Raw genomic sequence first — 143,503 nt, forward strand, 5'->3', positions numbered from 1 at the left:
TGAGGAATAATAATATGATTATTAATCATCAATGATCGATTTTAATAATTATCAATGATACTAAAAATTCATAAGATACCATTATTAATTATGGATTATGATTTTCAATACATGATTATGCCTGCTTTCAATTAATTATTAATATTAATGTCATCTAATAATATTATTATTTCCTAATACTAATCATTATTGTATTCCCAGCATCACTGGGTATTGATTTAAGTCACATTAATTCCTAATATCATAATATTATTATTAGTGATATTACTAATAATTATGATTACAAATGGTTAACCTTTTAAAACAGTATTCATTTTTACTCTCTTTATTGTGCTCATTAATATCAATAATTATTATTAATATTAATATAATTATTAATATTAAAGATTAATAAACTTGCTCCTGATGTAAACCCGGGAGAGGACGAGGTTAATTTCTATATCACAACGGTGTACACCCCCCGTGACAGAGTTTCCAACTTCTGCTTGGGAGAGGAGGATATGACAATCAGTTTCACTGGAAGTAGAAACAACGGTGGGATACTGTTCTGAATATTCAGGGAGGAAGAAGCTGATGTGACTCCTAATACAGAGGGGGTTACTCCCTCTGAGGGTGTGCACACTGGGGGTGTACAATCGTCTGAGAAGGAGTTGAAAATTTTCCGTTGGGGAGATGATATTACTCGGAATATGAGAAAGAGGCTGGGGGTCCACAAGGCTCACAGAAGCCAGGGGGGCGGGCCGGGGGTGGCGGCTGGGAGCCCGATCGCGGGGGGTGCCTGCACCCCCGGCGATGGGGCTCCCAGAAGCCAGGGGGGCGGGCCGGGGGTGGCGGCTGGGAGCCCGATCGCGGGGGGTGCCTGCACCCCCGGCGATGGGGCTCCCAGAAGCCAGGGGGGTGGGCCGTGGGTGGCGGCTGGGAGCCCGATCGCGGGGGGTGCCTGCACCCCCGGCGATGGGGCTCCCAGAAGCCGGGGGGCGGGCCGGGGGTGGCGGCTGGGATCCCGATCGCGGGGGGTGCCTGCACCCCCGGCGATGGGGCTCCCAGAAGCCGGGGGGCGGGCCGGGGGTGGCGGCTGGGAGCCCGATCGCGGGGGGTGCCTGCACCCCCGGCGATGGGGCTCCCAGAAGCCGGGGGGCGGGCCGGGGGTGGCGGCTGGGAGCCCGATCGCGGGGGGTGCCTGCACCCCCGGCGATGGGGCTCCCAGAAGCCGGGGGGCGGGCCGGGGGTGGCGGCTGGGAGCCCGATCGCGGGGGGTGCCTGAACCCCCGGCGATGGGGCTCCCAGAAGTCAGGGGGGCGGGCTGGGGGTGGCGGCTGGGAGCCCGGTCGCGGGGGGTGCCTGCACCCCCGGCGATAGGGCTCCCAGAAGCCAGGGGGGCGGGCCGGGGGTGGCGGCTGGGAGCCCGATCGCGGGGGGTGCCTGCTATTAATCCCAATATGGCACAGAGGGTATAGGTCTTCTGAGATATTGTTCCTAGTATACGGAAGGGTAGAGGATGATAATGATTCGCAGGTTGTGTGCTCCCGCCCGGTGATATTGTTATTACTATCCTGGAAGGGAAAGGATGATATTGCAATCTGTACCGCTGGAGGCATACACCCAGTCTGGGATATTGTTCCTAATGTACATGGAGGGGACAGGCTGATATTACTCGCAATGTGGCACAGGGTGGACATCCACCCTGTTTCATCCTTCTCAATATTGCAACACCGAGAGACTGATATTACTCTCAGTATCACAGACACTGTACAACCCCTTGTGATACTCTTCCAAATATCCAGATGAGGTTCCCCGCTCCCACCCCGTCCGGCCCCCCCTGGCTTCTGGGAGTCCCATCGCCTGGGGTGCAGGCACCCCCGGCGATCAGGCTCCCAGCCGCCACCCTCGGCTCGCCGCCGTGGCTTCTGGGAGCCCCATCGCTGGGGTTGCAGGCACGCCCCCCGATCGGGCTCCCCGCCGCCACTTCCGGCCCGCCCCCCTTACTTCTGGGAGCCCCATCACTGGCGGGTGAGGCACCCCCCGCCTTCGAGCCCTTGGCAGCCACCCCTGGCCCGCCCTCCTGGCTTCTCGGAGCCAGAATGAGATTAGTAAAAGGGACCCTGGAAAGCTGACTTGCTCCTGAACCGTGGGAGGGTGGTGTGAGATGGTTCCTTTGATGAAGCAGAAAGCAGCCCTCGCCAGACACTAAGTCTGCCACTCCATTGACCTTGGACTCTCAGCCTCCAGACTGTGAGAAATTAGTATCCATTGTTCATAAATCACTCAGTCTAGGTCAGGCACAGTGGCTCACGCTTGTAATCACAGCACTTTGGAAGGCTAAGCCAAGTGGATCAAGAGGTCAAAAAATCGAGACCATCCTGGCCAACATGATGAAACCAAATCTCTACTAAAAATACAAAAAAAAAAAAAGAAAATGCCACGTATGGTGGTGGGCACCTGTAGTCCCAGCTTCTCAGGAGGCTGAGGCAGGAAAATCACTTGAACTCGGGAGGTGGAGCTTGCAGTCAACCGAGATCGCACCACTGCTCTCCAGCCTGAGCAACAGAGCAAGGCTCCATTTCAAAATAAATAAATAAATAAATAATTAATTAATTAAAATAAACGTCCCAGTCTATGGCACTTTGTCATAGCAGCCTGAATGAACTAAGACAGCTCAGTATGAATCAAACAGAAGGCCAGGTCACAGGAACCTAAAGGAAGTCCTCCTAGAAGCAGAATGACATCAGGGAAGAAGGAACAATGGCAGGAGGGGCAAAATAGGACCTCAGGGCTGTTCTAGGACACCCACGTCCCAGGCTGTGAGGCCACCTTTGGAGCTTGGCATCCTGCCAACCCAGATCAGTGGCACAGGTGCCTACCGGGAGCTGTGCAGCAGACCCCCTCTTGCTCAAGGAGCCTTCTCGGGACCAGTCTTCCGGACTGGCATTGGACAAGAGCTTTACAAATGTCCTCACAATTGCATCCATGGGCAAGAAATTCCACTTCTAGAATCATTCTTAAAGAAAAAGAAAAATGTTTAAATAAATAAATAAAACAATAAAATTAGACTCATTCTTGGAATGTTGCCAGGATATAGCTTACAAGATAGGAAAACAAGCTCAAATTATAGGAGTGTATTTAATAAAAGAAAAAAAGAAAGAAAGGAATAGAACAGTCAGAAGATGGTCATATTCTGGAAGAGCTGCAGGAATAAGGGAATTAAAAACAATATGCTCAAAAACCCTTTAGAGAAGGTACGCTTGGGCTCCAGACATTTGGCCTGGTTTTTTGGACAAAAGTGGTGAATTGGTCCTCTCTCCTTCTCTCTCTCCCTCTCTCTCTTTCTCCCTCTCTATGTCCTTCCCTCCATCCCTCTATCCATCCCTTTCTCTCTCTCTCCCTCTCTCTCTGTCTCTCCCTCCCTCCCTTTCTCCCTCTCTATCTCCCCCTTTCTCTCTCTCTCTCTCTCTCCCACTCTCCCCCGCCCCCTGTCTCCCTGCCTGCTTCTCTGTCTCCTCCCTGCATCCCATACACATCATGGTAGAAAGGCCCCTTAGGATCATCCCACATCCTCTGTGGCCATCCACACCTGCCAACCTGCCCTCTGATCTGTATACTGTCCTGGTTTATTCTGCCCACCTGAAAAAGCTCGGCCATGCAGGTAGAAGATGCTGCTGTTCTATTTCCATGATGCCAAATGCCTAGAAATTAAGGGGAAAACGCATTCACCAAAAAAATGGGATTTTATGTTGAATCTTAGCATTCACTTCTGTTATCCTCCTTTTTTTTCTTTTGTTTAGGTCTGTGTCCTGGGAAGCTCTGGGATGAACATGACTCCTGAGCACAGACGCCGCCCTCACAGAGGTTCGTGTATGCTCGGCTTCATCCTCGGAACGTTACACTCACACTTGACTCGCCCACTTTATGTGTCTTTTTTTTTTTTTTGGCCTGACTTTTAGAAAACCAATCTGAGAATAAAGTTTAAAAAGAGAGTTTCTGAACCCTTAACTGAGGTCAAAATCTTGGAGTGAAAGCCAAAGATGCAGCGTCCAAGGAGTCAGGGGAATGGGGGCATCTTCGAACCCAGAATCAGTCAGCAGTGGGGAGAAAACAAGGGCTTCTATGTGCGGCTCCCTGATGAGCACTCGGAAAGCAAATGCGTTTCAGTCCAGAAGAAGGTCAAGTGAGGAAATGACCTAAATGGGGCTTATTCCTTGCTCAGCCCTGAGACTAGGCTGGAGGCCCCAGGCGGGAGAGGGAGGGCCAGGCCCCATAAGCCTCTCACCATGGAAAATGATGATGGGCCAGGAAGCTGCAGAGTGAGTCGACCTTCTTGCCCTCTCTGCAGAGGCCTGGCCCTTGTGAGTGAACCCCCTCACTCCCTCTTATTATTTAGTCTTGCTACTGCTGACATATTAAAGTTGGTGATCATTTGGAACATGAGTGCTAAACTGAATTTTGTTAATTCTAATAATTTATCAGAGCATTTTTATATTTCTAGGAAACAGAATTATACATTATCCTCAGAATTATTTTATCTTTCTTGTTAATAATAACAGTCCTTCAGTCGCCCTGCCTTCCCACTGGGTGTGAGTGCATCTCTGCTAATGTGGGGCATGAGAATGGATGCCAGAGGCAGAGCAAGCAGCTCAGAGGCCATAGCAGCTATTTATTTTTTTGTTTATTTATTTATTTATTTTGAGATGGAGTCTCACTCTGTTGCCCAGGCTGGAGTGCAATGGCACGATCTCAGCTCACTGCAACCACCACTTCCTGGGTTCAAGTGATTCTCCTGCCTCAGCTTCCAGAGTAGCTGGGATTACAGGCACCCACCACCATGCCGGGCTAATTTTTGGTACTCTTAGTAGAGACGGAGTTTCACCATGTTGGCAAGGTTGGTCTTGAACCCCTGGCCTCGGGTGATTCACCCACCTTGGCCTCCTAAAGTGCTAAGATTACAGGCATGAGCCACCATGCCCGGCCCATTGTGGCATCTTAATCACAGAGTGAAGAAGGCCTGGACCCAGCGTGAAGATGATGAAAAGGGGGAAGAGCAGCTCTCTCACCTATAGTGCTGCCAGGCGCTTCCAACTTTCAACATAAGGGACACTAAATAGCTTTCCCAACGAAAACAACTGAGATGTTGGGTAAAACCTACAAAAATGCATCTTTGTAAGTGCATTACTGGGCTGGCATTGAAGGATGGAATCCACAGCAGTCGATAAGGAATTGGCGGGAACCAAAGTGGAATTTATTTTTCTGTTTAGACAGTTGCACAGAGGATGGGGCATCAGAAACAAAACCGGATGTCTCTCCAAAATGAGGTCAGAAATCTGACATCTTAGACTTAAAATAAAAGCCCACCTCAGAGCAGGAGCAGCAAGGAGAGCAGCTGTCCCTGCATTGGTGCTGGGTGGAGGGAAAACCACTGACCCTGAGAACCGATGAGAAACAGTCCTCCAGGAGTTCATGCTGGAAGACCTCGAGAGCATGGGTCAAATCGACGTGGCACCAGGCGGCTGCTAACTTCACCTCTACCCCATGTGAGTGAACATCTTTGCTGAAACAATGCAACCCTGTCCTCAAAATATCTCCCCACTTAAAATTCCAAGAAAGATAAGTCCCCGTACAAAAAGTTACAAAACATAAGTAAACAAAGTACTGTGGATACATCCAATAATTCAAGAAACAAATTGAGCAGAGCCACAAAAATCCAAAATGTGGAAAAGATCAACTGCTGGCAAAGTATCCACTGCTGTTGCTCCCGTTAAGAGACTGTATTTCATAAAAAGCTAGACACGCCCCTCTGTGGCCTCACACTTGCCTTCTCAGGCATGTCTGCCCCAGAAATGCCTTTGCACTGCCTTCTCCAAGAGACACATACGGGGCAAGAATATTTAGGCAGTGATTGTAGACATAGAAAACACTTGAAAGCCACCCAAATACATCTCTATCAAGGAAAAAAGCTGGCATAGTCACATTGTGGAATATGATACAGCTGTGAAAATGAACTGCCGTTAGAAGCATCAGCAATGAAAAATTACAGTGAACAAAGGAAATTACTGAAAAATACACTGCTATTCCACATACAGTTCACAAACTATAACATATGACATGGCTGAATAATATACAGAGAAATGACATAACTTATGAAAAGCAAGACAAACATTAACACATTAGTCCTATGTCTGGGTGAAGAAGGGAGACCCAGGTGATGAAAGAAGGGCGCATTGTAGCCTTTCAAGACACTCGATGCTAATGCATGATGACAACAGCGCAATTATTAATCTATCAGATTATGCATTCAGTTTTGTTTGTTTGTTTGCTTTTGAGGCGGAGTTTTGCTCATGTAGCCCAGGCTAGAGTGTAATGGCACGATCTTGGCTCGCTGCAACTTCTATCTCCTGGGTTCAAACAACTCTCCCACCTCAGCCTCCCGAGTAGCTGGGATCACAGGTGCCTGCCATGATGCTCAGCTAACTTTTTGTATTTTTTTAGTAGAGACGGGTTTCACCACATTGGCCAGGCTGGTCTTAAACACCTGACCTCAAATGATCCACCCGCCTCAGCCTCCGGAAGTGCTGGGCTTACAGACATGAGCCACCATGCCCAGCCAAATTTTATAGACTCTTAGGTGTCATATATTTCATAATTAAACATAAAAAACTAAATGTTTACTGTAGTTTGTAAATGAAAGAGCAATAAAAATTGTTGCAAACTTTTAAACATCAAACCTGTTGTATAGCTCATAGTGACCCTCCTATTAAGCTGTGGTAAGCTCCAATTGGTATTTCATTGTTATTTTCTAAAAACTAGGTGAACAGATGAAAAACAGAATTCAGTTTTAAAACAAGATATTAAGATAATGTTACTGGTTGAAAGTGTCCAGGTTGTTGGTGCCTTGAACCAAGAATTGGACGCAATGCAAAAATGGAGCAAGGAAAGAATGAAGCAGCAAAGCAGACATTTACGGAAAATGAAAGCACGCTCCACAGGGTGAGAGCGCCTGAGCACAGGGGGCCCGTTACTGAAGTTTCTAGGGCTTAAATCCCCTCTCGAGGTTTCCATTGGTTACTTGGTGTGTACCCTACGTAAATGAAGAGGATGAAGTAAAATTACAAAGTCATGTACTCGGTGTAAGCCCTGTGTAAATGGAGAGGATATTTCTTGTCATACCACAAGAGTTTCCATTTGATTTCGTTCTCGGAAGTCAAGGTGAATCGGCCTTATGTTCCTGCCTCCAGACCCTTTTCTCCTGCCTCCGTGGAATGGATGGCAGGACATGGAAAATTGTTTTGTCCAAATGACATGGCCCAGGGCACTGGCAGCTGAGGACAAGAGGGAACCAGTTGGTGTCACTGAGGAACGCTCACCCGTGTCTCCACACCGCACAGAACAAAGTGAGTGTCCTTGTCCTGAACCCTCTGAAGTGAGTATCTCGCCTCAGGGCTTTCATGAAACCCTTTTTAGGAGAGGCTCCTTCTCTCTCCTTCTGCAGCCACAAGGCAGCAGGGATAGCCCCTCTCTCGCTGAAGTTCTTAAAAAAACAAAGAGAATAAAATACTAGAATTAATGTAATGAATAATAAAATAATGAAAATGAAAGTATGTTTCACAGAAGCAGCTCTGGAATTTCATGTATTGGTGGCATTAAAAGCAGAAAATGGGCCTATAGGCCTGGCGGGGTGGCTCATGCCTGTAATCCCAGCACTTTGGGAGTCTGAGGCAGGTGGATCACGAGGTCAGGAGATCGAGACCATCCTGGCTAACACAGTGAAACACCGTCTCTACTAAAAATACAAAAAATTAGCCATACATGGTGATGGGGCCCTGTAGTCCCAGCTACTCGGGAGGCTGAGGCAGGAGAATGGCGTGAACCCGGGAGGCCGAGCTTGTAGTGAGCCGATATCGCTTCACTGCACTCCAGCCTGGGCAACAGAACAAGACTGTGTCTAAAAAAAAAAAAAAGAAAAAAGAAAATGGGCCTATAGAGCTCCATTTAATGGCAAAAAATTAAGGAAAGAATAAAAAGACTCTGCTAATAATGGTGACGTGAGCTGCTCATATTGTCATTTTCTCTGGGACCTAATATTGGGGAGGAGGTGGGACCACCTGCCACCAGGCTCCAGGTGATTTTCGGGCTGTTCCCCCAAATCACTGCAGCCTCTTCCCTGCTGGTCCCTTGATCCTGCTGCTGTGCCGGGCGTCCTGAGTGGCAGGAGGCACCTCGGCAGCTTCCAGTGGGATAGGCCTGGGGCATCCTGAGCCTGAATGTCGTGATAACTAGGAAGTAAGGAGACATAAGCAGGAAGGGTTCAGGGATGGAGCAGCCGCTTCTCAGGGATCAGTCTCGGGCCCGAGCTGAGAAGAATCCCCTTTCAGGACGATGGCTCCAGGCTGAGGTCAACGCTGTTTCTGTGCGTTATGATGACTGACCTGCATCCACAGGGAAGCGTATCCGGGCTCCTTTTTCCCAGGCAATGTTGGGAATACCTTGAAATGGGCACTGGTGGATTTCAATTCCAGCCTTCCAGAAGCCACTCCAAATGGAAATTGAGCTAACGGATGCAGGTGGAGTAAGTAAACAACTTTAGGTCCCAAACAACAATTTTCACATACAATATAGTGTACAGGGAAAAATAAAGCCTCGGGACCCCAACTCACAGCCAAAACGGAAAAAAAATCATTAAGTTGGAAGCTGAATCATGCAAGAAACTGCCTTTCCTTTTGTTCCTAAGCAGATAGTTACAGATAGCTACATCTCCACAGGAAGCTGGTCTATGTTCACCTTATCTTATATAAAGGCTTATGTAGAGGACTGATTTACCGCATGTGAGATGAAGACGTAACTGATCCTTCCCCATCTGCTCTCTTTCTCTTGCAACGTGAGGAAGACCACAGGTTTGCTCTCTCCCCTCCTGCCCACCATTTTCCTCCAGCCCACCCTTCCCCTCCAGCCCACCCTTCCCTCCTGCCCACTCTTGTCCTCCAGCCCAGCCTTCCTCTCCAGCCCAGCCTTCTCCTCCAGCCCGCCTGGAAGAGGAAGAGGTCTGCAGCTTACATCAGAATCTCGAAGTTGACACCCAAAAAAGGTAAAAGATCCTGCGGGATGCTGGCATATACAACTAATGAGATAACGCTCTGGGTGTACATCCTAGCATACAGGAAGAGCATTCTTGTTCATGGCGGTGGTTTCAAATATTTCAGTGAGTTTTCCCTTGAATGCCTCAGTCGGGAGCCACTTCAGTTCAGCGCAGGCAGCAAGGGAGCTTCAAGGACTGGTAGTTATGAATTCAAGCTTATACACAGCGACAGATCACAGGTCTGTGGAAGATACTGGTCAATCAATATACAGAGGTAGCATTCCATAACTGAAGCATAGGGCATATCTGACTTCATCTGACAAGACTAAAATCATGATTGTTTTTCTAACTGGGAAATTTATGTAACTTATTTGCCAATAAACAACCATCTCTCTCTCCCCATTTTCTGACATAACGCTAGTCGTTAGAGAAATGTTCCGATGATGTTCATGAAAGAACAAACCAATGTCTTCCGCTTTAATACCACCTGTTTCACACATATGACTCTTGCTGCTTCCATGTGACACTAAAAATATCGGGAGTGCCAGGAAGTCTCTTTAATCATCGTTCTCCAACGTGCTCAGGGGATGAAGTCATTCTGTGAAGTGGACTTCAGTTGACACCACTGAGAAAATGTCCTAGAGAAAGTAAAACTTGTAGTGGCCTCATACTTTACAGAAATAATCCAACTTCTTTCTTTCATTTCTTTCCGGTTTTTGGACATTAATTTTAATTGGTTCAGGGCGACCTGTTTCTGCATCAAAGTCTTGGGAAGCTTCCATCTGTTTTTATATTATATTATATTATATTATATTATATTATATTATATTATATTATATTATTTAGAAATAGAGTCTCACTGTGTCACTCAGGCCAAAGTGTAGTGGTATGATCACGGCTCACTGCAGTCTCAACCTCCCAGGCTTGAGCCAATCCTCAGGCCTCCACCACCTGAGTAGCTGGGACTGCAGGTGTGCCACCATGTCCTGCTAACGTTTTATTTTTATTTTTTTATTTTTTGTAGAGACAGGATCTCGTTATGTGGCCAAAGCGGGTCTCAAACTCCTGGTCTCAAGCAATCCTTGTGTCAGCCTCCTAAAGTGCTGAGATTATAGACATGAGCCATGGCACGCAGCTGATTTATTATTTTATTTTCTCAGAACTCTATGCAACCTGATTCTTAATACATAAGGAAAGAGAAGCCAGTCAAAAGTGGAAGTAGTTGCACACAATGAAAGTGTCATTTGGCACTTAGACAAGAGAGGCGGATTATAAAAATGAAAGATCTACATGTCGCAATTGGCTGTGGGCTTGGACTCCAGCACTTTTTATTTTTATTTTTTTAGGAGATAGTGTCTCACTCTCTTACTCAAGCTGGAGTGCAGTGATATAATCATAGCTCACTGTTATCTCAAACTCCTGAGTTCAAGTGATCCTCCTGCCTCGACCTCCCAAGTACCTGGGACTACAGATGTGCCATCGCTCCAGGTAATTTTTTTTTTTTTAATTTTTGTAGAGACGAGGTCTCCCTGTGTTGCCCAGGCTAGTCTCAAACATGTGACCTCAAGCAATCGTTCCCCCTTGGCCTCTAAAGCGCTGGGGTTATAGGTGTGAGTCACTGTACCCGGCCAAGAAACCAACCCCACCTGTTTTCTATATAAAGTTTAGCATCTAGATACGAAGCAAAATAAGTTTTCAAGATCAAGGAGTCTGAAGGGAAGCTTCTGGGAGGGGAATGGGCTCAAGGCAGCGTTTTCTGGTCTACAGTTTTGCTTATTCTTGGACTTTCCAAAGTCCTGAAAGAAGCAGAAGGAAAGTGAGAAGAGAGGAAGAGGCAGGAGGAAAGGAGGAGGGCTGCACCTCTGCGGTTGCAGATTAGCCCAAGCCGGCTCAGTGGCTGGGAAGGAAGGGAGGAAACCCCCAAGGCCGAAGGTGGAGTCAGAGTCCTGGGTCCAGCAGAGACTGGACAGGAGGAGGGTGCCGGGAGCCAAAGACCTTCCTGCTAGCACTGCAACCTCTTAAACTGCTTAGGCTTTTATCTAAATTTGATATGTCCGCATTTTGTAGACCTCCAAACCAAGTCACTCAGGGTAACCCAGACAGGAAGGGGAGGATGATAGGAGAAGGTGCCCCACCTGATGATGCCCTTCTGGCTTTTATCCATTCCTGGGAATGACTCTTTCTCCAACTCGGGGGATACCCCTATGGGAGAATACAGTGGCGTGGACCAGCAGTGGAGAATTCCAAGTCCAAAAAACGATTGGCATTTTCAAGGAAAGTAAGAAATCATCCTGCATATATGAAATATTGGGAAAAAGGTTGTTACTAATAATTCTCAAGCGACCACTCTGGTGAGACTAGGTTTCTCTGGGGATGTGTGGAGCAGGGTGTATGTACCGAGTGAGCACATCCCACCCTTCAGACTCCTTCAGCTCCTGTCTACTGTAGCAGTCAGAGGGCAACTCCTGTCCTCATCTCCTCTGAGCGACCCACTCACTCATTCACTCACTCATTCATTCACTCGTTAACTCATTCACTCACTCACTCATTCACTCATTCACTCCTTCACTCGCTCACTCACTCATTCACTCACCCTTTTACTCACTTGCTCGTTCATTTACTCATTCACTCACTCATTCACTGACCCATTCACTCACTCACTCACTCATTCACTCACCCATTCATTCACTCATTCATTCCCTCATTCACTCACTCAGTCATTCCCTAACTCACCCTTTCACTCACTCACCCATTCACTCATTCACTCACTCATTCACTCACTTATTCACTCACTCATTCATTTCCTCATTCATTCACTCAATCATTCACTCACTCAAATCATTCACTCATTCACTCACTCATTCACCTCTTCACTCACTCATTCACTCATCCTTTACTCACACACTCACTCATTTATTGACTCATTCACTCACTCCCTTGTTCATTCACTCACTCAATTCTTCACTCCCTCATTCACTTGTTCGCTCACTGACTCATTCACTCACTCTTTCCCTCACCCATTCACTCACTCACCCACTCATCTGTTCACTCACTCATTCACCCACTCACCCATTCACTAAGTCACTCATTCATTCACTCACTCACTCATTCATTCACTCACTCACTCACTCATCACTCATTTATTCCCTTGGTCACTCACTCATTCACTCACTTATTCACTTGCTTATTCACTCACTCATTCACTAAGACGCTCATTCATTCACTTACTCACTTATTCACTCACCCATTCACTCACTCACTCATTCACTCATTGACTCCCTTGGCAATTCATTCACTCACTCACGGTCACTCATTCAGTCATTTACCCACTCACTCACTCATTTCTCCTTCCCTCATCCACTCACTCACTCATTCACTGACTGACACTCACTCACCCATTCACTCATTTACTCACTCATTTACTCCTTCACTCACTCACTCACTCACTCCCTCCTTCATTCATTCATTCAGCAGCACCCATGACAGGTTCACTCCGTCCTGGGCTCTGCTGTTGCCCTGGGACTGCAGCAGGGAATAGTCAAAGATCTCTGAATCCACAGCATTCAGAGTTCAGCCAGGGGACCTTTCGAGAAGCCCAGCAGATAGGTGAAATGCCCCATGTGTGACACTGACGAGGATGTTTTAAGAGCAGCAGGGAGGGAACAGGAGTGTGCATGGAGCCCAAAATTTCTAAGAGGGTGATCTGGGGAGGCCTCACAGTGCAGGAGACCTTGCAGGACAGACCTGTGGAAAGTGGGCAGAGTCGGTAGGGAGAGGAGGGCCTGGGTTGAGGAAAGAGCAGGCTAGGCCTGAGGTTGTCGGGTGCCTGCATGGGCCTCTGGGCAGCACCAGGATCTGAAGGGACCAGAGGACAGGCCAGTGTGGCTTGTGTGGGATCTGTGACTCCGAGTCAGCAGAGAAGATGCCTGAATTACATCCTGATAGGTGCACCCTGACTTTGAAGCTGAGGACACCCGAGACATGGAGGTGGGGTGGAGGTTGGGGCAGAGCAGGGGATGAGGAGGGAGCCTGTTTCGGTCCAGGTCAAAGGTGGTGGCCTGGCCCTAGTGGCTCCAGATGCAATGAAGAGCCAATGGGGACTTTCCTGAGGGACTTAGATGCCAGGGTGGAAGAGCACTGCAAGGCTTCAGCCTGAGCCCCTGGGAGGATGGAGTCACCAGGAGCTGAGGTAAGGAAGACTGAGCGATGGGGGGTTGTGTGGGGGGTGCAGAGGCCTGAGCTCAGTTTGGCCCCTGCAGATTTGAGATGCCCACTCCATGCACAGGCCGAGACAGCAGAGAAGGGGAAGAGGCTGCAGCTCAGGTAGCCCTGGGATGTGCAGCCCCACATGCTGGGGCACTGGGTCATGGTGTCCTCATGGCTGGGAGCTGCTTCCCTCCTGGGATGCCAGAACTCCTTTAGGGCACATCGGCAACTCCTGCGCTCACCACTGAGGGGAAGTGGGAAGGGCAGCTGTCCCTATGCATGTTCTCCTTCACCTTGTCCTAGGCAGGTCCCAGGCAGCACCACCCTCCCAAGTGGCTCCCCTTGGCCGCTGTCTCTAGTGTTCACAGCCAGACCCTAGAAGAGGGCTGGACTCAGCGGCTCACTTCTGATGAATAGAACCAGGCAAAAGAGATGGCGGTCTCTCCTGAGATTGGATTGGGAGGAGCTGAGGTTCTGTCCACTGGAACTCTCCCCCTGGCTCTTGGTAGGTGCTAGTTCTGGCAAAGTCAGTCACCCGCCCAGGGCAGAGGGTAACCTGAAGCTGATGCCACAGAGAGACTGGGGCCTTCAGTCCAACAGCCTGCAAGCAACAGAATCCTGCCAGCAACACAGAAGTGAGCATGGAAGCAGCTCCTCCCCTGATGAGCCTGAGCCTTCAGAAGACACAGCAGCCCTAGGCAGACACCTGCTGCAGCCCTGGAGAGCCCCTGGGGCAGAGGGCCCAGTGAAGCCTGCCTGAACTCCTGGCCCAAGGAGTAATCATTCCTGGGGTATAAGTGTGTGCTGGTGTGGGCCTTTGGAGTAATCTGTCAAGGGACAATAAAGAACAAGCACACACCTCAGGTCCTACTAGGTGGAAGCTGTACGGTCAGCACGGCATGTAATATCTTCCTCTTGAATTAGAAGATTCATTGCTAAGGCCAAAGTTAAAAAAAAAAAACAAAAACAAAAACCTCTAGTTGTAGCAACATTGAAATACATGACTTTCAAAAAAAAAAAAAAAGCCATAGCTATTCTTTTCCATCTTTGCTACAGGTATATATTAATATATGTTAATTCCCTGACTGACTGAGCAATGGGCCAAACTCATAAGAACAGATGTGTGAGGACCGTCAGTGACCACCCTGACCCCAGCCCTTATACACAGACAAACTTTTGAACATAATCGATAACTTTGGGGGTCTTGACACTCTAAATTTTATTGTTTTTCATTAGCTATTTCTATTCCCTAAACAATACCTGTTCATCGCAGAGAAAAATGGCATTGCCTATACTAAGCAAAAGAAAGGAAATAAAATGCTCAGAAACATTTACATATGTATGCAGACTCACACACACACACACACACACACACACACGCACGCACTCACACACAGGCTCGCACTGCGTCTAGGCCTGCCTTTTCACTTATTTGTATGTCCTGAACATATTTCCATGTCAGTAGACACATATCTTTGTAGTGGTAACAGCAACTAAATATTATTGCAGCGCATATTTTTACCATCATTTATTTAACTCATCATGTTTGAACTGTTAGGTTGTATCTATCATTTTCTGTATTACAGACAATTTGATGACAAATGACCAATCCCCTAATGTTCAATATAAAAATATCAATTGTATGAGATAACGGGTATTTGGCTAAAATAAAATTCAGTGTGGCCCACCTTCTCCACATGTAACATGCTCTAAAAAGGCATGAATAATTAAATTAGCCCTTCTATTCTCCAGCACAGATCCTGAGCCCAACTGTGGGTGCAGGTGCTTAGAGCCTCGGTCTGCTCTTCTGCCCGCCAGAAGGCAAAGGCCACTCAACTGCCACCTTAAGACAGCCAGGATTCGCCTCTCCCTTTTAATTAATAGAATAATGCTCAGGTTCACTGCATGAGAGCAGCGCTCTCTGACTTTGCATTCATCAGGATAACCTAGGTGGTTTGTTTAAAACTACACATTTCCTGGCTGAGCTCCCAGGAACTGGACTTCAGTGGTTTAATGGGGGTGTGCATAGGACAGGTGATTCTGAGGACCACGAGGGGTTAGGAATTTCGCCGTTAATTCTGGCCAAGGGAGAGATTAGACCATCCAGCATTGTCTGCAGCATATATATTTTTTTCCTCTTTTGCAATGAATATTTGATGCTCAGCAGGATGAGCCCCAGGATGAGGCACACATCCAAGAAAAATCCATGCCTCTCCATCTTTTCCCCAGGATTGCCCTTTGGTGAGACTCTCCTTTGCGATTGCTTCACTTTCCCGGGTTCACAGAACAAACCTCTTCTTAGTCTCTTTTGTTGTTTCCTATCTGTTCAACAAACACCCACTGCGCAGGACCATCCTCCGGAAAGCCCTCGAGTGGGGCCGTTTGGGAGCCCTTCTTCGTGGGGTGAGCACTGAAGGAACCGGGATCCCATAAGCCCGTGCTTTTGTAGGGGCTGCTCCCTCTCCCATCGCAGGTAACTGGCACCAGGCTGCTAAGCTGTGGATGGGCAACTGGCACAGCACTTTGGATGTGCGTATTTCAGCCCGTGGAGTTGGCCGGTGAAGTCAGCCGAGGTCGGCACAGCGTACAGCAGCGCGCCTGTCCATAGGGAGGAAGGGTCGTCCCGCCTCCCCGCCAGGTCAGTCCCGTTGCGCCTCCTCCTGTCCCACTCTGACTTTCGCGCGCCCAGGCGTCTCTGAGGGTAGCGCCCCGATACTCTCCCCCACCCCAAGGATTCTTCTCCCCACGGGACGGGCTGGGGGCCCGGGAGCGCCACAGACCCCGTGGACCCGGGAAATCGCAGCTTCGTCATAGCTAAGTTCGCCGCGCTCAGCTTTTCCCACCACCTGGAGGATCCACTCTCCGTGCGTCCTTCTCGACCTCAGGCTGCAGAGAAAACGTGGGGGCGGGGATCGAGGAAGCCGCCCGCAGAGGCTCCTAGCGCAGCCCCAGGAGGAATCCTGCCGCCACCAAGAAGCTGTGCGCCCGGCCGGGCTCGGCGCTGACAACAGCCGGATCTACCGGGCCTGCCGCGAGCCTCCGCGTCCAGGTGGGGTCTCCGCTCCCCAATTCCACCCCGCCCCGCCACCGGCGCTCCCCGCAAGTGCGGGGTTTCCACCAGCCCCGGCGTTCGCGCCCACTCACGGTCTCCCTTGCCCCCCCGACCCCGGGAGATGCTCCCGGCGTTCTATTCCGCCCTGCCTTGGCTCGCCTAGCGAACGATGTGACCCCGCCCCCTTGCGGTCTCCCCTCCCCCGGTCGCTGCCCCTGCCCCCACCTGTGGCGCTCCGGGCATCTCTAAAGGCCCCAACCAGAGTCCTCCAACGCACCCGCGAGGCTAGCGCACCGGCAACGCGGCCCCACCCCCAGGGACTCCGCCCACTTGTGGTGCTACCCCCGCCTCCGCGACCTCACCCACCGCTAGCGCGGCAGCCACCTACGACGACCCCCGCGTAGGTCCTCCTGCCCACACCCGCCCCCGGCCAGCCCCTGCCCCTTTCTCTGCCCCTTTCCCTCCCCCTGCCCCTGCCCCTAGCCGCGCCCCCACCCCCGCAGCCCCTCCTGTGCGCTTGGGCCCCGCCCGTCAAAGCCCTTCGACGCTAGGGCCGGGCGGGGGCGCGGGCGGGGCAGCGTTTCCGAGTCGGGCGCGCGGCGGCAGGGTCTCCATTGCCTGCTGCGCACCCGGACTAGCGGCTGCCCTGGGCCTCCTCGCCTTGGACGCGGACGACTCCCGGGCCCCCAAGGGCTCCTTGCGGAAGTTCCTGGAGCACCTCTCCGGGGCCGGCAAGGCCATCGGCGTGCTGACCAGCGGGGGACATGCTCAAGGTGCGCGCCCCACTCTGGGCGGCGAGGGAGGGACGGACGGAGAAGGGGAGAAGAGGGAGAAGGGGAGAACAGGGGAAGGGGATGGGGGAACCGGGCAGAAGAGGGGGAAGCGATGGGAGGACCCGGGGAAAGGTGGGGAAGCGATTGGAAGAACTGGGGAGAAGAGCGGGGAAGCGATGGGAAGAACTGGGGAGAAGCCCGTGCCCGGGAGCGGCAGGGGTACCTGCGGGGCGGCGGGAGCCGGCAAGGCAGCCCCGGGGTCCTTGCCGGGTGGGGCGGAGGAGGAAGGAACATGGCGGTAGGAACCTCCATTCGGAAAATAGTGAGCTTTCCACCCTCTCCGGTTTATGTTTTAAATTGAGCCTGGTAGAGGGGGTCGCCTGGAACACCTTCCGGGGTCGTTCTGCCTCTGAGCTGTAGGATGGCGCCGGGCTTCCCCTCCGAATCCTGGGTACAGCGCGATCACTTCTTAAGTTGCCCCCGCCCCCCAACTCCGCCCCACGCCACCCCCCAGCATGTCGAGGAAGAAACGGCCGGATCCCGGCGGGCCTCCTGTCGCCTCGGGCCCCCCGCGGCGTGGGCGGGGTCCCGGCTGCTGCAATGCGGGAAACGGCAGGGGTGCTCTGGGTTCCCGCTTGGCGTCTCCGAGGCAGTCCGGCAGCCCCTCGCGTTTCCGCTGGAAGATTTTAAAAAAGGGTTTCCTGCGCTCGCATGTGCTGTCGCCTTCCGGCTCGTGACAAAACCGAAAACTAAAATGGGTCCCAGGCCCTCCCCGCCAGCCTCCGCGGACGGGAAGGACCAGGAAGCGGGGACTCCGGGACGTCAGCGGCGCCGCAGCGCGGGCTCTGGGCTTCCCCTGTCCTGTAATGTGGAAAGGGCTCTCCAGGAGGGGCCGAGCCTGGGCCCACGACGCAGGCGCTCCGGGAGGACATTTAACATTGAAGAGCGAGAGGTGGTGGAGACTGCGCTCCCCAGCCCCCGGGTGCACGTAGGGGCACCGGTGCCCGGGTTCAGGAGGGTGAGGCCTTCTTGGCCAGGTAGCCTTGTTAAATCTATCTGAAAATCACAGATAACTAAGTATCAAGTCGTCACAGATCATTTTAGTATCCTGAATGAGATGGCTACGGAAAACATGAAAACATCGTTACTGGTTACGTGCATGATGCATCCAAAACATTGTTACCTGCACAGTGGCAGCACTGATATCTGTGGGCTTTTGAACGTGTGGACTGGAGTGTTAAGAGCCCTTCAGAGTTATGACAGTAGTTTGATTTGAATGTTCTTTTCTTGGCGAATAAATGCTGTACATTGAATTTACCCAGGAAACTAGGAAGGTGAACCCACACGAAGGACACAGGCCTGTGGGCTGCTCCAGGCGCCCTTAGGGCGTTGCAGGGCCTGAGCCATGCGCTTCCTGCTCAGCCTCCTGAGAGCCGTGACGGCGTCTCTGTTCTGCCTCACACTGGACCCGCTAGTTTCATATTCTTGTTATGGTTCCGAGGCTACAAGCGGTTGGATTCTGTGAGACACTCTCTGTCTTCCTCCTCCAGCTGCTTTCAAATGGGTCGTCTTTTTTTAGAACTGATTTTTTAAGCAGTGATTGATGGGGTGAGTTGTAGTGCTGTCCTGAACTGCAGAGGGAGCGCACTGAGGAACCTGGGTTTTGATGCTGTGCACATCAGCTGAGTCACCAGCCCAGGGCCCTGTCAGTCCCATTATTAAGCTCATTTCTTGCTCTTGTCATCGTTACTCAGACGCCTTAAAAAAAAAGCAAACTCCTGCTTGCCGTCACTGGCTGAGTTTGGCAAATGGGTGTTTACCCTGGAAAGAGGGGCATTTTGTCCTCTGGAACGTCTAAGGCGCCCTTTGGTGAGGTGGTCTGTTTCTGACCACTCTATCCCGTGGGCGTCCTTCCTGCTTCCACCTTCCCTTTCCGAACGCCTCCGCCTGCAGGGCTTTAACTTTCCTTCTGTGTGTGTGCCACGCAGAGGTTATGACTGTTGTGCCAGTGCCCTGTTTTTTCTCTTTCTTTCTTTCTTTCTTTCTTTTTTTTTTTTTTTGCTGAGGGCCCAAAACTTGCTGCATCTCAAAAGAAGCAATTGCATCCATTTGTTCTCGATGAGCATAAACTGCTCTTTAAGGGATACTAATTGGTAAACCCGGCTGCTGTGGGTAGAAAGACAGAGGTGGCTGCGGAAGCAGGGCTCTGCCTCTTGGAAGCGTGCACAACCTTCCTGCTTTCTTTCTTCAATATCCGCGGGGGGGAGGGGGGGTGGGTGGTTAATTTTAATAAGCCCTGGAAACCAACAAAGCAGGAAAGTGCTAAGACATTGAGGTGTGAGCCTCTCATTCTTCCTTCACTGAGGAAGGAAGGAACCAGTTGCCTCTTCGTTTTGGGGCTGCAGGGTATGTTTGGCAGAGACACTGGCCCTTTGTGCTGTGTGACTCATGAATTGAGATAGTTCTTTACTAAGTGTTTTGTGCAGTAGGTATGAAAATGGGGAAAGAGGGAGCACTGTCCGGGGTGGAGAGGCGTGGAGAGACGCTGTGATACATAGCGAGTCCTTTTCTTCTGGGCTCCTGGTTTTCAATCTTTTTCTTCTTTTTTTCCTAACAGGTTGAAAGATGATTTTTGTGTCTTAATTAAAAGATTGAAGACTGTGGGTCAGACCCAAACTAATTCCGTTGGCATCAAAGAAAAGGATTCTTTACATATTTATCTATAGGCACAATTAATTTTTTTATTTTTTGCTGAATTATCTGGTTAGTCAAATCATACATTAGAGAAGTAATATTAAAAATTAAAAAATAAAAAATGTATCTGTAAACATATCCCCCTTCCATTCCAGTCTTTGTCTCTGTGTAATTTTAGAACCTTGGGCCATGATGTACATAGAGTTTATATTCTTTTAATATCTTGCTACTTCATTGTTTTCATGTTTAATCTTTGGGTTGATGTATCACAGGTTACTTGACCGTTTCTTACAGGTGTTTGGTTTAGTTTTTTTTTTCCCTTAACGCTAATGTAAATTTGAGTGTTTGGATGGTAGTTTTAGCAGAATTTAAGGCAGAGTCTCAGTTAGGGTGATGGATCGATTTATAGTCCCTAGTTTGAGGAGGGAGGTGGCAATATGCCCTTTCTTCTAAAATTGATATGTTAAATCACAATGGACATTTACACGATTTTGAGCACTTGGGACTCCCCTGGGGTTCACTGGTATTGCACGGTCAGGGCTGGGGATCTTCTGCTGGAGAGGCCCCCAGCGTGCCCAGCGCAGGGTCCTGAGTGTGTTGCTGCAGGACAAGCTCTGGGCTTTGCCCTGCAGCGGCTGTCGCTCTGGGAAGAGCTGGCTGCTCCAGGAATGAGGCCTATGCTCTGAAGCTCACAGTCAGCAGACCAGCAAAGGTCAGCACAGATGACCTTATATGAATCATTCATTTAACAAGCATTCATGGAATACACATTCCATGCAGTTGGAACTTAGAGTGGAAGACCATCAGTTCACTGTTGTCTCAGCAGAACTTTGTCCCTGGGTCCCTGTTGAACTTAGAGTGGAAGGCCATCTGCTCACTATTGTCTGAGCAGAGCTTGGTCCCTGGGTCCCTGTTGAACTTAGAGTGGAAGGCCATCAACTCACTGTTGTCTGAGCAGAGCTTGGTCCCTGGGTCCCTGTTGAACTTAGAGTGGAAGGCCATCAGCTCACTGTTGTCTGAGCAGAGCTTGGTCTCTGGCTCCCTGTTGTAGCCTCCGCTCCTAGGAGGTGCACGGTGAGTGTTGGGGGACCCTCCACAGGCACAATTGCTGAACAAGGACCCCTCCCAAGGGTGTCAGCCCTAGGCCCTGAGCTCTGAAGAGGAGGAAGGCATTCCTGGGGCCATCTCCCCTTCTGGATACTGAGCTCTGCACAGAGAGAAACTCTTCCACATTCACTGCAGTGAAGTTCATACTTTAGAGACTGGGGCCTGCATTCCCCAGAATTTCCATGGCCACAGGTGGTGGCTGCACCATGCGACTGGTGTCTATGTTCCCTGGAATTTCCGTGGCCATAGATGGTGGCTGTACCATGTGACTGGGGTCTGCATTCCCTGGAATTTCCGTGACTGCAGATGGTGGCTGCACCATGCGACTGGAGTCTGTGTTCCCCAGGATTTCTATGACCACAGGTGGTAGCTGCACCATGCGACTGGAGTCTGTGTTCCCCAGGATTTCTGTGACCACAGGTGGTAGCTGTACCATGTAACTGAGGGTCTGCGTTCCCGTGAATTTCCGTGGCCATAGGTGGTGGCTGTACCATGGGAATGAGGGTCTCTGTTCTCTGGAATTTCCATGGCCATAGGTAGTGGCTATACCATGTGACTGGGGTCTGCGTTCTCCAGAATTTCTGTGGCTGCAGGCTGTGGCTGCACCATGCGACTGGGGTATGCATTCCTCGGAATTTCCGTGGCCATATATGGTGGCTGTACCATGTGACTGAGGGTCTGCATTCCTTGGAATTTCCATGGCCATAGATAGTGGCTGTACCATGTGTCTGAGGGTCTGCGTTCTCTGGAATTTCTGTGGCTGCAGATAGTGGCTGTACCATGTGACTGAGGGTCTGCATTCCTGGAATCTCTGTGGTCGCACATGGTGGCTGTACCATACAACTGGGGTCTACATTCCCTGGAATTTCCTTGGCCACAGGCGGTGGCTGCACCATGCATCAGGTCCTCTGTCTCAGGAGTTGGTGCCATTGTCTCTGTTACTCCCTCGCCTGATACACAGAGGCAGTTCCTGACTTTATCACTCCCAGGAAACACACAGGCATCTGTTTTGGATCCTTGTTTTATTTCCCCATCACCTTTCTCATCAAAGGGAAATTCACATCCCTCTAAAGCTGAAAATGGTGTGGGGCCCCCTGGTGGTCTTTCCAAGGCATTATCAGCAGGTAAATTAGATCATGTGGGCCAGTGTACCTGAAATGAAAACAGAAAGGTAAGTCGTGTCACTAAGCTTTGGTGGGAGATTCAGGGTCTTTGTTAGTGGCAGAATCATCCAAAGTAAGTTGTTTGTTCACTGCAGATCTAGATGGTTGGCTGTGTCAGGATTAAACTTAGCCAGTGTCGACAGAGTGTCGCTTAATCCTCACAGAAGCGTGTCAAGTACATTGAAGAATAGCTGCCAAGTCTGCTATTGTCGGGAGAGAGGCAGGTACGTCTCTCGCTTAGCCCAGTGCTGCAGGAGGCCAGGCTCACGTCAGGCTGTGCGTGTGAGTGGGTTGGATTTTTAGCACTCTGGGACGGTAAAGCACAAACATCTATTTTTAACTTGTGGGTGACCTTCTTCTGTGCTGCTTGAGTCTCTGTGGGCCTTTCTCTGTTTCCTTCCTGAGGAGTCTGTGCCAGGGTCCCAAGCGTTCTCTGGGCTGCACCTCCGCGCCTGCCCAGTGAGGAGCCTCCTCCTGGTGGCTGTGGGACTGGGCTGGGCCCACACTGTCAGCATCGTCTGGGGTAAGCAAGCCCGTCCTTCCACACCTCAGTGTCCCCAGCTGTTGAACAGGGCTAATCAACTGACCGTCAGGATTAATGGGGATCAGATGCGCTCATCTCATAGCCCTGCTTGGTAAATAGCCACTTCCACTCTGTCCTCCAATGTGCTACTCTAGACTTTTTCTTTACCTCCATTTAGCCAGGTGATTCGAGGTGACAGTGACTATCAAGAGGGATGTACAGAGGAAACCAGTGGAAGAGAGCTCGAGGAGCAGACATGGGCGCAGGGAGCACAGTGCGGGGAGCACGGCTGCAGGGAGCATAGGCATGGGGAGCACAGATAGGTGTAGGGAGCATGGGCGTGGAGAGGACGGGTGCAGGGAGAACGGGTGTGGGGAGCACGGGCGTGTGAAGCATGGGTGCGGGGAGCACGGGTGCTGGGAGCACAGGGCATGGAGAGCATGTGTGTACTTGCTCTGCTCTGACAGAGGCTGCCGAGCATGTACTCTGTGCTCAGATGGGTCAGAGCCTCAGTGCCTCTTTTAAAAAAAAAAAAAAAAATCTTTTTTTAAAGATAGGACTTCTGTCTTCCTGGTGGCCCCTTTTAGTCGATACTCTTTTAAGCCTGCTTTTCCAGAGAAAAGCTAGGAAGGATGGCCTATATAGGTTCCAGTCTGGGCATATCTGGAAGAATGGGTCTTTTTTAGGTTTGAGTCTGGCGTACCTGGGGACATCTTTGAACCTCCACTCAGAGTCCCAGAACCACGTGTAGAGGCTCCCCAAATGTCTGCTGGGACTTTCCCCTCTGCTCGCGGATGATGAAGAGCAGAAGCTCACCCTGCCACGACCTCTGGGGTCCTCCTTCCTGGAGGGCAGTGCCTTGGTGACCAGCGTGTGTAGGAGTCTGAGCTGGCACCTTCGGGCTATGCTGTGCAGCGGGGGCTCATGCCATGGGGCATTCTTGTGTTCTGCACCGGGACTGGTGACGTTGGGCATCCTCGTGCAGTGTGGACCACATGAGGTGCACATGAGCCAGACAGCTCCCGGAATTCGGAGCCTGGCTCTGTCTCAGGCCACCCACCTGTCTGTGGCATTTTTGAGGGATTGTGGGGACCGTATGAGTCTGTGTCCCCACCCTCACTGGCTGGACACCTGTGCCAGGCTGGAGCTTTATGTTTCACCATCCCCTGTTCCGAGTTGTGTGAATATTTATTTTCATTACCTACTCTCATGAGCTTTCCTTTTTTTAAAAAAAAAAAAATCGGAGACAGACTTTGAAGTCCCCTGGCCCCACCGTTCGTGGACCTAATGGTATTGCAGAAATTATGACTTCAATTATGTATAATAACTGGGGCTACTTTAAAAGTCATGTAAAGGAACAAGGTGGAGTAGCCATTTCAAGCTGTACATCATGCTGGATTCTTAAGTGAACATTATCAGGCTTTCAACACATTTTCTCTTTTTATTTACTTTGGAGAATATAACGGATGCTCAGAAGCTGTTGAGATTTAGTAAGAGGAAGTTATCCTTAAGAAGCTATTTAAGCAAGGGGACAGTTGGAGTAAACGTAAATTATGAACACACACCTATTCCAAACCAGAGAAATAAAAGCATCAACTGTACTGGGGTTGAAACTTGGGTGCTAGTGTGTCTTTCCTGCCCACAGTGACTGTGGCAGTGCTGTGGGCAGGAAATTCTGGAAAGAAGACTTGGTGCCAGTGGTAATTTTTGTGACGATTCATTTGCTTTCAGCTCAAGTGACTATAGTCTTACTTGCAAATGGCTAGGTCTCCACCAATGGACCACAACACTGACATAGGACACATGAGAAATGACCCTTGGGTTTTTAACAATTATTATTTTTAATGGACACATTATAGTACATATCCATGGGATACAGTATGATATTTCAATACATGTTTTTCGTGTGTAATTAGCAACTCAGGGTAATTAGCATGTCCATCATCTCAAACATTTGTCATTTCTTAATGCTGGGAATATTTAAAATCCTCTCTTCTAGCTGCTTGAAAATATACAATAAATTGTAAACTATAGTCACCCTACAAGGCTATAGCACACTAACCCTTATTTTTACTATCTAGATGTAATTTTGTATCCATTAGACAACCTCTCGCTTTCTGCCTTCCCGCCGCCCTTTCCTGTCTCTAGAAGCCACTGTTCTACCTTCCGAGGGTAGAATATCGTTTTCCTCATAGAGATCTTTAACCTTCTTGGTTAGATTTCTTCTGAGGTATTTTTATTTTTATTTTATATTTTTGTAATTAAATGGGATTGCTTTCTTGATTTCTTTTTTCACTGGCTCATTGTTGGTCTATAGAAATGCTACTGATTTTTATATGTTGATTTTGTATTCTGTAACTTTACTGAATTTGTTTATCAGTTCAAAGAGATTTTTGCTGGAGTCTTTTTTTTTTTTTTTTAATATATAGGAGCACATTGTCTGAAAACAGACAATTAGAGTGCCTCCTTTCCACTTTGGGTGCCCTTGATTTCTTTCTCTTGCCTGACTGCTCTTGACTAGGACGTTCAGTGCTGTGTTGAATAGGAGTGGCACAAGTGGGCGTCCTTGTCTTGTTACAGATCTCAGAGAAAAAGCTCTTAGTGTTTCCCCATTCCCCATTATGTTAGCTGTGGGTTTGTCACATATAGCCTTTATTGTGTTGAGGTATTTTTCCTTCAGTGCCTCTTTTGTTGAGACTTTCTATCATGAAGCAGCGTTGAATTTTATCAAATGCTTTTTCTGTATCTATCGAAATGATATTATGGTTTTTGTCCTTAATTCTGTTGATGTGATGTAGCATGATTATTGATTTGTGTTTGATGAGCAATCCTTGCATCGTGGGATAAATCCCACTTGATCATGGTGTATAATCTTTTTGATTTGCTGTTGGATTCAGTTTGTTAGTATTTTGTTGAGGATTTTTGCATCTGTGTTCATCAGGGATATTGACCTATAGTTTTCTCTTTTTATTGTGTCCTTGTCTTATTTTGGTATCAGGGTAATGCTGGTCTTGAAGAATGAACTTGGCAGGATTCCCTCCTCTTCAATACTTTTGGAATAGTTTGAGAAGAATTGAAACAAAAATCTGTAGAATTCAGCTGCGAAGTCACCTAGTTCTGGGCTTTTCTTTGTTGGGAGACTTTTTATTATTACTTAGTCATACATGTTACTCATTATTGGTCTGTTTTAGGATTTCCGTTTCTTCTTGGTTCCATCTTGGTAGGTTGTATGTGTCCGGGAATTTATCCATTTCTTCTAGGTTTTCCAATCTGTTGACATATAGTTGTTCAAAATAGTCTGTAATGATCCCTTGTATTTCTGTGGTATCAACTGTCATTCTCCTTTTCTGTTTCTAATTTTATTTCTTTCGGATTTCTTTTTGTTTGCTTAGTGTAGCTAATGGTTTGTCTATTTTATTTATCTTTTCAAAAAACCAACATTTTTTTCTTCATTTTTATATTTGTTAGTTTCAAGTTTATTTAGTTCCTCTTTGATCTTTGTTATTTCTTTTCTTCTACCACTTTTGGATTTGATTTGTTCTTGCTCTTCTAGCTCATTGCAGTTCCTTGTTAGGTTGTTTATTTTAAATCTGTTTTTTAAATGTAGGAGTTCATTGTTATAAACTTTCCTCTTAATACTGCTTTTGCTGTATACCATAAACTTTGATATGTTGTGTTTCTGTTTTCATTTATTTCAAGAAATTTTTAAATTTCCTTCTTCATTTCTTCATTGACCCATTGGCTATTCAAGGGCATATTGTTTAATTTCTATGTATTTATACAGTTTTGAAAGTTCTCCTTGTTGTTGATTTTTTTTTAAATTAAACTTTGTGTTCTAGGGTACATGTTCACAATGTGCGGGTTTATTACCTATGTATTCGCGTGCCAAGTTGGTATGCTGCACGCATTAACTCATCATTTACATTAGGTATATCTCCTAATGCTATCCCTCCCCCCTCCCTCCTCCCCCCTCCCCACAACAGGCCCCAGTGTGTGATGTTTCCTTTCCTGTGTCCAAGTGATCTCACTGTTCATTTCCCACCTATGAGTGAGAACATGCGGTGTTTAGTTTTCTGTCCTTGCGATAGTTTGCTGAGAATGATGGTTTCCAGCTCCATCCATGTCCCTACAAAGGACATGAACTCATCCTTTTTTATGGCTGCATAGTATACCATGGTGTATATGTGCCACATTTTCTTAATCCAGTCTGTCATTGATGGATATTTGGGTTAGTTCCAAGTCTTTGCTGTTGTGAATAGTGCCGCAATAAACATACGTGTGCATGTGTCTTTATAGAAACATGATTTATAATCCTTTGGGTATATACCCAGTATTGGGATGGCTGGGTCAAATGGTATTTCTAGTACTAGATCCTTGAGGAATCACCACACTGTCTTCCACAATGGTTGAACTAGTTTACCGTCCCACCAACAGTGTAAAAGTGTTCCTATTTCTCCACATCCTCTCCAGCACCTGTTGTTTCCTGACTTTTTAATGATCACCATTCTAACTGGTGTGAGATGGTATCTCATTGTGGTTTTGATTTGCATTTCTCTGATGGCGAGTGATTATTGTAGCAGGACTAGCCTCAGACAAAACATGATGGGAGGCTACATGTATCAGCTAACAGAACAAAACGTTTTACACTGCTTTCTCAAACAATGTCTGGAATTTACAGATAACACTAGTAGTTTTGGTCAGGGGTTAATATTATTATTATTATTTTAACCACCAGGGCCAGGTGGTGGTGCCAAGGTCGTCTAGCTATTTATCTTACTTCTGTTTCTTTCTAACTTTTTGTTTTCTCCCCCTTCTCCTGTCTTATAAACTAGGGAAAAGGGGAGACAGGGAAAAGCTGGGAAAGACAACAGGAGAAGTGGTGGTCTCATTCTATATTATGAGCATTTTTTCATGTCTCTATTGGCTGCATAAATGTCTTCTTTTGAGAAGTGTCTGTTCCTTGTTGTTGATTTATAGCTTTATTCTGTTAGAGTCTGAGAATATCCTAGATGTTATTTCAATTTTAGAAAAAATGTATTGAGAATTCTTTTGTAGCCTAGCATGTGGTGGATTCTAGAGAATGTTCCATGTGCTGAGAAGAATGTGCATTTTGTATCTGTTGGATGAAATGTTCTGTAAATGTCTGTTAGGTCCATTTGGTCTACACTGGACTTTAAATTTGATGTTTTGTTGTTATTTTTTGTCTAGATGACCTCCAGTACTGACAGTGGGATTTTGAAGCTCCTACTATTGTTGTGTTGGTGTCTCCCTGTCTCTCTCTATACATATATATGTATATATAAATTTATTTGAGACAGAGTTTTGCTCTTGTTTCCTAGGCTGGAGGGCAGAGGTGCAATCTCAACTCATTGCAACCTCCACCTCCTGAGTTCAAGTGATTCTCCTGCCTCAGCCTCCCAAGTAGCTGGGATTACAGGCATGTGCCACCATGCTGGGCTAATTTTTTGTATTAGTAGAGACAGGGTTTCACCATATTGGCCAGGCTGGTCTTAAACTCCTGACCTCAGGTGATCCACCTGCCTCCACATCCCTCCCAAAATGCTGGGATTATGGGCGTGAGGCACCACGCCCGACCTCTCTCTCTATTTAGATCTACTAATATTTGCTTTATATATCTGAGTGCTTTGTTGTTGGGTGCACATATACTCGTAATTGTTATATCCTTTTGCTATTTTGATCTCTTTATTATATAATTACCTTTTTGTCTCCTTTTTACAGTTTTTGACTTAAATTGTGATTGATCTGAAATAAATATGGCTACTCTTGCTTACTTTTGATTTCCATTAATGTGGAATGTGTTTTTCCATCCCTTCACATTTAGTCTATGTGTGTCTTTGCAGCTGAACTGAGTTTTTTGTAGGCAGCATATAGTCGGTTTTTCTTGTTTTAAATTCATTCAGGCCGTCTCTATCTTTTAATTGGGAATCTTGGGATTATTTTGCTATTGATATCACAGTCCAGACATTAAGATTTTCTCACTTAAGTCGCTTGTACACAAATTAATATGAAGAGGAAGTAGAGTTTTTCTTTTGTCCTTTTGAAGAGAGTGATGGATTATTATTTTGACTTCATGCAAGTGAGGGACTCACCATGCCTGTTGGGATTTTAGAATTTCTTTCCTGTTATTAGGAACAGCAATGATCTGTAATGGGTTCCTGGAATCATCCAGTGATGGTCTGAATATCTTAAAAGTTTCCTTTCATGTCTCATTTTCTATTTCTCCCCTAGTAGCCATGCACCCGGGGCAGGACATGGCCTTACATTTCCTTGGTTTCTTGATGATTTCTTAGGTTTAGTGTTTGACACAGTTAGGATTCTGGATAAAATCAGCCCTTCTGGGAAGTGTGTAAGTCAAACAAGGACTTTCTGGTGGCGTTATACAGGTTTCCCATGCCCCGTGAGTACAGGAATAGCCCCCTGGGGAAGGAGAATGGGCACATGATGGCAGGGAGCCATTCTTGGATGGTCCCATCGTTCTGCAGGAATTGTCATGCAGGAAGAAGAAGCACATGGCGACTGAGCTGGTAGTGATTCTGCTGATAGTTTTGATCGTTATGATTTGCTCCTGAAAGGTGATGTGGGATGAACTGCAATATTTAGAATGCTGACATTCCTTGAAACAAAGATATAGAAAAAGGCTTATAATTGCATGATGCCTTGTAGTTTTCAGCTGCTCTCATGTGGATCCTTTTTCGTCCTTCTGAAATGCTTTCCCAGGAGAGAGCGTTGTTCTTCGTGTATAGATGAGGAGCCTGGGTTTCAAATGGTTAGGAATTCAGTGCACGCATTGGAATCTTTAGTTTCCTGGAACATTTTCTATTCAAGTATAGACCACATGGCCTCTAAAGGCTGGCTCATTCTTAACACCGCGATTGGGGATCCAGCTTCACCTCTGGGGTGGGTGGCAGGAACTCACAGCCATCCTGGGTGCTCTGGGGTGGGGTGGCTGAGCTGTGGCAGCCCCTCCCAGCTGAGCAGCAAGGCTGGGGAAAGCTCATTCCATTCCCCTTGGTTCTAACCAGGTAGAGGCTTACACTGCACATTTCCTTAGCTGGGAACCTTTAGAACTTTACATTTAAATCTGGTCTGTGATCCAGGGGGTAGACACATGGGTATTCACTGTACAATTCCTACATTTTTTGTATATTTAAAAAATTTTTTTATGTGTCGTGGATGACAAAAGAAATGAGACCCCTTTGAGTTAGCTTTTCTGTATAGCATCTTCTAGAATCAGGAGGCTGGACAGGGTTTAGTTTCATCAGAAATCTGAATCTTTCTGGTCAAGAGACGGCACTATTAAGTTCTTGGTTGTGTGGTTTCTGGGAAAGAAATATTCTAAATGAGTTCCAGGAATCACCTCTGTGGGATTTCTACAGGAAAAGTGACCACTCTTGAAGCTTCGCTGTCACTAACAAGAATAATGGTGATGGTTTCTAAGCTGTCTCCAGCCAATCTTTAGTTCTTTTATGCAGAGTGCTTTTATTCCAAGTGAAGTGCCCTTCTGTTTAATAGTGACCTGCAGTTATTACAGGGATTGCAGCTGCATTTGATGGACGTGAACCTGCTCATCTCTGGCTCCCCAGCTTCGCCTCTGGGGTGCGTGGCAGGAGCTCCACAGCCATCCTGAGTGCTCTGGGGTGGGAAGTCTCTAGGGGGAGTGGACAGTGCATGGCCGGGACGTTCCTGTCCGACGTTCCACACTGGTGTATGGGCGTCTCTGCCCTGTTTCCTCCGTCCGTGCGTCTGTGGCGTTTCCTCTGTTCGTGCATCTGTGGACTGTTTTCTCCGTGTGTGCCTCTGTGGCACGTTTTCTCCGTCCATGCGTCTGTGGCGTTTCTTCCATCCGTGCGTCAGTGGCGTTTCTTTCGTCCCTGCGTCTGTGGCACTTTTCCTCCCTCCGTGCGTCTGTGGCACTTTTCTTCCCTCCATGCGTCTGTGGTGTTTCCTCCGTCCGTGCGTCTGTGGTGTTTTCTCCGTCTGTGGATCTGTGGTGTTTCCTCTGTGAGTCTGTGGCCTGTTTCCTCCATCCACGCTGAAGGCCGTCACTTCTCTCTAGTCACCACTTACTGATCGCTCCCTGTGTGCTGAGCCTGTGTCAGGCGTGTGGCGTGTGTCACCTGTGTGGCAGGGGTTTGCGTGACACACAGGGACACACGCTTGGGGAGCTGCAGTGATGGGGTCATAGCCACGCAGCTCAGCCCTCGGTCTGAGGGTCTTGGTGCCCACCCAGCTCTTCCCGAAGCAGCCTCGGGGCAGATCTCAGCTCTGCTTTCTCTCCTCGAGGTACCTCATGAAGTAAACTAAGCAAATCGAAAGTAGGAAACAGTTGTGAAATGAGGCCTGGGTTCAAGTGTGTGTGTTCATTTCTCTTTACATGTTTACTTCATGTACCCCCAATGATATACTTTCCAGCTGGTATAACAATTAATTACCAGCCATTACTGGTACAAAATTCCATGAAGGATATTTGAGGAGGGCATAGTCTCAAAAACATGCTTAATTTTCACAGTTGTGATTTGCATGATAAAGCTGTCAGGACTGTGACCTTCTTTTGTTATCTTATTTTTATTTTTAGACCCTTGGGAGGAAGTTATTTAGTGATTACTTATAATTGTGAAAATAATGTAATGATTACAGAATCTCATTAGAATAAATACTATATTTTCTGTTCCTTATGTCAATGAAATCATCTTAATCCAGGCCGATGTTGGCAGGAATTGTCATGTTTAAAATGGGTAAGATATTTATGTGATGTGACGACCTCCCGTATTGTCTCTGGAACGTATCAGAACTTTCATCTCAATTCTCACTTGTTGACACCCTACCTTGTTTTGTAATTATTCTTGTTTGCATCAGAATTTTGAATCCACGTACCTGAGATGGTACTTACGTATGCATGTACGCATGCATGTGTGTGCATGTGTGTATGCGTGTGTATGTGCGTGTCCACGTGTCCATGTGCACGTGTATATGCATGTATGTGTGTGCATGTGTACGTGTGTATATGAGTGTACGTGTATGTGCATATGCGTGTGTATGCATGTATGTGCATATGTGTGCATGCATGTGTGCTCATGCACACACGTGTATGTGTATGCACATATGTACACGCGTGTGTACATGTATAGGTACGTGTATGCATGTGTATGCATCTGTGTGCACACAGATATACCTTTTCCTTTCATACAGGCTGTTTTGAGTATTGCTGTTAGGTAGTGACAACTTTCTGTTTCCTCAGTCAGAAAATGGGTAGCTCATCATTAATAAAGATGAGCATTCAACATCAAGAATAACTAAATACAAATGAAATTGTCATATTAAATAAATAAATTCTAAAACAAAGGCAATGTTCTGTACTATGTGTTCACATTGAACTTTCTTATAAAAATTGGTGTGAATGTTTCCCACTTATTGGAAATCACATGACTAGTTTAAGCCAAAACATGGAATATTAATTAATTCTGTTTTCAGATCACTTTTGCATATTTATGATTGATCTGTTCTGCTGTTCTGGAAGCTCTGAAAACCACTCTGTCTTACTCTAGCTGATGCCACGGTTGTGAGAATTCAGGGAAACAAGGTGTTTGCCAGTTTAAGTATTTTAGATCTCAAACTGCCTCTTTTCTGCATCATAAACCAGTCTTAAAGAAAGACATAGTGTGACTTGTAGTGGATTATGTCAGTTTTATTTTCTGTGGCTGAATCATCACTCTACATTGTGAATTAATGTTATTTTTCAGATCGTCTTCATAACACAGGGAGGTTCTCCAGTGTTGAGTGCAGGTTCAGTGAAAGTACTAACACTGTTACTACGGACTTAAACAGACTTGTTTTCTGAGGTGATAACCTTGGAGTCAGGCATTCAGTGTCCGCCCATCTCTTGGTTCCGAGTTCTCGGTCCCCTCCCGCTCTCCTCCCCCTGTACCCTTACTACTGTCTTACCTTCTTTTTGACTCCTAGGCCCTCGGAAGATGGTGTGTTGGGGGCAGGTGCCTGCTGTGAAACTTTGATAACTTTGGGAGAGAACTTTTTCTTTGGAGCAAGACCCCTCTCAGTAAACTTTCAGTAGCCTGAGTATCATCAGTTGTGTGAACTATTTGTGGAAAATGTTTAGCATTTTTCCTTGGATTTTGACTGATCTTTCTCCACCTGCCAGTTTCTTCTCAGTTTGCCATGTCTGTACCCTCACCAACCCGTTCCAGCCCTGGTTACGTGTAAAGTATTTGAAGCAGAGCTCTGCAGATGAGAGAGTGTGTGTCACCCCCCGAGTTCCCTTCCTGGCCTCTGAGTGTCGGTTGTGTTTTGTTCCGAGGGACGACTCTGAGGCTCCTGGCCCCTGTTTTGGAGCACCCCACAGCAAAGTGGGTGTAAAATGAAAAATGGGTTTATGCTGTATTATTATAATTCATAGAGTAGATGATAAAAATGCTTGAATCTGAACAGCAGCTGAAAATGAGGACATGGTACCAGTTTGAATGTTGGACGACTTTCTTGAAAAAAGTTTTCATCGAATTTAGAAACTGTGCGTGTGCTGTTTTCTATTTCATACTTAGAATCTGTATAGTGTGTGTTGTATGAATGTGTTGTATGAGTGTGTTGTGTTGTATGTGAGTTGCATGGGTTGTATGTGTGTTGTATGTGCATATTGTGTTGAGTTGCACTTATTGTACGTTTGAGTGTTGTGTGTTGTATGAGTGTGTTGTGCGTGTATTTGTGAGTTGCATGCTTTGTATGTTGTATGAGTGTTGTGTGTTGTATGTGTGTATGTGTATGTCGTATATGAGTTGCATGTATTGTGTGTGATGTATGAGTGTTGTGTGTTGTATCAGTGTGTTGTACATGTGTTTATGTGTTGCATGTGTTGTGTGTTGTATGAGTGTTGTGTGTTGTGAGTGAATTGTACATGTATTTGTGTTGAGTTGCGTGTGTTGTGTGTATGTTGTATGTGTTATATGTTGTATGAGTGTGTTGTACGTGCATGCTGTGTTGTGCGTGAGTTGCATGTGTTGTATGTGTTGTATGAGTGTATTGTATGTGTATGTTGTGTTGTGAGTTGCATGTATTGTGTGTACATTGTATGAGTGTTGTGTTGTACGAGTGTGTTGTACGTGCATGTTGTGTTGAACGTGAGTTGCATGTGTTGTACGTGAGCTGTATGAGTGTGTTGTATGTGTATGTTGTGAGTTGCATGTATTGTATGTATGTTGTATGAGTGTTGTGTGTGCATGTTGTGTTGTGAGTTACGTGTGTTGTGTGTTGTATGAGTGTTGTGTGTTGTATGAGTGTGTTGCATGTGCATGTTGTATGTGAGTTGTGTGTTGTGTGTGCTGTATGAGTGCATTGTTCATGCGTGTTGTGTTGTATGTAACTTACGTGTGCTGTATGTGTGTATGAGTGTGTTGTACGCACATGTGTGTTGTGAGTTGCATGTATTGGTTATGTGTCGTATGAGTGTGTTATAAATGCACATTGTGTTGTGAGTTGCATGTATTGGGTATGTGTTGTATAGGTTGTGTGTGTTTGTGTGCAGTGTGTGTTGTCAGTGTTGTATAAGCACATTGTACATGCGTGTTGTGTTGTGTTGCATGTGAGTTGCATGTTGTCAGTGTGTGCCGTGTGAGAGGCGGGGCATCCACATGACTGCTCCTCAGTGAGTCCTGCCTTGCAGCCCCTTCGAGCTTGTATCTTCCCGAGCAGCCTAGAAGCAGCAGCCAGTTTGCCTCTGCCCCTCCCCAGGAGGCCTCAGCCAGGTCCTGTGCTCAGCCCCCCGCTGGGCAGTCTGCCTCTCTTGTCTCTCTCTCTTCTCTCTCATCGTCCTCCTGCGCCTCCTCCTTCTCGGGACCTGCATCCTTCCTCTGTGCTTCCTGGCAAGCCACACCTGGGACGTTGGAGTTCAGGCTGTCCTCGAAACCGTTTGCTCCTCCCTCAAGAGCGCCCCCCTTGACTGGCCGTGAGCAGCTGGAGTGGATTGCAGGGAAGGGAGGTGGGTGTTCCTGTAGAGACGCCAGGGTCTTACCTGGGGAGAAGGGAGCCTGCACTGGGCAGGCTGCCCTCCTGAGGAAGGGGATGGAGTGGGAGGAGGCTCTCGTGGACAAGGGGCCCACCTCCTGCCCTCCTTCCCTCTATCCCAGTCTGTTGTGAGGGAAGGCGGGACCCTAGGTGATTTCTATGTAGATCTTCAATTATCCACGCTGTGAAACAAATACTTCTGTTTTTAAGATCAGAGGAAATCTCCTTTGTTTGTCTGCCTTTTATTTTATTTTACGTTATTTTTTTTTGAGAAGGAGTTGCCCAGGCTAGAGTGCGGTGGTGTGATCTTGGCTCACTGCAACCTCCACCTCCCAGGTTCAAGCAATTCTCCTGCTTCAGCCTCCTAGGTAGCTGGGATTACAGGTGCCCGCCACCACATCCGGGTAATTTTTGCATTTTTAGTAGAGATGGGGTTTCACCATGTTGACCAGGCTGGTCTCGAACTCGTGACCTCAAGTGATCCACCCGCCTTGGCCTTCCAAGGGGTTGGGATTACAGGCGTGAGCCACCGTGCCCGGTCTGTCTGCCTCTTAGTTAGAACCTGTGCATTTTATGTTTTAAATTTCACTTTTCTGGGTCAGAACAGTAGTGTTTCTTTTTCGTAGTGTTGCTATGAATGTCCTTTACGATTAGGAGACTGGGTTGACTGCCCACTGGAGAGTGGTATCACTGGGTCAAGGTCACCATCTGCCCCAGCAGCGTCCAGAGTGTTTAGAGTCTTTCCTGGACGTAGACACCCTTTTGTCTGACGTTCAGATAAAACCAATCACTGCATTCAGTTTATCAAAGAGGTCAGAGCTGGGAACCGTTAGTGCACATCCACCTCTCCCGAGGGTGTTCACGCCTCTTCCACGCGGGGCTAGGCTGCTGCTGAGCATGGTTCTGCTGGCTGTGGCTGTGGCCTCTTTCCTCAACCACAGCCATCGCAGGCCTGCCACAGTTTTTATTCTTCTAGAAGAGAATAGGCAACACAAGAGAAGCAAGCTATGTTAGATATGAAACCGTTAAAAATTATTTCCTCAAACATTGTATATATTTTTTGCTCACACCTAATTTGATAGCCATTTTAAAAAGATTAAAATGAAAAAAAAATTCCCCTATATTAAGTCTTTGAAAGGCATCCAACTTAGTTTTCATACAATTATTCACTCTTTGGAGTCATACTTTATTGGTTTCAGTAATGTGTAACAAATGCACCAGCATAAACAGATTTAGGAGCAAACAGCAGCTTCGTAATTATAGTTCAGCTCGTGGGGCCCAGCTGTGGGGGTGCAGCCTGTGCCTGCCTGTGCACCAATAGGGCTGGTCACCTTGAGCATCTGGGAGTGTCTGGGTAAGTGAGGTCTGGGCAAGGCAGCATCCACACACCTGCGTAGTTCTCACTTTGTCCACGTTATCCGACAATGCCACAAAATTATCAAGTAAGTGTTCTCCAAGCGCATATTCAGTTAGTGTTTGGAAAGTGCATAGGTACCTCATACAGCACCTTTAAGAGGAGCTAGGAGCCCAGGAATGAGAGCGGGTGTGAGACCTGTACTCTCTTTGCATAGATAAAATATGCATGTGCATATCTGAGGCCAGAAAGTTAGATTGGGGCCAGAATGTGGAAGTCCTTACCTGTGGGATACTAGGGAACCACTGAGGGTTTCGGAGAGAATCGTGTCTCTGATGTGCGGCATGCCGTGGAGCCGGGGGGTGACAGGGCAGGCTCATGCAGGGCACTCGCCGTGGCCGGAGGAGGAGAGAAGGCAGCCAGTGAGCTGAGCAATTCGGTGTCTGGGTCAGGAGGGAAGAGGGAGTACAGGAAGGCGGATGAAGCTGCGAGTCTGCACCCCGGGGTCGCCGTTGCGCTTTGCCGGAAATCAGGAGAAGCAAGTGTGGACCTGACTCAGAAATACTTAGAGACACCACTGCAAGCTGCAAGTTTGGAAATACAGGAGGAGGCTTGGGGAAAATCTGGAGCAGGGAGCATTTGGGAGCCTCTTAGGTAGAAGTGCAGGTCAAGTAGCCAGAGTGTGAGGCGTGCATGTCTGGAGAGAGGAGGCCAAAGGAAAGCCCACATTTGGAAATGGAGGAAGGGTTGGAAGACCCAGAAAAGGCCCTGCTTAGAGTCCAGAGAAGAGCTGGATGGCGCAGTTCACGAAAGCCCAGAGCCGAGAGTTTCCAGGAGAAAGTCCCAAGTGTTGCTGAAAACCAGGGGGCAGGACTCCAGTTGGAGCCTGTGAGGGGAGCCTGGCGGCCCTGATCCCTGAGAGCAGCCAGAGCCTGGGTGTCATGGTGGAAGTGGGTGGGAAGTGAGTGCAGGAAGCAGGTGGAGATGGTCCTTCAAGGCCTGGTGCTTCACACAGGTAGCCAGCTGTGGACCGAGACACAACTGGAGAGGGGTCTGAACCCAGAGCATCTCCAGGTGGAGGAGGGAGCCAGGAAGGGCAAAGGTATCCGGAAGAAAGGTGGCAGGCATGGAGCCAGGTCCCCAGGGAGGCTGCAGTCTTCTTTCCCTGTTCATGGACTGGTTGTTGGTTATTTTGAGTTCTCAAAGTCGTCCACTCGGTGCGGTCCAGAGAAAGTTCCCAGGGTCTCAAGCCGGAGCAGGCCTTGTGCTTTTCCGAACACTGTGCGTGTTGACTCAGGGTTACCGTCAATGGCTAATTCTAGCGTGTCTTTTGTTGAAGTCTGCAGAAGAGCCTCAACCAGCATCGGCTTTTGAAGAACTTATAAAACTTGTGTTCTTCTGATTCTGGGATTTTTGCCTGAAATGCTTCGTATATTTTTGGCTAGGTGTTGTTAGCACTTGTGTTACAGCATTTGGAGCTCTGTATTTTTGTGATGTGCTAGCTGTGAGGATGTTTAAAATTAGATTCCTAGAAATCAGGTTATAGGAGCTCTCGGCCATGCTTCGTGGGTTATGTTTTGACCCCTCATAGTGGACCCCGTTGCAGTGGCTATTCTTAGTATTTGTGGAACACCTGACTGGTGATGCTAGGAGAATGTGATTTGTTTTCTTTGTAAATCTAAAGTCTAATGACCTTGTAGAGTCTTTATACCCATCTCTTATAAATCAGCTTTAATATACTTGAAAATGTCCTCATTTTGCCCTTGAAAAGCAGGCTCACATATTAAAAGTCATCCTTTTAAAATCCTTTTCTGCAGCTGTGCCCTTTGTCTGTTTTGTTACCTTCACTGCAACATCATGAAACAGGGACAAGGGCTAGAATCTGTTTCATACACAGAACTTGAAACAGGGACAAGGACTAGAATCTCTGTTTCATACACAGAGCTGAACTGTGCTGAGCGACCTGCTATGCTGACGTCTGTTTCTGTCATGAGAGGCCTCTTGACTTTTCCTTTTGTACATTTTCAAAAAGAATATTTTTTCCTCTCTTGGGTCCATTCCATTGTGGGATTCTCTCCTAAGGCTGTTTCTTTGCGTTCCATTTTGACAAGTATGATTTAGTTTCCGAGATGATGAAAGGGCAGTGAAAAGGCCTGGGAAAGAGAAAGCAGGAAGAGAAGGAATTATCTCATGATTTTAGTCAGAAGGAAATCACTCAGACAGAAACGCTATTCCAAGTGGGTCAGATCCCAGGAAGTGGGATTGAATAAGTGACATGGTATCGCACAACTCTGTTTTACATTCTTGCTGTTGCCAGGGGTAACGAAAAGAACGAGTATATTCATTCCGAGGTCAAATATATATCTTTGCTGACTCTGACTATAATTAGCAGAATTCGTTCAGTTCAAGTTTGAGAATACCTTTACAGAAGAGGGTCTTCGTGCCCGTGTGCCTATTTCTATTTATATGTTCACACGTATTGGAGTATAAATGTGTGTGTGCTGTGTGTGAGACCTCATTATTTGAAACAAGAAATGTGCAGTAGAGCTTATTAATTACGAGAAGGTACATTTGGGGGATAAACCACTTTGTTTAGAATTGAATAATGGGGTCTTTGAGGGATGTATATAAGTATGTGTGTTTGCATTTATGTGTATGAAAGTGTGTATTGCATGTATATGTGTTGTGCATGTATGTGTGCCTTTGTGTGTAATGTACATGTGCATGCATGTGTATATGTGTGCATGTGTATTTGTGTTGCATGTATGTGTGTGCATGTGTTACATGTTTAGGCACGACTGCACATATGTGCAAGTAGGCATGCATGGATGCTCATGTGTATATAGTTATACATGTATATTTGTGCATGTTATGTCTATGCATTTACATATGTATGTGTGTCAGAATGTGTACGTATATGCATGTGTGTTTGAGTGTTGTGTGTATGCTTGTGCGTGTGTGTTTGAGTGTTGTATGTTTGTGCGTGTGTGTTTGAGTGTTGTGTGTATGTGTATGCATGTGTTATGTGGTGGTATTATGTGATTATGTGAATGTGTGTGCATGTGTGAATGTATGTATTGCATGTAGGTGTGCGTGTCCATGTGTATGTGTGTGTGTGTGATATGTGTCTGTGCATGCATGCATGTGCACATTTGATTTGTGAATCCTCTCTGGGAGGGGCGTGTTCCTGGAGACAGTGCATGGGATCCTCCGCTGTCCTCTCAGGGAGAGAGACATTGTGAAAGTTCGAGCCATTAGGTAAACATGCCTGATGTTCTATAAAATATATATTTAAATATACCACTGGGGTTAAATATATGTTAAATGGGTGCAAAGCTGTTATATTGCATTAAAAGTCATGTTAGTACTTCCTGGTTAAAGGCTTTGTGAATGATTTCCTGTACATGGGACATAAGACACCACCCAGAATTACAGCGGGTCAATGGTATTTGTCAGGAGGTCTGGCTTATGATTGTTATTTCTAGTTGCAGACATGCAGGTTGAGCTTTGCTGGACTTAGAGTAGGGTCATTGACTCTGCCCACTGAATGATACCAGCGTCTCTGCTGCTTCCTTTTTCTGCCGGCTTCATCCAGAGCTGGGACAGCTGCTCTCAGACGCATTGTACTTTTCTCTCCATAAAAATCTGCAGCATTTGTTAGCAGTCCAGTAGCAGACCGAGTGGCAGGTCCAGGGGCAGGTCCAGCGTCAGGTCCAGCGTCAGGTCTAGCGGTAGGTCCAGCATCAGGTCCAGGAACAGGTCCAGCGGCAGGTCCAGGGGCAGGTCCAGCGGCAGGTCCAGTGTCAGGTCCAGCGGCAAGTCCAGCCAACTTTCCACATGGCCCATGTGAAAATGTACCCTCTCCCTTCCATTTTTTAAAGCAGTATCATTAGTAGAGCCTACTGCCATTTCTCCTTGAGCTCCTCACAGTGGATGGTAAGCATTTGCTTTGTTAAAGCAAAGTTCCGTGCTCTTTGTGCTAAGTCTCCTCTGCCTTTCTGTGAGAGGCTAGAATTGGGATCGACCCTCAGCTGTGCCAGAGCCTTGGTACATGTCTCAGTTCTGGAATCTACTCTGTGCTTGTTGCCTTCCATCCACCGACAGCCGTCTGTCTTCCTGTCACTCCTTCAACACGGAGTCCAGCAGAGTGCACACAGGTGAGCCTGTGTGAATGCTGGTTTTGTAGGATCTTATCGGGACCTTAGTCATCTTTTCACTAGGAAACCAGACACTGCAAAGGACTTACAGAAAAGCCCAAAGAAGCCGTATCAGTAGAATCATAGAGACAGAATTCTACAACCATAGGAAATGGCATTGATTATCATGAAATGTGCATTTATGTGAGGCATAGTAAAACATCACATTTCTTACTGGGTAAGAGCTTGGAAAAGAGATTATGAAAGTATAACTGACTGTACTCTTGTATCGTGGAACATGGTAAAATGATGCAAGGTATTGTATAGAATGGAACAAACAGAATAGAATTATATAGAGTAGCGCAGAATAGAACAAATAGCATAATGTTATATAGGGTAGCATAGAATAGAAGAAACAGTGTAACATTATGTAGTATAGTATACAATAGGACAAATAGTATTACATGGTCTAGAATAGAACAAGTGGGATAGTATTGTAGAGTATACAGTTGAACTAATGACGTAGTATTGCATAGCATAATACAGTCTAGATTAGAACACACAGCATAGTATTAATATTACGTAGTGTGGTGTGGAATAGTAGAGTCGCATGGCACAGAACAGAGAGGATAGTGTTCTGTAGCACTGATGCAGGAGTTTTGCTCTTTAGCTCAGCTGGGTCTAGTTTCTTGTCTCATGACCAGGAAGAAACAGGCACGGGGACATCGAAGAGTGAGTGCAGTGGAACTCGTTAAGCTAAAAGTTAAGCTCTCAGCGAAAAGAGGGGTCCTGAGAGCAGATTGCTGGTCGCCCCCTTCCCAGTTGACTACAAGGGCTTTTATATAGAAGCTGATGGGGCTGGGCTCGCTGTCTAAGGAGCAAATATCTGGTGGTTTCACCCCATTCCCCCGTGTGCATGGGGATCCTTAGTCTGATGTGAGCATGTTTAGGCGAGCCCCCCGTGCAAGTCCCCCTATCTGCACAAAACATGGACTGGAGGCTCTCTGGGACCCTTCCCTTACTGTCTGCCTAAAGCAAGCTGGCTAACTCCTTTCTGTATAGAAGAAAATAGAATAGAATAGAACAGATAGTACAGCATTTTATAGTATGAAATGAAGCTGTAGTATTCTATCATAGAGAACGGAATAGTATAGAATAGAACAAACAGATCGTACTAGTGTAGTATAGAATAGTAGCCTCATGCAGCACGGAGCAGTGTTGTGCTCCCTATGTACAGAGTGTAACCACCAGGAGAGCGTTCTTCAGTGGGGCGTCACTGGCCCTTCATATTTCTTTGGTTCTGCGGAAATGAGGAGAGGAAGTTAATAGAGGGGGAGGAGGTTGGCTTTCTTACTTTTAAGGCGCTCATTACTTCTTGGGGATCATTTGATGGTCCCCTTTGGTAGTATTCTGTGAAGCAGTCTCTGTACTCTGTGTAGGGTGAAATGTGGGGCAGTCTGTGGACTCTGTGTAGGGTGAAATGTGGGGCAGTCTGTGGACTCTGTGTAGGGTGAAATGTGGGGCAGTCTGTGGACTCTGTGTAGGGTGAAACATGAAGCAGTTGAGAAAGGATGAAGTCAGAAGTAGCTCAGCAGAGATGCACCAACTCTTACCTGGGAGACTGTGGAGCAGTCTGTGGACTCTGTGTAGGGTGAAATGAGGTGTTTTATGTAAATTGTTGTCTCATGCCTGGCACATGGCAGAGCCTCCGTGGATCTTGCCGTCATGAACCCTCTGATAACTTCTCTACAGTGCCCTCCACACTATAAATACCACACATTGTGGGAAGTCCAGGCCTTTTCAAAGGCTGGGTTTCATTTTAACAAAATTGGAATGCCCTGCATATTTGGAATGGCCAGATCATCCTGCACTTTTGACTTCACCTGTCCAGCTTGGTACACCTCCCTGCGTGCTGCCAAGGTTTACGGCGGAATTCCCTGACGCCACTACCCTCACTGCCTGCACCTGAATCTGCTGTGGGGTCATTTCCTTATTGGACTTGCCTGGGGACCTCCTGAGGGGTGGATGGGTCAGGACTGGGTTATCTGGGGAAGGTGTTCATGGCATTCCTGTTTGCAGTCTGTGTCTCTGTTGGAAGAGATGCTTTTAGCACATCCGTTAATCCAGACGTGATTAGCAAGGGGTGTCTCTCCCAGGTAAGAGTTGGTGCATCTCTGCTGAGCTACTTCTGACTTCATCCTTTTTCAAGTCTGTTACAAAGAGAACTTTGGTTTCTCAAGGTTTAAGAATTAATGTCAAAGAGCAATTTAGTGTTCTTTTTGAGTCACCAGCCTTGCTGTGGATGATTCATGAGTCCTTGGTGGTTAGGGCCACAGCACAATCGGTGGGCCGTCTGTTCCCCACCCTGGTGGATACTTTCTCACCCAAAGAAATGTATTCTGTTAACATGTCTCAATTAGAATATTTTAGTAGGAGACAGAGTTATGGCTCTTGTTTTAATTTGTAATAGAGGATTACTGTAGCAGGGTCAAGGTTGAGACTTGCAGTGTAGCTCATGGAAAACATTGATTAGAAACACCCAAAATATATCACCAGCTTTGTTGCTGCAGCTCCAAGGGACTAGGAATGCATATATATTTTTTCTTTTGTTATTATTTATTATTTTTATTTTTGAGACAGAGTCTTGCTCTGTCACCCAGGCTGGATTGCAGTGGCATAATCTCAGCTCACTGTAACCTCTGCTTCCAGGGTTCAAGAGAATCTTGTGTCTCAGCCTCCCAAGTAGCTGGGATTACATGTGCTTGCCACCATGCCCAGCTAATTTTTGTATTTTTCGTAGAGACAGGGGTCTCACTGTGTTGGCCAGGCTGGTCTTGAACTCCTGACCTCAAGTGATCTGCCAACCTTGGCCTCCCAAAGTGCTGACATTACACACATGAGCCACTGTGCCTGGCCGCCATGATCATTTTAAATGTGGCACTGAATATCTGCCTTTTTTTTTTTTTTTTTAAGAAGTGCAAATGTTACCTCTCACACCTCTATTCTTTTGCTGGCCTGGGCTGGCCAGCAGGATTCCCAGGCTCGAGGCCATGTCTGAAGTGTTGTTGGACAGTGTGGATCTGTGACCCCTTGGTCTTTGGGGACGTGGGGCACCCCGAGACACCCACAGTCTTGCGAGGGCTTACAGCTCTGTGTGTGGCTGCTATGAGGCAGCTTTCGGTGGGGAGGAAGGAGAGCAGAGCCCATCTGTCCTGGTGCGGAAAATGCCCAAGAAACTAAAGAAATGGTACAAAAAAACATCATCTGCCCTGGTGCCGTTTCTGTTAAAAAAAAAAAAAAAAATTCGCTCTGAATGTGGCTCTGTGCTTGAGGAGGATAGAAAATACCTGGAAAGGCGCAGAAAGTGTTCTTATGGGGTCAGCGCCGGGAAGTGGGATGGGAGGCTTGGGAGTGTGTGCAAAGGAGGACGTGGCGTATTTTATTCTAGTTTATTTGGTAGAGCAAGTGATGAAAGTGAAGCTTGAGTGATCAGAGCAGCTCGGGCTGGCCATGCCAGCGTGTCCCGCCTCCCGCCTCCAGCTGCAGCTGTTTCTCAGTCACAGATGAGACAGGTGGCCTGAGGCTGTGGGCCGAGGAGGGGCAGCTCGGTGTCCCGAGCACCTGACTGTGCAGGCTGCTCTTGGGCCAGCCTGAGGGAAGGGGCGGAGGAGAGCTGGGAGGGTGCACAGTGCGTCCTCCTCCCCCGCCCTGGGACTGAGGTAAGCCCAGGCTGCTGTCAGGATGGAGGAAGATGCCCTCAGGATGGAGGAAGAGGCCGGTGGAGTTTGGTCAGCAGCCAGTGTTGTCTTTCCCACAGGGCTTACGCAGTGCGCCAACTAGCAGGAAAAAACTCTGCATTAGTTTTTAAATTTTGCTCATTCTGTTTATCGTGCTGGTCATGATAAGATTTGGATATTGTTGGTAGGAATCAGTGTTAATTGCATACAGGTGACTCTTGTCCAACACAAGCTTGAGCTTTGCGGGTCAACTTATAGGTGGATTTTTTCAACCAAACTCAGGGAGAAAATACAGTGTTCTGCCACGTGAAACGCATGTTGGCGGGCTGATTCTTTGTACACGCAGAAAATACAGCGTTCCTGCCATGTGAAACGCGTGTCGGAGGGCCGACTCTTTGTACACGCAGGTTCGGCAGGTCCACCTGTGGGGCTTGAATGTGCCTGGATTTGGTGTCCATGGGGTCCTGGAACCGACTCCCTGAGTCCAGCGAGGCTGGCCCCGGGATCGACTCCTTGAGGACAGCGAGGCTGGCACCGGGACCGGCTCCCTGAGGACAGCGAGGCTGTTTCTAGTAGCAGGTGGTTTATTTTGTGTTTTCCCCCTGGCTCCACACCCCGTTCTCAGAGACACGGCTGTCACAGGGGGACAAGCTGGGGCAGGGGAAGAGTGGAGGGCACCTGGTAGAAGTGGCCGTGGACTCTCTTAGGAACGATAACCGTGACACCTACCGTAGACGAAGATGTTGTTGGTCTGCACTCTTCTCGTGTTGGTCTGGGGCACACAGTGGCCGTGGGCTGGTGTGGTCCACAGCCCCGGGCTCCGTGGTCCCTGACCCTGAAATCCCATCCGGTGCTGTGTCACCTTGGGCCAGCTGTCTCCTGAGGGGAAGGGAACAGGGAACAGCCCTCCCCGCGTGGCCTCCCCAGCACCACCCACCCCCAGGACCTCCAGTGTTGACCCTGCTGGGGGCTCCTCTCTCCTGGGGGGACCTTGTCCCAACAAGAGGACTCCATGGGCTGCAGGAGGTGTCGAGCTATTTTCTCTCCTGGAACTGGGTTGCTGGCAGCTCCCAGATGCAGGAGGAAAGGCTCAGAAGTGCCTTCATAACAAGGAGTTGTTGACGTGAACTTTGGACAGCAAACACTGCTTACATTTCCTTTTCCATTTTGATGCGTTAATGGTGTGCGGCAACACCGTGACACACGGGGATGCAGGTGATGGGTGACCCCCCCGCAAGGGGGCCATGCACCTGTTTGATAAGAAGGCATGCTTCTCTTACTGCAAATAAAAACTTTTAATGGTTTTCTGCCAGAAAGACCCTGTCCTTTATGTAGGATACATAGAGGATCATTTGGCAAGGGATTGGGGATTTGGGGTTAAACTAAAAACAAATTAATTTCATTTTGTAGCACTCTGAACCCATTTGAGTTAATTATTCATTGAGAATTTGAATAGCACACACTGTTCTGACTTCCAATTTCCCCCTAATGAACGGCATTTGCTGTAACATGACAAAACCCTTAGTCTTAGAATTACTGGGTAATGTGGAAAAAGTCAAAGTTGGTTCTCTGTTGTTTTGCTTTAAGGAAATTATATTACTTTGCAGCCACTTAGTTTTCTCCTTTCCAGTAAGAAAAATTGCTTTCTTACTACCTGAAAATTCGTGAAGGTCAAGGGGACACAGGCTGCAGTGCATTAAAAGCCACCATCAAATGTGGACGTGGACCGAGTTTTCCCCTGTTCTCTCCCACCATCAAATGTGGACGTGGACTCAGTTTCCCCCTGGTCTCGCCCATCATCAAATGTGGACGTTGACCCAGTTTCCCCGTGTTCTCGCCCATCATCAAACGTGGACGTGGACCCAGTTTCCCCCGTTCTCTCCCACCATCAAATGTGGACGTGGACCCAGCTTCCCCCTGTTCTTGCTAACCATCAAATGTGGACTTGGACACACTTTCCCTCTGTTCTTGCCCACCATCAAATGTGGGCACGGATTCAGGTTCCCTCTGTTCTTGCCCACCATCAAATATAGATGTGGACCTAGTTACCTTCTGTTCTCACCCACCATCAAATGTGGGTGTGGACCCAATTTCCTTCTGTTCTTGCCCACCATCAAATGTGGACATGGACTCAGTTTCCCTCTGTTCGTGCCTACCTTGCCACCATGGCTCATTTCACAATCACTCAGGAAAGGAAGAAACATTATTTTTAATAGGCATAAAGGCAGTTGTTTTTAACCTAAGGAACAGGACATAATTCCAGCAATGGAAATGACAAGCCGAGTGGGTCTGTGTGAGGTTTGGAAGAAAAAAAGGATTTTAACTTCCCCTCTCTGTGTGTGCCCACCTCCCCCAGTTGAGAGTCACAGATTTGATTACTTTAATTTTGAGCTTAAAATAATTTGACAACCTAACAAAAACTACTACAGTCCTATAAAATTCTACTGTGTGTTTGGTTTTTCAGTTGCTTTTCTGAATATGGTAAATGAATGCATTATGAGTTGTTATTTTAGTAATTGCTGTAAAAATTAATGGATGTTATAACCAAGTGTTATAAAGTTAATTTAGCACCAAAGTAAAGCTAAAGCTGCATTGATTTCCCAGTGTAGTTGTGCATAACAACGGCTCCATGAGGCAGGCGCTGTGACCCTGCAGTCTGGTGGGAGCAGGTGCCACCTGGCTGGTGCGTTCGCTGCCCGTCCCCTCTTGCTGCCAGGCAGCTTTGCAGTTTCCAGGCTATGCGGGAGTTGAGGCCGGTGGTCAGTAAGAGACGGTGGGGAGTTGGGTGGTGCAGGTTGACGTGGGGTGGAAGGAGGCGTGGAGAGCCTGGGAAAGGCTGGACAGCAGCTCCGGTACCTGCACAGGGGGGCAGGGTGCAGCGGCACGGGACAGCGAGTAGCTCCTGGAAACAGCCCTTGGGGTTTCTATAGACGAGTCTGTCTTCAGCTCTGCACCCCTTTCCTGCTGAGTCCGGGTGGAGGGTGGAGGCGTCGAGCGCTTGTTTCTCCAGGTGAGGGCCCATCGGACACAGCCAGTGTTTCCTGGAGTCCCCTCACCTGGGAACGTGCCCCTGCTCTTTTCAGAACAAAAGAAATCTTAGTTAAACTTGACACATCACCTTTCCAGAAGGTGTTTAAGTCTGTATGCCTGTTAAGTCACCTAACTTTAAAGAGTAATGATACAATATGCTTCTTTTTAGGGGAGAAAACCTAGCTGATTTAAAAGATAAAATCAGAGGTTGGGGTCGCAGCATTTTGGAGGAGACTTGGTTTATGTCCTAGTGGGCAGCAGTGTTTCCTCAACTATGGTGTTTGCTCTATTATTACATTACAGAGGTGACACTTCAAACATAAGGAAATGGAAGTCAAAACAGCCCCCCCCCCATTCAGAGATAAACGTTATCAACATATTCATGCACTTCCTTCTGCTGTTTTTGCTCTTCACTTTTTATTTTAAGGCCACGTTCGTAGGATGGATATATAATTGTTTATAGTGACTTTAAAAGCACCTTTCTTGCTAAAAGGAGTATTTTTTCAGTCTGGAAATTTTAGACAACATGTTTTGTTTAAAAATTAATTATAATGGCCGGGCGCGGTGGCTCAAGCCTGTAATCCCAGCACTTTGGGAGGCCGAGACGGGTGGATCACGAGGTCAGGAGATCGAGACCATCCTGGATAACACGGTGAAACCCCGTCTCTACTAAGAAATACAAAAAACTAGCCGGGCGAGGTGGCGGGCGCCTGTAGTCCCAGCTACTCGGGAGGCTGAGGCCGGAGAATGGCGTGAACCCGGGAGGCGGAGCTTGCAGTGAGCTGAAATCCGGCCACTGCACTCCAGCCTGGGCTACAGAGCGAGACTCCATCTCAAAAAAAAAAAAAAAAAAATTAATTATAATACCACCGTGAAGTCATCAATGTTTTTATACATTTTCTTGGTCTCTTTATGGACTTAATATATACAATTTAACAAATTGGAAATAACGTAATTTTATGCATAAAATGTTTCTTGGCATTAGAGATGGAGCAGAGAGGAGGCACAGGGCTTCCCGCTGGCTGAGGTCCTCCCAGGGTGTGACCAGCAGCCTCCCAAGTTTAGGGTCTGCACGGAGTAAGATTTCTAAATTGCCTTACACCACAACCCCTGCAGCCATGCATCCCTTTGATAAGGGGGTGTACTCTGATAGATTTTTCAAGACAAGAGTTTGCTGGATCTGAGGCTGTTTCAGCTGCTTCTGGAGACGGCAGCTCTGGGACGTTTGTGCCAGCTCTCCCTCAAGACCCCACGGATGCCACATCCTCATCTTTTGGAACCCAGTGTTGTAGAGGAGAAGTCTGAAGCCAGTTTGATTTTTGCTTCGTGGTAGGAAACTGATGTTTTCAGGCTTTTCCCCTTTATTTCCATAATGAAGATGATGTCCCACCTCATCCAGAGGTGTGTTTGTTACCTTGTCGGGAATGTCCAGCCCTTATGTGCCCCTTCAGGTCCTCGGTCCCTTTCTCAACTTCCTCGCAATCCTCCCCATCTCATCCATCTTCGCTGTATGTAATTCTGTTATTTTTTTCATTTTTGTGCTCACTTTCCCATGCGACTTTTGTTCTTGTTTCACAGATGCCCGTGCCAAACTTTATGTCTGGGGCTCGAGGGCCGTGTTTTATTCTGTCTGCCTCTGCATGTACTTTTGAGAAGTGGGGTTGGAGGTTGCCCCCCAGGTGCTGTTTCAGCTGGACCTGCCCAGACTCTGTGAATTGGGGGCGTTGGGCAAAGCCCATGTGGCTCTATGGTGGGCCGTGTTGCTGAACCGTATATCTGAGGTTTGGGGGCCGTGTTTCATTCTGTCTGCCTCTGCATGTACTTTTGAGAAGTGAGGGTGGGGGTTGCCCCCTGGGTGTTTCAGCTGCACCTGCCCAGACTCCCTGAAGTGGGAACGTCGGGCAGAACCCGTGTGGCTCTACGGTGGGCTCTGGTGCTGACAGAGCAAGAAGCCGCACTCCCAGGACGTGCTTGCAGCTGTGGGCAGGACTGGGATTGTGACAGGATCATTTCCTTCTCTAAAATACATCTCAACTGTTATCCAGAGGGTTGGCTGCAGGCTTTCAACAGCTTCACTCTTCTTAGTGACCAGGAGACAATTCACTAAACAGAGTTGCCGTCAGGGTTTAATTAGGAATTTCTGCGAGTGGCTGGCGGTACAGCTCCCTCTGCAAGCCTCCTGCAGCCTCCCCGTCCCCACTCTTGGGCCCAGCCACCTGCATTGGTCTGTGGAGGCTGCACATTCTCTGTTCTCCTAAGGGGCTCCTGGACTTCGGGACAGCCTTGGTAAGTTGGTGTGTAACTCCCAGTCTCTTCTCTCTTTAAGTAAGTACGTTCATGGAATCCTGATCTTCTAAATTGTTTCATCTTTGTAAAACAGCCACAGTTTCCTAAGCCACCTTGTGTCTGAATGTGAATCACTTGTTATTTTTCACTGCAGAATGAACAGAACTGGAATCATAAGATTTAGAAGGTGATGAAAAGACAGAGGTTAGCATATTCCATTTTCTCACCTTTTCCTTACACTTTTTCCTTAAATGCACCCCTCGTCTGTCTGTGAAGTTCTTCCCAATTCTGTAACGTCACTCCATCCTCAAGTGGAACATTTGTGAACAGTAACAAGTATTGATGTGTACACCTCTGCAACCCAGCTGGAATTAATGCTTTTTATTTATGAATGGATGGTCATCAGATGGCCAGAGGGATTCCCTGTGAATTGCGGGGGTCCTCATGCCTGCTTGTGAGTGACATGCACATGGCGAGGGCTAGGAAATCTCAGTCTCTGTGATTCGAGTATTGACATCATTTACGCAAGGCAGGTGGATGACTCTTTGAGCTTTGCATGCTCCTGGGTGGCACAGCACAGCTGACATGGAGTGGGGCAAGGGCTTGTTCCACGAGTTTCTGTGTTTTTGTTGTTGTTGTTGTTGTTGTTATTTTTTTTGAGATGGAGTCTCTCTCTGTCACCCAGGCTGGAGTGCAGTGGCGCGATCCAGGCTCACTGAAAGCTCCGCCTCCCGTGTTCACACCATTCTCCTGCCTCAGCCTCCCGAGTAGCTGGGACTACAGGTGCCCGCACCACGCCCTGCTAAATTTTTTGTATTTTTAGTAGAGACGGGGTTTCACAGTGTTAAGCAGGATGGTCTCGATCTCCTGACATTGTGATCCACCCGCCTTGGCCTCCTGAAGTGCTGGGATTGCAGGCGTGAGCCACCGTGCCTGGCCTGTTTTTGTTTTTTTGAGACGGGGTCTTGCTCTGTCGTCCAGATTGAAGTGCAGTGTCATGATCTAGGCTCACTGCAACCTCCACTCACTGCAACCTCCGCCTTTCAGTTCGAGCAATTCTCTTGCCTCAGCCCCCCTAGTAGCTGGGATTACAGGCATGTGCCACCATGCCTGGCTGATTTTTGTATTTTTAGTAGAGACAGGATTTTGCCATGTTGGTCGGCTGGTCTTAAACTCTTGGCCCCATGTGATCCGCCCGCCTTGGCCTCCCAAAGTGCTGAGATTACAGGCATGGGCCACTGCACCCGGCCCTGTGTTTGACTCTTAAATCTTCTTTTTCTTTTTAATATTTCTGTTTCTGGATGGCCACTCAGTGGATACGGAGGAAGAGTTCACAGATGTGCGTATTACATTTCTTACTTAAATTAGCCTCCCTTGAACACTGCTATAGGGTACAGATGCATGAAGGGCTGAAAGGGTGGTTGCGTCCCAGTAAGTGTGAGCGTGGAGCTGGTCTGTGAGACCCCGGTGCCAGTGAAGGCACCCGTGTGAGATGGCCTGGGATGGGGGTGTGCAGAGCTCTGACCATAGCACACACCCTTCAGCTTTGATGTTTCAGGCCATTGCTCTGGTCATCAGTGAGCAGAAGGTCTAACAGCAGTGATATTTATCACTTGCTGTGTTGGCCAGTGTGTTAGGAGGGTGAACCTGTTTGACTTAAGCTGTTTGACGGGTTTGCATTTAAATAGACAACCGGTGACCTGGTGCCTGGACGCTTGCTCTGTGACTTGCCCTACGTGGCTTCTCCCTCTGGTATGCATTAGATGAGATGGGCGTGTTTAGGGTGGTGTGGCCCTAGACTAGAAATGCAAACCCTGCCTCACCCCAGATCTGCCCCACCCCAGTGTGACTTTTGGAGGTGGAGGCCCAGCATCCTTCACCTGCCCTCCAGGTGGGCCTGAGGATGCTGAGGTTTCAGAGCGCTGCTTTGCTGGCACTCCAGCAAGTCCTGCTTAAAGAGGCCAGGATCTGAAATGGCAGGTTACCAAATTGTATAGCAGAAAAATAGAAACGTTTCCTTAGAATGGGCGTAGGAAGAAAAATGATTTCCTTCACCATATCTGGAAAAGATTTCAAATTAGCAGGCGCTATTTGGAATTATTAGTGGTCTCCTGTATTTCTTATCTTTTTTTTGTTTTTTGTTTTTTCTTTTTTTTGATACAGGGTCTCACCCTGATGCCCAGGCTGGAGTGCAGTGGTGCAATCTTGGCTCCCTGCAACCTCCGCCTCCTGGACTCAGGTGATCGTCTCACCTCAGCCCCCTGAGTATCTGGGACTACGGGCATGATACCATACCTGACTAATTTTTTTTTTTTTTTTTTGTAGAGATGGGTCTTGCTATGTTGCCCAGGCTGGTCTCAAATTCAAGCATTTGTCCTGCCTCAGTCTCCCAAAATGCTTCTGTACCCCTGACCCAACAAGGAAGGACAAGAGGTGTGAGCCACACTCCTGGCCTCCTGTCTTTCCTTGTTGGAGCAGGGATGTAGAAGCACTTGCTGCAGCTGACTTGAGTATATCTCGTTTTGCTTTGTTTTCGTCACGGGTAACCTGGCAGTGCTGTGCACCAGTGCTGCTGGCCAGCTGTTTTTTCGATGGACTGGCAGAAAATCAAACTGAGACCCGTGTTCCTTTCTCCCTGGGTACTGACCAGGTGGGAGAGGAAGGACGTTATCTGAGTATCAACTTCATGAGGGCTGGTGGGGAAACGTCAACTTTAAGGTGCCTGGGATCTAAGGTATGGAACCCAGAGTGCAGCGGAACATAGGGGATGTAGCCTTGGGAGCAGAGACGTGCGGGCCAGTGCCCTCGTTCCTGGCGGGTTCTGAGTGCAAGAAAAGGTTAGTGAACCAGCGGAAGTCACGGAGCAACCTGCCAAGACCTGCCTGGATGTACGGCTGGCGTCCGTGCTGGCCCCAAAACTGCCCATTTGGGGATTCCTTGCAGTTTCAGACCCACCTAGGGATCCGGAGAGCGTCCAAACCATGACCTCAAAGAACGAGGTGTTGCCTTGAGATCCTCCAAGGTGAGGGTAGGAATTTTTTTTTTTTTTCAATTAGCAATAATTTGTTGTGAATGATCTTGGACCTATTTTCCACTTCTTTGTATAGGAAGAGAGACAGAATAAAAAGTCTCAATGTGCCAGATGCCATGTAATGAAGTCGTGGGGTTAACATTGTTAATTATTACGTAACATCACGTTAATTGGAACATATTCACACGTGTCCACAGCGTGTGCGTGTGCCCAGTCCGATGAGCACGTTGGGTTGGGGTCGCTGCTGGTTCATGCAGCCCCTCTGGGTGGTGCTTTCTCTGTGACTTGCCCAACACCGTTGCTGCTGCCTCTGTTGGAGTTCAGCCTTGACCGGCCTTGCTGCCACCAGGTTCTCGGGGCCTGTGCACCCTCTTCCCCGCGCGCACCCTCTACCCCGCGTGCACCTTCTTCCTGGGGTACACTCTCGTCTCCGCGAGCACCCTCGTCCTCCGTCCTGCCCACCCAGGGTCTGCTGTGTGTTTCTACTCAGCCCATGCCCGCCTCTTGCTGTGAGCTCAGTTTATTGAAGTGCGGTGAGAAACCAACGGAGGGGAGCAGTGTCCCAGCTTGTCAGGGCAGGAGGGAGCCTTGGGCATCTCTTCCCCAACTCTGGCGACCCACCCTTCGCGATGTAGTGCTGGGGAGAGAGGTGAGTTCTAAAGGTAAGACGGCCGTGATTTCCTGAGTCTTAGTTACCTAACACTGGGTCATCTGCCGTGTCGCCTCATCGAAGGGCACCTCTAGAGACAAAGCAAAGCCTCTGGTGGCCGTGGGCGGGGTGGCCATGCCTGTCTGTGGGTTCTGTAGAACCTACCCAAAGCCCCTCCAGCCATGGGGATGTTCAGGCACTTGCCGCCTGTAGGAAGTGTGCGTTAGCCGCGTGGTAGGTGCGGACGCCTGGAGGGACAGGCACAGGCCCACAGGCGTGGTGAGTGTGGGAGATTTAGCCACGTGGGGACGTGTGGAGGGATAAGCACAGGACCACAGGCGTGGCGGGTGTGGGAGAAAGTGCACAGAGTGCCCAGCAGATGGCGTGTGGTCAGCGGAAGCCGTGAACACAGGCCGGGCTCGGGAGAAACATTTGGAAATACACTTTAAGCAACATCAATCGATAATGCTGCGATTTGTTTTCCTCCCGTGGTCCAAAACACGTTCTAGAGATGCCGCTGCTTTGTGTGTACCTGAGACAAGGGTCTAAATGTATTAGGGCCTTGATGTAATCTGTAAGACAGGTACAAAATGCCTATTTCAACGAGGCACTGAACAAGAAAGCGTGCTCTATTCAGTGCAATGAGAATGCTTCATTGTCATAAGCAAAGTAAAATGCCTCCAAGGCGAGCTTGCCATGTGTTTAGTGACCTTGGACACGAGCCTCCTAAACCTGCCAGAAAGTGCTTCCAGCGTGGCTTCATGCAGTGGTTTCATGCAGTGGCTTCAGTGGAGAATGTGCATATGTGGCTGATACTGAGAGCTGCGCAGCACCCTCCCGACCTGACACATCCCGATGTGTGGGCCATGAGCCAGGCATCCTGACCTGACAGGTCCGCATGTGTGGACCATGAGCCGAGCAGCACCCTCTTGACCTGACGGGTCTCCTTGTGCCCATTGTGGGACCTCCATCAGTCAAACAAGTGACACATGTCAATCTGAATGCCGGGAGGAGGTTCCAGGATTGCACGCAGGCTCCGTGTCTCGTCCTTCTGAGGCCTTCTGGGAAGCCAGGAGGGCAGTGGGGTCTTTTGCGTGTTTCCTCCTGGTGGCTGTGAATTTGTACCAATGGTTTTTTGCAAAAGGGCCCGGAGGCGGAATCAGACCCTGTCTTAGAAAGGATGACGTCTTCACGGGCACCTCTTTCCACCACTCTACTGCTCCTGTGATTTTTCAATGTGTGCACCCTGCAGACTTCAGCCTGTTGGTGTCTTGGGGGAATAGATACCAGGATTGTTCCAATGTCTGCAAACCTGAAACAGGAATTTTTCTGCGTTAAGTTGGTCACCAAAATGGGAGGTAAAGGGAGAGGGGAAGGAACTTCTTGGCCTCATCAGCCCTTTTCTTGAAACTCACAGTCAAACTTTGTCAAATTCTAGATGATGGTGCTTTAGTCGATGCATTTATGTATGTTATGTCTTCTTTTCTGAGTATGGTGCTTCGAGAATTTAAATATTAAGGTGAAATTGCCATGCACAGTTGAATTGGCACCATAATTTGATTCTCTGTAAAGCCTTTTGGTTTTCCTTTAGAGTGACTTACCATTTTTTGAGTTAACTGAAACAAACTCTGCTGTCAGCACGAAGGAACCACTGTCTAGTTAGGACATCCAATTAAATAGAATTCTCCTAAATAGAGCGTGCTCTTTCCATAAATTTTAAAAATTCATTTATTCATCAAACACATATTGAGTACTTACCCTGGTTGCTAGTCACTGGTCATATATATTTTTAAGGAATTACTTCCACCTAGCTCTGAAATAACATTGCATTTAGAATTTAGCCCAGAGGTGATTAAGCATGAACTTTTCTCAGCAGTCTTGTTTTCATTTTTACTTGAGAGCATGTTCTCAGACTCGGTGCCCAGCTGACATTACCGTGCATTGCCCAAGGCACACACCTGGCGGGGCTGTGTCTCTGGAGTTTTAGAGCAGGAAGGAAGGGCTGCCAGGTGTCTGGCCCTTCCATATTTCCCTGGGGGAAGGATTAGGCCTTGGGCAGGAGTCTTGGCTTGTCTTACTGGATTAGCTGGTGTCATTCAGTCAGCTCTGCCTTGCTGTTAAGCTCTGGACTGACTCTGACCTCTGAGTGGCAGAGGAGAGGATGGTGATTTAGAATCAGTCATGCAGACGGGGACACCCAGCAGGTCTCGGATAAAAAGTGGTGGCAATTGATCACTTCCCTTTTTGGGAGAACTGTGTGGATTGACCCAGACCTCTTTCTTTTGATTTTATCTTGAGACTTTGCAGAAGCAAAAATGCCTTTAAAAAAAATTAAATGATGGGCTTTTGTAATGTTTGTGTCTCCCCAAGATTCACAAGTTGGAATCCTCACCCGCGAGGAGATAGTGCTAGGAGGGGGAGCTTTGGGCGGTGAGGAGGTCGTGAGGGTCTCATAAATGAGATTTGTGTCCTCAAAAAAGAGACTACAGAGAGCTCCCTCGCTCCTTCCACGGTGTGCGGACCCAGTGAGAAGCGCCGTCTATGAACCAGGAAGCCCTCACCAGGCAAACCTGTCAGGCCTTGACTATGGACTTCCCAGCCTGAGACTGAGACTGAGAGCTGTGAGAAATGAACTTGTGTCATTTGCCAGCCCCTGCCCAGCCTGTGGTGTGTTGTTAGAGCAGCCTGGCTGAACGAAGGCAGGTCGTGAATTTTCTGTCGTACTTTCTGGCTTCAGATACTTGCTAGAGAGATGTCACATCTTACCCAGGTGGGACTGTCTGGAATCAGACGTTCCGTTATGATTTGACCTTGTTCTTGCCCCACGCCTGTGCCGTTCACACCTCCAGGTGTCTCGGCTGCCCGCGGCCCCTCCAGACGTTTCTGATTCGGGGTGTGGTGCTGGTCGCGGCCGTGCCGTCAGTGACCAGGAGTAGGAGCTCGCGCCCCTCGTGAACCAGCAGCCTCACCCGGAAGCTGCCGAGAAGCATTTGACAGAAGGTGATCGCGCCTCGAGACTGAAATTTCCTGTTTACAGGGAATGGAGGTGCATAGTAGGGAATTTCATGATGGCCCTAGAAACAGATGCCTCTGGGGTAGGGGATATTCTGCAGGACAATGGCCCCGGACTCTCGAAAAGTGAAGATCACAGATAAAAGGGGTGCAAGGCTGTCCCTGACTAAGACGGGGAAGGAGAGTCACTCAGCACAGTGTGTGGCCCGGATAGAAAAGACGTTTTTGGAACAATTGTGCTACCTGAACATAACCTGGACAACGATGCTCTGAAATCGTTCTTGTCTGCCGATGACGGTACTGCGGCTGCAGAGGGGCCTTTATTCCTAGGGAACGTGTGCCTGAGGACTCGGTGAGGCAGCAGGAGCCTCTCACCTTCAAGTGGCTCCAGAGGAGAAACAAATCTGTCTCTCTGTCTGATCTACAGAGAGAGTGAGAAAGCAAATCTAACGAAATGTTAGCAGTTGTTGGAGCTCCACGTGGAGAAAACTTGAGCATTCGTTGTACTGTTCTTCCACTTTTTAAATATGTTTGAACATTTTCATAATGAAAATGTGGGAAAGTAAAAATAAATCTGGAAATTAGAACGGAAGTGAGCCCAGCCAAGCGCTCTTGGGTTCAGCCGGGAAGAGCCAACAGTCCTTTGGTGTTCTCTCGACTCGTCGTGGGGATTTCCTCCTCCTGGGTTCACCACCTAGTTTTCCTTGTGATAGTTATTTTATACATAGCTATGAACATAGGTGATACTGAAAACACACGTTTAGTGTGGTTTGTCATTAAGAATTTGGAGAACTGGCTAAATAAACCACTTGTACAGAGTTGAGATGAGCACTGCCTGCCTCAGCGTCTGTGGTAACAGCTTCATTTGGGTGCAGAGCTTGGCAGAGGTTTGAGTGACTCTGTCTCGATGGTCCTCTGTCAGAGGACAAGGTTAAGCATCACCACCGAGGGCCCTGTTGAGCCTCCGGGCTGGAAGTAACCTCCCCCTGGCTGGTGAGGCAGCCTCTGGGGGCCTTTCCTGACAAAGCCCTTCACTGAGCTGCAGTTTGGCCATCTCTGCCCTCGCCTCCCCGAATGCAGGGCCTCGAGGTCTCACCACCTCCAGCCTGAGCACCCAGTGCCCAGGGGCAATTTCCCACCTTCCCTGGGGCTCAGGATGCTGGCTCCCGGGGCAGTGCCCGCAGCTGGGCCCCTCCTCCTGGGCTGGGGGTAAGGCTGGCCACAGCCTCCTGCTATGTCCCACTGGCCACTTCACCGCAGCTGCAGCCCTCACTGGGTGGCCCCTCCTGCTTCTGTTGGATGAGGAGATGCAGGCCTTCACCGAGGCTTCCTGGCCTCGCCCCTGCTGGCCCCAAGGCTGTGCCGCTTCCCCCTGCCCAGCCCCTGGTCTCTGTACAGTGTCTGTCCAGGAAGTCTGTCCATCTGTCCTTGACATTCTGTCCAGAATCAGCCACTGTCATCCTAGTTTGTGAGGGGCGAGCAGAGCCCAGGTGCGGTCGATGTGGAGATGCTGATGCACTTCAGTGTGCAGGGAAGTGAGTTCCTTCATATCTACAGCCTCTGCACAGCCAGCTGGGAGCTCACCCCATTCACAGGTGGATGTGCCTTGTTTTTTGGCCCAATCACCTGCATTAACTCAGAAGAGTCACAGTTCCCTGCTTTTCTGTCTTTCATGACCGTCCACCTCCCTCCTCTGCCTGGGGCTGAATGGTGGGGTCTGTCGTGGGTTCGTGGGACCCTCTGTTCTTGTGCGGCCACCAGGAACTGTTATCCGGGCTGATTCCACAGGAGGAGTTTGGGGTGAGCTCCTGAGCGAGAGTTGGGAAGACTGACGTCTGTGTAAACCTTGCTTGTTCATGGTTATTCCTCTCAGTCTTCTTAAATTGTGAAAAATTGGGTGCCAGTTTGAAATAAGGATTTAGGTATGGATTGGTGAGGAGAGAACGTTGATCTAATTGGGTTTATGTTGTGTGCGATAATTTAACCCTAACCCTTGGAAAGAACTGAAGATGTTGACAGTGTCGTGAGAATCCTTTCTTTCTTTCTTTCTTTCTTTCTTTCTTTCTTTTTTTTTTTTTTTTTTTTTTTTTTTGAGATGGAGTCTCACTCTTGTTGCCCAGGCTGGAGTGCAATGGTGCAATCTCGGCTCACTGCAAACTCTGCCTTCTGGGTTCAAACAATTCTCCTGCCTCAGTCCCCCAGTAGCTGAGATTATAGGCGCTCACCACCACGTCCAGCTAATTTTTTGTATTTTTGGCAGAGATGGGGTTTTGCTCTTAAGGGCATTGTTCATTAAGTATTAATTGGTGGCCTGCCGTTGAACTAATGTTAGTGTAGTGCTGACATCATCAGCCATGGCAGAAACTTACTTGGCATCCCTGGAAAAGAGGGCAGGGAAGCATAGTGCCCTGATACCACCTCATTCTCCAGTGCTACTTCCAACTCTGAGCTGATGGTCATTATGAGTGGATCTGCCCTGGACAATTAGTTTAGTGCAGCTGCCTTGGACAGTCAGGTTAAAAGTAACAAACCGCCACAAAACTCAGCTAATAAAATGTGAGGAGAGACATGGGGCACCAGGAAGGGGTGAGGCCCGTCTCCCTGTGTGCCATCTGTGTGGAGCCTCAGTATCTAGGGGACAGCGTTTACACAGAGCCCCAGGTTTTTATGAGCATTTCCCTGAATAAAATGTCACTGGTGAGCTGCGGACTGGGAGGCTCTTTCTGATGATTAGGTTTCGTAATGTGGGATCATCAGTAGGCAAGGTGGGCCTGAGGGCCATAGGATCTGGAGACTGTCCAGGGCTGCTTTCTGGGGATGACAGGCTTGTCCCTTCAGCAGTCAAGACACCAAAGAGAGTCTTTCTGAGAATAAAAGAGAGAAGCTTTTAAGGAAAAAAGCAGTTTCTCTCTCTGTTTGGGAGTTGAGTGCATTTTCCTACATTTACTCGGGATGTTCCTTGGTTCCCACCATGTGCCATCGCCCCGCTATGGGGTAGGGTCACCCCACCGCGTACCTAACCCAGGAAAACTCCTCTGCAGTTATTTCAGAGGCTGTGTGCATTTCTCTTGCCTCAACGGGTAGAGTGAGTTTTTCTTCCTACTGTTTTTAGTCAGTTTTCTTAATCTAGCCTGTTACTGGGATAAGTTCCAGAGACGAGCAGTTTTAAAAACAATCTGTACGTTGCGTAGAGAGCAGTCCACCTGTAACCAGTTTGTTCCTGGAGGTACCGCAGTGGCCTTGGTTACGCGAGGGCCCCGTGGCTCAGGATGGGCCGAGGAAGGAGTGCTTGAGCAGTGGGCACTGGCCGGAGGCAGGGGAGGCGTGGCCACCTGTGGCTCGAACTCCCCCCATCCACTCTACCGCACCGCTGGGACGTGAACACTCTCGCCCTGAACGTTTTGTCTGAATGTTCAGTGCCCAGGCTCTTGGGTACACAGGCGGCCCCGGGTTTTATTTCAAAAGGGTGTCGCGAACAGTGAAGTAACCCACGTGCCTAAGCTTTGACTGACATGAAGGAATGTAGAGGCTGCTGAAATCCTGGTCATTTTAGAACAAAGTATTTTATTAACAGTTTTCTAAAAGAAAGAAATCATTAAAAAATTGATCCCTGTTGAGGTAGAAGGATCTCGTCCTCATGCTCCTCAGTTCCTTCCAGAATCAGCTTCCAGTTCAGCTGCAGAACAGGTTTTGGTGGTGGCTGGAGCAGCCCAGGCAGGTGCCGTCGGGTCTGAGTTCACACTGGTGCCCGTGTGGTCTCCAGTTACGGTGCGGGCCGTGGGGTCTGAGTTCACACCATTGCCCATGTGGTCTCCAGTTACGGTGCTGGCCATGGAGTCTGAGTTCACACTGGTGCCTGCATGGTCTTCAGTTACAGTGCTGGCCATTTGTGCCTTTCTGGGAAGTTAGAAGATTTGTGCCTTTCTGGGAAGTTAGAAGGAGGATCATTTCATCATGTCTCTGTCCTCCCACACCTGATCTATGCTGGGCCACCGTGAATTCTTCCTTTTAACTGTTTCTCTCATCACGGGCAACACTGGTGTTCTGTGGTCAATGTTTGCCATTTCTGAAAACGGATTCTGTGTTTCTTTATATAATCACCTGGTCTCTTTTACGAATTTCGCTTTTCTTTAAGAAAATCATCGTGCTTTTATCTCTTCAATCTCAACTCTGTTCCCTGACACAGGCTCTTACCAGCTCGAAAATTAAAAGTAATCTTTGATTATACTTAATACTTTCTAAAGTTTTCAAAAGTTTATCGGCATGTGGGTTACTGAACATTGACTGTTTATTTAATGGAAAATTACATTCTAAGTAGAGTATTAGAGTGAAAATGATCTTTTGATTTTATTAAAATATTCAGGTAAAAATATTAAAATGCCTTCGCCAAACTTCATGCCTGTGTAGCGTGAAAACATTAAGCTGCTCTCTGCTCCCGGGAATGCATGAGTAGAGTATGTGTTTGAAAGCGTCATTCCAGTCTTAAGTTTTAGGTATTCTTAAAGGGGTTGGCTGGAGAAGTGACATTTAGCATTGAGTGAACGTTTGACAAAGATTTGTCTCGATATAAAAATAGTTAAAAACAATCTTTAGTGTTTCCTGTCGGGGTTCACCCATTAAAGAATGGTCTTGTAAAAAACTCATCGAGAGTGTCGGCGCCCAGAGGTGCTACCTTGCCCACAGTTGTGTCATCTGCTGTCACCAGGCGACACGCCCAGCGTTTAGCTGCACATCAGATGTGGCCACGGGGCCACAGGACATCCCTGCAGACGGATGTTCTTATGCAGATTAATGAGGATGGAGACCGCTGCAGAACTGTAAGCCCTCCAGGGGCTGACGGAAGCCTGGGAATACCCGAGACACCAGAGTCGCTGCTGCCCTGGGTGGAAGGAAACCTGCCCTGGAAGATGGGAAATGCAATAAGGAGAAAGTACCAGGGTACATGATGCTGTGAAAACGGAGATGTTTTAATTAAATTAGCAATTAAAATCATTTTAATTATGTGAATTATTTGAATTCATGTTAGTTCTTTTTAGGAAATTAATACTTAAAGGAAGTTTGTTTTCTGAATTGTTTGAATTAATTGAGTCAGCACAAGAGTTAGCATTGATATCTGACCCTCTTCCAGGGTTGGGGCAGAGGAGATGGGGACAGAGGAGACGGGCCTCCCACCCGCTTTCCCCTGGAGCTCAGCCAGAATTTCCCATTGAGGAGCCCTCAACTCCCTGAGAGCCAGGAGCTCTTTCGGAGAAGCCGCTGTCGGCATGCCACCCGCTTTGATGGCCCTGCTCTGCCATCCCTGCGCTCCAAGGGCCGGACCCTGCCGCTGCCTGTGCCAGACGGGTCTCAGGGAGGTGCCAGCCAGGGGGTATGCATGGCGGGGCCTGGGCATCGCTGTCCAGATTCCGTGGCTGCCGGTTACATTCTCTCGCTGTTTGTCCCCCTAGCAAGACTCATGAGGTTCCTTGAGGACAAGACCCCCTCCTGCCACCTGGTCTGTTTCCTGAACGTTCTCTGCACCAGTACAGCCCCGGGATGCAGCCCTCGGGTATCAGGGTGTCTGCCATAGTAGGGCGGGTAGCTCTGCTGGGCACCATGGTGGATGTTAGCCGCTGTGCTTCACTTTGGGGACATATTTAAGTACAAAAGTAATTTTAAAATTTCACCGTTATTTCAAGACAGCTGAGAGCCTATTAGCACAGAATCCCTGGTCCGAATGAAATCAAAAGGTTCTTATTAATTATTCATGATGCCATGAATATGTAGCCTTATTTTTTATAATTGCCAGTCTGTATAATTAACCTATCATTCGGTTAAAGTACTTAACACTAAGTAGAGCTGTAATTTCAACTGTTTATAAAGCATATGGAAGAATGTTTAAATGTTTAATTAGAACCACTTTTTTTAGTTTCATAGAGAATTTTTTTTCTTGTCAACAAGGGTCTTTAATTATTTAAACCAAAAGAGAAAAACAGACCAGAAAAGAAAAACAACTAGTAAAGCTCGGAACTGCGAAGGTGGCATCATTCCGTTAGTCTCGGGTTTTGCTTCCTGGTTTTGTGACGTGGTCAGAGTCCTTGTCTTTGATTTCCTAACACAAGTTGTTAAAGTTGGAAGTGAGTGTGAAATTGAGTTAGTCTAGCTTTATTCTTTCACAGATGAGAAGTGAATTATCTTCAGCAAGGTGGGTGCAGGCGTGGTCCCCGGGGGTCACTGTGGTGAACAGGCCGCCCTTGTGGGGAGCCAAGTTCGTCATCACTGGGACAGAGCCCAGGACACTTCCCCGGCTGGCCAGCCTCTTCCTAGAACCCCACACATTACAAAGGATGGAGTCCAGATCTATGCCATAAAGAATGGAGGGTAGTTACAGAAGGCACCACGATCTCAGCTGAGTGGCTCTGAGCACCCCAACGTTGGGGCACCTCAGCATCCTGTGTGTCTCAGGCTGTGCCCAGCAGGGAGGCTGGCCCGATCAAGCTGCGGTCTCCACCCTGAGAGTGTGGGCTCCTTCCCCCAGCGTGGGTTAAAGCACCGTGTGTCCTCCTGTGCAGTGGCTGGTCCCAGTGGCCCTGGAGGGCTGAAACCCTGGGTCCCGCCACTAGTCCGGGGCATCCGTTTCCCCTTCCTGCAGTTCCTGTGTCTGTGTGTCCAGGGGGCTCCGATCCCTGTCTTAGGACCATGGCTGAGGGGTCAAGTTTACCCGCTTTGGAGCTGGCCCGGATCTTGGTTCTGTGGATCCTCGCTGTGTGGCTCTGGAGCAGTTCTGTCCTCAGGAGATGGATCCTCACAGCCGCCTCTTGGGGCCATGAGGAGAATTAATAGGACGACCCCCGGGTAGCTGCTCAAAGCCCTGTGCGGGGCCAGCCCTCTGTCTCCACCAGTTCCTTTGCTCTGTGCTCCCCCCTCCCCCGCCACTGTCATATCGCCAGCCTTTATTTCCTTTTCCTTGGACCCAGACAGCGAATGCTCCGCTGGTCTTGGCAGCCCCTTCTCTAGTCTGTCCTCAAATCACTTCCTGATGGACAGCCGTGACTAGCCATCGGCGTGACCAAAACCCCACAAAATAGAACCCAACTTTCCTATTAGGCTGTACAGAGCTGTCCCAGCCCCACTTCCCACAGGCTGGCCTCATTCGCCATGGGATCCGTGGTTCTCACCTGGGGCTGGGGGTGCCCCTGGCATCTGGTGGGGAGTGTCAGGGATGTCCCTCCAGGCCCAGTACAGTCCCCCAGCCGGTGGCCGGCAGATAGCAGCACCCAACCTGATGTCCCTGTGGCTTCTGGTTCCCCGAGGCTGGCTGTGCTTTGCTGCTTCTACATGCTCTCAGACGGGTGCCCTCTCTCCACCTTCACTGGTTAGCTGTGTTCCATCCATTAGAGCTCAAAGCACTGCCTCCCGGCAATGCAGCCCCTTCTCCTGGCCTGCCGTCTGCCTGTGCCCCGCGGTCTGTACCGTGTCCTCGCGGACCGATCAGAGCGAGGCTCCCAGGGATGGAAAGGTTCCTGCTTGTGTCTGCTTGTGTCTCTGTCCCGCCTTCTCTGGACCCGGCACCGTGGCCTTTGCCGACAGAGGTCTTGGGTTGATTGTCAGCGAAGCAGACAATCTATATGGCTCTAAATGGCTGTGAACATGCTTGATTGGGTTATTTTAAAAATAATTGTATATGTAAACATTTGAGTGTGACACAGGTGGATTTTTGGGCTAATGGTCTTGTTCTTCAGGGAGTAACCACAGGCCCATCCACAAGGACCATTTCCAGCTGATTTATGGAACGCTGTTCTACCTGGTTAATTTTCAACGTTATCTCAGCCTGAGAGGTAGGTCAGCATGTGACGAAGATCACTGGTTTGAATCCTAATCTGCTCCTTAGGAGCTGCACCTTCCATGCCTTCGTTTCTTCCTTGGTTAGGTAGGGAAGGTATGAGCTACCTCAGAGTTGTGAGTGAGGCCTGCATCGAGTGACCGCATTAAAGTGACAAGGACTGCACCCGGAGTGTTGATATTTAAAGACCTTTAAACATCGCGATGCTGCATTTTGGTACCCAGGTAAAACAGCAAAGTTCTTTCAGATGCAGACACAGACCCTCGGTGAGGTGGGGGGCTGATGGCAGGAGGTGGACCACCGACCCTGTAACGAGGGCGTGGTCTGTTCGAGGCTGAACGAAGTGCACATCATTGCATGTACCACGGAGGTCCCTCTCGTGAAGTCCTGGAAGGGTACATGTGACTAAGCCATGTGGTCTGTCCATGACGTCTGGCAGGAGCAGAGCTTTCGGGTGCAGCCTTGCTCTTGTGCGCACAGCCCTCAACGGTCTCAAAAGTCTGAGGCTTAAAGCAGGCTTGGGGTTTCCTTACACCTCCTGGACATCTAATTTGCCTGGCAAACATGTTTTTCTTGGGTGTAAAGGTGAAGGAGTGGGTGATTCTGGTGAAAGTGTACTAATTACTGCACTTCTGGGTCAGTGGCGCTCGGTTGAAGACACTATCTGCCCTGGGTGGACATCTCTGGGGTGGTGAGAACCGGTGGCTGGATGTCGCGGGGTTGCCAAGAAGATGCCAATTTTTTCCTTTTTCCTGAGTAACAACACCCTACTTTGTTTAGGGAAGCAGCACACCCAGCTGAAAATCCAATTCTCTAGTACGGCGGAGCGGCTGGTGACACAGGTCCAGATGCTGGGATGCTGATGGGGAGTCCTGGAGTGGGAGGTGTCAGGAGGCTTTCCCGACCCACAGCAGCCCTGGGCCCTGGTCCGGCCTTCTTGCCCGGGGCATGACACCTGGAGGGAAAGCAGCTTCGGGGGCCCGAGGGCCAGAAGGCAGAGTCCTGGCGTGTGAGGCAGGCCTGGGCCAGGCTCCTCGGAGGATGTCACAGACCTGCTGCCCATGCAGGGACCACCCACCTCTGAGCCCCACGCAGATTTTCCTCCATAGCCGAGTGAAATCCTGGTATAGCGACTGAGGCAGTCAGAGGCACCTTTTGTGGAAGGAGGACAAAGCTGAAGAGAAAGAGGTTTTCCTAAAGGCACAAGGCGCTGATTCCTAGGAGTGTGGTTGCTGGTGGGTGGAAAACTGTAGCCAGAGAATAAGTGGGAGTGGCACTTGCTGGTATTTAACTGATTCGTTCATGAATGGTCCAAACAGTTCCAGTGAAAAGAACATTTCGGACACAGAAGTTTTCATCCTGCCTGACAATCAGCGTGACCGTGGGCTCTTCCATCCTTCCTGGGCGACAGTGAGAGGGTTTCAGGCCCTTCCGGCCCTGTGCTGGCATTTCCCCAGGGTGTGTGCCCCATCCCGAATAGGCTGGAATGCCTCTGGGTGCAGCTGAGTCTCTTGAAAAGGGAAGAGACATGATGTGCTCTGGCTGAACAGGAAAATGAGGGAGGACAGGGAGAGGGGCCTGGAGGTGAGGAGGATGGTGAGCAACACTGGGGACAGAGGACGTAGGGTAACACCAGGGACAGGGGGATGGAGGGTAACGCCAGGGACAGGGGCATGGAGGGTAACGCCGGGGACAGGGGATGGAGGGTAACACCACTTCTCCAGGTGCCTTTGGGGGATGCTGCCGCCTCTCGCACCCCAGAGTGAAGTCAACAGGATTCTGTCCCGAGGAGCCCCAGAGCCTGGCAGCTGGGATTGTCGCAGTATGAACCACTGTTCACTAGCTCTGCACCCTGGGACAGGCTCCCTGGTGTTTCCACCCTGGTTTCCCATCTGGACAGTGGGACCCTGAGTGTCCCCGTCCCAGCTGCGCCCAGAGCCCTGGACTCCAGCGTGTCGTCGGCACTCATTAGCGTTTCTTTTGTTGTGGTCCGTGGACGAAGTGGCTCTCTCTTTGTGTGTTCACAGCCCTCCTGCTCACTTTACCTTCTGGGAACACTTTTTACATAGCTTCGTATGTGGGGAGGACTCGAGTGATTAATGGAATGTTTCATCAGGTGCAGTTCTTCTGTTTCCCAGTTTTGACACAACATTTGGTGAAATTTCCAGGGACTCCTGTGGTCAGCCTCACGGTTTCACTCTGTCGCTTTCTAATGCAGTATTCTTTGGGAGTCTTTTCAATTAAGCGCCATCATTTAAAAATAAGTTTTATAATATGCAGTTTCAGGTTAATTCTTTACCTTTGTGTCTCAGGCAGTAGCTACCTACCTGTGAGTAGTCACAAAGGTTCATGCAGTTTTCTCTAGCTGTCCCTAGCTCGTAGCTCAGCAGGTCCCTTCAGATGAGTCAGCCAGCTGTGTACCTGCATGTTCAGGATACTTGTCAGGGGCCTTCCTCAGAGCAAGACCGACGCTCACCTCATCCTTGGGACTTTGGAGCCCGCCCTGGAGAGACTCCAGCCACGTCCAAAGGGGCCGTCCAGGTCCCACAGGCTGGTGGGAGTGACTTCTGAGCCACTCCAGACCACACTTTGTGTTCCTACACCCCACAAAGCCACTTAAAGTGCCATGTTCTGGTGCTGTGTGCCTCACCAGTGTGCCACACAAGCCTGCACGGGGATCTGAGCGGGCGCTGCCTTCCTCAGGCTATGCTGGAGTTTTGGGGCAACTGGAGCACTCGTGGCTGTGATTCTCGCCACTCTCTGGGCTTCCCTAGAGGGTCTCACCTGCAGCGTGAGGACCACATCGGCAGCCACTGAGGAGCCGCCAGGTGCAGCGTTGGTCCCACTCAGTCCTTCTTGACTTTGGTGAGAAAGTAGACAGCAAAACTTCAGCTGGGAGCCCCAGGCCTTCTCTGCTTGGGGCCCTGGGACTGACATAGCACAGATCCTGCCATCCACGTGCTGGGGGCCCCGCCGTGCGGCTCCCTCCTCTGGTCAGGGGCTGCACCCTTGGGCTGTGCAGCTCCTGGTTCTCACACTCAGGGGCCCAGGGAGGGTGGTGGATGAAGAGAGAAGGAGAAGGGTGGCGGTTTGAGCCCAATTGTGTTGGCTTCATCTTCCGCCTCTTGTCCCTAAGTACATTGGCAAAGTTTTCCAGGTGAAAACTCAGAAGGGATTTTTAATGACTGGAATCTGTGAATTCCATGGAAGCCAAGTCTGTCCACCTCTTTCACCCACCTCATTTCTCCCCGTTGGGGCTGATTTTGGCAGCGTTCATAGGGGCAGGGACGGAAGGGGTGGGGGCCAGCCGTCGGCCCTGTGTCCCTCCCTTCCTCCCCTCAGCGCCACAGCATTTCGGTGTCATCCCCTTCCGTGCACGCGTCCTCATGAAAACCAAGTGCGGCTGGAGGGAGATGCCTGCGCCCACTCCCGTGACCTTCCCGGCCAGCCTGGCTGCAGCGGCCCCTCGGCAGGCATCTTTCTGGTGCTGCCTCCGTGCCCCTCCCATCACCTGATGCTCGTGTTCCTGAATCTTCACGCGTGTGCTCTGTGCAGCCACCTCACGGGCTCCCTGGGAAGGAAGACAGTGTCTCACGCCAGTCAGAATGCTCTTCTCTGTCCACTGAATAGTCCAACACAGAATCATTCCTCTGTGATTATTTGTGCTTTGTTATGTAGAACTGGAATAAAGAAAAAGTGAATTTAGATATTACAGCCATCAGGTTGAAGCTTAGTAATTGCATTAGGGAATTAAATGGAAACATTTGAGCTTCTCGAGTTCTAATTCCACATCTTCGTATCCCCATCACCCCATACCCAGGGTCTAACAGAGCTCTTCGTCTAGGAGTTTCTTGATAAATGCTTACTGAATTGAACTGGACTGAGCTTAACATTCCCACCCAGAGTTAGAAGCCAGTCCCTGAATAAATTGCATTTAGAATATGAGTTTGATGTTACTGTGGTAAGGGGTATCCTACACGTCATAATTCCTAGTCAATATCGGGTATTTAGTCAAATAGACTCAAGTATAGAGAAGCATAGGCCCATCTGGCAAAAGGGCAAGGCACGCTGCTTTAGGTCCAGGTCCCCAATATCAACTATGAAAATAAAACGTCAACTCCAATGACAGCCCTGTCCTCAGCTGGTCACTGTTTATGCTAACAATTATAAACAGCTTGAACTTGCTGTCCTGAGAGGCAACACACCCTCCATTCTCTCTGCAGTGTAGCTGCCTTGGTGGATGGAACATGCCCCTCCTCCCTCCCTCTCCCTATCCCTCCCTCCCCCCTCCTCTCTCCCTCCCTCTCCCCTCCTCTCTCCCTCCTTCCCCCCTCCTTCTTCCTATCTTCTCTCACCTTTCTCCCCCCACCTTCTCTCCTGGACAAGGGGCAGAAGAAAGGAGACCTCCGGAATCTTCTGCTTCATCCAAGCAGTTTGGAGGCAGCATCAACAGCTGCAATTTGGCTGCCCCAGCAGGTGCCTCAGGGCAGCCTTTCTAATGGGAATCCTGGAATCATGTCTTTCCTTAATGTGTCCTAAAGGCTGGAGGACATGAAGTGAAACAATGCTCCATGCTCAGTCCTGTGATTTTGTGTAATTATTGGACTTACTTTGAAATTAAACTAAATGATACCCAAGGTAGAGCATGATAAAAAAGAAAAAACAGGCTATGGTGTTTGAAAAACAAACAAAACCGTTTGGTTTGTTGGTTTGTTCTTAGACCTTCACAGGCTCCTAGGTCACACGTTTCAGTTTCTTAGCAAGTGGCATTCTCTGCAGAAGCTGTGTCAGTCTCTGTTTGATGATGTCAGCCACAGCAGAAAGAAGCACTCCGTAGGCCCCGTGCTCAGCACCTTGGCGTGAGCTCCTGCCATCTTCTGTTCATGCTCATCACAGCTCTGTGCAGTGAGCATCCTCCTGATCCCTGTGGGAGGATGGAGGATAGAGGCGGAAGGGTGAGTGATGGCAGGATCACATGAGGGGTCTCTCCCGAGGTAGGGAGGGGAACTGGCCCAGGACCTTAGTGCCCATCGCATCCTTCTTCCTCCTCCTCTGCCTCTCTGTGACTGTTTGACTCAGGCTGCAGGGACAGACATGAGTATGTGCAGAGCCTGTGTGCACCCCTGGGAATGTGTGCTCATATTGGCAGGGAGGGATGTGAGTGTGTACAGAGCGTGTGTGCACACCTTGGCGGTGTATGCCGGCGTTGGCAGGGACAGATGTGAGCGCGTATGGAATGTGTGTGCACACCTTGGGGATGTGTGCTGGCATTGGCAGGGACAGATGTGTACAGAGCGTGTGTGCACACCTCGGGGTGTATGCTGTCGTTGGCATGGACAGACGTGAGCGTGTACAGAGCGTGTGTGCACACCTGGGGGGTGTGTGCTGGTGTTGATAGGGACAGATGTGTACAGAGTGTGTGTGCACACCTGGGGGTGTGTGCTTATGATGTTTTGTAACCGGCAAATACGTGGCCTGTTGCATCGGGCGGCCCTGCGCCCATGCTGAGCCCGTCAGTGGCCCTCGGGTTGGGGTCTCCATCTGCCCAGACAGCACTCGAGTGGCTTGAGGTTTCAGATTCTTCCTCTACGGATACTTGGGCTTCCTCAGGACCAAACATCAGAACAAGCCAACTGCAAACTACAAGAACGTTCAAATGCATCTTCGGTAGGAAAAACAAAAGCAATTGGAAAAATTTTCCAACGTGACCCCGTGGTTAAGCCGTTAGATACTCCAGCCAACAGATTGAGTCACTTTAAAATTCACACCAATTAAAATGGTTGTGAGAGTTGCAGAGCTTTACCGCTAAACCTTGAAATAAATGAAGCATTCTGCTCCACTTGCTTACAAACTAGAGTTGGGGATACCTTTCAGTCCAAAGTAGCAACCTTCTAAATCCAGCTTAGATGCGAGGCTCCCACTGACACAGGAAGAGACAGTGGCCCTTGATTATTCTCCTGTGTTCAGATACTGTGTCATTTCTTTTTTTTTTTTTTTTTTTTTTTGTATCCTGATCATCACTTCTGCTTTTCCAATTCAAACTAAAGGGAGTTTAGTTCTGTTTTGGAGAAGCTGTGGTTAGTGGTTTCTTTTCATGGTTTGCTTAATCTCTTAAGTCTGGTGCTTACATTACCCAAATAGACTTTTCTTTAGTACGACAGTGCCATAACCCAGGGCTTCTCCCTCCATATCTTCTCCCCAGGAGGCTCCCTAGGAATGGGTGCTGGAGATCCAGCCCCTCTCCATGTGCCGTTTTCTTTGAGTCCAAGGTAGCTTTGGCTCAGAGAAGAAAAGAGGCCTCCGGGTTAGGTGCCTCTGACTGCTTGCTTGTGAAATGTTTAATGATAAGGCGACTTCCAAACTAATTTACACATTGATAGTTGTAGCTTGAAGTATCACCGCAGTCAGAAGAACAAGAAACACTCCCATAAAGTAGATAAGCAGAAAAAAGCCATAGAAGTTTAATAAAGCGCAAATAAAATGGTGTTGTAAGAATGTCCAGTGGGAAATGCTCTCAGTCCAGCCAGATCCAGCTGTGGCGTCAGTCCAGCTGTGGCGTCCTCCTGTAAAAACATTCAGCCACGTGTGGCTCTGATCGCAATCACTACTCTGAATTGTGATCCAGAATGTTGTTGGGGGCCGATGCCGGGACTGTTCCAGCAGTTGAGTCTGATTGGGCGTCACGGTGGTGATGTGCTTAGCGCGGCCAGCTGGGCTGAGTGGTGGCCACCCGTGCACTCGCCACGTGCAGCCGTTATTCTGGTGATGGGGTTGCATGCGCCCCGGCTTGTCCACCTGGGCAATTAAAGTACTGGGAACCCAACCGCGGGCGGGTGCCTCCCGACATGGGAGCTGTCTTTTTTATCCAGGGCCCTGTGGCGCTGCAGACCCCTGCCGCCAGTCTGAGCTCACAAGGAGGTACCGGAGGGCTCTGCTGGGGCATGGAGGTCCCTGAGCAGGTGGTCACTTATTGCTTGTGGAGTGGTCCATGGCCTGTGAGTTTATTCTCGGGGTTTGTGTGGGCAAGGTTAACCAGTTCACAGCTGGGCACTTACCCCTTACACAGGTGACACTAGTTAAAGTGGAATCTATATTAGCTCACACGGGAGTGTGTGAGGAGCTGGGAGGGTGGGGAGGCTTGGCCCTAGCACTAGATCCCGGTCTCCTGACGTTTCTGCGTCTTCCAGTTGAGGGGCCGTCAGAGCCGCTGTGGGTCCTGAAGACAGTGGGTGCCATATGGACCAGGGGATGCAGAAGCCTCTAGAGGCTGCGGGAGGCAAGGAGACGGTCGCTTCCCCAGAGCCAGCCCTGCCGCCACTTCGACGTTAGATGGTGGGACCTGTTTTGGACTCCAGCTTCCAGAAATGTGAGAAAATAAGTCAGAGTTTAGGGCGCTAAATTTGGGGTGATTTAGTGGAGAAATAGAAAACTAGCCCACAAAGGTGCACGCATTGAAATGTGCTCTGTCCAGGTGTTCACAGTGGTGTGAGGGGGATGGCATCGGGGTTCTGGGAACTGTGCAGTTTTACTGAAGGAAGGGGGCTCGCCACGCCTTTCCTCATATAACTGAAGGTATGTATGCCTGCCACACTGCCCAGGAGACAGGGACTAGAATTCTGACTTTATTTCTTATGGGAACCAAGCCACAGTCAGAACACGGTGAGGGCCGAGACGAGCTTCCTACAGCCTGAACTGGGAAGAGGAATCGCAAGTAGTTTGTGTTTTTCTACACAGACCTGTCCTTTTCAGGTTTTGTTAAGTTTTGGAAAAAGGGAGAAGCCAGGCACACCTCGGCGAGGGACAGTGTTTCTGGAGGTGGTGCGGATTCAGCCTGAACGTGGCCGTGTGGTTGGGAGGCTCAGAAACTGCCCTCCAAGGGCACTCATCTATTCCTTATTGCAGTAATACCTTGTTTACAGAACTCCACAGAAATTACAGTGCGGGAGGCTTCTGGTCTGGATGGGTTTGGACCGAGGTCACGGGGTGTTGTCCCAAGTGCTAATCCTGATCTGGCAGAGGCTCTGTTCCCAAACAATTATTCCACAGTTTCAGAGCCTATATCTGAGTGATAGTCTTTTAACTTTGTTGCATAAAAGGAAACAAAGTATGTCTTGAGGGTCCAAAAATCCATGTGGTAATCATGGCTGTAAACTCATACCTGGGGCTTTGGGATGGAGTGAAAACCACCGTCACCTGGCGTGGACGCTGCGTGGTATTTTTAGCGTGGTGGCCTGCTCGTGCCTTGAACTCTATCTGCAGTGTGAGCAACAGCTGTGCATTTGAGAAATGTGGACAGGTCAGCTTGCTCCTCCAGGGGCCTGCAGGCATCCGGGTGAGGGGCCTGGGATGAGGCCACATCAGTGGGAAGGAGCTTGGTTGTGTCAGCAGATATGTCTGTCTCTACAGGCCCGCAAGCCAGCCAGAACCCAGTTTTCCTTTGGTCATCTAATGCCAGAAAAAACCTGTTTCTTAGAGATTCTCATAATTTATATTAATGAACCATTTCACCATACATAAAATGTTATAAATGCATGAGGCTTTACAACTTGGCAGATGTGTAACTCACATGTCGTTGTATCAAACTGTTGAAGATATTTGTTTCACTTGAAGGTTTTTAACATTTTATGTGCAAAGCAAATGCCAGTAGCATTTTGCAGGAGTATTTTGGAATTTTAAACACAGTGGGATAGTGCTGGGTCTCTGGGATACTGGTGAGGTGGACGTGACCTCAAGCTCTTGTAGCTTGCAAGCAGGATTGCTAAATTGTCACAACTGCAGTGCTGGAAAGTCAAAGTGGATTTCTGTAAATGAGGTATTAGTGCAATAAGGAACAGGTGAGTGCCCGTGGAGGGCGGTTTCTGAGCCTCCCAGACACCCCAGGAGGAAGCGGGGGACGGGGGCAGTTACCCACCAGAACCTGGACGGTGAAGCTGGGTTTGCTGGTGGCCCTGCTTGGCAGGTCATTACGTGCAATAAGAAACAGGTGAGTGCCCTTGAGAGCGGTTTCTCGGCCCCCTTCAGAACCGCAAGTGGAAGACGCTCCAAGGTGGGGAGTGGGGGTTCGGTTAATCCACAGGAGCCTGGATGGTGGAGCTGGGTTTGCTGGTGGTCCTGCGTGGCAGGTCATTACATGCAATAAGGAACAGGTGACTGCCCTTGAGGGCGGTTTCTCGGCCTGCTTCGGAACTGCAAGTGGAAGACGCCCCCAAAGTGAGGGGGGGCTGGTGGTCGGTTATCCAGTGGGGCCGGATTTGCTGGTGGCCGCTGCGTGGCAGGTCACGGCGTGGAGCGATGGGAGGGGAGTGGAGTGGGAATAGAGGATGCACCCTCCACAGCTACTGCTGGGAGTTGGCTCTGGTAGCAGAAGGGGCATAGATAGAGGGATTCCCATCAGGGGCAACACGACTGGGGTCCCACGTGTGGTGGATGCCGAGGTGTGGCTATATGTAATCTCAGTCTGCACAGCCGTCCTGGTGAGTGGGTTCAGTTACCTTCCCATCTCACATTTGAGAAATCTCGGGGGCTCACATCACAGCTAGGCGGGTTGGAACTAATGTCTCGGGCAGGACGTTGGCCCCAGAGCCCAGATCTTACCCGCCCCCGCTCTTTTCAGTCCACCAAGCTTGTAGAGAGGGTTGTGTGGTGGTGGGTGGCGGCTGAGAAACCAACACAGTAGAAGGCGGGGAGGAACTAAACCAGGCAGGAGACACAGGCAGTGCTTGGGAGGTCTGCACGGGGTGTGGGTGTGGGAGACATCTCTGGGCCAGTGAACCCCGTTGTGTGCTCCTGGCTTGCCCAACCTTGGCCCTCAGCCACATGCTGCGTGCTTTAGGTGAAATCTCAGTCGCTCGTGTGGTGCGGGCATCTTTTCTCCCTGGCTTTGCCTCTCTTTAAATCACGGAGTCTCAGTGGGGATGGCGGGGCGGATGGTGGTCCATGGAATTTGCCCTCCACCTCCCCATCCTTGTCCTGTCCTGTCTGGCCTGTTACCTGAATCTGTGTCTCTTCAGAGCCTGCAAATGAGTGGAGGCCACGACAGCCTCTCGCTGGCCGACCTCTCAAACTTTTATTCATCAGAATAGTGTTAAATGCCGATTCCTAGGCACCCCCATTGGACTCTACGCCTGCCTAGCATGGGTACTTTGGGGGAAGGTACAGAGGATTGCTGGGCTGTTCCAGGGGGGAATTTGCATTGTTGAATGTCTATTGTGTTCCTTCCAGCACTCTACTTTCCACGCACACGTGGCATTAAACCTGGAAGACCTCTGGGTGCTGTGCTGGTGAGGAAGCCCCGGCTGGACGAGGGGCTGCTGGGGCTCGGACTTGATTCCTGGGCTGGGGGCTGCGGGCTTATTCTCTTCAGTGGGCCTGCTGATGGGATGCCCTGAGAAGTCCTGCTGTGCACTCAGGGGAAGGTGCAGAAACAGGCTCAGAAAAGACAGACCATGGATTTAAAAATTCCTACTGGAAAATCTTTTATGAGCAAAGTAATTTGCATCTAACTGAAGACAATCATTGCTTGAATAATTGGTTTGTTTACAAAGTTGGTCCTATGAACAGATTAAAGTTTTCATTCATGCCTTATCTATAATGTGAATAGGAGCTATTACCGCAACTTAAATTAGCTTTAAATTTCGTATCAGATTGCAGTCCAGATTACAAACGGCTGCTTGATAATCTAATTGATAAAACGGAGGAATTTAGTGCTTGGAACCCAGAGTGAAGGAAACAGAATTGCTTTGGTTTCTCAAAAGGGTGTTGACTGAGTGGTGACCTGGGGTGAAGAGAAGTGGCTAGAGTCATTACACTCGAGGAGATGATCTGCCCCCGCCTTTCTCAGCTGTCTTCTGGACAAAACAAAGGGTGATAAATGGAAAAAATTCAGCACTGAGTTCGTCTATGCCCTGAGCTTCTCATACAGTCATTAATGGGCTGTATCTGTGAAGCCTCCATACAGGCACAAAGGAATTAGGCTAGAGTAAGGCGGCCGGCGACCTCTGGCGTCTGGACCGCGTGTCACTTCCTAAAGCCCTTTTGGGTGAAATGACAGTGGCAATGTCGTTGTTCGGAGGAGTGTAATCTCACGTATGAGATGCAGATTTTAAATGATGCAGATTTTAAACACCAAAGTCAGGAAGCTTGGTGGGAGTGGCTGTCTTCCAAGTGGTTTTCTGTGCTGCCATGGATGAGGCATGGATGTGTCATCTGTTGGTGAGATCCACTGGTGAAGGGGCTAAGCAAACCATGGAGGTCGGGGGGGTGAAGCTGCATCTCTTCTGGCATCCCAAGTAAATACCTGGGATCCCATCTCCAGCCTTTCAAAGGACACAGACGAATATAAAATGCAGATGGGAGAGTTCATAATTTGGGCATCTCTGTTCTTTTGAAATCAAAGTGCAAAGAAAAAGTTTTGCCTTGAGGTCTTAACCCATACTTGTTTTTCTCCTGAGGTTTTAAGATTTTCTTAACTGCTTTTCTCTCCCCCAATCCTTGAGGAAGTTCTATCTTCATATCTCCTTAAAAGGTATGGTTAAAAGATATGGTTAAATTCAACACTGAAATATAAAAACATGCTTTCATATTTTTCTTGAAACTGATGTATCTGACATTGGTGAAGAACTAACTGGGAGTATTGGTTTATTTTTACTTTTTTGAGACAGTCTTGCTGCGTTGCCCAGGCTGGAATGCAGTGGCACGATCTTGGCTCACTGCAGCCTCACCTCTTGGTTCACGCCATTCTCCTGCCTCAGCCTCCTGAGTAGCTGGGATTATAAGTGCCTGCCACCATGGCTGGTTCATTTTTGTATTAGTAGAGACGGGGTTTCAACATGTTGGCCAGGCTGGTCTTGAACTCCTGACCTCAGGTGATTCGCTCACCTTGGCCTCCCAAAGTGCTGGGATTACAGGCAAGAGCCACCACACTCGGCCTGGGATATTCTTGATTATAATTGTAACATATCCCTTTAATAAAAACAAAACAGAACAACAACAACAACAAAACAGCTGTCTGAAAAGTCTCGAAATTAAAGAGCTCAATTGGACAGGGATTTGGACACCAGTTGAATGGCCCAGCACACCATAGTTACATGGGCCACTCGGCCTGTTAGGTCCTTAGGGTATTTGAAGTCATATGGATATTTGCATTTCTGCCTCTGGATATTGTGTTAGTATTCGGCTAGTGTTTGAGGGCCAGGCTCAGATCCGGGAAAACAAGAGCCCCTGCCCTCACGGCACTTCTCTTCCATGTGTGTGTGTGTCAGGAAAATAGAAAGCATAAGATTTTTTTTCAATGAGCTGGGAAGATGGAAAAACAAGCTTAAGATGTTTACTTGTTCAGAAGAAGGGAAGTGCAAGGAACACTCAGCTTTGTTGCTGCTGAAGGAGGCCCCTGGTGGAGGCTGTTTCAGAGGTGGGGTTTCTCTGAGAAAGGTGGTAAGAGGCAAATAGGATGCCCCATCTGGTTTGCCAGAGATGGGGAAAGTTAGTATCCCCAAAACAGCTTCAGCATTCTGGCAAAGCTTTGGAAAACCAGCTACGGTGTAGGACCTTGTTGGCCGCTGGGTAGAAGGAAAACATTGCTGGTCCTGAGGGCTGTACTGTTGTTCCACTGCTATAAAGAACTATCTGAGGCTGGGTAATAAGGAAAAAAATGTTTAATCGGCATACAGTTCTGTGGGTTGTACAGGCTTCTACATCTGGGGAAACTTACAATCAGAGTGGAAGGTGAAGGGGAGGCCGGCATGTCTTCACATGGCTGGAAGGGGAGAGAGAGTGAAGGGGAAGGTGCCATGCACCTCCAAACAACCAGATCTCAGGAGAACGATCATGAGGACAGCACTTGGGGGATTATGCTAAACCATTAGAAACCACCCCCATGAGTCAATCACCTCCCACCAGGGCTCACCTCCAACATAGGGTTAGAGTTCAGCATGAGATTTGGGTGGGGACACACAGCCACACAATGTCAGGCTTCCCATTCTTCTCCTGCACGTGCTTCGCAAATGGTTCTGTCATTGGTTTTTGTTTCTGTTGATACATAATATACGTACATATTTTCAGAGTGCATGTGATACCTTGATTCACCCCTATATTGATGAAATCTGTGTACTTGGGATGTCTTTCACTTTAGTTTCTTTTCCTTGTGCTGGTTATGTTAAGTTATTCTCTCCTAGCTGTTTTGAAATACACAGTAGATGACCCACTGCCATCCCCCTGCTGATTTATCAATAGTAGGTCTCGTGTTCCCATTAGGCTGTGTGTTTGTGCACATTACCAGCCTCTGCCCATCCTACTTATGAGTGGGCTCTGCTGGGCCCTGTTGACCACCTACTTTTGGCCTCCATGAGATCTGCTCTCAGCTCCTGCTTATGAGTGAGAACATGCGCCGTTTCCTTGCTTGACTCGTTTGCTTAACGTAATGTCCTCCAACTCCATCCATGCTGCCGCGGATGACAGGGCTCTCCGCTGTGTGGTGGAGTATTGCTCCTGTGTGTGTTCGGGCCACGTTCCCTTCATCCCCTGTTGACGGGCACTCAGGTGATTCCAGACCTTGGCTACTGTGGATGGAAGCTGAGAGCAGTCACTGGCTTTATACTCGGGGGACGTGAGCCACTTTGATGTTCTCAAGCAGCCTATCCCCAAAGCCCTCCGTAGAATGCCGCATTCGTTTGTACTCATGGCTTCTTCCACTAGGATGAACAGCTGGGAAGGGGCTTTGAGTGAATGCTTGGGTTTCTGTCTTTAATTGGTACCCAGCTACACTGGCCAAGTAGAGGTCCCAGTGACCCTGGACACTACCTCACATAAGGTCCAAAGATGCAGTTAGGTTCTTTTTTTAACGCGCGGTGGCTCACGCCTGTAATCCCAGCACTTTGGGAGGCCGAGGCGGGCGGGTCACAAGGTCAGGAGATCGAGACCACGGTGAAACCCTGTCTCTACTAAAAATACAAAAAATTAGCCGGGCGCGGTTGTGGGCGCCTGTAGTCCCAGCTACTCGGGAGGCTGAGGCAGGAGAATGGCGTGAACCCGGGAGGCGGAGCTTGCAGTGAGCCGAGATCGCTCCACTGCACTCCAGCCTGAGCTGGGCGACAGAGCGAGACTCCGTCTCAAAAAAAAAAAAAAAAAATGCTTTTGACCTGGGTAAGCTATGGCATTATCAGTTAGAGTTTTTCATATTGGAAAGGTGTATATTTTATTTTCTAAGAAGGAAAGAAATCCTCTTAAATACTCTAACCACAGATTAAATCATGTCAAGGAAAGAGGTACTATTTTGGGGGAAAATTACCCCTTCATGTCAAAGATCAAGGAGATGACTTACATTGTTTAATTGAGTTAATTATGAAATCTTAAGTGGTTTTAAGAAGATGAGCTGTGGATCCTACAAGACATGAGACTGATACTGATTTAATGTTAGTCAGCCCTGACAGAATGTGGCTAATATTTAAAGCTTGCTCCAGTATTGCTTGATAGATTGTAAGTTAATGTAAAGATCTGTTTGACGCTTTTATTTTACAAAATATTATTGAGAAAAAGTTTGACAGCCAAGGAACGGCCTTCAACCAATTTCTTCCTAATTTCTATCACCAGAAAATTTTGTCCTGTTAATTCCAGAATTTACTTTTGGAAAGTTCCCGTAAGGAGAGCAGAGGTATTGGTGGTTGAATGGTGACTTGAATTTAGGTGAAGATCGTTAAATATTTCATAGTCATGTTTGTCTTGGTGGTTTTAGCAATTTTATATTAAACTTAGAACTGTGAGTCAAACCAAATGTGTTCTTTTGCTTTTGTGATACTCCTTTGTATGACTATACTGGTAAAGAATGATAAAATGTGTATTGGGTATTTTTTCTGTGTAGATATTAGGATTTTTAGGGGAACAAATTAATCATTCTTCTAATATACACTGTGCTGTGTGTTGGGTCCTTTGTATATTAGTTGAATCACTCTAATGAGGACCACTTGAAAGTCTGTTTCTATAGCAGATGTTTTATATGTTGACTTGTGTTATGCAAAATCCTTCATCCTCTAAGAAGACTAAGCAATGGGTTGGAGGAGAGATTTAATCACCCATTAGGTCTATTCCGAATGCCCAGAATTGAATGCAAGTACTAATTATGTTTTTGAAGTGGTGTGTGTGTGTATGGGTGTGTGTGGTGGACTCCTTTTTAGGTCATGGGAGGGAGGTAAAGCGAAGATGAGATTTGCTGATGAACATTTGTGCATATGCTAGTGGAGAAGTCATATGACTTGACTGCACCTGCGTACTCTGATTTTGGTTTCGTTAGTGTCCGTAGCCACAAGCCTCAACTGCCTCTGGGACCCACCCTGAGGGGCTGTGGTGAGGGTTATTACAGAGTCGTGCGTCTTAGTGAAGGGCACAAACGGCCTTGTGGGCCTACTTTGGCTTTGTTTGAACGTCTAGATTGTTAAACTAAGTTTAACATTTTGAGGATTATAAATTGTGATTCTTGTCTAAGAAGAGGTTTCTGTTGTCTCTGAAGACAGGAGCCCCAATACAGAGGGTCCCTGGCTCCCAATTGTTACATATCTGATTTTTTTTTTCAACCTTGTGATGGTGTGAACTAGTCACACTCAGTGCATTGTTTGGCCCAAGATGGGCTGCCTCTGGATGAACCCGTTGTAAGTTGAAACTATGATGTCAAATGCACTTTCTATTTAGGATATTTTCAGCTTACGCTGGGTTTATTGGAACAGTTTCATCCCATGGTAAGTCAGGGAGCATATGTGCTCATAAAAGTGGAGACGATCTCATAGATACCGTGAGATATAATGTCTCTGATGTTATAGAGATACGATGAAAACAATCAAGTGGGACTTGGAAGCCTTGGAGGGACTCACATGGGCGGCTCCTGGAATGCAATCTTGAGCGCCACTGGCTTCTGGATGTGACATCTGTACCTTCTGCTTAGCCCAGTGTGTTATCGGCTGCTCTCGAGGGCAGAGAGGTCCAGCGTTCCTGTGTTTAGGTATTTGAGCTGCCTTAAGAGGCTAGGTCAATTCTCACTGGTGTCTTCAGGGCTTTAGGCCTTCTGAACAAGCAGGAGGAAGCACGACTTTGTAGAGCTTTGGAAATCTCAACGGACTTCAGGGCCATCCCCTTTGGCAGGAGAGAGCCCCACTGGAGGCGAGCAGGGTGCCGTGCGGGCCTCTGCTGGGCCCAGGCATGTACGGACGTTGTGAGGGCCACAGGACACAGATCGGTCTTGGTTCACAACTGGTGTCGATGGCCACGCAGCATTTCTGCCAGGTACATGAGTGCGGGGACTTGGGTTTTGGGGTGTGCGTCCTGGTTGCCTAGTTGCTTGGAAGACCCCCATTCAGACCCCAGCCTGAGTCACCGTGACAGGCCTCCTGCTTCACACGCCACACGGAAGCCGTGGCGTCGGTCACTGACGTCCACCAGGTGTCAGATGTGCGTGTGTATCTTCCTTGGTCTCGGGATGTGTCTTGTTTTGAGGTTATAGTAAACGTTCTTTACAAGGGGTTTTGGATTTTTTATGTTGTTTGCAAGGAGGCAGCAGGGAGTGCTTGAGCAATGAGATCCCCTTTCCAACCAATACAATTTCAGATCCCAGCAGGTAATTAAGGCAGCGGAGCTGTGGGATCACCTTTGCAACCAATGAGAATTCAGATCCCAGGAGGTAATGACGGCAGCGGGGCGGGTGGCAGAACCCTGAACTGTGGCTGTTTCTGGTGTCTTGCCCCGCGGACAGAGCGTGCTGGGGCCTCCGTGGTCCTCTGTGGGGTGAGTGGAGCGCATGAGCTGGGTGCTGCTGGGCCCTGGCTGGCTCCCCAGCCCGGGGTTTATGCAGGACTCGTTAGACAACTTGGAACCCAGAAAGCAGCACGAGGAGAACGGGATTGTGCCTTTCTGGATCCTTGGTGCTTCCCAGTCTCAGACACTGAGTAGGCTCTGAGGGGTCTCGCCGGGAAGACTTGCACAGTCGGCCCCCAGGATGGAGTGGGGCTGCAGCGGGTCTTGCAGGAGCTGGAAGTGGGGGTGAGTGTCTCGCAAGCGGGACCTTTCAAGTGGGCCCAGCAGGATGCATCTGTGGAAATGGTGCCACCTAACGCAGGGCTGCGGCCAGCAGGACCTGAAAGGCTACAGCGGGCTGTGTTTCTGCTCTCTCTCTCGAGTCTCTGCACGGTTTTCCTTGGTTTTTGTCTGTTTGGAGGACGCTTCCCCCTTTCTTGCGCTTACCTAGCCTTCTGAGCTGCCTTGTTGAGTATGACAAAGCCCTGAGAAGGCATTTTTATCGCATAATTGTGTTATCCTGGTGGCTGGATAAATGACCTGCAAATGTGGGTGACTCAGTAGCTCTGAGGGTGTTCAATATCCAAGACAGAGGTGGGAAGGAAATGTTCAGGCAGGCATCAGAGGATCTGTTCTCTGCTTCACACTGGGGCCCTGGTTTGCTGACAGTCTTCACACTCGATCCAAAATGGGGGATAATGAAGTCTCACGGATTCGGCTTCAGCTGAGAGCTGCCTCCAGCACAGTCTTGTGTGAGTAACAGTTTATAGGTTTGGTGCAAAGGGCGGGCGTCAGTCAGTTGATCTTATTTGTGGTGGTGCTTATGGTGGGTTTTCCGTAAGGAATGTAGACTTTATTAGCTTTGGCAAGGGAATCCTGAGTGATAAATTGGAAGAATGTCTCAGGAAATTCTGGAACCTGCAGTGAATCTGGAATCTGTATGAAATTGAGATTTGGATTCTCACGATTTCCTAATGCTACCCCGAAACCCAGTAGTTGAGACAGTCGTAGAGCTTCAGTCGTGCTGCCCCGGTTCCCCATTTTAAAAGGGACACGTTGCTTTCCTCTAGAATGTTCTGAGCTCTGAGTGCTGCCGGCGGAGTGACCAGCTCTCTGCATCAGAGGGGAAGCCAGGGCTGCGTTCACGGCGTCGCGGCAGCCGGGAGCTGACCCTGGACCTCAGGCACGTGTGATGCTGACCATTTTCTGTAAACTCCAAGGGTGTAGTGGTCTCCTTGGCCCTTTACAGTCTTCTGAAGCTTTTGATGTGTCTGCACTTTGTAGATTTTTCAGAAGTAGACAGCCTTTTCCCACACCCTTGGGCTGAGTTTCGTCAGAGGCTGGTGTGTGGGAAGCACCACACCCACATTCTGACAGGGAAGACTCTGGTGCCCAACTGAGGTCAGAGTGGAAATTTGTTCTTCCTTCCCTCCAGTCTGGTCCAACTGCTCCCTGCTTGGCCAGAAGAAAATCATGCTTATTCAAGTCGTAGGCAAACCCCCGAAGTCAAACATTTGTCTTTTTTCTTTAATATGCCCATTTAGTTTATATGGAATGATAGCTAGAGAAATGCCTTTTAGGGGAAAATTAATTTCCTTAATTACAGAGAACTTTTTGGATAAAAATCAGGAGGCTATTTTGTAATAAGATCTAGTTAAATACTACAGTGGAAAGCTCCTTATATTTGACCTTACACTTGGGCCCTGTGTGCGTGTCCGCATGCTCGTGCTCATGACGCCAGGCGCAGATGTGAACTACAGGCACAGTACATACTTTCTGGTTGCTTTTTTGAACGTCTCATTGCTTGACCTCTCCGACTCAAATGTTGAGTTATGTTGATTCTGTTCAGAATGTTTATCCCTCCGTCTAGGGTCCAGTCGTCTTTCAGGGAGGAACCGTCTTCCTCATCTCTGTCTCCTACAGTATTGTATATTTAATAGTCAAATATTTATAGGTTACATGGGTGACTGATCTGTTCATTAGGAGGAAAACAATGCCAATTTTCACATCATTATAATGGACTTGTTAAATGATTGTTAGTATAATGAAGTTTCCATGGCAAAAGAGGCTTTGCAGATGTGAGTGTAACGGACAGTGAGATGGCGGAGGACCCTGGGTTGTCCAGGCGGGTCCAGTGTCTTCACATGTGCCTTTTGAGAAGGCAGTACGAGGGTCTGCCTCAGAGGAGGAGACCTGAGGACGAGATAGAGGCCAGAGGGCTGTGGGGGTGAGGGCAAGTGTGGGGCAAGGGCAGGGTCCGGAGGGGTGCAGGGCTGAGGCCGGGGCAGTGGTAGGAGGGGTGTGGGGCTGTGAGCCAAGCTGCATGGTGGCCTCTATGAATTGGGAGACTCCAGGCAGGAATACAAGCTACTGAGCCCTTGACTTCAGCCCTGGGACTCCTGACTCCCAGGGCTGAGAGGAGGTTTGCATTTGTGGTAATTTGTTGCAGCAGCAATAGGAAGCTAATGCATTGTATCTGTTCTTCACCTCCAAACCTTTGAAAAGTAACCCTGTTGTATTGGCCTTTTGTGTGCCCTAAATTCTAATGAGATGGTTTGTAGGAAATAATGGACACAAACGATGGCAGAACAAAAAGTTGGACAGAAGCAGTGTCTTCTGTGGTTCTGTAGTTTGGGTCTGGGAAGTTAGATTTCGGTCAGAGTGTGTGGTCTTGTTCAGCGTATACCTGGAGTACTTGTTCAGAGCTCCTGGGGGAGTGGTCTTTAACACTGTTAGGATTAAAACTCCAAGCACATCAGGGCCAGAGTTCCTGAGTCAGTGTTAGGCGACCTTTGAATAAGAGTTGGCATGTAGAGTCTGCCCACTTTACTAGTATGAAGAAGCAAAATCTTTTTTTTTTTTTTATTTTTTGAGATGGAGTCTCGTTCTATCACCCAGACTGGAGTACAGTGGCGAGGCCTCGGCTCACTGCAACCTCCGCCGCCTGTGCTCAAGTGAGTCTCCTGCTTCAGCCTCCAAATTGCATGATTTATTTTCCTGTTTTATATACTTAGTATGTGAAAACTCTGCAAACTTTATTAATACAAATGACATGCCAGAACTTAGGAGAATCTGGTATTTTCCCATGCAAATTAGTAGTGATGTGGAATTCCTGGGCTGATTTGGTTTTATAAGACATGGGGCAGATTCTTTGCCTTATTTCTGTGGAACTAACAATTGTTAATCACCCAGCACTCTTACCTCCCCCAACAGCTCAGGTGAGGGGGGTGTTACCCCCACCGTCGTGATGAGAGGCAGGAGACTGAGGCTTAGATGAGCAGGTGACACATTACTGTCCAGCCCCACCCACCCTGTAGTTTCCTGCCATGGCTCAGCTGTCTTCCTGCAAGAAAGGACAGACACCCTGGTGCTGGGTAGAATTCCTTGTGAACCCCTTTCCATCCTCCAGGGAGTTCTTGCTTTACAGTGGTGGCTCATGGGGAGTCCTCTGGCCCACTGAGAAAGTGACTCATGTTGTGACATTACTGTCTCTGTCCGGCTGCTGTCGATTGGGTGATTTGTAAAGAGACATTTATTGCTCACAGCTCTGGAAGCTGGAAAGTCCAAGGTCAAGGCAGTCCAAGGTCAAGGCACCTGCACATCTGGTGCCCCAGGGCCTGTGGCTCACAGACGGCAGCATCTCGCCGGGTCTTGCGTGGCAGCGGTCATCTCGTCAGAACTCACGTGGTGGAGGAGCAGGAGGGCTCCTCCAGGCCTCCCAAGAAGGACACCAACCCTAGTCCTGAGAGCAGGACCTCCCAAAGGCCACACCTCTTAATGTATCCCTTCGGAGATGGTTTCAGCATGAGGTTTTGGGGACATTCAGGCCAGAGCCATTGCTCTGCTGTGGTGTTAGGGCTGCATGGCATCATTACTGCAGCAGAGCCACAGCTTCTTATCTGCATTTGCTGCAGGAGAAGGACGCAGGTGCCTGTGCAAGTTGGGGTTCGGTGCAAGAAGTGGAGACCCTCTGGGAATCTTAGCAGGAGGAACTTAAGGACTTTGAGAACTGACACCTTAGGACTGTAGTTTTCTTCAGACTGTAAAAACCTTGGTGTGTGATAATACTGAACATTGCCTGAGCCCTGTGATCCTTCAAAACAGTGATGGTTAAGACATTCCCCTTCCCCACAACTGCGCCCCCACTTTTACTTCAAGAAGCCCGTTCCCATGTGGCTTAGGCTGACTGGTGGGATGACCATTTACCGAGGACAAGACCAGGTACAGGCCTTCAAACCCCCCTTCTCTGCCTTATAAGTGATTAGCTAAACTGCCTGTTCCCACTGATCAATCACTTCCCACCTTGAAATGGTTCTTCGTGGTGCATTTGCGCCTAGGGGGATGGACTTGTCTTTGACTGTCGCCTTCCACAGAGGACAGTTAGGGTGGGCAGGAAAGAATTCTCTGCTACAGGTCTGCATTCCTGGCTGTTTCCAGAAGTGGGAATTCTGGTGCCCTGGAGTGTGGGAATGGATTTCTAGTGTCCCAGCTTCAGGTGGAGTTGAAATTGAGTGAGGCAACCCACCACACCCATCTGGAGCCAGGGACTAGAGCCATTTTTAAAGTGGCAGTTTCTCCATAAGATTACCCAAAAAATGCGCTCAGCACGTTTCTTTCTTTCTCATATGCATTTGGCCATCTAAAATGGGAATGGTGGTTTTTTGAAGCATGGATGTAGTTTTAAATTTTGAGTATTGTAAACCTTAATGTAGCTTCTTAAAATGTTTGCCTGATTATCTGGAGATTTACTAAACCTTTGGAGTGGTAATAATGAATTGATCTGTATGACTTTGCTTTCTATGATGCAATGATGGGTCAGCACGCGATTGGCCAAAACAAATTCTGCTTTTTGGGTTTCTTTAATCAAACAAGGGAGTAGAGTGTAGGCTGAAGTGGCAAATTCATTTCAGAGCACGCCAGAGCCCTCGTGACACCACAGAGCCACACCTAGGAAGATGTGGTTTCTGTAACAAGCTTTGGAAAACCAAAGTTCAACTTAATTATCCAACTTTGTTACAGAAAAAGCTTAGACCAGATGGCCAAAGACCTGATGGTTTCATGGTTGAGACATGGTTATAAAATTGCCCTTACTTGGTGTCAATCAGTGTTGGTCCACGGTGATACTCCTCCAACCTCACTGAATAGTTTGGAGACTGATATGAGACTGTGAAAATCTCCTTAAGGTGAAAAGGTCTCTGGAGCACCTGGGAATATCTGCACACCCGTGGCCATTCCCCTATAAGATGGAAAGGACGGCTGGGTCACGCGGGAGCATCCACACACCAGTGGCCGTCCTCTTTAAGACGGAAAGGGCTGCTGGGGTGCCCCGCAATGTCTGCACACCCGCGGCCATTGTGGCTGTCCCCCTTTCTGCTCAGTCACCTCTGTGTTCCCGCATTCAGGCTTTGGGACACTCATGAACAGCTCGTACCCTGGGCTGGTGAGGAAAGAGTGGGAGGTTGTTCTGAGGCTCTGTCACTGTCTGCCCTGTCATGAGCTGGGCAAGGCAGTGGCAGTGACCCTGGAGGAGTCTGGTCAGTGAGGGCTCCGGCAGGAAGTGCTGAGGCTTGAGGTGGCTCTGCCAGTCGTCACCAAATGTCTTCCCTCTTATTTCCATGATTCCTTCTAGTTCTGCACCTTGCACTGCAGAGTCTCTGTGTGTCTATAAATACACATGAGTTACGATACAGGTGTCTCTTTCCCCTCTTTCAGGGGCTGGGCCCAGGGAGTGAAGTGCAAGACTCCCTTACTGCTGGATGCCCACCAGCACGAGGCACTGTCTGCCCTGCTGACGAATGCCTACAGCGAGTCCTGGAAGCCTCCTTCTGAGCACCTGGCCTGTTGACGGTGTATACGGGAGACAACGGAGCTCCCCTTGCCCCACCCTGAGCAGAGACTGGGGAGGCGGGGGCAGCACTGCCCCCATGGTGCATCCTTGGTGCATGGAGGAAAGTCTGTTTAGCCGGGCGAGGTGGCGGGCGCCTGTAGTCCCAGCTACTCGGGAGGCTGAGGCAGGAGAATGGCGTAAGCCCGGGAGGCGGAGCTTGCAGTGAGCTGAGATCCGGCCACTGCACTCCAGCCTGGGCGACAGAGTGAGACTCTGTCTCAAGAAAAAAAAAGAAAAAAAAAACACAGCCCATCCTCTCAAAAGCAGGGTGACAACCACATTTACTTCTGGAATCTTAAGAAAGGGCCTGTCTCTTTGAGAGAAGAATGTGGCATGAATGTGTGTACCTCCTTTGTTTTTTTTGAGACAGTTTACCTCTGTCACCCAGGCTGTGGAGTGCGGTGGTGCAATCTCAGCTCACTGCAAGCTCTGCCTCCTGGGTTCATGCAATTCTCCAGCCTCAGCCTCCCAAGTAGCTGGGACTACAGGCACCCGCCACCACGCCTGGCTAATTGTTTGTATTTTTAGTAGAGACGGGGTTTCACCGTGTTAGCCAGGATGGTCTCGGTTTCCTGATCTCTTGATCTGTCCACTTCGGCCTCCCAAAGTGCTGGGATCATAGGTGTGAGCCACCGCGCTGGGCCGTATGTGTGTACCTCTTTACAAGTCTTGCCCGATCTTTGCATTGAAAAATTATTGAAAACCTTAAGGATGTAACTGACAAGAACTTTATAGATTTCTCCAAGTAAAAATTTGGAAAAGTGAAGTGAACCCATAATGTGTTTTATTTCTATGAGTCCCACACTTGGATTTTTAAATGTGGGCAAAACATCTGTATGTTCTTCAGCCTGATTTCCGTGGAATCGTGAATGAAACGTGCTGAAGTTGCCGTGCGGATTTTGTTATGTGGCGGTGACAAGTGGGGCTGGTCATTAAACAACTGGAGGGATCCCTATCCTTTCTGTGCTCTTGTTGGACACTAGGCACGTGCTTGGGTGTTTTCTGTGTGTGTGGACAAGATGAGGACAGAATTTCCAGATTCACACGGTGGTATCTTCTCCCTTTTCTGTTAAAACGTGTCTTCTGCTGCTTCTACATAGACCAAGTGTTTCTTTCTCTTGCCTGTCTACAGAAACGCTGTTTAACAAAAACTGCATTGTAAGCATGTGAAGCTGAATTCCACATGATAAAGCAGATAGAGATGACTGAGTATACTGTTTTGTGGAAGGAAGGTTTAAAATGATTTTTAGCTTTTTCCCTGAAATAGGGAATACTTTTAACTTTTTCCCTGAGATAGGGAATAATGAAATGGGAAAATAATTAAATTTTCCCATATAATTGTTAGATTATATTTAATTATTAGATTATTCATGTATTGCAAGGGAAAAAGGAACTAGATCACCCCATGTACCCAAATGAAAATTTAAAGGGTATGGGCGAGTTCATTTGAACTCCTTTAATTTGTTTTTGTTTGTTTGTTTTTGACAGTCTCACTCTGTTTCTCAGGCTGGGTGCAGTAGTACAATGACAGCTCTCTGCAACCCCAACCTTCTAGGCTCAAGTGATTCTCCTGCCTCAGCCTCCCCAACTGCTGGGATTTACAGGCGTTAACCACCACACACAGCTTATCACCTCTTGGAGACTAGCTATGAGTTTGGGCATTCACTGAACTATATTTTGGTTAATTCTCAAAGTTTGTCACTGTTTATCTTTAATTTGCTAAAAATCTACATATATTGTAAAATGAGTTACATTTCCTTAGCATTCACGGATTCCCTGTTAGTGGGGCAGAGACGCAGAAGGGCAGAAGGCATTCGGACATCATCAGGTTTGCAGTTGAGTGCTTTCCCCGAACACACTGGAGCTCTGGGCTCTGTGGCCCCACGGGGGTCCTCTGTCCACTGAGGGGGCCAGGTTACCTGAGAGGTCCCTCCAGCCTCTGCAATTTTGCCCTTTTCAGGTTAACATCTCATCGTTGTCCTGGACAGCACTGCCTTTCGTTCACTGACCCATGAGTGAACAGCTGGTCAGTGGCCAGTGCTGCTTCCTTCAGCTGGGAGGTGGTGATGTGATAACACTTCCGTGGAAATTGGTTCTTGGTGTATTAAGGGTTCAGTTGTATGTTTATTTTTAATCTGCACCTCTGAATTGGTCTTTTGATTGCAAAGAGATTGCTTACTGGATTTGTTTCTGAATATTTGGTGGATAACAGGAGAACCTTGCTTATCTGTGTGTTCATTTAATGTGTTTTTGCCAGGCATTTATATGGGTGTGTTAGCCCTTAGCCCACTTTCTGTGTGTGGTGGAGTCATTGAAATCATTTATGTGAAGTCTCTCTTCTATCAAGGCTAGAGGACGTGGGGTGGTGTCTCCCTAAACTAGAGGGAAATGGCATTGTTCTGCCCTCCTCCCTGGGAACGCTGGTGTTTCCAGGTCTCTGAACTTGGCTCCCACACTGGGAGAGTGGCTGTGGCTTCTGGAGCCCGTTTTGGGCGGGACTGACTCTTTCATTTGCTTTATTCCCCACCGTCTTTGCTGCTTTGTGACGCAGGGATGAGGGAGTTGGGCCCGGGGGCCTTGCCTGTGCCTGAAGGGCCCGATGCAGAAAACTCCTGGTGGGAAGGATGTTCCTTGAGGGCAGCTTTTGGAGTCTCTTCCTACTTTTAACTAAGAAGCAGCTATTCACATGGTTCTATTCTGCTGGTGTGTTTCAAAATAATTGGTGTAGAGTTGCGAAGATGTCCGAGACACCCATGATCCACTCCGGGCCAGTGCCGGGCATTGTGCTCAGATGCCTTCAGACCACATTCACATGCCAAAGATTCTTGCTTGGTTATTCTCAAACTTAAGAGAATCTAAAACGCGAGCCACGGTATGGATTTTCTCTTGAGCCCCCATGACTTTGCCTTGTATTTTGGGCATGAATGACTTCATCAAGGGGAAAGAATTTGAGGAAGGAGCCTCTGAGGCTAGGAGGGGGTGGGAAGGGGTGGGGGGAAGAGGAGGGAAAAGGAGCTGTAGAGGGAGGAACCAGGCTGGGGCTGGGGCGTCTCCCCATGATGCTCCCCCACCCCTGGCGCGAGGCCCCAGGGACTGACTGATTTTCCCACAAGAAATGTGTATAATTGCGTGTCTGTTTTGTGGGCTGGCCATTTGGATTGAGGGAATGTCTGTGTTGTGATTCCTTATTGATTCGAAGGTTGGAAAGGTTTGTGCTCAATACAGGGGTCTCTTGGTGCTATGGGAAATGTGATCGAAGCTGCCTTCTGGGTGGGGAGAGCCCTCGAGGCCATCAGTGGTGGCCGGTGTCGGCCTTCGCTTCCCTAGGTGAGCTGCCCTCAGGGTGGGAAGGGAGGCCCTCGGTGGTGGCCGCTGTTGGCCTTCGCCTCCCTGGGTGAGGGCTGCTCCATCCCCGGCTCTCCGACTCCTTGCCTGGCACCTTCCTCGTTGGGGGCCGTGATCCATCAACTTTGTCCACGCGTGTCCTGCAGACTAGTGCTGACTGCAGGTTGAGGAGTGGTCAGAGGAGGCCAGAGGAGGCCCTCGTGATGCAAAGCTAAACGTTTAATGATGGCGCTGCTGAGTGCATGAGCCACGTCAGCCCAAGAGTCTGAGTAAGAGGAAACCGCGGGGTGGAGGGAAGACTGGACAGATGGGTGCTTTCCTCGGCCCCTGGGAGCACGGCCATGTCCACGCTCAGACCTCCTGGTTTCTCCCATATTTCCATAAATAGCAAGGGAAGGATATGGGGCACCCAGGGACCTCAGGGGTATAAGCTGTGTCCTCGCGTGGCCCCAGCTGTGGCCAGTGACGTTATTCTCTTTAACCTCAGGCTTATTTTCTATAAAAACACAAAGGGACAGAAGTAGTTCAAGGGCCTGTAAAGACTTACGTAATTGTTAATAGGCCTACTTTTATGCTTTCTTATGTATTAAGAGCAAATCATGAAACAAACTCATTTCTGTTTGAAGAAATCTTTACTGCTCTCATTTTTGTGGCAAGCAGCATTGATTCTTTGCTTAGTGAGCGTTAGTGCCCTCCTGCCCAGTGCTGCTGCCTGGCGTGTCCTCGCACACACCTCTGTCCATTGGTCTCCGTTCACCTTTCCGCCTAGAATTGTAGGAGGGGCGCTGGGATCTTAGGGCTAGAAAGAAACCTTGAAGACCACTTTTAGGGGCGACTTTTAGTCAGGGCTTCCAGAGAGACAGCCAGCCAGGTGTGCGTGTGTCTCCAGGGCGAGGCCTGCTGCAGGGGCTACAGAGTCCAAGAAGCCCCAGGACCCACAGCCTGCAAGCTATAGTCCTGAGAGGGTGTGGCTTGAAGACTTGAGAAGCGGAGGTTGCAGATCCGACCAGGGTCTGAGGAGCTGAGACCCAGGAGCACGGGCTGCAGAAGACAGATGTCACTGGCCCATCAGCCAGACAGGTGGAGTGAACCCAGTTTTCCCCGCCTTGCTGTTTTACTCGGGCCCTGGGTGGATAGGGTGGTGCCCCCCACACCGGCGAGGATGGGTCTCCACTCAGTCCAGAGACAAACATGCATCTCACACAGAAATAATGCAGAACCAGCCATCTGGGCACCCCGGGCATGCTCAGGTTGATGCACAAAACCAATGCCGCGCGTGGCCCTGACATCTGCGTGTTCGCATCACTCCACACACATTGCTCAGTCATCGCCTTGGTGAGTTTGTAAGCTCGTTGTGTGGTTCTGGGGCTCTTTGTCCCTGGTGATGACAGGCTCCCCACTGTCCCAGCTCAGGTATGGAAGGTGATGGCACCAGCGGCTCCTTGTTTCTCAGACACCTGAGTGGGTGCTCTGTGCAGCCAGTTCAACCTGCAGCAGCATCTGTTTCCTATGCCGATTCCATTCGGAGTATGTGCCTCCCTTCTGTTGAGGGTGCAGCCTTCTTTCAGGGAAGAACTGTGTCCTGTTCGCCTATATCGCCTGTGGTGTATCTCATGGCTGAATAAGTAGCTATAGGATACCTCGGTGGCTGAATGATAGGTTCATTGGAAGGAAAACTTTATATTTTTTTTTCTTTTTGGGATGGAGTTTCACACTCAACGCCCAGGCTGACGTGCAATGGCACGATCTTGGCTCATTGCAAACTCTCCCTCCCGGGTTCAAGTGATTCTCCTCCCTCAGCCTCCCAAGTAACTGGGGCTACAGGCTTCCGCCACCATGCCTGGCTAATTTTCGTATTTTCGTTAGAGAAGGGGTTTCACCATGTTGGCCAGGCTGGTCTTAAACTCTTGACCTCAGGTGATGCGCCCACCTCGGCCACCCAAAGTGCTGGGATTACGGCCATGAGCCCCTGCACCCAGGAACTTAATACCGTTTTTTTTTTCCTTTAAATCGTAATGGGCTTGTTAAATGCTTACGTTTTTTTTTTTTTTAAATTTATTATTATTATACTTTAAGTTCTAAGGTACATGTGCATAACGTGCAGGTTTGTTACATATGTATACTTGTGCCTTGTTGGTGTGCTGCACCCATCAACTCGTCAGCACCCATCAACTCGTCATTTACATCGGGTATAACTCCCAATGCAATCCCTCCCCCCTCCCCCCTCCCCATGATAGGCCCCGGTGTGTGATGTTCCCCTTCCCGAGTCCAAGTGATCTCATTGTTCAGTTCCCACCTATGAGTGAGAACATGCGGTGTTTGGTTTTCTCTTCTTGTGATAGTTTGCTAAGAAGGATGGTTTCCAGCTGCATCCATGTCCCTACAAAGGACACAAACTCATCCTTTTTGATGGCTGCATAGTATTCCATGGTGCATATGTGCCACATTTTCTTAATCCAGTCTGTCACTGATGGACATTTGGGTTGATTCCAAGTCTTTGCTATTGTGAATAGTGCCGCAATAAACATACGTGTGCATGTGTCTTTATAGCTGCATAATTTATAATCCTTTGGGTATATACCCAGTAATGGGATGGCTGGGTCATATGGTACATCTAGTTCTAGATCCTTGAGGAATCGCCATACTGTTTTCCATAATGGTTGAACTGGTTTACAATCCCACCAACAGTATAAAAGTGTTCCTATTTCTCCACATCCTCTCCAGCACCTGTTGTTTCCTGACTTTTTAATGATCGCCATTCTAACTGGTGTGAGATGGTATCTCATTGTGGTTTTGATTTGCATTTCTCTGATGGCCAGTGATGATGAGCATTTTTTCATGTGTCTGTTGGCTGTATGAATGTCTTCTTTTGAGAAATGTCTGTTCATATCCTTTGCCCACTTTTTGATGGGGTTGTTTGTTTTTTTCTTGTAAATTTGTTTGAGTTCTTTGTAGGTTCTGGATATTAGCCCTTTGTCAGATGAGTAGATTGCAAAAATTTTCTCCCATTCTGTAGGTTGCCTGTTCACTCTGATGGTAGTTTCTTTTGCTGTGCAGAAGCTCTTTAGTTTAATGAGATCCCATTTGTCAATTTTGGCTTTTGCTGCCGTTGCTTTTGGTGTTTTAGACATGAAATCTTTGCCCATGCCTATGTCCTGAATGGTACTACCTAGGTTTTCCTCTAGGATTTTTATGGTACTAGGTCTAACATTTAAGTCTCTAATCCATCTTGAATTAATTTTCGTATGAAAAAACTGCTTTAAAGTTCATATGGAACCAAAAAAGAGCCCGCATCTCCAAGACAATCCTAAGTCAAAAGAACAAAGCTGGAGGCATCATGCTACCTGACTTCAAACTATACTACAAGGCTACAGTAACCAAAACAGCATGGTACTGGTACCAAAACAGAGATATAGACCAATGGAACAGAACAGAGTCCTCAGAAATAATACCACACATCTACAGCCATCTGATCTTTGACAAACCTGAGAGAAACAAGAAATGGGGAAAGGATTCCCTATTTAATAAATGGTGCTGGGAAAATTGGCTAGCCATAAGTAGAATGCTGAAACTGGATCCTTTCCTTACTCCTTATACAAAAATTAAATGCTTACGTTAATGTTTATTTTTAAAAATGTTATCTGTGACCTTTCAGCTTTTCATAGCACTTCTCGTGTGAATATTTTAAAAAGGCCCTTTAGTCGTGGGGGAGAAGGAGGTTATCCCTTTCAGCAGAGGGAGATGGAAGAACAGGCCCTGGTGGGTCTGAGCACAGGCAGTCACCCCAGCCTTGGTGCTTGCTTAGGTCTATTCTCCGTTCACCGTAGCCGCATCCACTCTCATTGTCAGCTTAAAAATAAGCTTTTTCCTCTTTCTAATCGGAACAGTTAGTTTGTTAACCGTCACATTAAGGTATCGAGAATGATGGCTTTCAGGCCTCAGATATGACACAAGTAATAAATGCAGCTGACCCTGAACAACATGGGTTTTGAGCTTCGAAGGATCACTTATGTTAATTTTTTTTCCAACCAAACCCTTACTGAAAAAACCTGGCTTTGTGGAGGGCCGACGTTTCCTACATGTGGTTCCATAGGGTGGCCGTGGGGTCCTGTGGATACGTAGATTTGGGTAAACTCGGGGCGTGTTCTGGAATCCATGTCCCTGTGTATACAGAGGGACAATTGCAGCTTTTTAGAAGTTTGTGTCCTGCCTTGTCCTAAAAAGGTTCCAAGGTGGATGCAAAATTATTTCATTCCTTTGGTTTTCTTGGTGGGATATTGATGTTTATTCTTCAGTGTCTAATATCCTGAGTGAACAGAGTTACCGCTTCAGGAACAAAGCCAGTCTGGAAACACAAACACATATTGAGATATCCACCTTTTCTTCATGGTTTCACAAAAGGCCATGATCATATTTTATTCAGTTGAACTGTAGGAAACTGCCAATATTTGCTGTTTTTGGCCTACAAAATGGCAAGTTCGTACGATATTAAAAACAAAGGCTTCCTGGATGGGGAAAATAGGAATCGGTAAGAACCTGAAGTTCTCTGTCATGGCCTCTGAGTCACAGGTAAATAAACCTGCGTGAGGGGGAGTTGACTGTACAGTATTTTCCTTCTGTTTTGATACTGTCAGAAAAAGGTCAGTTCCAATGTGTTGGGTCCCTTTGCCTCAGCTTTGCTGCAGAAGGGACTTGCCATTATACCTCTTGTTCCCAGTGCCCAGGAGGCTGATGCCACATAGAAGACCTGCAGGTCGGTGGATGTGAAACAGGCATCGGACACGCTGTGCACCTTGGGACGCATCTGAGAAGTGTGTGCTTGCAGCAGATCTGAGGTGAGGGCGTGTTCCATCTCCTCTCCCTTCTCTGGCTTTGCAGGCCTTTGAAGTTGGTCCTGGAAGGTGAAATTAGTTAATGCTGATTTAAGCTCCAGGTCAAAGCCTGGGGGCCGAAGAGACCCGCCCTTCACTAGGGGTGTGAAGCATTGGGCCCTCCCATCAGGAGGCAGCAGGGACTCGAGAAAGCCCCACATGCCCTCCAGTTCCCTTATGTTGAAAGTTTTTGTACTCGGCCATGCCGGGTCATTTTGGGAGGTGAGTAGGGGATTCACATGGGGGTGTGCAGTATTCTTAGGTGTCAGGTGCGAGAGTTGAATTTGTAGAAGCTGTGCAGATAGGAAAGGGCCTGGCAGGGAGTGCTGTTTACACGGAGCCGATTTAACGCGAGGTCTGTGCTCTACCTGGGTCCGTGTCTGACTGCTGTCTCCCAGTCTGCAACAGGACGTTGACGTGACTTGGCGCCATCGTCCCACTCTGTGTAGATGTCTGAGGATCTGTGCGCAGCTGCTCTGTGAGAATGCGTTGTGATAATGAACTGAGAAACAGTGAACAAACCCTGAATTGGTTAGCACTGGTTCCACGGCCACTTCTGCTGTGGTTGGAGTCATTCATAATAAAGTGTGCTGGACTGCTATGCAGAGCTCTGAATTTCAGAGGCCCTTTAACTTGGCAGCTAACCAGTCGCTTCCTTCAGAAGACATTTGAGTCCCCTTTACCTACCAGGGTGACCCTGGGAGTTTGAAGATGAGCGACAAGCCCTCTGTGTCTTGTGGATTTTACTGTCCAGAGGGGAGACAGATGTGGATGGTGAAGGAGGCCCTATCAGAGGTCAGTGCACGTCAGTTTTGTTTCTTCAGCACTTGCTGTGTTCAGGCGGTGCCCCGGGCCATGTGCAGAGCATCTGGGGACCCTGCCCATGGCATCCCAGGCACAGCTAGCATCTGCGCCATCTTCATACTTGGCCTGAGTTTTGGGGAAGTACCGAGGATGGCTTCTGCCTTTGCTGGAGAGAGTTGGAGTCAGGGCAGCCCTCCACAAGGAGATGATCGCCAGCTGATTCCTCAAGAAAGAGAGGTGGTCCCCACATGGGCAGAGCAGGGCAGCACGCACAGACCTGGGTGTGGGGTCTGGGGCATGTGCATCTGAGTGGGGTCTGCTGGGAGACAGCAAGGGCGAGGTGTGAAGGCAGTTGGAATTTACAGGATAAATTATCACTAAGGCGATGCCTGGAAAACATAAAATGGGGACTCTCTGGGGTAAACGTGGACTTAGGGTGACCCTGGGTGTGGGTGTTTTCAGGCTCTGAAGGCAGAGATTTAGGAAATTGGGGCAGAGCTGAGCCCCAGACGAGGATGAAGACCACCCTTGGGATGTTGAATGAGACGGGGTGGAAACCCAGTGAATGTCCTGGGGGGTCAGTCCAGCAGGCAGGCAGCAGAGGAGACCGGTGTCCTCAAAGGCCCCTTGGGCCTACCTCTCAAAGTGCTGGGATGACAGGCATGAGCCACTGCTCCCTGCTGATACTTTTAAAATTTCTAAGCTACTCTCTCTCATACCCACTCCCGTATTTTTTTTAAAAAACCAGGTTTATGGCTATATTTTTTCCAAGGGAACCAAACAGTTACCTGTTTGAAGTACAAATAACACCGTGTTTAAAAACCGAAAATGCCACTTTGCATAGAAGTTTCCAAATACCCAGTTGGTTTGAGCCTTGCATTGCAGTGTCACTACCTGCTCTTAAATTTCTACCCGATGTATAGATAGCGAGACAGGGACGGCTCGTACATCTTCAGGTTTCAGTTCTACTACCTTGGGCTATATTTTCATTTATTTTGGCACAACTGTGGGTGTGGCAAGCAATGCCAGGGTATTTATTTTGAAGCGTGTCCAATAACAGTTGGGAAGATTTTCACATTTTTAGAATTTTCATAGTAATAGTTATAATTTACAAAGAATTTAAAATTGTGTAGTCATTATTTTGCTTTTTTCTAGATGTGCCCCGAAACAGGGTTGCTAACTATCATTCTACATCACAGGATTAATAACAGTACCCTTTTGGAGCAGATGCCTGTAATCAAGGAATTCTGCCTAGTCAGTTCACTTTAAGCGTGTTTAAAAGGTTGTCTTTATCCTAGTTGGCACCTGTGGCTATAGTTTGTTTTCACTGCTGAAGAATATTCCACGATGGAAGCCGTAATTCATCTGTTTTTCATATCGGTGGACATTTGGATTATTTTGGGTGGGTGTGTATGTCTATTCAGCCTTCATTTTTTCAGGATTTTTTGTAGAAGATAATGTAACAGTGTAACATCCTCTGCTAGGGAGCCAACACGAACCCTGATTACAGCCACACAGACTCTCACACAGACTCTCAGGCCTTGTTACCAACACACAGAACCATTTTCTTAAGTTGAAACACAGTAGCAGAACCTGAAGCCATGTGAACGGTTCCTCCGATCTTACACTTGGAATTCACTTTTTATTACTATGTCTGCTAATTAGGAAGCATATCAATTATACAGAAATCTGAGAATGTAAAATTATACGTTTATAACAGAAAAAACCTTATTTAATAGCCCAGAACACATGGCTATGTTTTTCCCTCATGCCCCACCACTGTTTTCTTTGCTTGAAATGGGAAATGACACTTGAATGCGGTTTTCTAGCGACTGTTAGCCTGGCATAGTTCTTCAGAGACAGAGGATGTAAAGCACATGGAGAATTTCTGTTTGTGGAATGTGATTTCCCGGTCGCCTCATTCAGGCTGCCGCCGCCTTCCCCTCTGGCCGCCTGCATCGTGGGAAGTCTGAGAAGGTCCCTGTTTCATCCTCTGGAAATTCTGAAAAGGAAGGAGAGGAGGGTGTGCAGGGTGTGGTGCATTTGTGTTGGTCTTCCAGCTTTTATTTGGAGTCTCCGCTACCTTGGTTCCTGCCTTTATGTCCCTAGCTCGTGGCTTCATCCTTGTGTCTAACTCACAGGCAGACAGATGGAAAGGGAAGTTGTATTCAGCCAACAGCTTGATCTTATTCTCAAGGCTTAAATCGACTGGGTATTTGGAGACTTCTGTGCAAATGGGCATTTTTGGTTTTTAAACACCGTGTCTTATTTGTCCTTGAAATGGGGTAACTGGTTCTCTTGGAAAAAATATAGGCATAAAGCTGGTTCTTAAAAAAAAAAAAAAAAAAAAAAAAAGGGAGTGGGTGTGAGAGAGTGGCTTAGAAATTACACCAGTAATGGTCGGGAGTGGTGGCTTATGCCTGTAATTCCAGCACTTTGAGAGAAGGAGGCAGGTGGATCCCCTGAGGTTAGGAGTTCGAGACCAGACTGGTGAACATGGTGAAACCCCGTCTGTACTGAAAAGATGAAAATTAGCCGGGCATGGTGGCAGGCACCTGTAATCCCAGCTACTTGGGAGGCTGAGGCAGGAGAATCACTTGTACCCGGGAGGCAGAGGTTGCAGGGAGCCAAGATCGCACCACTGCACTCCACCCTGGGCGACAGAGCAGAAACTCCATCTCAAAATAGAAAAAAACCAAAAAACTAAACAAAACAAAAACCCGGTAATGAAAACCTGATTGCATCATCTGTGATGGAGATGGCGGATTATTTCATTTTTAGTGACAGGATGAATTGGATATGTTTGCAGTATTGATTTGACAAGGGAAATGGTGAGAACCAAATGTGCCGCCCAGCTTGGGCCTCGCCGTTGGCAGAAAACCGTGGCGGGCAACAGACTGGAGACTCGGAGACCGAGGGGAGAATTCTCACGTCTTGACGCTGGTGCAGTGTGTGCTTCTGGACTCCTGCTGGAGGGAGCGGCCCCTTTGCCTTGCAGACTTTGGTGCAGTGGAGACCTTAGGACCTGCCCCTCCTGGCACACCTGTGGGTGTGGCGAGCAGTGCCAGGGCTGAGGCACAGGTGTTGAGCCCGGAACGTGGGACGGGAGAGGCTGCACACGCCGGCAGGCGTCTGCTCCAGCAGCCGGGGGTTTCCGCAAGGGGGCGGGGCGTTGGTTTTCCTCCTTGAATTTGGGTGGGGAGGGTGTCCTGGGGTGCTGTGTCTGCACTTGTGTTGCTCTGAGGTCAAGTTGTGGCCCCGAGTCCCTGTCTCTCTGCCAAAGTGAGGGTTTGCCCATTTTCAGGTCAGATTTCCCTTGGGTCCGGGCCTCTAGGAGTGGGGGGTAGTCGAAGGGGGCGTGAGCACGGTGGATGCGCGTGGGCCTGTTCCTCTCCCCTCAGCTCCTGGGCTGTGTGTGAAGAGCTGCCCAGCGGAATCACCCTCCTGCCTGGTGTTTCATTCACCAGAAATCGTTCTCACTGTGGACTCTTGAGTCAAATGTAATCCAGGAATGGAACGTGCTGTTGCTGGATGCCACACACAGCATCAGGAGCCTAGTTGGGGATTATATGATCTTACCCCACACCTTAAAAGTAAAGACTATAGTTGTCAGGCGTCTGAGCCCAAGCCAAGCCATCGCGTCCCCTGTGACTTGCACGTATATACGCCCAGATGGCCTGAAGTAACTGAAGAATCACAAAAGTGCAAATGCCCTGCCTGGACTTAACTGATAACATTCTACCAGAAATAAGTCAAAATGGCCAGTCCTTGCCTTAAGCGATGATTTTTTGTGTGTGTGAAATTCCTTTTCCAGGATCATCCTGGCTCAAAAAGCTCCCCCACTGAGCACCTTGTGACCCCCACTCCTGCCCGCCAGAGAACAAGCCCCCTTTGACTAATATTCCTTTACCTAACCAAATCCTATAAAACGGCCCCACACTTAGCTCCCTTCGCTGACTCTTTGGACTCAGCCCGCCTGCACCCTGGTGAAATGAACAGCCATGTTGCGCTCACAAAGCCTGTTTGGTGGTCTCTTCACATGGATGTGCATGACAATAGTTAAGGGGATACTGAAGTCTTTGGCAGTTCCAAGAGCTTTTTCAGTTTGTGTCGGGCCATTGTAGGCAGAAGGAAATACTTGCTTAGAGACTCTTACAGAAATGTTCGGTGCAGTGCCATTAACTCGTGGAATAAATGTGTAACTTTCCATGGCAGACCTCTGGAAAGAGATGCTCTTTGAGTGCACCCTGGCCTGCTCGCTACAAGAATCGGCCGTGTCACCCCGCTTTCCGTGGGTCTGCAGGTGTGCGTGGTCCATTGCCCTGCACTGTGGCCATGGAAGGGAAGATGATCTGGAATGCTGGCGACAGTTATCGGTGCGTGTTGATATGTGCTGCTTTCTACAGGGGAGAACATTTCTGTTTAATAAACATCTCATCTCGATGATGACTGCAAGATATTTGAGTCTCATTCAATAGTGTTTCTGGGTTCCTTCTGTTTTTAATCTGCTTTCTAGCACTAGGCAAGTGAAGACATGGAAAGTAAAAACTCATCGAACTTGTAGAGACATGGTGTTGTGTAGGAGCAGACTGTAGCCTCTGGCTCTGTTTAAAGATTGTAGTAAACCTCTTACCTGGCACGGTCAGGGTGTAAATTATCTTGTTTAATCGAAATGTGTATGAGTCAAAGCTGGCACCTGCATTGTTGATGAAATACCAGATTTTAAGGGAACATGTCAATGTGCTGTAAGATACCAACAAAGTTCCTCACTGAGGTTCGGGGCGGGTTCGGAGCAGCTGGGCCTTAGGTCACCAGGGTCGTCTCTGGGAGCAGATGCTCAGTGTGGGCATTAGTCACTTAGCCTTTCCAGAGCCGAGGAATAGCTCTCTGTGGTGATGTTTGAAACCTGTATTTTGAGTCAGTTTGTCCCACTGGACTCGAAGTTGCCGCGCGATATCAGACCTTTGCCTCCACCGTGCGCTCGTTTTCTTGTCCCCTGATAACTGCCTCGGTTGCCCCAGCCTGACATTTGAGCCTCGTCGTTCATGGACACAGGCTCCGTGGTGGGGCCAAGGCCGCGAGTCCGGCTTGCACAATTCCTTGCCTCTCACCATGGTTTATCACATCACTCCCGGGATCTCCCATTTAGAGGAAGAGTGTCCCTTTCCTGCAGGCCCTGTGTGGTGTGGAAACCACCCCTACCTAGCTTTTTCTGTTTGAACTGTACCGTGAAGGTATTTCTGTTCTAGTCAACCGTCAGAATTTAAGGAACAGTGATTTATGTAACTTATCACACGCTTCTCAGCAATTCTTTATGAATTTCATTCTGTTGTGAAATTATTGCAGTTTTCATGGCTATGCTGGTCTCACGTTGTGGCCCTTGAAATGAATTCCCTTCCCCATTGTGTGTTAAGGTTGTGCCTGGGAGCTGTTGAGGCCTCACCTCTGCTTAGGGCAGTGGCTTTGCTCTCCTGACAACAGGAAGAATCTTATTTAGAGCACTTCTAATGTAGTTTTTGCTTCCAGACAGAGTTACTTTTTTTCACAGAGACAGCCACTAAAGTCATAAATTATGCTCAGGATGGACACACGGGTCAGCTGACAGAGTGGAGTCCAGAACAGATCCAAAGACACAAAAGCAGTTCAGTGGAATTTGAGTCTTTTCAACAAATGGTGCTGGAATCATGGGACAGCTGTATGCAAAAGAGTGAAAACAGGGAGAAATTCCTGTATGAAAATTAAGGTGGACCATAGGCCTGAATGTAAAATACCAAACTACAAAAGAAAGGGAAATTGTGGAGACCTAGGGTGAGAGCTCTTAGCCATACCATGATCCATAATCAAGGAAGAAAACAAGTAGGTAAGACTCATCAAAATTAAACTTCTAATATAAAAGACACCCCTAGGGAATTGAAGAGACACATTTTCGATAGATGGGGAGAAGATGTCTACGAACCATGCAGCCGGCAAAGGACTCGTATCCAGAATGCACAGGACTCCCACGGCTCATGACAGAGAACAAACCACCTGACTTAAAAGCGGAAGAGACCTGAACAGATGCTTCGCTGAGAAGGACGGGAGGATGGCCCGAAAGCATCTGAAATGACCTTCAGCATGACTGGTTGCACCGAGATGTGCACCGAAGCCGCAGTGAATTTGTTCACACCCCTGCTGGAGCGCCTGACTAAGGTCTTCCGACAGCCCCAGGTGCTGGTGAGGACCGGCAGTCGGGACTCCTGTGCGATGCTGGGGTTCAGCATGGCCCGAAAGCATCTGAAATGACCTTCAGCATGACTGGTTGCACCGAGATGTGCACCGAAGCCGCAGTGAATTTGTTCACACCCCTGCTGGAGCCGCCTGACTAAGGTCTTCCAACAGTCCCAGGTGCTGGTGAGGACCGGCAGTCGGGACTCCTGTGCGATGCTGGGGTTCAGCACGGTGCAGACAGCTTGGCGGTTTCTTACAAAACTGAACTCACACAAACGTGGGTCCCAGTGACCCCAATCCTGGGTATTTACCCTAGAGAAACAGAATCTGATGTTTAAGAAAAACTGTGCCCAGATGTTAATAACGCTGTCTATGGTTGTCCAAAACAGGTTACAATGTGCCACAGCCATATGTGGAATAATAAATACCCAGCAGCCCCGAGGCCTGGCTGTTGATCACAGGACACCCTGGGTGCACCTCCAAGCACGATGCCCAGGAAATTGTGATTTTGCGAGTGTTTTGCCACAACGCTCGCAAAAGATAGACCCGAGTCATGGGAGGACACGGAAAGGGTGGTTGCTGAGAATGGGAGGGTATGCTTATGAGGCCCCGTGAGTGGGTTTGGGGCTGTTGGACTGTTCTGCTTGTGTGATGATGATTATGGGAATATTGTGCCGAAATTCACAGAACTGAACACTGTCCACTTTACAGTAATTTTTAAAAAGTGGTAATATGCTCATTTTCGGTACTGTTTTTAATGGAAGATGGAGTTTGCAGATGATTTGTCAGGGCAAGCCTGTTTCAAGAGTTTGTAGACAATTCGTTAGGGGCCTGTCTCAAGGCCCTTGGGTTGGGTTGGGTTGGGTTGGGTTGGGTTGGGTTGGGTTGGGTTGAGTTGGAAAAGCCTTCTCTGTTGTGGGCAGTAGTACGGGGCGTGGAAAGGATATTGCCAAGGAAACATGTAGAATCCTTTGAGGAAACGTGTATTTCTAACTTGCTATAAGATAGAATTGGAAATTGTAATGGTTTTGTTTTCTAGAGTCTTGGTAGAATAGGGAAGACAGTGTAATAAAAGCTAATTTTGAAATGAAGAATTTTAAAGATTTTCAACAGCAATTGCTCTAGGAAGTCACCCTGGAAATGTTTTTAAAGATGTTCAATAGCAATAGCTCTAGGAAGAGTCACCCTGGAGTTGCTTCTTGAGCATTGGTTTCCTGGCTGTATCTTCCAACTTTCATTTTTAAGTTTTGCTGTGAGTTGGGGATGTGTGGGAATAGCCATCCCAGCCCTGCAGGGGGGTGCATGTGCCCCGAGGCCTGAGGCACTGTTTCAACCTAGCTTGCAACATGGGGACTCTTGTCAGTGGCTGGAGTAAGAGTACCAGCCTGGCAGGCTGGGGGGAGCCCCAGGGTGGTCTGGGCACTGTCCTCCCTGCCTGCAGGATGGCAGCTGGAGGAGCTCGAAGGCTGCCTGCCTCGTGGCTGTCAGCGCAGCAGCCCCTCCTGGCCCTGGAGCAATCTTTGGGTCCATGAGTCTCTGCACCGGGACTTGCCTCCTGGGAACTCCGCCACAGTCCTGAGGGCCCTGGTGCCACTTTCCCGGTGGGACCCAAGCCTCAGGCAGCTGCGACCCCAGATTCGGTTGCTTTCCCTGCCGTCTCATTGCAGCACGAGTGCTCATCTCACTCAATGTAGAGCCTCAGGTTCCTTCAAGATCCCCAGAGATGGAATCTCCCAATTTAACAAGATAGTTGGTGACAAGATTTGAGCGGCACTGATTTAACTCAGCTTCCAGAGTTTAAGTTCCCAAGACACAGTCCTGCTCCTTCCCTGGCTTCATCCTGTGTGGCTGGTGTGGATGCGGGGTTTCCGGAGGGTGGGGCTGAGGCAGGTCAACAGCCAGGGGGATGGCTCATTATTGATCGCTCAATGCCTTGAGGATAACTAGGATTAATGACCTTTATAGGGCTGTAGGTTTGGAGTATATATATATGTGTGTGTATATATACACATATTTAAACGAGGTGGACACGGTTATCACTGCATTTTTCTGACATGAAACTTGGAGAGCAGAGGGTTTAGGAAACTCCTGAAGCCACACTGTCAGCGGGACTCGGGCGGTCTGGCCTTAGACCCTGCACTGTTTGCCCCTCACCACGCTGTCGGCAGACCCGGGTGGTCTGGCCTTAGAACTCACGCTGGTCGCCCCTCCCTGCCACGTTGTGGGGTTTTTCCTGCTTCTGGGCAGCATTTGATAGCTTGTGAAACAAGACCAAGACTTACTATGAGTGGATTTGCCATTATCTGAGATCCAGAACGTTTCCTGGACCTGGCGTTGCCGATGTCACGTAAGGGAAGGTAAAAACATTTTCATTGTGGTCACTGGGGCTCCTGAAATGGTATTTTTCCCAGTGAAAGTTTACTCATAAAAATCTTTTAACTCAATACTATGTGAACAGGAAGAAATGTGTTAGGCTCTAGTTAAATGTCTCAGAGCCACAGAAGTAAAAGAGGGCACCTTCCGAGCACAGCCTCCCGGAGGAGGCCAAGGACGTTTGTCTGGAGGGTTTGCCATGAAGCAGGACTTGGGCAGGGCTGGTCTGCCTAGGGAGGCGTCTGCCATGATTTAGGTTAGTTGAAGTAGTTGACGGGTGTTGGCTTGAGGTCGGTGGTCCCCGAGGAAGCCCCTACCAAGGTCGGTTTCCGTGGGATGGAAAACTGCCGTTCAGTGGCTGTAATCTTGGCTTCACGGGTCTGACATACAATCCTGCCCTCGGATACTTGGATCCCAGCCAGGTCAGATGGCCCTGAAAGGACATTCGGACTGTGATGGCTGCACCCATTCTCAGCATCTGTAGGGTCTCCTATGTATGTGTGTGTTTCCATTTTCTTTCAGCACAATTTCTCCCAGTGAAGTCGTGAGAAATAGAAGGAAAGGTGGAATGAAGATGTGATTGAGGAAAGTGTGGTGTGGTCTTCGACCTTATTTTGCCTTGGTTGGTGATCAAGAACTCCACCTGACCTCAGAGCTGAGCGTTTCTGCCAGGAAGTCCTGCCTTTTATCCTACCTCGAGGCCTGTTGAGACACTCCAAGAAGCTTCGTTAACAAATTGCCTTTTCCTTTTACAGCAGTTGGATATATTTGCAGCAAAACAAAGGAATAACCCCCCAATATGGTGATGAAATGCATTTAAGTATAGATAGCATTCAGTCTTGAAGGGCCTGGGATTTTAATCATCTTTGGGTCATGTAACAAGTGGTGTTGGTGATTAAAATCTCCTGACAGCTTTGTTCTGCCACGTTCCTCAGTTTTGAATGATGATCTTCCTGGTGTTGTACCTTGGGAGGGGCGTTTGTGTCAGTAGAGAGCAGAGTGGTGGTTCCCAGAGGCTGCGAAAGGACAGAGGTGAGGCCCCTGAAGGACACTGGTCTTCCTGGTTTAGGGGTTTGGGGCTCAGCCACCTTCCTGTGTCCGTGTAAATTATACCCAGGATCATTTTCACTCGCCCCACTTTAGTTGAGTATTGGAGCTTCAGGATATGTGTGCCCACGTCACCTGGGCTGTGATCCTGGAGTTGGGTGAGACTGATTCCCGGGTTTATAGAATTACTCTGGGATTATTGAAAACAGAAGCACTTGAGGCATTCATAATGCTATTTCCTGAACGTAATTTATGTTCAGTTCTTCAGAAACATTTATCTGAGGAAGCATCTATAATTTTTGTTTTCTGCCACTCAGTGCTAGAAAGAATTGTGCAACACTCAAGTGAGTGGCATTATTCCTCTCCCTCCACCATGCAAGCAAGATTAAAGGTACCTCTGGCTCCCCTCAATCTTCTCATCTGCAGGGTGCCTGGCATGGCAGTGTGCTGCCTTCCGTCTTCTTTTTGGGGAGAATTAGTTGTGTTTGTGTGTACTGCTCAGCTCGGCCTCGTGCAGTTGTGTGGATGAGGAGCTTGGATGCTAGGTGACCCTCCCAGGCCTGCCTCCCACCTCCCTAGGCCTTGTTCTAAACTGACAGATAAACAGTGTGTTTTGGAAGAGGACAGCAGCAGGGCAGGAGAGAGTTTGTTCAGACTTTCTCCTTGCACTGACGTTTGAGCCTTCATCCAGCCTGGGCACTTTTACAGAGCTGCGTTTGTGTGTTGCAAACCATTCCCTCCCAGTAACCGTGCTTTCAGAGGTTTGGAAATGTGACTTAACTTATCTTCAATTTAAAGCATACTATCAAATTTTAGTGTTGAAACTGATGTATTTTATGGCCTTTATTTGATTTCTCTTGATTTTTTTTCCCATATGAGACAGGGCATCTTAAGGGACACAGCCTGGTGTTGGCCCCCTTTCCTAAGGATGGAAGTGAATTCTGAAAGCCCTTTATGTAGGCAGCGAAGGCCTCTTTTATTTTGGCCTAGTCAGGTATATAATTCTTTTTCTCTTTGGTTTTTTTGAGACAGGCAAAAAAACCTTTTTGTTGCCCAGGCAGTGGTGTGAGCACAGCTTACTACAGCCTCAACCTCCCAGGCTCAAGTGATCTTCCTGCCTCAGTCTCCTGAGTAGCCAGGACCCACAGGCACATGTTCCACGTGTCCCCATGCCTGACTTAGTTTTGTATTTTTTGTAGAGATGGAGTTTTGCAATGTTGCCCAGGCTGGACTTGAACTCCTGGACTTAAGCAGTCCAGCTGTCTCAGCCACCCAAAGTACTGAGATCACAGGCATGAGCCATCGTGCCTGGCCAAGTGTGTTTCTAATTTCAAAATTAAGAGGACACCCATCCAGTTAATTACATCTCTATTGGAACATGCTGCTTATAGTGCATTAGGAAAAATCATCCAGAACTTGGAAAAGGAGCTGGACAGACACAGCCCTTCGAGGTTGTCCGATGAACCCCTGGGGTCTTTAACTATCTGGAGGGATGTACCATGTCAGACTCACTGTTGACCGGCTGAAGCCTAGGTTTCATGAGGTTATGTGTCAGCTTGTAGTACTTTCTCTGGCAGAGATGCGAGTGACTTCTGCTCAGTGACAGGCTCATCTCAGGGACTTCATGGCCTGAGGGACGGCAGCCTGTTTGAGCTGATCGAGCAATCTCGCACTACCCTTATTTTCTGAAACGCCTATGAGTGACTTCTCACACGGTCTTTGAAGCGGCTTCATGCCCGCGCTCCTTGGTAATGATCGAATGCTTTTTTTGACCCCTCATCCCTTTCTTTGGGGTGTTCCAGTCTCAGTTCTCATGATGTGTTCTGCTTCTGCAGGAATTTCTGAAGCTGCTGAGTGTAGAAAGCACTGAGGAGGCTGTGCTCCCACCCCTGTGAGCCTTCCAGGCATCATCCTCTCCCCTTGGTGAGGCAGCGTCCGTGACACAAAGAGGAGGCTGTGCTCCTGTCCCCCGTGAGCTTTCCAGGCATCCTCGTTTCCCCTCCAGGAGGACAGGAGGAACCTTTCAAACCCTTCTTAAACTTGTTTTCATGTCTTTGTTTTAACAGTTTTCTTTGCATCGTCTCCCTTATCCAGAAGTGAGGGTGAACGCTGAGTTATTCACGGGAGTCAAGAAACCACACGCAGCCCAAAGTGACGTTTGTTTCCCTGAAATGATTTGTGTGTGTTCACCTTAAAATGCAACTCAGTAAAACAGGTGTGTTTTGAGGAATGAGTTTAAATTACCTAGGTAAAAATGTGACAGTTAAATTTCATCATCTGTGTGGGTGTCCACAACCCCCTTCTGTGATTGCGTGTGAGTTTGTGACTTGTGGTTATTTTTGAAGAAAGAAAATCTGTTGCTGAGGACTTCAGATGGTGTGCTGGGATTGTGTAGGGTGGACATCGGGGGCTTCAGTGTGTGGCTTCCTTGAAGAGGTTCAAATTAAGGCTGAGAGTCCCTACTCCAAAATGCTCCAAAACCTGAAACATTCTGAGCTTCCTCATGACACTCGAAGGAAATGCTCTTTAGAGCACTTTGGAGTTCAGGCTGGGGATGGTCAACTGGAAAGTGAAATATTGCAAGACCCTTCTGGCCCCAGGAGCTTGGATAAGGACATGCAGGGGGCCTGTGCCAGGTATCCCTGGAGTGCAAGGCAGCCTGGGCACTCTGACTGGTTTTTTGTAGGAGCCACAGAAGGGAAAAAGAGGGTCAAAGTGGCCACGCCTGGCTCCTGAGAAGGCTGGACCAGAAGGAGGTGGATGCGGAGGACAGCAGTTGAGTCCCCAGCGTCCGGGACTCCTGTCCCTGGTGGAGTTGAGAGCCTCCTCTAGTTGTGGCCTCTCCCCTGTCAGCAGCCACTGAGGCCTGAAGGGAGAGGGGGCTGAGGAGAGGAGGAAGGATAGGCCTGCTTCTGGAGAGGGCCAGCATCGGCCTGTGCTAGCCTCGTTTGTTACTCCTGCGTCCAGTGTGCACGGCCGTGCCTCGTGGTGTAGCGGTTCCCGGGATGCACAGCGCTCTTGTCTGCAGTAACGTCTTTGTCTCCGACCCTTGGAGGCAAGTTACCTTCTTCTCCAGTGAAAAGAGGTAGAAAATCTTACAGAAATGCATTTGCTCTAATGTCTGTTTTCCGATAAGACATGGTCGCTTAGGCTAAACCTTTGTGAGGTCAAGACAGGAGGATCACTTGAGGCCAAGGGGTTGAAGACCAGCCTGGACATCATAGCAAGACCCCATCTGTATAACAGAAGTTAGCTGAGTGTGGTGGTGCGTGCCTGTGGTCCCTGCTACTCTGGAGGCTGAGGTGGGAAGATCACTTAAGGCTACAGTGAGCTGCTATTGCTCTACTGTACTCCAATCTTGGCGACAGAGCCAAGACCCTGTCTCAGAAAGAAAAGTTAAAAAAAATCCAGAAATGTCATTTTCTTTTAAAATCATCCCAAAAGAAAAATCGTTTTTTTCTAAGAATGTAAAGGGTGACTGATACGATTCTTTCCTTGCATTGTTTCTCCTTTTCGAATATTTACAGTAGTCCGTCCACATCGTCTCTCATCTCATTACAAAGCAGCAGGTGTCTTTGAGGTTAGTGGTGTTTCTCTGTGTCGCACCTTGGAGAACAGCCAGCATGAAACCTCTTACCACGATCGTGCACATCGTTTGTAGTCCCAATTAAAATCCTCTCCAGAGACGCCTGTGCTGCTTATTATAGCAGAACTTTGGTTGTGCTGAAATGTGCATTCAGCTAATGGTTTTAAGTTCATATCTGAGATGATGCTGTATAATTCCTGAAGCATATGGGATCAGTAATGATTGAAGATAATTCTGGCTGATGTCATTTGGAGGATATTTTTCACTTCAAGTTAAAACTTCCTTCGTGATAGTCATTTTGGGATTCATTTAACTATGTGCTTTATTTCATAGCTCAAATTTTCATTAGTCATTTCACACCATAGGATTTTGAAAGCAGATTTGGCAAAACCTTTCTAACAAAATGTTTGCTTATGATGTCCCAAGGAACAGCACTCAGAATTGCTGGTAACTGTGGTACATTTTAAGGCTGATGATAGAAGTCACTTGAATGGTAAGGGCTGCTTTGTGAGGCAGATGGGGTTTGAATCCCGACCCTCCTGATATGCAAGCCCTGACCGTGGCCTTCTCTCCTCTCCCCTGGGAGATGGGAAGGTGCCAGCATCTACCTCACAGGCCGTCCTGAGAACCTGGGACTAAGGGCTTGTGTTCCTCTTGCAGGTGGCACAGACGTGGGGGCTTGACGATACACACACTGCAGGCTGCCAGTGTCGGGGTAATCCAGTTTTAGTCATAAAGGTGGGATTTGCTTTGCTCCCCTGCAGACCAGGTGCGGTGCTGCTGTTGTAGCAGGTGTGTGGATCCTCTTGGGTGGTCCTCAGGTGGACAAGGAGTCACCGATTCGGATTCCCAGTGTTAGATGTGAGGGGACCATGGACCTCATGTGTTCAGAGGGGAGGAGTAAAAAGCTTCCCTTGTATTTCCAGAACTGTCTATCCCAGGAATGCCAAACCACTGGCTTTCACCTGACGCTGTCGTAGGTGACACTGTCTGGAAATGAGGACTCATGTTCCGCATACTTGAGCCAGTACCCGTCTCCCTCCAGGGCCGTGGCCCAGCCCTCCTCATTTCGCTGGGTTGCCAGCCTGGGGATCTGTAAGCCCAGTGATGTCTCCGGTCTCGGCCCCCGCTCCCCCTGGGGACAGGAGGTGGCTTCAGGAGGCTGGTGATAAATGCCTGAATGAAGCCGACTTGTGACTGCAGTTCTGTCTAAGGGCCTCCCCGGGTGTTAGATGTCAGTAAATGACACCTGTGTGTGGATCTCATGTGATGAGAGAAACAGTGGGGGAAACCAAAGCTTGTGGAGTCTACAGGTTCTGAACTTGGAGGTGTGTGCACCTGTGTACTTGGTGAGGGGTGTGACGTCTGGAATGAGTGTGCACGTGTGTCACGTTTGTGCATGTGTGGTTGAGTGTATTTAGCAGGTGTGGGTGGAGTGAGCATGTTCATGTGTGTCGTATGTATTTGAGGGTGTGTGTGGAGTGTGTACACGCATCATATTTGGTGAGTGTATTTGAGGGTGTGTATGGAGTACATACATGTGTTTGCGTGTATACTATTGGGTGAAGCGGTGGCATGTGTGGAGTAAGCATGCACACGTGTATGCTGTGTGTGGGGTTTCTAAGTGGTCCTCCCCTGAGCCTGCTCCTGGGCCCTGCTGTCCTGGCAGCTTTACAGTTTGGTGCGTCTTTGATTCCGGAAGATTCTGGAACCAAATTCTGAAGCTGTGATCACAAACTTGCAGCCCTGGAGGACGCTGGCCTGTGGAGCCGGCACGAGGGTCTCTGTGCTGGCCTCTCCCTGGGCTCTGTCCACAGAAGAGCATGTCCGATGATTGAGCTGTGCGGGTCTGTGGCTCCCCAGCCTCGAGTCAGCCCTCGGTTCTGTCCCACCTCTGTTTTTCTTGCTGAGGGGCTCCGGGAAGTGGTGCCTGGGATGGCGTTTTCACCCTGGGGTTGCTTCGCCAGCTGCCCAGGTGCTGGCTGCCTGAGCCCTGCTGCCGTCCTGGGTGGACGGGGCTGTCGCGGGGACATCCCTGAGCACCCGCGGGAAGGCAGGTTTAGGAAGTGCCAGAGGTGAGTGTCTTCCTCTCACACTTGATTTTCTGGAAAGTTCTGGGTCTCCTGTTTTTCCCTAAGGGAAGTTAGAAACTGAGTTTCTCTTTAGGGGAACGTCTTTGCAGAGTCTGCTGTTTGAATGTTCCCCAGGTGTGGAATACTCGGGGCCGTATGTGTTTGGGAACATCCGTGTCCTGAGCGAATTCAGTAAGGAATGGAGAGAGGCCTCCTATCAGCTTGGCCTCTGTTTCCAGCTTGTTGAGGGTTGACGGCTGCTGGTATCCCAGGGAGAGTTAAACACTGGGCGGTGTGGGATGGGAATGTTTGCTCTGACAAGGACAGTGGGAAAGCATCTAAACAAACGTCGCTGTTCTCCGGGCTCCTCGGGGTCGAGCTTGTTTTGTGGTGTTGAGGGAAAGCTACCCTTGTTCCTGTTCCTCACCATTTGAAAGGTGTCCAGGACACGTTCCTCTGGAGAGGTGATGTGCGTGAGTGGGGGTCAGGTCGCAGGCTCCGAGGTTATTTGGGACCTGTCAACTGATTTCCTGAACACACAAGTGCTTGGTAAAGATGTTCCTGATTAGCTAAAACATTTCAAGAGGACGTGATAGCTGGTGGTTGTTTAAAGACTATCACAATTTTCCTGTTACTTTTTAAATGCCTGTTGAATAAGGGAGGATTCACGTATTTTTATTTTCCTGTCTGCATACTTGATATTTTGTTTTTTGTTTTTCATGTGGGCGTGCAGTTAACAGGATTTAGAAACAGTCTCAGCCCTGGGGAGACTTCAGGGCCGCCTCAGTCAGTGCTGAAGGGAGGCAGGGATTTGGGGGTTGCTACCTCCACAGGAAGGGACACCAAGGGCCAGAGGTCAGCAATCTCAGTGAGGTCACAAAGACGGGCACACCCAGCACCCTGGCCCATGTGCCTCTCCTTCACCTTTGTCTCTGCTCAAAGCTGCTCTCCTGGGTCATCACTGGTGATCTCTAGGTGCGTGCTTGCTTCTTGCAGAAGTGGTGTCTGGCTGTGGTCAGTGTGGGCCCTCAGGACTTCCATGTTTTTGGCTCACATCAATATTGGGCAGTGGTGTATGTTTGCTTTGGAGTGGTAGATCCGGTGGATTTTGGCTTTGCCAACTCATTTAATACCTGTTCTCCTAGGTGCTGGGACCCTCTCCTAAGCCGCCTGTTCTCCTAGGTGCTGGAGCCCTATCATAAGCCGCATGTTCTCCTAGGTGTTGTGACCCTATCATTAGCTGTGTGTTCTGCTAGGCGCTGGGACCCTATCGTAAACTGCTTGTGAGAGATCTCGAAGGTGCTCCTTATGAGGATCCGCTGCCTGACCTGAGGTGGAACAGTTGCAATTAAAAACCACCCCCCAGAAAAATTGTCTTCCATGAAACCCATCCCTGGTGCCAAAAAGGCTGGGGGACAGCTGGCCTAACGCGGGCTAAGATGTCAGTAGATTTTTGGACTTGGGCCTCAGTTGAAGAGGATTAGATTTTGAAAGGTGGGGTTTGAAGGCTTCTAAAGGGCAGGTTTTCATCTCCAGTGGGGCCTGGCCAGAACTGGGTAGAACTGACCCAGAAGCTGACAACTAGTCAGGCTGGCTCACTGCCTGTGTCCTGTGTGTGCAGCCTTGCTGTTTATTCAATTGTCTGGTGGTGGTGTGGATTCCATCCACAGCCTCAGAGTAGTGGAACCCATTACTTCAAGGCTGACCTTATTTAACTTTATCAAAAAGACATGAAAATCATTTAGTATAAATCTTCCAGATACCTGTATCCTTTCTTTTCCCAGAGGCTTTTAAGTATTGCAACTTAAAAATCTTCAAAAATAACTTGAAAGGAAAACCTCTAAATATATTTTTGATGAGCACCCTTGAGAGCTTTAATATGTGAAGTAAATTCCCTTGACTTTTGTATTCCTAGAAACTCGTTCATGTTTGCAGATGACTTTGTATTTTGTCAACAGTGGCCACTGGTTGGTGACCATCAACACCTGCCGTGTCTCATTTAGAAAGTTGGATGTGGATGTATTAACTTTTCAGACACACAAACACATGGGCTGTTTGTTTTTGGTTTTGATTTTTTTGGTTTTTTTTCTCCCCCCAGCTGAATTCAAGAAAGGGAGACAAGCAGACAGAGTAAGTACCAGAAAGCGTCTAAGTGGCTGGGTGGGGGATCCTACTATGGTGTTGGATTGTGTTCTGCCAGACATCGCTCCTCGAAAAGCTGACCCTGAAACGGCTGGCATTGCCCTCACCCTGGGACATTCGTCTGTCTCACCAGAAAATGAAGAATCTGCCAGAGTACTGTGAGTCAAATTCAGTCAGAACTCGATTAACTAAGAGGCTTTGTCTCAAAGGCCAAAACATGAGGACACATTTTTAATTTTTAAGGAGTGCTTCATTGTGAGTCAGTTCTGATGTGTACTGCATTAGGAAACCTCTGAACTTCCACGGTCAGGCCCAGAACTCTGAGGGAAAGTGGTTGTGCCCTTCCCACTGTTTTTGTCACTAGCTGTATTGATTTCCTTAAAAACCCTTTTTATATGAGTTCTATTATAGTTTGAAAAAAATTCACTTAGGTAGAACTGGAAGCGTTTGCGCCGTGTTAATACTCATGACCCGTTCTGGGTCTCGGTGTATGTGTACTGTATAAATGTACATGTGTGTATGTGGTGTACACATACTACGTGTATTTCCACTGCATGTATTTACAGTGTATAGGTATGTACACTACATTTGTGTCCTACACACGTGCATGCTGTAGGCATGCATGTACATGTGTATATGTGTGTATCTACGGGGATGATTATATGCACACTAGTTGGACACCTATCTGTTCTACATGTGTACATACATGCATGTATTTAATGCCATATACATACCTGTGTACGTGCACCATGTGGGTATGTGCACATTATTTCTGCAGATGTATATATACATATGTGCACACAAGCATGCATGTACACTATGCACACTGAATAAACTTCTGGATATGTACACAATAATACGTATACATGCTGCATATGTACGTACACTATTGCATATGTGTATACGTTTTATACGTTAGTGTACTGATGTACATTGTATACATGTGCATATGTGTACACTGCACATGTGTATGCATGCTGTAGTGCACCTACGTACATTGGATAAGAATGTATGTTATATGCATGTGTATACATATAGCAAATAGCATACCTGTGTACATACGGATGTGCATGTGTATGCCATATACATGTACATACAGGTTATAGTATACCTGTGTACACTGTATGCATATAGACGTGTGTACATGCTCTGCATGTACATACATGTTAGCATACCTATGTACATTTGCTATATGGATGTGTGTATGCTCTATGCTTGTACACACGTGGTGAACTTATTTGTACACTATATATATTTGGATGTGTGTACACTCTATGCATGTACCCTACATGGATCTGGATGTGTGTGCACTCTGTACGCACGTAGTGCACTTATGTACACTCCACGTATTCGGATGTGTGTACGCTCTATGCAGGTACACGTGTTACAGTGTGCCATATACGTACGTTATGTGGATGTAAATGTGTGTGTGCGCTCTATGGCACCAGGAATAGGGCTCCCGCAGGGATCCAAGAACGCACCATCTCGCTGGCACCGGAGAGTGTAGGATGAAAAAAGTTGTTTGTTACAACCTAGTTGAAATTTGGCAGGTTACTCTACCCTTTGCAACAATCTAGGAACAGTCACTTCATTGATGTGTGTGTTCCTGAAATCATAAACAGCTCTGTGAGGTGTGTCTCATCCCCAGACGAGAGAGGGAACTGAAACAACAATGACTCGGTCACTTAAGTGAGGTAGAACTAACAGAGCAGCTGTCTAGCTTTCTGTATTATAACTTTGTCAGCAGCTCAATGAGAAATCGGCACTCATCAGGAAATGTGTCCACTTTCTACTGTTCTTTATTCGTGGCGTATTAACTGCCTCGTGTTATTCCTCACGATGTAGCAAAATCTCTCCTAGAGTTGTGAATATAAACAGTTCATGACAAATGTAGTATCTTCTTTGTAACATTGAAAACGATATGTAAGTTCATCTTCAGATATTGTTTGGAAGGATGAGAAGGAAGATGTTTAGGACAAAAGAATAGAGAGCTTTCAAGTAAACAGGGAAAATAAGGACTTTGTGCAAAATATTTCCAAATTTGGAATTTGAGAATACTAAATCTCACATCTAAGATCATAGGTAGTTTTTTTTTTTGGGGGGGGGGAGTTAAAATTAGTACTTGGTTTTCCATGCCTTTGGGAATTTCAGTCCTGATGGAGGATTGCAAGAATAATCTGATTTTTCAGAACAGAAGGGCAGTCTGTCTCAAAGGTAAATTCCAGGTTGTACCATAGAGAAATAGAAATTGCTGTCAACTTTCTGTAAGGTTCTTCAGTTCTTTCCTCTTCTGTGGTTAAAAAACCATCTCTGGGTTTAGTCTCAGCCAAGTTCCTCTTATGAGGTTGCCTTACATTTCGCACAGCTGTTGAGAGTCTTCATCATTCGTAGTTAACTTGTTAAAAGCAAAACCTTGTACTAGTTAGATCTGGGCACCTTGAAGGCAGGGGTTTGTTTTATATTTTTAATAAGCAGCAGGGTGATGGCAGGGCTAGGGCCCTTCATCCCATCATGCATTCCTCTGAGCTTTCAGAGCTCTCACTGCATGCTGAGTGGTGTTGGCTGTTTAGGGTTTAAATAGGAAGACGAGGCTCTGCGACTTGGGACGCTCTTACCACCTTCATAGAGAGCTTGGTGACAGTTTAGCGTGACAGTTTGTGCCCCTGCTGTGTATACTTTGTTACGGCCTCACAGAAAGGGTATTGATTTAAACGTGACTAATTTCTTCATGTTTATTTTTGCCTTTATTCCTAGTTACAGTCCTGATAATTTTTCTTCCTTTGAAATCTTGCTAATGGCTAGTGAATTAGTGATAAACTATATTTACGTGTTCTCTAAATCTAGCGATTTAATTGGAGGTCATTCTTCTTGCACCATGTGTCAGTGCTATGTCAGGATGGCTCAGTTTTACATTGTCAAAGGATTAACTAGAGCAGGATGCAGCCTTACTGGAAATTGCTCGTTTGTGAAATACAGGCACTTTATTTTTTGTTATACTCGAGGTGTGTTCAAATGTAAACATTTTGAGCCATGTTAGAAGGATATACAAGATTGTAATGAAGAAAGCAGCAACTTGATCAAGTACTAGCTAATGAATTTTATGTTTTAAGTATATGGACTGTGGACCTTGGCAATCAGTTCTCATCTTGACCTTTTATTGTTTTATTAGAATCTTGCTCTGTCACCCAGAATGGAAGGGTAGAGCCCAGGAGTACAATTTCCATTCACTGCAACCTCTACGTCACAGGTTCAAGCGATTCTTATGCCTCAGCCTCCCTAGTAGCTGGGGTTACAGGGTGTGTGCCACCATGTCTGGATAAATTATTTTTAGTAGAGATGGGGTTTTGCCATGTTGGCCAAGCTGGTCTGCAACTCCTGACCTCAAGTGATCCACCCACCTCAGCTTCCCAAAGTGCTGGGATTACAGGTCTGAGCCACCATCGCTGGCCTGACCTTCTGTTCTAATATTGGTTATTCAGTCTCGATGATAGCACCTGGTTGTATTAACTTGGGGTAGAAAGCACAATTGCAATGAATCTGGTTGTGTATATACGTGCTGACTTAGCGTTCATGGCAGCACTGTGAGGTGGGCATTGTTCCTGAAGGAAGGCCGATGGGCAAGTCGGGGCTTAGATACGGGACTTGTGGGCAATCACTGCTGTTTCCCATGGCTGAGATCAGGCCTGTCTGTCGCCTGTACCCTGAACTCTGAACACACAAACGAGCAACGGTCAAGAGTCGGTGCTCGAGTGTGATGTGGCCTGTGGTGTTTGCCTCGCAGCGCTGCTTTGGCTCGGGGTAACAGGGCAACAGCTCCCTCCCTCGTTCGGCTGCCTGGGAGTCCCAGGAGAACCCACTGATACCGTTTATAAATGCCGGACATCGAGCGTTCTCCTTGGTACCAGCACATCTGGAATTGGACAGCTTGGTTAGATTCTCGGCCAGCAAACCTGTACAAGAGTGTGTGAACTCTGCGTTTGCTTCGCCCGGACAAAGGTAAATTCGTGGTCACTATTGGATGGCAACAGGTGTGGCCTCAGGAGCAGCACGGAGACAGGCACCCGGGTGCAGGAAGAGCATCTGCAAGAGGGGGTGGGGAAGGTGACAGACACAGGTGCGAGTTTAGCTGTTACCGTGGATGGGGGGTGGTTGGGTAAGACCAGATTTTCTCATTGTTGCCCCTTTCTGAAAAAGACCCTGAATTGACTTCTCTGTGGCTCCTCGCGCCTCCTTGTCAGGTTGGAGGAGACTGCTCTCCTGGCTCAGGCCCTGCTTGCGGCATCACGGAAGCTGCTGTTGCTTGCCCTGCCCTCCCTGTGACGTCCTCTGTGCTGTTGTCCGGGAACAGTTCTGCCGAGCAAGCTTGGACTCTGCTCCCTTCTGCTCTTGGATTTCGTGTCTGGAAAGCTTGTGTTCTTTCCTGATTTTTGATGATGCTGAGCTATGTTTTTGCAAGGGTCACGCGTGCCTATAGCAGGGAGAAGCCCCTTTGCAATTTTAACATCTTGACGCTCTCAAGCAGAGCTTGCTATCGAAGTTGACAGACTCCTGTGTTTTTGTTTTGGCAGAAACTGAATTTCAGTCCTAGGACAGCTTCAGCACACTTGATCCTAGCTCTTCTCTCTCACTGCTCCCCTCGTGTGTGGCAGAAATCATATGCCCTGAAGTTTACCAGTCCCTTCATTTGAAAATCAGTTAGTGTATGTGATCCTCATGAGAATTTTACTTTTTATAAAAGCAATTGCAAAGACTGGGTTTTGCGAAACCAGTGTTTTATGTGTATATTAATTGCACTCACAATAAGCTTTGTCTTCTAAATATTTCATGTTTCAGATTAGCCCTGGAATCATGCCCTGGAGTAGTTTTGCTATTCCGCTTTTATTTTTGGCTAAGGTAAATTTGAGAACATTGTGATATTAGATGTAGTGAGTCCTTTTAGTTTCTTCTGTGTCTGTTTTCCTTTAAGCCAGAACCAGCAGACTGATACCAGTTTGTGAGCACCTGGCATCTCCCAGGCCTTTCCTGGGTCTTCCCTCCGCTGTCTTGTGGACAGGGCAGTCATTGGTGGAAGATGAACTTGAGAATCTGTGTGTGGAATTAAGTAAATGTCATAGCTCTCTTCTGTGACAAACTGAATGACATTAAGCCCAGTAAATTGTAACAGCAGACTTTGAACATACAAAGCATTGAACACCAGGAAGGTAACCAGGCTGCGATGCTTCTGGTCCTGCACAAGACCTCCGGTATCACAGCGCATTGAACATACTGGCAGCATTGAGCGTTTGAAAATGTTGTGTACGTACCATGTCCGTGATTTTCGAGGGCCTGGATAAACACCTCTGGTTATCGCAATCTTTATCAATGGGAGCTTAAGGTTAGTACTGGGGCAGACTGTGTTTTAAAGAATTAAGGTGTCTCGAGTATGTTTCAGTTTTCCCATGAAGAAGAAACATGTCAGCTGTTCTTTCCTGGACTGTGGCTATCACAGTGCCCCACCACGGTCGGTCACATGTTTACTTCCCCTCCATTTAACCGGGCTGGGCTTGGGCCAGAGTACTTCGGTTGTCAAATGTCATATGAGGCTGAGGAACTGTCTTCTGCTTCATCATTAGCTTATGGAAACACTGTTTTCCAAAGCATACTCTCCTTTATCATTTGTGTTTATATAAAATAATGGAATGGTTATTTTAACTGTGCAGTTTCCTATGTTTGGTTATTTAATTGCAGAAAGATAATGGTTTTATTTTGCTAAAATCTGTGCTAGGAATTGTGCAAAATCTTTGTGAAATGCCCAGTTTACTAGCTTAAGTTATAGATCTTTGTATAGAAAAGAAAAAGCCTATTGCTATAAGGAGCATTGTCTTTATCGATGCAAAAAGCTTTAAACTTATTGGCCGTGTAGTAGGTAAAAATGCATCAGAATGTGACGAAAATTGAGAAAAGCATTGAAGTTTTAAAATCTGCTCTGCAGTTTTCTTCAACTCCCTTGCAAGATACTTAATTTGAATAAAAGACAGAATAAAGTGTTCCCACTGAGGAAAGTGGCAGGAGGACTGTTTAGACTGTGTTCTGAATCTGAGCAGTCCTGCCACACTCGTCTGTGATGTGGTGGTGTCCATGGTGTCACTTTTACAGAACTTTAAGAATGCCTCTGTGAATAAAATACATTTTATTCTTAGTATTTCTGTTTTGAGTTTTGAGGTGTGTAAAACATGTTAATGGTTTCTTTCCCTTACAGAATTTGCTTCTTCTTTTTTTTTTTTTTTTTTTTTAAATGCCTACAAGACTCTGAAGCACATTAATCGCTTAAAAAGGAAAGAAAAAAAAAAGGGCCAGGCGTGATGGCTCACGCCTGTAATCCCAGGGCTTTGGGAGGCCGAGGCGGGCGGATTGCTTGAGCCTCGGAACTCGAGACCCAGGGAACCAGCCTGGGCAACCTGGTGAAATCCCATCTCTACGGAAAACACACAAATTAGCTGGGCATGATGGCTGCACACCTGTAGTCCCGGCTACTCCAGAGGCTGAAGAGAATCGCTTGAGCCTGGGAGGCGGACCTTGCAGTCAGTGGAGATCACGCCCCTGCTGTCAAGCCTTGACAGAGTTGGGACCCTGTCTGAAAAACAGCAACGTTCATAACGTATGGGTGAACTGCCCGGCTGCTCTGTCTAGAGTAGAATAAATCTAATTATGTTTTTGCCTTTTATTAGCATTGAAATTTTCTTAATTATCCCTTTGTTTTCAGTACATTGTAGCAATATATTGCCGCTTAGAGTCTGGAACAAGTAGGCTTCTCTGGATCAGGTTCTTACTGGATGGCTAAAACTTAGAATGATTTTTCCCTTCCTTGGATGTGACTTATAGAACTTTGCCTTTTGAGGTGATGTGCTGCATTTGATAGCGGACACAGGAATGCCCGAAGAATTCACTTACAGGGCTAAAATATACGTGCTTTGTAGTGTTTCCCTCCTAGAATGAAAACGGTACCTCTCATTTGTGGGTCGATGATGCTATTTGCTGAAAACTTTTAAAATTTTATTTATTTTATTTTATTTTTTTCAGACGGAGTCTTGCTCTGTCGCCGAGGCTGGAGTGCAGTGGTGTGATCTTAGCTCTCTGCAAACTCCGCTTCCTGGCTTCACGCCATTCTCCTGCCTCAGCCTCCCGAGTACGTGGGACTACAGGTGCCCGCCAGCACGCCTGGCTAATTTTTTGTATTTTTGGTAGAGACGGGGGTTTCATCGTGTTAGCCAGGATGGTCTCGATCGCCTGACCTTGTGATCTGCCTGCCTCCTTCTTCCAAAGTTCTGGGATTACAAGCATAAACCGCCGCCCCCGGCCAAATACATGTTTGTTTACTGCCTCAGTCCTCCGTTGGGTAGCCCTGTTCTTCGTCGGATATTCAGGGAGCGGGGGCATCTTGAGTCTTGAAAGGTGTGCTCTGCGAGATGGGAATCTTCCGGCTGCTTATTTAGGGAATCCTGCCGGCTGTCATTTACTGGAGAGCGCAGTTTCCTGGCTGCCCTGGTCTTTGAGGGGAGGGAGACTGAGGGGTCATTTTCCCACCTGGACCAATGTGTTTGTTAAACCTGGTTTGTGTATCATTTGGATCTTTTTATGAAGGAAAAGCTACATCTGTGACTTTCAGATGAGTGGAAGTCATGTTAAAAAATATATATATATATAAATATATATATATAAATATATATATATAAATATATATATATATATATATATATATATATATATATATATATATATAGGCTACTATGGAGAAGTTTTGTCCTTGTGACCTGTGAATACAGTCACAGGAGAGCAGAATGTTCATGGTGTGGGTGCTTACAGTGTACATGCAGAGTCACATTCTTCACTAGTATTATGTTAAAAAGTGACAAATAAGAGAAAAATATTTTGCTCATTACAACGTCGGTAAGAAGCTGGCAGCACTCTTGTTTTTGGAGGGGTGTGAAGGGAATATTGAGAAAGTGTCATCAACATTAGACTCGCCCACTCTGCAAATCCTGTGCCAGCTGGAGTGAGGACCCCGTGATGGAAAGATGCACCCCTCTTCCCGGAAGGAGTTGAATCTTTGTAGCGCTCAGGACGCATGGTTCATCTCTATATAAAGGCAGAGTGTGAAACGCCGTGGAGGCTGAGAGAAGCGATGTGGTTAGCAAGTATGAGTGAGACGTTTGGGGCTTGTTAGCACCTGGCGTGTGTGCAGCAAGCTTTGCTATCTGCACATGTGTGATCCTTAGAACACTGGCGTCTGGAGCCATAGGGGCTGTCGAGGGCCCCAGCTCCTGGCGGGCTGAGGAGTTCCCTGTTACCACCAGGATAACCGTGATTTTTGAAGGCTGTCACTCAATCCCAAGTCCTGGAAGGGGGCTCCTTTCAGAGAGGAAAACACCCCTAGAGCCTCAGGCAGAATTCAGTGATTTTTCTTATAATGTTGCTTAGATTTCGCAAACATGAAACCAAGAACATATTTCAGAATGCTTATGGTTCTTTTGTAACCATGGAAACAAAGTAAGTTGCAGTCGATGGACAGTTTGCGGAAGCTGAACTGCCTACATCGTGAGCACGGCGCTCTCCCTACCGCCCTGGGCCTTGCTCCGGTTTGCTGGGGAGGCTTTGCAGGGCCTCTTGGCTGGGGTACCTCTCTCATGTCCAATGTTGCTACCCCTGGTCACAGCCATACTGCTGGGCACCTGCGCCGTGAGGTCACTGAGTGGACACGGAGCCGCGGGGCAGCAGTTGGTCAGGAGGTGGCATCCACATGGTCCGAAACAGGTTTCTGTTCATTAAGAATGATCATTGCAATAAAAACAGAGTGAAAGAAAACTCTACTGACCTGAGAATGCGTCCGCTGAGTTGCATAGGGAAGTGCAGTGAGGAAGGTGAGGGCTGAAAGGAAATGAGGGAGGGAGAGGAAAGGAGAGAAGGGAAGCGAAAGGGGGAGGGCGGATGGGAGTGAAGAGGGAGATGGAGGAGGAAGAAGAGAGAGGGCGGTGGGCAGGAGCCTGGGAAATGTGTCCCAGAGCCGGTTCCTGACCGTCGTGGGTGCGTCAGAGCTGATCTTCCTGGAGAGGTGGCCTGGGAGGGCTGACCCTTAGGAAGTGAGGGCCAGGGGGAGCTGATTTTTTGGCCCTCAGCGGGGCTGTTGTTGACCTGAGATACAGTCGATAGTTTTCCTGAAGAGATCGTCTGCACAGCCACCGTTTGCTGCCAGGTTGGAGACAGAAGTGCTCCTCCCCATGGATTCTTTCTAGTTTGTGGATTTTTCCCAGTTTACCTGAGCAGCCTGTCAGTGGAAATGTCGGGGATTACTAACATGTCTCCATTCTACAGAGCAGTCGACCAGCTTCCAATCCTGTAGTTGTTGGGGGCACCATTCCGGTCCTGTCAGTGCCGGCCCAGCGTGGAAGCCGCAGCCCGAGGCGCTGGGAAACCTGCGGGGCTCTCACTGCCAGGGTTCTGATGGGAATCGAGCGCTGGAAGAAAGATGTCCTTAGGGCAGAGCCTGGCGAGGAGGGGGTGCTGCTGTTGCAGCAGTACATGGAATTTCAAATGACAAATGAAACAAGCTTTTAATTATGACCAGAGCCCTATGCTCTGCGTTTCTTCAAATGGAAATGTTGTGCTGAAATGAAATTGCTGTTAATCGGTTGCCTCATGCAAGACGCAAGACGGAGGGCTGGGAGCAAAGTAGAACGTGGACTTATCTACAAAGCTTCCTCCTCCCAGACTATCATCAGTTGGATGGTGCTACACAGGAATATGTGAGAATTCGTGTGAGAAAGGTGATGGGTGCAGACCTGTGTGACCGGCAGGTGTGGGGGAGGTTTGAGAGAAGATTTTGGCTGAAGTGATGTCAGATGCAGGAGCTGAAGTGTGATGTCTGTCTGGATGGAAGAGCACACACGCCTCTGGGCTGCGGGAAACAGATAAAGGAGGAGGTGGACAGACGTGAGTCGTGTCTTAGGAATGGTAGCAATTCAGGCAGACCCAGGATCAGGCTCCCACGGGGGAGGAGTGGATATCAGGACCCAGGGAGCGTGGGGCGGGGGTCATGCCCAGGCCTCTGCGGGTCTTGCTCTTGTGTCAGCAGGGCCCTGTGCTTGCCCTCCTTAAAACTTTCCTGATCCATAAAACGGGCACGACAAAATCCACCTTGTGACACTGAAGCTTAAATGAGATGATGTACATGGTGTCTTCCTTCCCTTCCTGACACATCCTAGACTCACAGCTATGGTAGCAGCGACAGACTGGATGGAATGCTGGAGCCCCTTTGCGCCTGGTGAAGCCACATGGATTTGTGCAGTGCTGGCGACTGTCTCTGAAAGCCTTTGGTCATGGCAGTTGGCAGCCTGGAGTGGCTCCTGGCATACTTGAGTCTGTGGAGTGCAAGGTTGACTGGAGCTCCGGGGCCATTGATACTATCCAGGGGTGAGCTGATGAGGCCCTAAAACATGGGGGGAAGGCCGAGAGGACTTGGCTGCCAGAAGCATTGTAGATTTCTGGCTTCGAGAACTTGCTGACTTATGGACATAGGAAGGTAAACCCAGATGGCTCCAAAATTGTAAGTCCAGAAGAAAGGTGGGAGGGTACAATTGCTGACTAGGTCATGGTTGCCCTGTCCCTTTGTTTCTGGCCATCGTTTCTCCTCCCTCCCCCTGCCTTTGTGGGCTGGAGGGCCTGAGCCTGCACAGCGGTCTATTTCATGATGACAATGGCCGATTATTACCCTGCAGTAAGAAGTCTCTCCATTTTATTTGGCAGCAGTAGTTAAATAAATTTAAGGAGTGATGGTGTAGTAGTATTTGTTTTGTTTGTGCTTTTTTTTTTTTTTTTTTTTTTTAGTGTCATTTAACTGAATGTTATTTCCAATTTCACTGATCACTTTGAGAGGCCAAAACATGCTTTGATTTGTTATTTTGTGTTTGAGCTAGTTTATTGCCTCACAGGAATGCCAAGTATTCTGTTGTCACACATCATTAAGTATCTCAAATTGTGTTACTATAATACTTAGCTGAATTACCTCCCTTATTTTGGCTTTTAAAAATCTAAAATCTGTGTAACACAGGATGGTGCATCTCCATTGAGGGTTGTTGAGAAGTGTGACTTTTGCTGGCATGCTTGAGAATCAGTGACATTATTTTATAGAAACACTTTGTAACTGACAGCAAAGCTAGAAGCTCCTGTAAAGGGCAGAGTAGGCAACGTGTTATGTTTTGAGGGCCACAGAAGTCTCTGCATATATTTCTTTTGTGAAAACGTCAAAGTGTAAAAATCACTTCTGGTTCCCTGGCCAAGGCTCGGTCGGGGATCGTGGTTTGCAGACCCTTGACAGCAGCTTAGCTGAAAGCTGGTCTCCCATGCGGTGAGCAGGAGCCTACCTCATTGCTTCAGCCAGAAAGATGCTGCCCTCATGCTGAAATTTACTTCAAACAAACTTGAAAGCTCTGGCACCGCTGCTCATTTCCATACTGTTGCAGGCTATCTAAAATACGGAGGATGCCTTGGCGTTTTGATTTTGTTACTCCTCTTGAAGGGCTCTGAGATGGCTCATCGCGAGTTAGACATTTGCAGAAATGATCAAGCAGAGCTGCAGTCATCTTGCAGATCAAGTGAAGTTTTTTCTGAAAGCTTGTTACAGGCTTAAATTTCTGGTCCCGTTCCATCCACTGATCTTGTATGATTGGTTTTGTTTTGCACCCATTTGGGTCTGTGAAGCGTCTCCCCACCGTGGTAGAACTTTAGCTCTGATTTCATGCAAGATTCGATATCCTTACTCCTCTTCTGTGAGGAGAAAGCGCTGTAGCTCCTGCGTGGTTTCCGGCCCCTCCCTGCACGCGGATGGATTGGGAGGTATTTGTGGTGTGTGAACTTGCTACCCCCAAAGGCTCCTTGTTGACTCCCCTGGACCAGACTCTTCCCTACTCCCATGGACTGCACTCCTCCCTCCTGGTTCATTCCCCGGACCACATTCCTCCCTCCTCCTCCCTGGCTCACTCCCCTGGACCACACACGTCCCTCCTGGTTCACTCCTTGGACCACACTCCTCCCTCCTGGTTCACTCCCTGGATCACACTCCTCCCTCCTGGTTCACTCCCTGGGTCGAACTCCTGCCTCCTGTTTCACTCGCTGGGCCGAACTCCACCCTCCTCCCTCCTGGTTCACTCTCCTGTGTCCCCATGCCTCTCTCCTGGTTCACTGCCCTGGGCCCCCACGCCTCCCTGTTGGTTCACTGTCCTGGGCCCCCATGCCTCCCTTCTTCTTCACTCCCCTGAGCCCCCACTCCTCCCTACTCCCCTGGGCCACTTTCCTCCCTCCTGGTTCACTCCCCTGGGTCCCCACTCCTCCCTCTTGGGGTCGTGTTAGTTTCTGCTGTGCTTGTGCCAGCACGATAAGGCTGAGTGGCAGCTCCAGGGCTATGGCTGCGCGCGAAGCTGTGGTGTTAGTGCAGAGAACTGTGGGGATGCAGCTGCCCTTGCTGTGATGCTTCGAGTGTCACAGTCGGTATGGGAAACTGGGTGGGATGTGGATGTCCCAGGAAGGGACAGGAGCCTCCCCTCAGTCTCTGTCAAACAGTTCTCAGCCAGGCATGGTGGCTCATGCCTGTAATCCCAGCCCTTTGGGAGGCCGGGGTGGGTGGATCACCTGAGGTCAGGAGTTGGAGACCAGCTTGACCAATGTGGTAATTTTTGACACGTTAAGGATTAAGGAAAATGACTCTCACTCGTTTGCCTTGCTTTTTAATTGATGATTGGTGTAGCCCAGTAGTCTGAACTTGTTAAGCAACCATTCTTACTGAAAGACTAATGTTTAAAAGTGTCTTCCTCTGGACACGTCTTTGGCTGCTGTAATCAAATGCAATGTAATCAAATGCAATGTAATCAGCACTGGTTAATGGCTTTCCTTGTTTGGTTAACAAATGCTCCTCAGAAACTTTGGTTTCTTGTTATTTTCATTTATAATTATGTTTTAAGCCTTCTAATTTTTCTAGCTTTCCTGCGAGTTGGGAATAACTGTGATGGGTGCTTAGTTTGGAATGTTGACGTATACTCTATGCCCAGCTACTATGCCATTGTGTGAACACTGATTTCTCACTTTCTCATGAAGACTGATTTCACCTAGTTTGGTAAATTCTATTAATTTTAAGGAAGGGGGTGGAATGCAACTGCTGTTAGGAGGCTTTTTTAAGGATCGGGGAAATGTTGCCATGATTATTACCGTTACAGAAGGAACATAAAAATACGTGCTGCCTTCAGTCATGATGAATATGTAAGTCCGCGTCTGGGACTGCAGAAAACGGCAGCCCCAAATCTTAAAATCGTGTGGATGTACCAAGGCCATCTGCAGGGCACTGTGGAGCAGCCTGCATTAGCCGAAGTTGGCCCACAAGCCCTGAGGGATTGGTGTCTGAGTTATGATAAGGCTCTGACTTGGGATTTAACAGATCTCCTAATACTGTGATATTCTAAACAAAGACATGATACTGCCCAGGGAGCCCAGTGGGCACCTGTAGGCAGTGTAGGTGAGAAAAGGTTCCAAAGAAGATTCCTGCAGCTCAGCTAGGAGGATTCTGTAAGGCAGTAGACACATCAATGTTCACATGGGAGTGTTGAGCTATATTCATTCCTTTTAAGCAGCCAGGCTTGTGTGTGTTTTTAGGGGCACTCACATAGCGCCCCTTCCACCCTCACTGCCGGTTGTGCCTGTTTGATGTTGCGGATTTCTGTGTTAAGTGTGTCCACTCTCCAAATGTATCTCTGTCTCTAGAACATTTTAGAGTAGATCATTTATTGTTTAAACGCTTGCTTTTAGTGAGGAAGAAATCTTTAAAACGGGCCATACAGACCCTGCTATAAATGTTGAACAATGGAATGTGTAATGTTTAACACGTAGTGTTTAAAGTAGAAGACAGTTTAATTTAGAAATCCTGTTGGAATGCCAACTTAAATTACCACCATCCGTATGCATATGGAAAAGAATGAGAGAGAATGTACAGAATTGGAATTTTGTCTATTTTGTCGAGATTCTGTAATGTATCAGGTACAAGCCTCACTTCATGATTTAACTGCATGAAGCTGAAATTACAAACCTTGACAAAAACATGCCTTTGAATAGTGAGCCTTTATCCTCCTTGAAATAGTGATTTATTCACTAAAATGTCCACCTGCAACTTTGTCAAACACATTTGTTGCATTAGTTCTCAAGTGAGCTCAGTTTTCCAGACAGGGAGATTATTATTGCTTAAAGTTTGTCCTGATGATGTTGGTGAACAGGGAAAATCCTATGATGTGGATCCTCTGTATGTGTTAAATATCAGATGCGGCCTGCCCAACCCTCTGCCTGTAACTGGGAAGCTTGACTGTCGGGATCATTGTAGAGAACCTTGAGGAAAGCAAAACAAAAAGCCTCTGGAGTAGCAAAAGATGTAGCTGATTTCATGCAGTAAAACTTACACATTTTTCTTTAAAATGTATCCTTCGGAACCTCAGTTTGCTGATTATTTTAGAATCACTGTAGTCTGCTGACAGCAGTCGTGGGAACAGGTGCATGGCCCGGCTGGTGCAGGAGGGTCTCAGAGCGGAGCCACACTGCTGACACCGAAGGAGGGGCTGGAGCCATCACGCTCGTGACTAATGCAGATGGCCTTGGCTGACCTCCAGAAGAGGAAACGTCAGTATCCAAGGAGGAAAAAGTCTATTAGTTTCATGAGTGTTTGCCTTTGCAATGGCTACAACCCTGAGTTTGTGGCACCTGCTGTCTCTGGAATGAGGAGTCTTCCCTTCCTGGCAGACAAGCTCTAGATGGGAACAGGAGCTGTGATTGCTGGATTGAAGAGGTTTCCTTCTTGGGGAGGTGGCCTTCGAGCCTGACATGAAGGAAGCTGTGACTGGCGGGAAAGGGCCTTGGAGACAGTGTATTTACCAGGAGGGTCAGTGACTGAGAACCATCCTGTTCCGAGTGTTGCCATTCTGGTTCTAGAGTAAACTTGGGGAGAAACAACAGCCAAAAGCCCCGAGGAATATTCTGTGATGTTGATTACATTTGGTAGATTTGTTGCTGAGACTCTGAAATGAGAAGCCCTGGAGGTGCAGGTCTATCAGGCCATGCGACGTGAGACAGCTGCTGCTTCAGGGGTTGGAGTCCCCGTGCCAGAGGCTCAGTCCTGCAGAGACTTCTGCACAGTGGGCAACTGATGCCTCCGGTTGATTGTGAGTCCCCCAGATGAATACCCATGAAAGGTACCGTGTCAGCAAAGAGTCAAACTCTGTGAAGCATTTGGAGATTTATTCTGAGCCAAATGAGTTACCATGGCCCTTGATACTGCCCTCAGGAGATCCTAAGAACGTATTCCCAAGGTGGTCAGAGCCCAGCCTGGTTTTATAGCTTTTAGGGAGACATGAGACAATCGATCAAATAAATGTAAGATATACATGGGTTTGGTCTGGAGGAAATCCTCCAGGTAGCTTCGGAGAGAATAGATTGTAAATGTTTCCCATCAGACTAAACGTCTAAGTTCTGTCTAATTCCAGAAGGGAGGTGGGGTGATGAGGCAAGTCCGACCCCCCAGCGATCATGGCCTGGACTAGTTTTTCAGATTAGCTTTGGAATGCCCTTGTCAAAAGCAGGGGCTGTTCAGATGGCCAAAGTGGCTTCGAATTCTAATGTTTTTACAACCAGAAGGTGATTGTGTTTTTTTCTGTGGATGACAGCCAGTGTGGTAATTAATATTTTGTTAGCAGATTAATTTGGAAGTCAATGTGTTTTCAAGTATGTTAATTATTAAATCATCAACAAACAGAGAAGGGCTTACTTTGAAAGCAGCCTGAGACTCAAGAGGCTCGGCAAAGAAAACGATGGACTTGGGAGAACTGATTCACGTGTTTACTGCGCCAAGTTTCAGGCATTATGAGAAGTCTGTGCTGATACATTGTGACTTGAGAACTTAAATCTTGATGGACTCTTAAGAGTGAGGCTTTTTTCTTTTTCTTTTAAACGGTCAGCGTTTCTGTCTCCTGTGTTTTGTCTTCCAGCTGTGGAGCACTTTAGGTTTGTGTTCACGTGGCGTTGTTCCCTGAACCACCAGGTTTGTGGCTCCGCGGTCCTGCCCGCCTTGATCGTGTCTTCCCCGCCCCATGGGTTTTATCCTGAGGACGGTTCTCCGCTGTGTGGAGTGGAGGATCAGTGGACACTGGCTTTACCGACTCATTTTCTATGTAGCTCCCAGTTTCTCAAAATCATAATTGTCTTGGATTCCCTGTGAAACTGGGAATCAGGCCTTGGGCACTGTGCTGGGTGGCCTTGGGTGCAGTACTGGGGCAGGAGGGAGAGATGAGAATAGGAAGGACGGGTTTGTCAGGGGAAGGAACCCTTTGCCGCATTCCTGTGTCTGTTTTAGGTTAAAGATGAATGGCCGGGTGGTGGAAGTCTCCCCTGCTGTGGCTGGACCTCGCTGTGCTGAACCCTGAGCAGGGGCCCCAGCAGCTGCCTCCTGCCAGGCCGGGGCCACAGGGCTGGGCTGCTGCCTCTAGGGTGGGTTGCGAGGGCTCGTGCCAAGTTGCAAGGGTCTGCACTGCTCCTGTGTGACCTGAGGGACATGGGGGAAGCTGGTCTGTGCTCCTTACCTGGGAGAAGTTGAGCTCACCTGGGCCCAGAGCCTCGGGGGAGGTATTAAGGCAGAGGCCTGGAATTCCTGCTTTCCCCAGACAACAAGAAAGCTCAGTGTTGCACCTGCTCTGAGATGCCCTCAGCAGCCATATATAGTTGACTTGAACATGAGGGAAGGTGCCAATTAACCCTGCTCTGTAGAGAGCTTTGAGGAGTCCAGGCCCTGGGCCCCGGGCTTTTTAATATGTTCCTTCTTGAACAAAAAAGAACAAAAGATCCCTGTGGCTGATGCCGACTGCATGGGGTAGGACATGCTGAGCTTGCGTGGGGCTTGCCCCTGAGTTTCCTTGGTGCTCCTCCCAGCCCCCACAGACACCAGCCTTTCCAGGCCGAGGCTTGTCCTGTTTAGACCCTTGTTGGTGGGGTCTGTGGTCCTGGATCGAGGGCCCAAGCACTTCTTTCATGATTATAAATGATTCACCAGAGACGCACGGCTGCCCCCAAACATCTCACGAGCATGAGAGCCAGTGTCGCCACCGCAAGCTCATAATTCTAATGGAAAGAGGAAATTTTACTTTTAATGTGCTCGTGTGACTCAGATGCAAATATTTAATTCCCGTTAAACTTTCAAGAGCTTGAGAACCTCTGAGATTCCTTGAAAGTTGTTCCTTTGCCCCACGACTAACTCTCCTATGGAAGGAGGCTGGGGTGGTCCGCGGGGTCTGGGGTCCTGCTGCGTTCTCCAGGATTCCTTAGGTTTCATCGTTAGTCCCAGCTCTTCAGCAGGTGGAGCTGATTGACTCTGACATTTCCATTATATTGTTCTTGTGTTGCCTCAGTTAGAATAATCAGTATTTACCAGAAATAATTGATGGCGAGATGGGAATTATTGGTGATTCCCTGACATAGGCAGCCTGTATAGATAAGCGTGTTACACGGTGTCTGATTTCTGAGATGTTGGTCCAAATCTCAGCAACACACTTTGAAGGGTAGATTCCTGTGCAGGAGAAGCTGCTTTTCCCCGAGACGCGGTGGCCGCCCCTGCACTGGCATGGCAGGGTGGGCGTGTGACTGGGCAGGGTTGGACCTGCTCCTGTCCGCCCCTGTGCTGGGCGCGTACCTCCGCACCACATGTGTGTCGAGGGTGCCTGCCTTTGTTCCCCCAGCTCGAACTCATAGAATTGTATACCTTCCTGACACATTCCTGCATAGAGATGATTAGATCTGGGGGCTGAATCTCAATCGGACATGCATGTAGGTAAATTATTGACGTGAATGACTTGGGTCCTCCACGTTCAGGGTCAGGAGGCGCGGAGTGGGTTTGGAGACAGCTGCCTGGCCTCAGGAAGTTTCTCTCAGAGCCTGTTTCTTTCTCTAGCAAAGTAAATGATGCCTTCCTCACGGGGCTTGACACACGCTCAGTACTCAGATGCTGTCTGGTCTTTATTATAGTTAGTATTTGGGGAACAGCATGGCTGGTAAGAAAATGCGTTATCTTTACAATTTATAGAATGTCACACAAGGCAAGCGTGAAACTGGGACTCTACCCTAATCTGAAGATGCTGGTGCTTAGTCTTCTGAAGCATTTTGTTGTAATTCTGGCGTGTGTCAGCCAAGTCATATGATGGCACCGCATGTGTGATGCCAGCTCAGTTACCTTGGAACGGGGAGCCTGAGGCTGCCAGGGAGCAACCCTCTTACCTCCAGCCTTCGGCGGTTTCTCTCTCTCCTTCCCTCTGTCCCTCTCTATCCCCCACTCCTCCTTTCCACTCCTGCTCCCCTCCCTACCCCCCTCACTTACTCTACAACAGACACCCAGACTTTGACAAATCCCAGCTGGGCCTATTTATCACTGGGCTGGGAAACCAGAGGGAAAGGGGCCCAGTTACTACAAAAATAGAGAATTGAAATAGAATGTGAACTACTTTTGCGTATTTTTTATTTTAATCTGAATATGAAAGGCAAGTATCAGCATAAAATGGGTGCTAACTGCGCCACACAGCTCCAAGTCTGCCTTGTCGGGGCTCCGTGGGTTCCCACGCCCTGGCCTTCTCTATGAGTGTCTGGACACGCCGTGGCTGCGAAAGGAGCATTCAGTTATGGTCCTTTGAATGTTGCAGAGTCATGTTTAATAAAAATCTTCACGTTTACCCACAGCCAAGTCTTGATTTAATAACAGGTACTGCAGGTCTCTGGGTGGGCCTGAGCCTCTGTTTTAGAAGCAGCCGCACCATCCGAGGGGCAGGTCCGTGTGGGCTAGCAGGTGGCCTGGTCCTTGGAGCACAGGGTGGACCTGACCCAGTCCTGGCACTGGGGGGCCTTGCAATTCTAGAATGTAGTGATGCAACCTGTGGCATAAATAAAAAGCCTCATGTGCCCCCATGAGAAGCTGGGGCTTCCCCTCAGTACTGTGGTGTGCTGTGTTTGTGATCGTGCAGATGTAAAAAGGTGAGGGAGATGTCTAAAAACCAGGCTCCCAAAGACAGCCCTTCATGTCGGGTGCTTTCATGTGTGTATGTACACCTGTTTGACGAGTGTACACCTTCACGCGTGCACCTGTTTCACGCATGTACACCTGTTTGTGCATGCGCCTGTTTCACACTTGTGCCTGTTTCGCGTGTGTGTGTGCCTGGGCATTCACCTTGTATTGCGTCATACGTTGTATTTTACAGATTTTTTTTTTCAGTTTGTATCGTGAGCTTGTAACGACGTCGTGAAGAAAAGAGGGGATCCTGGCAGCCTTTGGCTCTGAGAAACGTGATGTCACGGGAACAGATGAGACAGCCCGGGTGAGGCCGGCAGAGGCCATCGTGGCCTGGGAGTCCGTGCACATCCACTGTCTGTCGCTGTGTGACAAGTGACCCCAAAACCTAGGGGCTTAAGGCAAAGTACACGTACGACTGTACAGCTTCTTCAGGTTGCAAATTCAGGGCAGCCCTGCTGAGCGGCTCTGGCCCAGTCCCCCGGGTCACCGTGAAGATGCTGTCCAGGGCTGCAGCCATCTGTAGGCTCAGCTGGGCTGGAGGTTCTGCTCCAGGATGCTGTGCTGACGTGTCTGCGGGCAGAGGCCTGGTCCTCCACACCTGGCCCCTCCCTGGGGCTGCCAAGTGCATTCCTGCCCAGGGCCGCTCCTTTCCCCAGAGACGTAGCAGTGCTGGTCTTATGCCCAGCGTCAAGGTGGCCGGGTCAGGAGCAAAGACTTGTTTCCCCTACTCGGCGACTACTCCTGCAGGGCTGGACGACAGTGGAGGTCGCGCAGGAAGGTGTTCGCTGAAGACCGTGCTCTGTGACTTGACGGGTGTTCCTCCCAGGAGGGTGAAATGGAGACTGGACGCTGGGAGCGGCATCCTGCGTGACCCCACGTGTAGTGGGCTCACAGCAGAGCTAAGTTCTTCCTTTACAGATACTTTTCAGAGTTTGCCCGTCTTTAGATTCTCTGATTAACATGTCTGAGGAGGGTCCCAGGAGTCTGCCACCTGCCAGGCCAAGGAGGTTCCCTACATGTAGCTGGTACCCTGACATCCTGAAAAACGTGACTCGAGAGGATCACCTGAGTTTCCTAAATGAGTCACCTGCCTTCTCTTCCCTTTGCTTTTATGCTTCCCCCAGGGTGGGTCAGTCCTGTCAGCCGCAGCGATACCTGCATGCTGGGGTTCCAAGGAGATTGGGGGTGTGTGTGGTCCCCCAGGGAGATTCGGTGACTGAGGATGCTGTCATAGCAGCCAACATGTCCCTATCGTTTTCACTTTTAATGAAGTTCAGTTACTAGGTTTTCTGAGGCACAATGATGTCCTTGTGAAAAATTGGTGATCAGGGAAGCAAGCAAGTATGGGAAAATGATCCTGCCCTTAAATCTAAAAAACGATGAAACAGCAAAGAGCCCTGAAGAGCCCATGAACCTCCTCATGGGGCAGTGAGGAGACACCTCAGTAATGGCTTAAAAAAAAATGAGATCATACTGAAGAAAAAGTACACTAAATTTTGGGTCTCCTATGGGTAAAGAGATTGTGGTTTACATTTTGGAGGCATGCATTTATATACTTATTTTTCTTTGCTGGATTTAGAATTAGTTGAAATAATTGTGTTTTTTAAATTTAAAAAAATGGGGTATACGAAGTCTAATCCCTTTGTGACATTTCTGTACTGTGAGACTCCACATACAAAAGTGAAGCCCAGACTGTCTGTCTCTAATGAACCAGAGAGAGGTGGTCATCTCCTACAGGCCGGTCTGGTCTCCAGGCATCTGGCCATCCTCCCAGTCTTGGGCACACCTGCATCACTGGTGCTTCCTGCCAGACTGTGACTCTGCCCAGGTTTCAGGAGCACCCGGAACAGTTTTCCTAGGGGCTCCTGCTTTGTCCTGGCTCCTGGAAGCACAGGCTTTTGATGAAGGACTCCCCACTGCTAGGTAAATTGGTGATTGCCCCACAGTCTGTGTTTCTTGCATGGGGCGCAGAGAGTCTGGGCGTGGTGTCCTGGCCCTGGAGCCAGCTCTAGGACTGCCCGGCGGCCTTGCCTCCGCCCCTCATCTGGGAACAGGGCAGTGGGGAGGAGAAGGGAAGCAGGGTCTTGCCCCGTCTGCGTCTCGAGAACACGGGAACACATCGTCCCATTGCCTCGCACCATTCACAGCCCAAGCTTGTGTGAAGTATTATTTTATAACCTCCCCTGACAATGATGTATTTTATATAAGCAGCACATAAAGTGGTAATTTAATACCATATCGAGGAGGATTAAACAATAAGGAGCAGATATCGCTGTAGAAAAGTTACTTTATCCGGGAAACATTTATCTACTGCAGGTGGATGTGAACCATGGCTTCCTCCTCGGTGGCTCCTGACGAGCCTATGAGATTCTGTCCTGTTCGCCACTGTTAGTTATAAGCTACACCTTTCCTTCTATGATGTTAGTTATAAGCTCTACTTTTCCTTCTATGATGTTTATTTCTTGTCTGTTCACCACTGTTACAGTTATAAGCTATACTTTTCCTTCTGCGATGTGTATTTCTTGCCTATTCACCACTGTTAGTTACAAGCTATACTTTTTCTTCTGTGCTGTATATTTCTTGAAGGCATGGACTAAATCCTAATTCCACAGTATTTGATGAACACGCTCAAGAGATACTTGTTTGAATGAATGGATTAATGGAAAATAGAAGTGGTGACTTCACTTTTAATTCATTATGTCAAACTTTGTTTACACGGAAAATTTTATGGTCCTTTGGATAAACAGGGCCTCTGTGCAGGGTTGTTAGAGATTGTGAGAGTGCCTCAAATGGCTCTGTGGCTCTAGGCCCACAAAGGTCTTCAGGGACTTGGCGGCACCTGTGTTGAAAACTGAGTTCTGCAAATCCATTCGAGTGACCTGCCAGCACACACAATCCTACTTCCCAATTGATTTCTGCACAGAGGCTTCTCCTGAATGCCCCAGGTGAACGTGGGTTTAGCCAGCACTGCTGGGCTTCCACAGCAAGCCAGGGTGCTGCAGGGATGAGAGAGAAGAGGGGTAGGACCAGGATCTTCCTGGGACCCAGTCCCCGTGTGGGGACGCTGCCTGGCCTGGCTCTTCTGTGGCAGGTCAGGGAAATGATGGCATGGAGGGACTGTTGGCATGAGCTGCTTGCTCAAACATAGATCCCAGTTCTGTGTGAGGCAAAATAGAAATTTATGTGGATATCATCAGTAACATAGCAAATATGGGCTTCTTCCCTAGGGTGGCTGACCCTCTTGCTCATCTGCTGAGCAAAGGCCAGGCCCTGCCTTCTGGGCCTCCACAGTGAGCTTTTCCCAAGCTCTGTCCACTCCGTGGAGATGGCCGCAGCCAGGGCAGACAATGGGGTGTTTGCCACTTTTTGTTTTCTTTTTCGAGACGGAGTCTTGCTCTGTTGCCCAGGCTGGAGTACAGTGGTGTGATCTCGGCTCAGTGCAAGCTCTGCCTCCCGGGTCACGCCATTCTCCTGCCTCACCCTCTCGAGTAGCTGGGACCACAGGTGTCTGCCACCACACCAGGCTAGGTTTTTGCGTTTTTAGTAGAGACGAGGCTTCACCGTTTTAGCCAGGATGGTCTCAATCTCCTGACCTTGTGATCCACCCGCCTCAGCCTGGCAAAGTGCTGGGATTATAGGCATGAGGCACCACACCCGGCCAGGTATTTGTCGGTTTTTGAAAGCTTCATTTAAAGAATGAAATAGACTGAACAGAATTACTTCCTTTTGAATGTTTAATACTTAATCTACCAGAACACTTAAATACAGTTAATGTATTCAAATAATAAGAAAGAACTTTCCCTCCGTTTCCAAAGCAAAAGTATAAACAATCTTTTACTTGGCAGGGATTTCACTATGTTTCTTAAAAGCCAGCAAGCACTTTTCCTGAAATAGACCCGTCTCTTCCTCTGCATAGATCCTATGAACATTTTAGCTACATTTCTGCTATATCTTGATGTGTGATAGATTATAGAAAATTCCTTGCTACTGGAACTTCACGATGCTTTCCTTTGAAACATCAAATAGAAAGTATGGATAGTAAATCTCAGATTAGTTGCCATTCTTGGTCTTGGTAGAGCTGCCACCAACAGCCTCTGTCAATTACAACAGAGTGTGTCTCCCCAGCAACTAGGTTTAGATTGCAGACCAAGCCAGGATCACCCAGGATTCAGTGCAACGTCTTCCAAAGCTGTAGCCACTGCTCCTGGAAAAGATTTGAGAAGCCCTCCCTTTGATGCCTGTGCATGGCTGTTCTCAGATCACAGCAGCTGCAGCAGCATCTCGGGGGATGCCGGCAGGGGTGTCCTGTGTACTGACTCCACGGCAGGGGCCTGCAGTATCTGAATGAAATGGCCGTGACACTGTGCACCCTAGAGGAGTCCACAGCCACGTTTCAAAGGTGCAGTGGCCCGAGGTGAACCCCAGAGCACTGAGGAGCCTGGAGTTGACCTGTCACAACTCCATTGAGAGAACTGACTGAATTCCGTACCTGTGTGGGCAAAAGATGGCTATTTGCGCTTGGCTCCTTCCCAGGACAGGGCAAGGGAGGTTGTCTGTACAGCTAGTGGGAGCTTGACTCTGTTCACACTCGGGGCTGAGTCACTCTCCTTTCTGTGAGCCCAGGGAAGATAGACATGCCTAGCTTTCATGGAAGAGAGCCCTGATGAGTCGAAGCTGAGCTTCAAGATGGTCGGTGTTGTGGTGTGCGTGGCGGGTTCCGAGTCGGTGTGTGCTGAGTGGGGACCCGGCTGCTGCTGTCGCTATTGGGCTCAGCAGACGCTGCGGGGGACGTGGCTCCTGTGGTACTTGGTTTTCTCCTCACAGAGGTGGGTTTCCCTGCAGTGAAGGTGTTGGTGCTGTAACAGGCAGCCTGGCAGGAGGAAAGGTGCTCGTGGGGTTGTGCCCGGAGGCCCCCTTCCTCTTGAGGAGCAGGAAGTGGGTTTGGGACCCAGCTTCCCGCTGCGCTCCCTTGCTAGGTTCTTGGCCTCGGGGGCCAGGAGAAGCTGAGTGCAGGGCTGAAACCTGGACCCCTTCCACAGCCTCCGCGGCACTTGTGGTGGTATGCGGGACATGGCCCTTGGAACTCCAAGCCCTACCCTGGCATGCCCGCCCGTTGGGGCGTCTCGGGCACCTGCTGTGTGCTAGGCTCCGTAGTGGGGTGGGCGGTAGCAAGGGCTGTGGGGTAGAGGGGACACGGTACGCAGATGATGATGAGAAGCATCAGGGAGGCAGTCAAAGCACAGCTGAGACGTGCAAGGAGGGGACTGGCTGTGGGTGTTGGGGCTCAGGGAGCTGCCTCTACCCAGAGCCACAGTGGCCAGTGAGGGCAGAGCAGGGGACCGAGGCCCAGGGAAGCCGTGTGTATGGTTCGCATCAGGTGTGCGGGTCTGCCGGGCTGTGCGGCCCTTCTCAGTCCTGGCTGGGCCTGGGGTCCCAGAGGGAACCGGAGGGTCTTTGCATTTCCCTCCTCTTGCTTCCCTGCTGCTTCCTGGTCAAGGGATGCTTCTTTATTGCAACTCTGGCAGTTATTCTGCATATTAAGAGGAGTTTCACAAAATCATAGGGGGAGAGGCGGACTAGGGATTCATTTTTTTTTTCTCCCCCTGATTTTATACGGAGGCTTCTACTATCCCTTAGTGTGGAGGCAGAGTGCAGATGCTCTACAGTTCTCTGTCCAGGAAGAGAAGAGCTGCTGGGAAGCCACAGAGCTGATCATTGCAATAGCTCTGACATTTTTAAGTGGGAGAATGCTGATGTCTATAATAATCAGAGTAAAACTTCAGTAGCTTCAACATAAAGATGTCGAGATGATCTTAGAGCCATTTCGTCCCTAGATCCTTCTACAGTGTGGAGTGTGACATCTCTACCAGCCGCTGGTCAGTGGCCGCCTGGGGGTAACTGAATGCTTGAAGTGTAAATGAGAACTTCTAATTTTATTTAATTTTAGTCAAATTTAAATAGCTCTATGGGCCGGGCACCGTGGCTCATGCGTGTGTTCCCAGCAGTTTGGGAGGTCGAGGAGGGTGGATCATGTGAGGTCAGGTGTTCAAGACCAGCCTGACCAACAAGGTGAAATCCCATCTGTACTTAAATATATAAAAAATTAGTTGGGCGTGGTAACAGGCGCCTGTAATCCCAGCTACTCGGGAGGCCGAGGCAGAAGAATCACTTGAACTCGAGAGGCAGAGGTTACAGCAAGCCGAGATCGAGCCACTGCACTCCAGCCTGGGTGACAGAGGGAGACTCTGTCTTAAGAAAAAAAAAAGATTTTAAAAAACCCTACATGCCCCTAGTTGCTTCTGTAGGAGACGGCATGGTTCCAGAAGGTAGACTTTGTGTTGAGGACTCTGCAGCGTCAGGCTGGAGACAGTCTCCCTTCCTAGCAGCGTGGGCCGCTGGGCTGCTCTTCTACCAGAAGGGATGGCGGCGTCTCTGGGAGGTATTTGTGGACTCAGATCTGTGTGGATTAGTGACTTGCGTTACTCACAGATACTTAATTTTATGGGTAAATGAATACCTGGACTGGCTGCAACTTCAGGGCGAGATTCGGGAGTAGGGAGTGAAAAGTGACGACGGAACCCTGGGCTTGTCCTGCCATACCCAGGAACCGGTCGGGGCGCCTTCTCGTCTGAAGTCCCAGCACGTGGTCAGGGTACCCCTCCCCTCTGAACCCCCCCGGAAGTGATCGGGGCACCAATCCCCTCTGAAGCCCCAGTACCTGGTCGGGGCACCCCTCCCTTCTGAATCCCCCAGTACCTGGTCGGGGCGCCCCTCCCTTCTAAAGCCCCCAGACCTTCCTGGACTGCGGTGCTGCTTCTCCAAATTCTGCCCTTGGCTGTTTTCTAGGAATCACCTGTACCCGAACAGGCTGCGTGTTTCACTTCTTGTCGGATCTGGGGTGACGGTGAAGCTCATTTATCTTGTCTTCCTCCTCACGTGCCATATCTCACCTGTTGTCTGAGTTTGTGTGAGTGCGTGTTGTGCGTTCTCAGGCTGTGCTTGGTGCTTAGGTGACAAGAACGTCTTAGAGCAAGGGACTGCCTGCTGCAAAGGACGCTGTGAATGAATCGAGACACGGTTTACTTGTGGGGTTTAAATTTCCTGGGTGTTGGAGGCAATTATGGGGAAACAAGGTCTAAAAAAGCCCCTGGGGATGAGGAAGGTAATAATGAAAGAAATTACTCTATACACATTTAGCAGTTGGTTTAATTTGTAGGTGAATTTTGCATTTTGGGAACTACTAAAGCTATTGTTTGTAGGGATTCCTTGATGAGCTTCTTGTTTTCTGTCAAGTAGAAAGTAAAGTGGATCGGTTTTGCCTTTAATTCTGACTGACTAGAATCTACTTCCTTTTTCTCCCCATTCACGTTAGGGTGGGGATTGGATTAGAAGAGCTGTAGGATCTCTTTATTTCTGATCTTAAATGAATTTTTTCTTTAATTAGTTTTTTTGTTTGTTTTGTTTTGTTTTGTTTTTGGTGAGCTATTACTTTTTCCTTCAATGCACTGTTCTTTGGTTTAGAAAATGGGCTCTATTTGTACCGTGCTTTAAATGTACACAATGGTTCTAAATTGCTACTTTTCGTTAAAGTTAGATACAACATCTTAATTGAAATGTCATCCATAATTGAGGCACAGTCTGAGGCCTGGAGACCCCTCTTGTCACTTCCTTCCAGCCGTGTCTCCTTCTCTGGCCACGTTGCCCCTGGCCACATCTCCTCCCCCCACCACGCCGTGTCATCCCCCCACCTCGTCACCTCTGGTCACATCAACTCCCTCCCGGCCACATCCCCTCTGGCCTCACTGCCTGCCTCCCTCTCTCCCTGGTAGCCTCTGTGACTCCTGCTGTCTACCCTCCCGTGGGTCTGTTCAAGGCTCCTTCCCCGTTTTCCACTCCTGAGTGGGTCTCAGGGCCTGGATGTTTCACAGGATGCAAGTTTCTTCCCTTCCAGCCGCGGGTCTCTGAGCGACAAGTCCAGAGAGGGCACTAAGCTCTCCTTACCCACCTCGAGGTCCCGAGCCCTGACCGCCGACCACCAGGGCTTTTCTGCAGGGTGTGGGGCAGACTCATGCGTGAATTGGACAAAAAAGGTGCTTCCAGGAATCCTTGTTTTAAGTGCACTGGAGCAGAGATGGGGAGAGGGGACCACCGGGTTTGCTTAGAATTTGGCCCTGCTCACAGCCAATGAGGCAACATAAGCACCTCCTAAATGAAGCATTCCACACACTGATTTTACACATGACGGTTGAGATGGCTGGAAAAGGCTTCACACAACGAGTGAGTTTGAGCTGCATTTGAAGGAAGAACAGGTCCCTGTAGGTGGAAATGAAAGATAAGGGTGACCCAAGCCATCAGCAGCAGCGGGGGTGGGGTGGTGCAGACTCCCCATGGATGGTGGGCATGGCTGAAATGCAGGAGAGGGCAGGGGTGCGAAGGAACAGCAGGGCGGCAGTAAAATTCCCCTGCAGAGAAGGGGACGTGACTGAGATATTACCACATGTATACAACTGAGAGATGATCTGAGGATGATTTCTGGGAGCCTATGGGAAGAGCACGTGGTCATCATCAGTTCTCGGGATCTCTCTTTATGAAGTGAAAACAGTCATGCCTCGGCCTATCTTGTGAGCTGTTAAGATCAAATCAGATAATCTTCAGCGAGCCTTGTAAATGCTAAAGGTTATGACAGACTGTTCCAGCCCGCTTGTCTCCACCCTCCTTTCCTATTCGGTAACGTGAACCCTGCTGGGTACCTCACTATCTGCCTGGCTTTCTCCTCCATAACGTGAGCCTTGAGTACTTGCTGGGTACCTCGCTGTCCACCTTCCTTCCTCAGTAACGTGAGCCCTGAGTATTTGCTGGGTACCTCGCTGCCTGCCATACAGCTGGCTGTAGAATTGTCAAACGCACTTGGCTGGCACATAAACAGAAGTGCTCGCCAGGCCTTGGGAGGGCTTTCTGACATGTGGGTGCCTTCTGTTCCCTGTTAGGCTGGAGCTGCAGGAGCCCTCCTAGACCAGACAGAGGACCAAGGCTGGGGCCTCGGGGTGGGGGCTGGGGGATCTCCCTGGGTGTATTGTGTGGGTGAGAGCAAACTTCAGTCCCGCTGTGGCATTGGGATTCAGGGTTCCTTCTGGAATGTTCTGAGTGAGAAACAGGAAGTGTGCACAGGTGCGTCTTCTGCGGATTTTATGGTTATCTCTTGGGAGAGCACTGGTGCCTCTGAGCTATGAACCTGCAGAACCACTTCTTCCACTAACGGCCGCCTTTATATAAAGAATGACTTACAAAAGATGCCACTTCAGATGGAGGTATTTGCAGGTGTGGCCTGAAAAATGAACAGAATGACTTTCATCTCAAGGAAAGTACCTTACATTTTTCCCAATGATAGACATTTGAGCTTTCCAGCGAGTATTAAAATATAAAAATCTTGTGTCTACCACTTTCTCATGTGATTAATGATATTGATGCCGTTTGGTTTGGTTTGGTTTGGTTTGGTTTTTTACATATAAAGAAATGTGGAAGCTGCTCATAACTCTGAATCAGTGTTATCTACCCAATGTGTGATTACAAAATCGTGTGCCCAATGTGTGATTACAAAAGCCATTCAAGTGCAAGACGGACCAGTCGACTTAGAAGGAATTGGGGCAGAAAGGTCCAACGAGCAGAGCACAGACTGTGTTGCAGACAGCCTGTACGGAAGTGCCACTTGTTACATTTGGCAGCAGAGAATAACTAAAGTGATCTGAAAACACAGTGAAAATACCGCTTCCTAATTGTATATCAGCACGGGGTCGGACTTTCTTCATAAACTTCAGTCACGGTTCTGCAGCCCACTGAACGCAGATGCAGGCATGAGAATCCTGCTGTCTGAGGTGCAGAGATGTTAGGTGTTTTCACAGCACCACAAACTGTTGCCACGCTGCTGCTTATTTTGGAAAATGGTTTCTTCTTTAAGACTGCGTTAAGATGTAATGACTTTATCCTTGTAAAAGAAACTAAATTATGTTCTTTTTCTTTTTCTTTTTTTTTTTTTTTTTTTTTTGAGACGGAGTCTTGCTCTGCCACGCAGGCCGGAGTGCGGTGGTGTGACCTCAGCTCACTTCAACCTCTGCCTCCTGAGTTCAAGCGATTCTCCTGCCTCAGCCTCCCTAGTAGCTGGTACTACAGGTGTTAGGCACCATGCCAGGCTAATTTTTGTATTTTAGTAGAGACGGGGTTTCACCATGTTGGCCAGGCCGGTCTCGAACTCCTGACCTCAAGTGATCCACCTGCCTCTGCCTCCCAAAGTGCTGGGATTACAGGCATGAGCAGCCACCACTCCCGGCTTGATGAGAAAGCTTTTTTGTGCTCTTTAATAAAGTGCAAAGGGTTCCTGAGACCCAAAAGTTTGAAAACCACTGGCTTAAACTGACAAAATTGTCCACGATTCTTCAGTGTATCTTCTAATCTGTTGATGGAGAAAGGACGGTAAGGGTTGCTGTACTTTTTGCCTTTCACAACCCAGTGGTGCCGGGACAACTTGGGTATCCACATGGAAAAGGATGGACTGGACCCTTCCTCACCGTACAAGCAAAGCTCAACATGAATCCAACGTAAGGAGCTGACTGAGACCCATTCTGTCAGTCTGCTGGGTACCATAACGGACACCACAGACCGTGTGACTTAGACAATAGCATCTTATTTCCTTTTTCCTGGAGACTGGAAGCCTGGGATCAAGGTGCGGGCAGGGTTGGATTCTCTGGGGCCTCACCCCATGCTGTGTAGATGGCGTCTTCTCTGTGTCTTCACAGGTTTCTCTTATGTGCATGGAGCACTAAGGACTGTGTCTAAATTATCTTAAAAGAACACCAGTCATACTGGATCAGGCCCTACTTTTAAGATCTTATGGGACCTAAATTACCAAGCTAAGGCCCTGTATCTAAATACAGTGACATTTTAAGTTTCTGGGGTTGTGACTTTAACATGGGAATCTTGGGGGGCGGGGAATGGGACAGTTCAGCCCATGACACCTTCAGGGGAGAATCCTCGAGAAACTGTTAGGTTGGATTAGGCAATGTTTCCTTGGCTGAGACGTCTAAAGCTGTAACAAGCAACTGAAGGGAAAAAGACGGTATCAAAATTAAAAATGTTCATTTCAGAGGATACTATTAAAGTAAAAAGACAACCCACAGAACAGGATACATTATCACGATAAGGACCTGATATCAAGAATATATTTTAAAGCTCTTAATAAAAATCCAATTTAAAAATGGAAAAAGGATTTGAATAGACATTCTCCAGAGAAAGACATATAAATGCCTTAAAAAGCACATGAGGGCCGGGCGCGGTGGCTCAAGCCTGTAATCCCAGCACTTTGGGATGCCGAGACGGGCGGATCACGAGGTCAGGAGATCGAGACCATCCTGGCTAACCCGGTGAAACCCCGTCTCTAGTAAAAAAAAAAATACAAAAAAATAGCCGGGCGAGGTGGCGAGCGTCTGTAGTCCCAGCTACTCGGGAGGCTGAGGCAGGAGAATGGCGTACACCCGGGAGGCGGAGCTTGCAGTGAGCCGAGATCCGGCCACTGCACTCCAGGCTGGGCGACAGCGCGAGACTCCGTCTCAAAAAAAAAAAAAAAAAAAA

General features: G+C 48.4%; 1 long non-coding RNA gene across 1 annotated transcript; it reads left to right on the top strand.

The window, feature by feature from the left end:
• The first annotated feature begins 68,144 nt into the window (after positions 1-68,144).
• Positions 68,145-108,839, top strand: LOC139361576 (uncharacterized). Its single transcript, XR_011619131.1, has 3 exons — positions 68,145-71,035; positions 94,392-94,509; positions 107,043-108,839. It is a non-coding gene; the product is annotated as an uncharacterized lncRNA (long non-coding RNA).
• Positions 108,840-143,503: the final 34,664 nt, after the last annotated feature.

The sequence above is a fragment of the Macaca nemestrina genome, unplaced genomic scaffold, assembly GCF_043159975.1.
Source record: "Macaca nemestrina isolate mMacNem1 unplaced genomic scaffold, mMacNem.hap1 Scaffold_64, whole genome shotgun sequence".
Lineage (NCBI taxonomy): Eukaryota > Metazoa > Chordata > Mammalia > Primates > Cercopithecidae > Macaca > Macaca nemestrina.